We start from the raw sequence: 138,659 nt of genomic DNA on the forward strand, positions 1-138,659 counted from the left end.
GAAATCCGTGGATGTGACATTTTTTGTCTCCAATTCTGAAGCCAGTGGGGCCTATAAATACCCCACCCTTTTCTGCATGAAAGGACAACGAAAGTATGAACAAAATATTGAAGTCTTGGGGTGTGAAAGTGTTGTAAAAGTATAAAGAGTCCTCCTTATTCCTTTCTAGTGTTGTGATCATTCAAAAAAGATGTAAGGTTTGTAAGGGTCATCTCCTAAACCCGTGAAAATGAGAAAGAATTGTAAAGAGATAATTGGCCTTCGCCAATTGAAGATACACAAGTTAAAGATACACCAGTTATTTATAACAATAAGTCTTGATTCACTAAGAACTCCTAATTCTAATTCTAATTCAGCTCATAATCTTAATCTACTGAGGATATTATATATATATATATAAATATATATATATATATATATATATATATATATATATATATATATATATATATATATATACTTCAATTATTTCACTTGATCATCATTTTTTAAGCTGAACTGGAACAAACAAAGCTGCATTACTCCATGGGCACTGTTTCAAGGGAAGGAAGAATATGAATACATTTCAAGAGATGTTACAGGGAAGCTAACAGCTCCAAAAGCTGCAATGACCGGTGAAAAAGAAAATTTTGCTCACAAATTCCAAAGAGAGGTCACTGATTGAGCAACACATGAGGAACATTCAATTTCATCACTGATATTGTGAATAAAAACTTTACTGAAACTTTTTTACATATCAATGAAAAAATAAGACAATTCCAATGGTGAGAGAATTGAGAAGTGGCTGACAAAACCAGTCAGATTGAGACTACCTGATACATGACAACCAATCACAAATTCTCAACCTCAGCAAGTGCACCACTGGTTTCAGATGATAGGATGTAAATCCTTGGACATCATTAGCAACTTTCTCAGTAATCTATTTCTTTGATAGATGTAACAAACTCAGATTTCTTGCCTCCCCTCACAAAATCTTCTGCTCTGTGACATGTCATGCAAAGCTAGAAGAGTATCCATATCATTTAAGATATTGCAATGCAAGCTATCATCATGTTGGTTAGAACATCTCATCGCATGACATGTCACAGAGCAGAAGATTTTGAGCACAACAACTTATCTAAAGGATGTGCGAGTTATATAACCTTTGAAGATATCTAAGTTCATCAATTCTTAACCAAATCTTGTGATTCCAAATTCCACATATCCCTCTTCTTAGCTACTGCCGTCTGCAATCACAAACATCCATTAAAGCCTCCCACATTTTCCTCTGGAGCTCCGAATCTTAGAAAAGCTCACATGGAAAACCTACTCTAGACCATTGCTTCTTCAAAATTAAATTTCTCAGCGCTCCCTTGACGAATTAAGACGAGATTGGACTCATTGGAAAGCTATGATCCGAAGCTACAATCTGATTTGAACCTACTTGCATCCAACGACTATATCTCAAGTTATTCCCGTTTAAAATGAGAGGAGAAGCACACCAAGCCCACCTCACACCATTTATCCCCTTCCGATTCTAAAGCTTCATCCTCGCCTCAAGATCTTGGCTTCTTTATGACCGTCGATTCTGGTATATCCGATGGCTATAGTTTGAAGCGGCGAGAGGGTATCGATCCGCGTGTGGCATCAACGGACCAATCAGAACTCAGTATTCTCCATTCGCCCCCCTTATTTAAACTCCATCGCTCGCCGTCGTCTGCATCTCGCCTCCCTTCCGACTCTCTTCCTTCCATATACGCTGCGCTCGAGCTCGGGAGACCTTCACGATGGCCACCGATGAGACCACTGATCCGAGACCGGTGGCGAAGTCGAAGAAGGCGAAGGCCCCCAAGGAGGCCAGGGCCAAGAAGGCTGCCGCCCCCAGGAAGCCTTCCGCCCATCCTCCCTACGCCGAGGTGAGGATCTTATCTTCTTGGAGCCTTAGTTTGCTTTCGCTTGGCCCGTTTCCGTGGATCTGAAGCTGTTTTCTTTGGTGCTTAGATGATCAAGGAGGCGATCACAACGCTCAAGGAGAGAACCGGGTCGAGCCCGTACGCCATCGGGAAGTTCATCGAGGACAAGCACAAGGCTCACCTCCCGTCCAACTTTCGAAAGATCCTCTTCCTCCAGCTGAAGAAGCTCGCCGCCGCCGGGAAGCTCACCAAGGTGAAGAGCTCCTACAAGCTCTCTACCATCGTGCATGCCGCGCCGGCTGAGCCCAAGTCTGCGGCGGGCCCCAAGAAACCAGCCGCCGTACAGACGAAGCTTAAGGCTAAGGCGAAGCCTGCCGCTGCCGCTTCGAAAACCAAGGCCAAGATCGCTACCACTGCGAAGGCTAAATCCAAGCATGTAGCATCTACGGTCAAGCCCAAACCGAAGGCGGCCGCGGCGAAGCCGAGGGTGGCCCCGAAGCGCAAGTCCCCGGTGAAGCCTAAGCCCAAGCCCAAGCCTAGGCCGACCAGGGCCGCGAAGACCACCGCGAAGGAGTCCCCGGGGAAGAAGGCAGCAAAGAGAACGTCGAGTCGGTCGGCGCCCACGAAGAAGCCGAAGCCAGCGGTGAAGAAAGCGGCGGCGGCGGCCAAAAAGGCAAAAAAGTAGAAAAATTCTCTTTGTATGAGAAAATATCTCTGTGTTTGTTAATATTAATATTAATATATATTTTTTTCCTCGCTTTACGCTACTTTAGGGAGGAGTTTAAGTAGATGTAAGAAGGATGGTGTTGTTGGGGGACGCTTGTTGCGATCTTTTCGTTAGTGAAAAAAAAAAAGTGTTCGAAGATATCGGATGGCATGGCGTTGTTGAGATAAGGATTTTAGCTTTTATAGTTTTAGTCATGCATTCTAAAATAATTTTTATATTTTTAAAAATATAGTATAAAAGTTTTATTTGGTTAAATTTGAGTTAAGAGTTAATTTATAATAAATTATTAATATAATAATATATAATTTAGGTTTTCTTAAAAATAAAGTTTATTTTAGTTTATATGATTTTGATTAATATCATTTAAACTTTTATGATTTATTTATATTGAAAATAAGTTTTATATTTTTTAAAATATAATATATAAGTTTTTTTATTAAATTTAAATTATATATATATCATTATATTAATTATTTATTAAAAATTAACATGTTATGTATGTAAATTTTAATGATTGTTTAAAATTTAACGAGAGGAGTTTATATATTATGGTTTTCAAAATATAAGGATTATTTTAGAAATAAATAATTATAAGATTTTAAGTAGAGTAGGATCAAAATTATAGGAGTTAAAATGAATTTGTTACGTAAGTAAATTATAATGTTTGTTAATTTAAATTTGACGGGACTTATATGTTATATTTTTAAAAATATAAATATTATTTTAGATATGAATAAATTATATGGATTTAAGTGTTTCATGGTGCTAATTATAGGTGCTTTACAAGTGAGTGTTGATATTTTTTTTTTACTTATTATTTATTTAATATTTTTTATTTTATATTACATATTGCATACCCGTCTAAAATAATAAACTGACTGGAGGTGGTTGGTCTAATAATTATTCGTATGAGGACACTAGGAATACCATACAAGTGGTCATTAGAGAATGAGTTTACCGATTGATTCGCTGACGGAATGCTGGATGGTTGATAATGCCTTATTGTCAAACAACAATTCTATCATCTTAGTAATGTATATTATCATTATATTTAAGATACCAAGGATGTCCAGTATGAATACTCTACTCTTTGATACCAGACTTATAGACTTGGAAGTTCCAAATCTAGCACAACTGATAATCAGGAGTGGTAGCCAACCTTACGAATGTTATTGAGTGTCGATAGAGGATCATCAACTCGGTGTTATGAGAAAAATATCCTATATGTTCTTGCTTAAGCAAATTTCTAGCCATAGTCATTTTGATTGAGAGAGAAAGAGTTCTCCAAGAGAATCCGATTAAAGCGAGACTCGAGTAGATACCGTATGAGTCTAATATCACCATACATAGAATACGATCTCTATGATATTCGATGGATGTTAGACTATAGATACATAGTAACTGAGGACAGACATGTCCAATGGATTGAATTCCCTTGTATCATTTAAGAATTGCGGTGTAGTGGCCTAATACGTCTGTACTCGAGTAGAAACCGTATGAGTCTAATAGCACCATGCTAGAATATGATCTCTATGATATTCGATTGATGTAAGACTATAGATACATAGTAACTGATGACAGACATGTCCAATGGATTGAATTCCCTTGTATCATTTAAGGATTGCGGTGTAGTGGCCTAGTACGTCTATAGTCGCTAAGTCAGTGAATTATTATGAAAATAATAATTTAATAAACCAGAAGGAGTTCTAACATGTATGACTTACGACCAGTTCGATATTAGGCATAGAGGGTCATGCATATATGGTATGTATTACGACGAGTAGAGATTTATATATAAGATCTCTGTTGGAGCCCCTACCTTATTGGATATCCAATAAACTCTTGAATTATTGGGTAGTTGGATGGAGATCCAATACTCAATAAGGTAGGATTTAATAGGGTTAAGTTGATATGAGACCTCTATAAATAGGAGGGAACCAAAAGACCATATGCTAGACCCCTTTTAGCTGCCACCTCTTGTACTCCTCTTCCCCTCTCTTTCTCAGCCAGCAGCCCCTATTTGGGGCATGTGGACAGTAAGAAGGGCTAGCCCGTTCTTGATTGCGTGATACGCACGAAGAGGAGATCTATGCAGCGATTTGAGGAATGTCTTTGTAGCCCCTATTGTATTGATCACCGCTAGAGAGGAAGACAGTTGACCTCCTTCATCCTCTCCCATGGATCTGTAGGATTTCAGAGATATATGATCTCCATAGATAACACACATCCCTTAACGCGCATGACTTTTTTGATTTTACGGATTTTTACGCACTAATCTTTGCACGATGATGAAACTTTTTTTTTTCTATAAAAAATTTTGATATTTTGTTTTATGTTCTTCCGCTGCGCATGTGATATCATCCTAAAATTTCTAAATATATGGTCAAAACAACATGAGTTAAAGTGGACCTTAACCCATTGTCATCTCGTTGCTTTATCGGGTGGGTTCGATGGGCCCATTTGTTTTGCTTCGATGGTGATTCTTCGGCTTTCTTGTGACACCTGAGATATTCTTATGTAAAACACGTTCTTGGGGGACTTATGTTGGAAGTTCTCGACTTAGGTCATGACTTAAGTAAGCGATCGTTGGATGGTGGTATACCTCACTTCCCTATCATGTCTCTAGTTATGAGTTGTATCGTGGTGTCTCGCGGATGGAAATAGGTGACTAAGTGTCAATTTGGAATCCTGATTTTAGAATTTAAATTTTAGAAATCAAAATTGAGGAATAGTTAGTTTTTTAATAAAAATGATTTTTTTAAAAAAATATATTATAAAAAGAGAATTATCGATTTAAATCGGAATAGTTGGTTTTAATTTTTAAAAAATCAGAAATTATAATCAAACAATCGACACTCAGTTCTAGTTTGATTAAACCGATAGAGGTTGCACATAATCCTCTCCTATGCGCAGGGAGGCATCATAGTCGATCAATGGTGTAGGCATCGACTTGCATAATAAGTGTATGGAGAGCTGAGCCAAAGATAGTTGGCTGTATTTGACACGTCCAGTAATTTCCTTGGAGAGCTGAGCTCCCTCACCCCAATTATGGACGTGAGAAAAGGTAAGATTTAATTGCTGCCGGAGATAACTCCATCCCCAAATAGAATACTCGCATTGGAAAATGTATTATCGAAGGAATCGGCCTCATGCCCACAGTAATACTAAAACTTCTCTACGTCTGGTTGGAAGGCTCCGCAGTCCTACACGTCACTACTCATTCCCAAGTTTCAGTATCAACGAAATCAGCAAGCAATATTAAAAAAATAATTATCATAATCGGATCGTATTAGATGGTCAGATTATTAATTTATCTGATTCAATTAGCGAATCAGATGCGTTGAAAAATCAGAATGAACCGATTGATTTTTAGATGATTCGCATGAATTACTCAATTTACAAAAAGTCAGTATGGTTTTGTAATATAATAAACTATTACTTTAGTATTTTTAACTTAAATTTTTTTTATTATTTATTTAAGAGAACATTTATCTCGATCATAAAATAAATTAACATCGATCTTGTTTAATGTAATTACCAGTAACTTGTTTTAAGGAGAGAGTTTTTCTTCTCATTTTCACTTTATTCCTCTTTTGATTTCTCTTTGAATATCTTTTAATTCTTCCCGATCTTGTTTGTTGAAGAACTTTCTCGATTGTATCTTAGATAACTCTTCGATGATACTTGCACCAGGTCGAGGAATATCCTTATAATAATACTTTGCATGTCTTCGAGTTCCTTTTTTAAACTCTCTATTTGAAATTTAACACATTTGAAACTTATTTTCGATTTAATCAGAGGATATTTTAATTTTATTTTCGAATGACTTTTGGCTAGTTCAAATCTAACCATATATTTTTTTGTTTCTTTTATTTCTTTTAACCAACTCAGGAAAACTAATACATCCTATGTCTATAACAATGTCAATCACTATTAAAAGATTAATACTATACAATAATAAATAAAAGATTAATACATTATGAAAATATCTTATTCATATATTTTTTTTTCTAACATCAATTCTTAAGAATAACCATACATACTTTGATGAATGACCTATACGAAGATGGGGGAGTAAGTAAACAATCATCCCCCATAAGGTGGGTAAGCAAAGATTTAAAAACATTAGAAATTATTCATATCAAATTAAAAGAAAAACAATAACACGTGTATTTTAGACATTCCAAAGGACAAAAATATGGCACAACTCTAATTCATCGTGTTCATTATCTACGTATATTCATGTGTTGATGCATTTCCTTTTCTTTTCTTTTTCTTTATAATGTATGTACATATATCATATAACATAAAATTTTCATAATCCTTCTAGAAAATACAGAGCATAAACTTTTCACAATCCTTTTATAAAATATATAACATAAACTTTTCATCTTTTCATAATCCATCTCACATGTCGTCGTGTTACTGAGTTTATCATCCAATAATACATTTCGTAATCCTCTTATGACTACAGCCCTCCATGGTTAGTGTCCAAAGGTTGACTCTCTCTCAAACTTTGCCGTGAATAGTGTGTAGTAGTCTCGTAGCAATCTTTACGAGTATTCCAGGAACACAACTAAGCCGGATAGCACAAGGCAATATAATATCAGAACCTTGCTCTTCTCGTGCCTCCAATAAATTAAGTTAAGAGGAGCAACCAAAGAAATAATCACCATATTGAAATTAAACTTGAGATATTATAAAAAGGTTCATCAGAGAAATAAATTAAATGCTTATAGAAGGATATACCAAATTGACTATTGATTCTTGAAAGAATTTTTTGAAAAAAAAATGATTCATTTTAAATATAATTAATATAATATATTTATGTGAACTATATAAACCTCGTGGGTCATCAAGCATATAAAGTTTTTAAAATTATAAAAAAAATTTAAAAGAAATATAGAAGTTTTAAAGTGATATATTATATATCTATAATATAACTAGTTGGATTTCGTTGAAATATTTTAGCCAAAAATCCTTTAGATAACATTGAAATAGCACTGCAGCGCCACGTCAGTCCTTGGCTTCGGCGTTCACGAACGCTACGAACTCATCCATGGCCTCGTCCGAGCTCCCGCCCGCCTGCAGCGCCTCGGTCGCCGCGTCCCTCCACCGCCGCGAGTTCCTCATCATCTCCCCACTCCTCTTCCCGTCCATCACCGCCCTCACGCAGCGCTCGATCTCCTCCCTCGCCACGATGCCCGTCTCCGCCCTCCTCGCCCGCACGCCCACCTCCCACACGTCCTCCACGTACTTGGCGTTCGTGGGCTGGTCCGTCCACAGCGGGAAGGCTACCATGGGCACCCCCAGCGACACCGCCTCCAGCGTCGAGTTCCACCCGCAGTGCGTCACGAAGCAGCCCAACGCTGGGTGGGCCAGGACCGCCAGCTGCGGGCTCCACCGCACCACCAGACCCCGCTCCGGCGGCGCCTTCGCAAACGCCCGCGGCAGCGTCTTCTCCACCGCGGCCCGCACCACCCACAAGAAGTTCTTCCCGGAAGCCTCCAGGCCGCACGCGAGCTCTTCCATCTGCTCCGCGCTCACCGACGCGACGCTCCCGAAGGAGACGTACACGACGGAGCGCGGTGGCTTCGAGTTCAGCCACCTCATGCATGTGTCCTCCTCCGCCTCGAGGAGGCTGAGACCGTAGGTGGCACCGCCTTCCTTATCCACCAGCGGCAGCGGCACGCTCGGCCCGATCGCCCGGGCCCGCCAATGCCTCTTCAAGCGGTTCACCACCTACACAAGTCGATAACGTCAGTTAGTACATGCATGCATATGATCTCATTAAACATGCGATATGGTTAGTTTTGAATATAACCTTGAATCCTAAATCTTCAAAAACTAATATTAAGATAATTTTGTAATTATAATTAGAGAGAGTAAAATATGATTTCATGTTATATATGTATGTATGTATGTATGTATGTATGCATGTATAAGGATATCAACAGGAATAAAAAGAAGAGTTAACAATAAGAAATGTCCACAACTCTAGTTTTCAAATCATTTCAAAACAGAGGAAAATGTTGCATACTTATTTAATATGTTAAAGTAATTGGAAATAAAGTATGAATCAGTGCCTGAAGCTGAAGGATACTTTGGTAAAAACAATAAATTCATGTATCCAAGCAATATGTTTTGGACTCCGATGCTGAAGTTGGCAAGTAATTAATTACTAGTATTTCCTTCTAATCATGAAATAAAGCAATCAAGAATACAATCAACAAAAATAACTAAATTAAATGCCATAAAATATGGAGTTCTCTTTGATGGACACAGGCATTTTGGCAGACCCAAAATTCTCTAACATGAGACTTGTTGAAGCCATAAGGATAAAAAAATTAAAGATTTGTCTCATGTAAATTGTTCGTAATAAAGAACAACAGAATGGACCATAAACAACACAATTCAACCAACAAATGGATAAGACTCTGAACCTAAAAAAGAGTAGCTAAGGTAAGTAGTAGATTGCAGTTATTAAACTCCATATACCCTCATCACCAATACTACATGGGTCTCCTACTGCTGGTTTGAGCAGTAGTATTATGGACTAATGATTCAGACTTAACATATTAATGGGTAAGAACCCGTCCTTCTTGGTTGATCTTGCTAATCCATGCATGGGAAACTAGTGACGAATGATGGTTAAGGAATAATATTAGCACAGTTGTCATCGAGGAGTTTACTGGACTTTCTTCAGTTTGAAAGCACTTGCATGCAAAGACGTGCAGTGATAGCAGAGAGTATAACTTTTGATTGAGATTGAGATGTAATGACAATAGACGTAAAGCTCAAGTTATTGATGCAAGCAGATATTAATGCAGTGCATTAATGGTAAGTACTTATATGGGTGAAAGCATGGATGGCAGATGAGAAGAGGAAGCTTTCTCTCACCTCGATCTCCAGCATGTCGAACGAGTTGAAGAGAACCCAGTCGTCCTTCTCCAGATTGAACTGGTTCATCGCCATGGTCGAGACCGTGAGGTTCCTGCCTTGCCTGAGAGCCAAGGAAGGGAACTCCGACCTCGCCAAGGGCGGCAAGAAGGGAGCGGAGCAGGAGACACTGCCTCCGGCCTCGGGGACGTCGAGCATCCCCTGGTTGACGTAGTAGTATATGGCGCTCACCGCGCACGACTGCGTCGAGAAGGCCGCCGTGGCCAGGCCGTGCATCTTGGCCACCTCGACGGCCCACTGCACGACGGTGTCGTAGACCATGCAGGTGAAGGGACAGCCGGAAGCGGCGTGCTGGTCGATCAGCTTCGACAGGGAGCGGGCGCCGACGTCCGCGAGAGTCAAGAGGTAGGCCTCGAGGCTGGCGGCCGAGGGGAAGCCGCCCCGGTCGTGGCCGTCGGATATGGGCGCGAGGCGGACGGAGTCGGTCTGAGAGGGGAAGGAGTTGAGGATGAAGTGGGTAGTGACGAGGGTGGTCTTGGGGCCCTTGGCGGCCAACCTCTTCGCAAACTGGAACATGGGGCTGATATGGCCTTGGCTGGGGAATGGGAGAACGAGGACATGGGCCGCCATTCTTTGGATGTCCTCTTCCTCCTCCTCCTCTGCTTGCTGCTATGATCTGAGGGGAGGGTGGTCGAGGACTATATTGAACCAACAAAGAGTGATCCCTGTGAATACAAAACATGGGAATAAATTCATGTATCTGAATTACCGGCTAACAAAAACAATTGCCAGAAGTTGCATGCACCTGCTAACATCGTCTCTGCATTTTACATGAAAGCAGGAAAGTGTGATGATATGCGCTTTTCTTTTCTTGATAGGTAACCAAGTCAATCTTCCTGGAGAAAGAAACCAAAAATAGCATAAAAAGCTTCCAAATCGAGGCAGGGGATGAACTTTGAGCAAAAGCATTCCAAGTATGGATCGATCGATGGCCTTCTCTTTATACTAAATATGTATACTTTATATCCAGTTTAGCAGCTAAAAGAATTGGGGGGTTGTAGTCAAAAGCATGGAAACAGACTGAGAATCCCCGGTTTAGGCTGATCAAGGCACCACTCTTCATGCAGCTATAACTTCGTGACACATTCTTTCGAATGCCGTAAAAGGAAAGAAAGAGAAAGAAATACATTTGTTAACACTGACATACTCAATATATCAATCTGATTAAATCTAAAATTCATTATTGAATTATTTATTTAATGAGCCCATTGTAAATATTATGCCTTTAAGAGAACTTGAACCATAAGGCACAATATTTTGAGCCTCACTTGTCTACTATTTTACTATCAAGGTAGTGAATTATATTTCATGAATATGATATCTATATAATGTAATATGTGGAATATACCACAAAGGTAAAGTATTAGGATATCTTGATCAAGCATGCCACTTTGATTTGAATTATCCGGAGGACAGCCTTTTGACTCGTCCTCTGTGGAGAAACCCCTAGGTTTTTGTAGGCATTAGATTCTCCAATGTTTGTGTTACTCAAAACACTTCTGCTTTGACCATACCTACTTATATAAGTGTCTCGATACATTTATATAAAATTTACATCCAAGCATACGCAATAAAGCTGTAAATAATCAAGTGAAATCTAATCCACGAAATAATTTGATATATTGGCAACATCATAAACATTTATATAAAGGTCATAATGCCAGATGTAGATCATAAACATTTATACTGTAAAATTGATTTTGATTATATAAAAATCACATATCTAAGTAGAATCACAATCATCCTAATCTGTGGATGTGCCTGCAGAATGTATTTGAGCCAATCTTGTAGTCTACTGGCTCATTAAATAGTGCACAGTGGTAAGATATTGTATTCAGAGTATGCTAAAGAAATTAACCCCCAAACAAACAAGCAGAATTTAAACAAAGTTATTGACAGATTTAGTAGTACAATCAATGTTGGCAACAGAGAATGCCACAGAGAAGAAATGTGTTTGAAGAAAGAGAGATGATACGTAGGTAAAAGAAGGATTCTCTAAGCTTGACTAACTAGATATTCATGATGGAGACTAGTTTCTCATACAAATGCTGATGAAAACAACACATACCAGCAATTCAATTGAGCATCCTCTGATGAACATACACGAGAACCTCTGGGTGTCTCTCTGCAAGTAGAATGCTTTTGGCTTTTTTAAGACAGGTTGATCAATGCAAGATACACATGACAGCTAAATCATCTCCTTAGTGAAGAACAGAGCAACATTTTCTGAAATTTAATAGGATGACAATTAAATCACTCAGAGTATCAGACAGAGACTGTTAGATAAGCTGTAACAACGGCGCAACCAAGGAAAAGCCACAAGTGCCATACCACGATGAAACTAGTGAGACAAAATACTTTCTTTCTAAGGCAATTGAATTTACTCTTTTTAAGTGTGACATGCCTCAACTATCCAGTTAAGAGATTAAACAGATTTTCAAAACAAAACAGCTGAAACCTAACATTGATTGATTGATACTCAGAATAAATTGCATTCACAATTTGCCTTGCATTTGACATGAAAGGCTGACAGGTAGATGCCGATGCCACCAAGGGCAGCTGCTTGGTAATGGAGAAAGTAATCCATATATCTAAAAATATATACTTCCATAATCGTCAAGCAGCTGCAGGTGTTTCAAGCTGAGAACTGTGCCAAACAGAATTTACTTGCCCAAATGGGTCAAGATTCTGCTTATCAGAGCCTCTTTCTTCCCAGTCACTGAAAGGTTGTGTGCGGTTAAGTAGTACTTCAACTCTATAACAGTCAGGTCCTTCAGCTGCACAAACAGAAACTATGGTGATAAGCAAATGCTAGTCACAATTCGAAATATATCTTGTCATATCTCTTCAACATTTATACGAACCATGTTCTGTGCTCTCCAGCGACCTCAACTTAAGATGATAAACTACAATTTTTGCTATTATCTAAATTAATGCATTAAGAATTTCATAGCATTGCTGGACTGTTAGTGACTTTGTTCTAATTGTAGCTCTTCAAGAGAGCATCACTAGATCTGGAACCAATTTTTTGTTACACATGATAAGATACATAAACTGTTCTTACATATAATGAAGATAACAAATGCATAGCTAGGAGTATATGCAAAACAATATTCATTAAACAGAAAATTGTATTCTTACTTGTCCACTTTCTGCAAGATCAGCCCAATTATATCTTGAACTCTCTCTCTCAGCAGTTTCAGCCATCTCTTTGCGCTTCCGGGAAGCCTCACTTCGAGAACCTCTCATAGACATAGAGTCAGCTTCCTCCTGGTCATGGTTTTCTCCATAAACGGCTATTTTAAATTCTTCTAGTACACGGACTACTCCTGGTCTATGGACGATACCAACACATACGATTAAAGATGCAAAATGAAACTTTTCGGGCAAAATCACGATCTCAGTGAAAACTTTAGAAAGAAAAATACAGCAAACAACAAATTACCTAGCCAAGCCTTCTTCATCAGGCAGGGTTTCATCCTTGATATCTGGCATCTCATCCTCATCCAGAGCCAAAGCCTGCAGTATCCCGTAGTGTCTCTGCAAAGCTGCAAAGTCCAGGAAAAGGAAGAACTCGTATCAGAGTTCCCGTTAAACTGCAGAGGCAGTTTTTCCACTTGTCAGAAATAATTGACAGCACAATAGCAACAGAAATTAACGCAATCAGCCAATAACCATGGTTCTTTAGAATATTGTTTGCTAACTGACACGGTACAATGCCTGAATTATCATAACCAAGGCCTGAAATCATGAGGATCAAGCTTTTAAAAGTATATATAAGGTGCTCACTGGTGGTGGATGGTGACTCATTTTCATTGCAAGTCATAATTAACACTCAATGTGGGACTATTGTGGAATACTACCATCTCCTACTTTCAAATACTTGATGTTCACAATGTCACACCCGAGGCCACACTCCACAAAAATCGGAAGGACACCCAAATGATGTGGAAAAAGGAGGCACCAGGCCCACCTACCACTAGTCAAAGTGCTTATCCTGACAGGATTGGATTCAGTGGGAAGTACAATAGATCCCAAAATAGGTCACTCACCAGAATGGTTGCTAATTGATATTAATTTATCATTATCAGAAATGATCACATGGGTCAAGCCCCAAAAGAGGGGTACTTAATAGATGCTTTCTAGAGGTGGATAGCTGCTCATATACTACCTGAAGTGACCTCCCATACCGAATGTGCGACTAACTTGGGGTACCACGTGAATCACAAACAGTTGTGAGATGCATGCATGATGTATCATGAGCAGAAGAATTCATCACGTTCTACATCATAATATGCCATATACATGTCTTTTGGAGTCGTTGCTGCATTCTTGCATACCATGTGTCGGTACACCATAACAGACTGCAGCCGACCAGTTCTGGTATCCAAAATTGGGATACTTGCTTTCAACAACAAGGTCAGATGTGAATATAATAGACATCCATGTTCAGAAGTTTCAGCTCATCTGAGACTGACCAAAAACTTCATGGAGCTTCAGATAGTTCAGTTAAATTGAATAGCTGCTACTTTGACCAGCTTCAGTTCAGCATTCTACTCCAGCTTTAAGTTTAATTTTGATGGTTCTTGTTACAGTGTGTTTGTGCATCCAATCATCATTACAGCTGCACTGGTCAAAGCATCAACCACTGTGCTCAGCTGCCTAATAGAGGCATGCCTTTGACAAGGTATAGAGTTAGCTGACAATGTCAAAGAGAAGAAACCCACAAGACATTGAGGTTCTCCTACTAATCTTCCAATTTCACACATTGGTTGGGCTGTGTTGCTTCTTATAACAGGAAGACTGCTATTCCTACCAAGCTCATCAGATAAACAAACGAAGGAAGCACATGCCATAATGTCTTATTCATCTATTTTGGAAAAATGAAGTGATCCTACTTTCTTTTCTCAATATTTACTCTATAGCACTTATTTATATAATAAGACTAGATAAAGAGACAAGGGATGCCAAACAATCAACTAGAATTGATTGGCTCACTTTTGACACACTGAATTATATAATATCCTCAATAAACTCAAGTTTGGCTTTCAAGTAGTACACAAGGCTTAGTGATGCAGAACAGTACAGGAAGCATTTTTTAATGGAGAACTAATGAATTGAAAGTGCATAGATTAAATAATGTAAACTTCTAAAACACTTATAATCACAATCAGGTGAAAAATGACAACAGAAACAGTAAGGTTGAGAAGGGTGCAAGAAATTAGCAACGGAACCTACAATGCTCACCATCAATAAGAGAATTATGAAAAAGGGTGATGCTTCCACCAATGCGGGCTCAGATGAGGGGTCAATGTACGCAATCTTACAATTAATTTATGTATATAGATCAGTAGGTAGATAATTGTAGTCTGAATCATCAAGATTCATTAAAATTCATAAATCCTGAATCATTTGAGTTTGAGAATAATTTCCCAACAAGGACTTTGTGAACAAATACGAGTTTGTAACATTCCCAAGAACATTGTTTGGCATCAGAAGTATATTTCTATAACCAATATGAAAAAAATGATAGTTCTATAATGTAAATTTGCAGAAAACCTGGATTTGCAAATTGGCAAACTGAAAAGTCTTTCAAATCTATACGCCTCATCAAAGCAGAGGCTTTCTTGATCTGATCATCTGTGGCACGAGGTGCAATAGCATCATCTGTACTGTGAAGCTGCAAGTTAAACCAGAATGAATAATTTGCCAACATCAAATAAGTAGCTGACATTGGTCAAATAACTCTGCATGCCTCTTCAACATGTCTGATATCATCAGAATAGGGAAGATATATCATGTGCATTCCAGGAGGTTCAACTTGACCGCTTGAACTTATTATCTCATCCTGTCCCATTGCAATCGTGTTAGAAAGTTTTATTCAAAGTTAGCTGATACAGAACCAAAAGAACAAGCTGCCATTCACAAAAATTCCAACACAATGGTTGGTTTGTCCATTGGCACATATTCTTTATTAAAAAAATTAGAGGAACAAGAAAATTATGCAAAAATAAGATGGATACAGTTGACCAAGATAACAGTACCTTATACTAATTACCAAAAGCAATTCAAGTAGTTTCTTTTAAGTTTATATCTATCTAGACTTTGTCAGTAGATGAGAGACAGGATTCAGAAGTAGAAGTGACTTCACTAGCGAGGCTAATATAGTTTCTTGAACACTCATGAACAAACCTTTTTTTTTAAACAGATCTAGATATGCTAAACATGGGTGACTTATTAACTTGGACATTGAAAATGTTTACATGCAAATCACATAGCATGTACATCTTATCAGGGTTTGTTGTACCGATGTGTGCCACCCGATACAGGCAATATGTACCAGTCCGACAAGGGACCAGTATGCGGACTGCCCTATACCGGGCGGTACCATTATGACTTTGTATCAAGCGATATAGGGTCTATACTGATCAGTAACAATCAAAATCCGATTATTACCGACCAGTACAGGTCAGTAACGGTCAGATTTCGACTGTTGCAGACCAACGGCTAAGATTGTCCTATTTCAAAATGATCAAATTGATTGTTTGAACCATTGGAAAGGGCTTTTAAACCATCTTCTCCCTCTTTCAACTCATTTAACTCTCTCAATCTCAACTCTCTCAAACTCTTTCATTCACATCTCTCTCTCATTCTTATATTTTATTTCTCCTAAACTAAACAAAGCTACGATTCATGGATTTGATCAAATTTGGGAAGATTAAGAAGAAAAACATGCAAATCATTCTAGATTTTTATTGATTTATGAGATGATTAAGCCTATTATGTATGGTTAATGACTTAACATCTAGTATGTTGTTTGATATGTTTTTGATAATAGAATAGTATTAATTAAGGAGTAATTAAGGCCTTTAATGTTATGATTAGTTGTTTAATGTTGATTTTTTTGAAATTAGACAATGAATGGGTCAAATTTTTGTATTTCATGCATATTAAGGTGATTTATATGTTTGTGATGGTATAATATGTCTAATTAGGTTTGAATTAAGATTTTTCATGCCGTGATTAGTGATTTTAATCAAGGATTGAAATATCGTACTGTACCGGAATTTCGACGTTCATTCGGTACGGTACGATACTATATACTGAGCGATATACCGTTCGGTGTATATATATATATATATATATATATATATATATATATATATATATATATATATATATATATATATATATATGAATATTTATATATATTTATATATAAACATTCTTATAAAAAGCGACGTCATCGAAAAAGGCGACATGACGTCGCCTTTTATATAAATATTTATATATATTAATATATATTCCGTTCCGTCCGATAACGGGCGGTCCGTGTACCAGTCAGTTGACGGACCGGTTCGAAATTGTATACCTGAATTACTTGGTAGATGAAATTGGAAAGCAAAATATGGTTCAAATAACAGGTGGTTTAATTTTTCTATTTGAAATTTTAATTATATTATTTTATATTTTTAAACACTTATTAATTTTATTTTTATTTTTTTAGGCAATTATTCTGAGTAAAAAGGTTGCACTTGTATTAGATTTCATTCATTACACATTGTAACGAGGATATTGGAAAGATTGGAGACAAAATACCTTAGAAAAGATGATCTTTGTTATTGGATTTATATATAATCATACTGAAACTGTGAACATGATAAGAAAATTTATAAGAAACAAAAAATTGATGAGATATGGTGTCAACGATTTATCACTTAATTTTTGTTATTACAAAGTGTTTCTTCTGAATGTTTTCCTCCGGCCCAACATGATTCTTCCTGCTTTAATTGTCTCATCCTGATCAAAGCATCATGCATCACTCAAAACGCAGATCAAATCATAAATACTATCAATTGGTTTCATCATCAAAATACGAGATTCAACATGTGGCTCATTAGATGGATTGTGTCATTTTCCCTACATTTTCTTGTAATATCAACAATATCACCTCTAGTGGTTCGTTACCTCTATATCCTCTTGATTTCCTCAAAGATGTCCAAAATTATAAATAGTTACTTTTGGGATGACAGGGATGATCATAGGTGTTGAATTTTAGATTTTAATAATAAAATTAATTGATAAATTTGATGAACTAATATGTTTTTAAGATAAATAATGTATGAAATACTTCAATCATGCTTCCATATGGTGGTTTAATCACAAGACTACTCCATGCCTATGATATTACCATTCCACCCGACAAAGAAGTTATAAAATTAGACAGATTTAGTATCATAAATAGAAATCTACTTTGACGGATGAGATGTACATTTAGAAATGGTATATGGACTAGACTACCTAGAAGGATTGATCCCCTCCAACCCGAACCAGAACCTGAAACACTAATTTTTAGGGGTAATCTATCTCCTCCAACTGATCCCTTTGAGGAATCACCTCCAGTAGAGCAAGCACCTCCCTCATCCATCGACGACATAGAGATTCGGATGGATCGATTTGAACAACGGCAAGATCGACTTGAACAACGCCAAGATCAAATTTTGACTGAGCTGCAGCAGATTCATCAAAATACCCTGTTTAGACATTTTGACTGGCCACCACCTGAATAATTAATTGTGACTTTTTGCTGATGACAAAGGGGGAGAAATGGATGAAATCCCCTTCTTTTATTCTGCTTACTTTGATGTTGTAATCCTATGTTATTTACCTTGATGTTGTAAACTCAAAATGTTACTTTGATGATTACAATTCTGTGCTTTGATTTCCATGTTATCTCTTTAAATGATTAGTACAATATTATGCTTACCTTGATGCTAAAAATTTCTGTGATTTTGACTCGAAAATGGATGTCATGTCTTGACATCATTTCTATAGACGAATACGTGGTAAATCATGATGTGCATGATGATAATAAGTCTAAATTATCAATTTGATGCTTGAATTCAAAGGCGTAGAATTCAAGAGTATCTTTTCTCAATTATGGCATATAGATAGGGGGAGTTAAGATTAACTCCATCACCAATTGGTTGTCATCATAAAAAATGGGGAGATTGATGAATCTCGGATTTTGATGATAAAATTAATTGGTAAATTATTTGATCTAATCCATGTGTTGAGATAAGTGTACAGGATTAACTACGATAGTAGTAAGGCATAAAACAGATGATGGGCCGGAGTCGAAAACTCGGACGATATACCGGGAGCTCGCCGAGAGTTCATTGTGAGATCATCGGAAGCACGTTGGAAGACTCGCCGAAAGCTCGTTGGAAGATCGCCGGAAGACTAACCGAGAGTTGGTCGGGAGTTCGCCGGAAAACTCGTCGAAAAGTTCGCCGGAAGATCGCCGAGTGAAAAATCGACATACCAGACCATGCTTGCCTTAATCGTAGTTAGAACGAGTTGATTTGGGAGGTAATCCTATCAACTCTGTTAGGGGCCAACTAGGCTCGAAGTTGGGCTGGTTTGGGCCGGAGTCAAGGCCTAACCAGGATGCTGAATTCCTAGCCGGCGGTGGCATCGCTTGGAAAGCAGCACCCCAGGTGGTCTAGGTGGTGGTACCGCCGACAGTTATTGCTGCCAGCGGTAGTAACGCCCCTGTCAAGTGGTGGTACCGCCCAGTAATGGCGGTGGTACCACCAGGACTCCGGAAATCCGGGATGAGACACTTTTTTACTCTATTTTTGAAAGCCATTGGGGCCTATATATACCCCACCCTTTTCAGCATGAAAAGGCACCGAAGTGTGATTATAATCTTGAGTTATTGGAGTGTAAAAGTGTTGTAAACAAGTGCTAGAGTCCTCCTCCCTTTCTAAGTTTTTGAGATCATTCAAGAGAGGTGTGGGACTTGTAAGGGTTATCTCCTAAACCCGACAAAAGGAAAAAGAGCTGTAAAAGGTGATTGGTCTTCACCGATTGAAGGAATGCCTTTAGTAGACGCCGATGACCTCAACGGAGGAGGGATTCGAAAGTGGATGTAGGTCACATTGACCGAACCACTCTAAATTCTGGTTTGCATTTCGTTTTGAGCAATTTACTTTAACTACAAATCATTTCATAGCAAACTGCTTCTCCTCATCTTGCTTTCACTACGCTTATGCTCTCTTGCGTTTTAAGTTGCTATCTTTCCGAATCGATTTCCATTGAACGTACGAAATCTTTTACGAAATCCAAGAATTTTCCGCTGCATTAATTCACCCCTCCCCCCTTCTCCTCTTAGTGACGCTCTTGATCCTAACACATATATCACTAAAGCAACACCAAATGGGAATAGAAGCTGTGTGAAAGTCAGCTAAAGTCAGCTGCAAGTGAGTATGCAAGCCGAGAGGAAGCTGTGTCAATAGATAAATCCAGAAAGCAGTATGGAAGGAGGGCTTAGGGCATTAGCACTCGGCAGATAGGGATTTGGCAATGCCTGTGACGCCCCCCTTGCTCGAGATCCCTTTTTTCGAGCCTTCGCCGGACCAATCGACTTTTCTCTCTATCGTTTCGAGTTAGAGCTACCATGAATTCTGAAATGGAGTATTTATAGTTTTAATGATACACTAGATCCTAACTGTATATTAATTCGAGTGGCATTCTTACCTTTTTCCGCACCCTGCAGCTCGACACCTACGAAAAAGGGTCTAGTCTATACTCCCTTTAATAGCAAACTCTTAGTCACATTTGAAAGTTGTACAAGGAAGCAATGAGGCATCGACAACCTGACTCGCAATGGTAGCGTGGCGATGGCAGTAGGCTTATGCCACAAGAAATCCATAAGTCGACTAGCATGAGGCAACCAACTGCCCCTCAGTTAAAACAAATTGGCAGCACAAGGCAGGGTGGAATCCTTCGTAAGGTCAACACCAAATATTATTGATATTATTGATATTGATTCGCAAGCATATCCTCCACAAATAGTAAAGCAAGCATAGATTGACGATACATGTACAAAAGAAAAGAAAAAAGGATACTGAGAAAGCAATTGCAAAATGATTCAACTTCTAGAGGATTCCAATAAACACAGCCCAAGGTCTATATTATCATAGCATAATCTCCTCTATTCAAAAGTTTGGCATAAGCAGCCAACCTCACACACCGAAAGAGATCCATGACGTATATTTAGATGAGGAGTTGGCAGAATAGAAGGATTGGATCAAATCCTTCAAGAGATAGTGGGACGAATATGGGATGATACTGATGTGTGATAGTTAGATAGGGCCAACAAAACTGAGTATCATCAATTTTTTTGTTTATTGCAACAGACATATGGTTTTTCATAAGTCAGTTAATACTTCCGACATGATTTAAGATGCATAATGTGGTATAGGAGATCGGACCACAGCACATTGTCCAGATCAAGGTATGCAATTTCGAATAATATCGCCCGATACGGGCGGTACATACCGGTCCATCAGCTTACCGGTACACGGACCGCCCATTACCGAGCGAAACGAAAAAAAAAAAAAAATATATATATATATATATATATATATATATTTTATAACAGGCGATGCGACGTCGCCTTATATATATATATATATATAGAAACGAGGCAACATCGCATCGCCTCGGCGACGGTGCCCCGCGTGGGAGAAGGAAAAGGCGATGTCGCTGAGGCGATGTGACGTCGCCTTTATAATATTATATATATATATATATATATATATATATATATATATATATATATATATATATATATATATATATATATAGTTTCGTATCGTACCGAGCGAACGTCGAAACTTCGGTATGGTAAGAAATTGTATACTTTGGTCCAGATAGTCACCAACAATAGAGCCAATTTCAAGGTCAGTTTACAATTGATGGAAAAAAGAATAACATTATTTTGGACTTCATGTGCAGCTCATTACATGGATCTAGTGTTGAAAGGTATTTGTGAGCTACCATCAGTCAGCAAGTGTGTAGCTCGAGAATAGTCGATTACAAAGTTTATATATAATCATCAATGAGTTCACTCTTTAATAAAAAAGTATATAAATGGAGAGATACTAAGACTTGGAGTCAGTCAGTTTGCTGCAAATTTCATTATCTTGAAGACAATACAGCAAAAGAAGCAAGACCGCAAGACAATGGTCACCTCATAGGAATGGTCTGATTCTAAGTATTTGAGATCGAGTGACGAAAAAAAGATAGAAAAGACTATTCTTTCTTCTAAATTTTGGGATACTATAAAAGAAATCATAACAAAAGTGAAACCACTTTGCGTTGACCTTCATAAGGTCGATATGAACAAGTGTCCCTAAATGCCTTATCTTAAACACATGCTAATTACAGCAAGAGGAGGTTAAGAAAGTATTCAAAGATGATTTTAAGACCAAGTAATACTTACAAATCATCAATGGCAGGACTGAAGTTCATATGGACCAAGATATCCATAATGTAGATAAATTCATATTAAGTGTAATTTAATTTATAATTTCTTAATATTTAAAAAATTCTTACTAATAAAATTATGTCTTGCGGCGTATTATCTAAATCTATCCATTCAATTTCGATATAATCTTGGAACACGATCAAATTTATTATCGGTACTAAGAAATGTTATATATCGACTCTTATAAAAAACTATCAATGCTATTATGGAGGACCGATTATTTCGGGAAACAATTTGTTCATTCTTTGACGACGTAATTGTATCGTGTCATTATAATATGGATCCTGGTGAGAAAAAATTACACACATGTTAATTGTAAACTATATTTGATATTAATTATTTGTTCTGCTAATAAAGTCATATCTATATCCTTTTACAATTAGTGGTGGCTACAATTTGGAGGGGATGCTCCAAATTTAAGGAAGGTTGTCGTTCGTGTACTTTTGCAAATGATGACATCTAGTGGTTGTAAATGTAATTGGTCAACAATTGTATTGATTCACACGATGGTCCGCAACAGACTATTGTATAGACGGTTGGAGAAACTAGTATATATCCACTATAACATGCGGCTAAGGTTGCGATGTCCCGAGTTGGACAAGGAGCCAGAGGAAATAGAGATTGATCCCATCGAAGATTCAAAACCGATGTTAAAGTGGGTCGAAGCAAGGGAGAACCAAGAGGATCTTCTACTTGATAAGGTGGGAGATCCTCAACGTCCTTTATGTTTTATTATCGAGGCAATATAAGAAGATAAAGCATATCCCTAGTAAGAGGAAGATCCCCCTCGGTCAAAACGTGGCGGAAGGAGTTGGAAAACATTGAGTCAGACTACTTAAGGACCTAGAGACACCCAACCATCACAGTCGTCCGCCCAGCGTGCAAAGTCAAAGGCAAAGGGGGAGGCAATAACATTAGCCGCATCGTTGGAATGAATCGAGTTGCGCGATGAAACACTTCAATCGTATTCAATAAACCGCTCAGTCCAAAGACATGGTTGCAACGTGGGCAGTAATGCCTCACCATTGATGGTGGTGACATTGAGGAGTCGATGGTCCCGTCTACATAATTTAAGGGTGGTGCATGGACCAAGCAATATTTTACACATGCCACCTAAGATTCAAATCATGGAACTCAACGAAGTACTAGTCAAATTTATACATAGAAGGGAAAGACAGTGGATGATTTTAGGCAGATACGATAGAGCCTACACGACGTAGACACAAAGCAAAGCTCATCGTATTCACAGCCATCGTATTATGAAGAATCTTATGACCAACAATCATACGATAATAGTTGGTCATACTTTTCTAAGCATTAGTATGGTGATCAATCTTATGATTCGAAACAATAGATCAGTAACGAAAGTAAAAGTTCTTACATTATTCTTCATACTCTGCACCAATATATGCCATAATCATACTTACCCTAGGAGCTGCCTCGGACACGTGTGATCCACAACAATCAGTCTACGACCATAACCACATAGATGCACCAGTGGCATTCAGTGTATCAGTATACTTTGTCGTTGGATCAATTTCAAGATTGAGTCCAACAAACATATCAAATTGATATATAGATACATATGATCGAGGACCCTAATCCATCGCCCATAGAGTCCCGTCGTTCTTTTTGTTGATAGAACTAAGTATATTCATCGATTGATTACTTAATTCATTTGAACCTTAAAGTTTAAGTTGTTAAAATAAAATCTAACAATTCAAATCGTTTCTTTGTAGATAATTCAATATTAACGAAATGATGATTTGGAACGTACAACAAAGCTACTCCTCAAAGTCCAAAAAAGATATACATCACTATTCTTTTCTAATTTTAGATTATTTTGCTAAAATTATACTAAATTTATATTTATCTTCAACTTTAAAACGCTAATCTAACTTTTTTTTATTTTTGGAGCTATTTTTTATTTTTTTTTTGTACAGTTGGTACATCCCGACGTACCAACATATAGTACATCGGTACGCCCTGGTACATACTGTACCGACAACCAATCAGTACACCGGCATGGACCAATAAGACAAACCTCGCATCTTATAAGACTAGTTAGCCTTTTATTGGAAAACTTTCATCCTAGAAGACTTTGTGAGGTTATACCTCAACTATTCAGTGTTACCCATCTTAAAAAGAAAAAGATATTATTACAACAAGAAATTTAGGTACAAAGGTTTAAAATCCAACTTCATCAATCTAAATAGCTTTTTCTTAGAAAATTTTCATCAACGAAGAACAAATATGAACTTCTATGAAGTCCCATATGAAAGAAACTAACAATATATTACTCATCAAATCTATGAACTTCTATGAAGTTCTATAAGCCCTATATGAACTTCTATGAAGTTCCAAATGATAGCCCACATTGCTGCATGGATTAAATCGTGGATGTCGGCACTTGGGCTATGGTATGCCATATAAGTAGACTACAGTAGCAGCCTGACAATATAATAGCCAATCTCAGCCACATGGAGTTTACCATGCTCAATCAGGTCAAAAGTGGATCGACAATTTTGATACCATTAGAAACTTGATCAGTCAGGAATTAGACTGCTTGATTAAATTAATGCCTTCACCCTCAAAGCTTGACATTCTAGACTATATTTGCAATATGACATCAAAAGGCAAATCACAGGCATTCATTTTCTCAACCATTGTAACTGATCCTCTTTTCAGCTGTTGCTACCCTTTGCCAATGTTCAAGAATAGTTTCTTCCATTTTCCCTCAGCTGCTGATTGCTTGCCTACTCTTCAGCTGCACCTTTACAGTCAAATGTCTCTGTCCTAGTACAACTCCTTTCCCTCTTCTAAGTTCTATCTGGTCCATTTAGTACAACTCATTTGCTGCCACTTCATTGTAGGGTTTTACATTTCACCAGGACAACACACGGCAACCAGTTGACACATACTGGTTTCCCTATACCAAACACAGATTGTTACCATGATGTGTACCATCTGCAGAGGACTGACACACGATAAGTTGATTCTCATTCAATACAATTTTTTATCATGACTTTTTAGAATGTGCTGTAAATTATCAACATTCAGGTCCAGAAAATATAAGGCAATTTATGTTGTCTCACAAAACTTCCCTTCCAATTCAGAGGTACTAGTTAGCTATATCTTTCTGGTAACTGCTCCTAATTCTCAGTAATATCTTCTAGAATACCTCCCACCTATTGAATAGGTGTGAAATACCAATTCTATAGAACATGGTAAAATCTCCATTCTAGAACAGGATCATATGGGTTTAGGAAAAGGGATTGGAATCGGTCATATCAGATTAACAGGATAAGACCCAGCTAAAAGAAGGTTTTATATTAAAAATTAAAAACAAATACAAATTAAAGAAGAAAATTGCATATAATTTTAAATAAATATTTAAAATTTATTTTTATAACCATTTTCCTTGTCTATCATATGAATATGCTTGATTATCAAAATAAATAGACATTGATCAGGAGATCCAGCAAATCTTTGTCCACTTTTGCCATCTTTCGGTTAGGGAGTGGTCAATAAAATTTTTGAATTTTGAGGGAACAGATAAATACTCAACAGCTATCAACATATATCTTTAGATTGCAAATAATCTCTTAGAAAATTAAAAGAACCTGGATTGTAGGACTTAAAGTGTCCAAGTCGTCATGACAGCTAACTAAATAAAGAAAAAGAATCCATATTCCTTGTCTATCAATACAAATTCGCATACTGTCAGCATAATTACTTCTATGGATTTGAATGCCAAAGGTCAGCATGGCAAATGATATCTTACAACATCGGACCATTTGATGTTATCTACACTGTAAAAATGACATCAAGCAGTTGCATCTTGATGCTGTTCCTACAAAATGACATCAAGCATCTTTTTGAAAATCCAGGTTCAACATGATATAGTTAGAAACAAATCGGACTCATCTTTTACCAAATTAATGTATCAATTTAAATCATTAGAACTATGTCTAGATGTCTCCAAAATAATACTATGCAATATACTGTTGCATAGGAAATTATTACCTGCGCGACAAGCGCGACTAGCCGTGGATTGCTTGATTTTCCATAGAAAGCAAACGCAAACCTGAAAACAGAGTGGGATCTTACCAAATGCTAGATTCATATCCAATTGTTGTATAATGTGCAAGAGGCAAGCTACTTATTGACAAAAATTAAGCATATCAATGACAAAATAGGACTCAAAATTAATGTCATCACAAATATCTCTATTCATTCTTTTTTGGCAACAGTAGACGTGAAAAGGATTGCATGCAGAGTGCTAGGCAGTAAAAAGAAAAAACTATGCTGGTACAGCATGGGGCATTGTGGCCAACAAAATCCTCATTTTGAACCATGTCGACCATCAATACCATGTCAAGCCATTACAACACAGGTGCATGTTGCAAAATTAAAAATTTTTTATTTGAAAATTTGGTAAATAGCACAAAAATCTCAAACTAAAATAAGGACATTTAAGATCCACTTTTGGTATTGCAGTAGTAGTGCAAGTTCTCAACAGTATCAATACTCGTGCCTCTTTGATTCTATACATCTTAGCACTAAATTTTCTCAACATCTCAAAGTTCCACCAATTTAATTCCACTAGGCTCTAACAAGGACCACAAATACATTGCTCCACACCGCAAAGTAAATTAAGCAAAAAGGTAAGGATCAAAGATGATTTCAGACAAAAGAGTATTGTTGAAAAATGTGGATCTAAAATCCAAGGATCGTAATTTCGTACCGTACCAGTTTCGAGCGTAGCTCGGTATGAGACGGTACATAGTACCGAGCGGAACACCATGGTGTGTCGCTCGGTATATATATATATATATATATATAAGTTCAAAAAAAAAGGCGATGTTGCCTCCTTTTTCTACCCGCATGGGGAGAAGAAACCGAGGTTTCCTTCTCCCCGCGCAAAAAAGGGCGACGAGGCGACGTCACTGCCTCGTCGTCTCATTTCTTCTGTCCGCATGGGGAGAAGAAACACTGCCTTGACAATGCTCTGTTTCTTCTCCCTGCGATATGGCCGAGGCCTCGTTGACTTAGACGAGGAGGCGACATCTCATCTGCAACGTCTGACGAGGGAGGGCGACAACAGATCGAGATCGTCGAGGGAGAGCGGCATCGAATCTCCAAGCTTTCCCTTTTCTTCTCCCTCGGCTAATACCACCCGATAGCGAGTGGCGATAGTCGAAATCGACCGTCACCGATTGATTTAGGGTGGTAACGGGGCTAAAGCAGCCCCAATCGACGGTACCGCTAGGTAGCAAGCGATCCCCGTACTAATCTGCAGGTGGACCAGTATGTACCATCCGGTACGGGCAGTATTATTCGAAATTAAAATCCTTGCTAAAACCTACACTTATCGCACAGAAGAATCACGGCAGACCCTGCTTAGAGGTAGCTACAAGATGGTATTTAGCTCCACCCACAGCTACATTCATTATTATTTAAGGGCAATAATAATCTGATTAACCACTTGTATGCTGGTCTTGTTAAAATTTCCTATCCCTTTATATCATCGTTTTTATATTGGTTGGCTATATTTTGACAATGCACCATGCATCACCTTTGTACTCCTGCAAACTAAACTAAATGAGTTTGGCTTCAATGAGCTGATGTATAGACAAATCGCAGACTCTCAAGTAAAAAACTAGCAACTATCCTCTCAGATTCCTAAATGTATTCACATGCAGTTATATTTTTCCCCCTAAAATCAACCAATTTGTCTCAAAGAACAGCATCATATTAAGATGTGGCATTGAAAAAAAAACTTCCCATACACCATTTCTTTGAAAATTCTGAGACTTTTTTCTATTCCCTCAAACTCCAGGTTGAGATCAAAGTTTAAATAGGAATCGAGATCAAGATCAGCTAAGTTGTCCAAAATAAATGATTTTAAAGCCAAGCATTTATTTGTCTTAGTTACCATTTTAAATATCTGTTGATTTTTTATTTCTTAGAGATCTGTTAAGCTATAGAAGGGTGTGGTTTGCCTCCTATTAAATATCTGTTGAAAAAGGAAAGATGACAAAAGCTCTTATTCCAACAAACCCAGAAAAGAAAGAGGAAAATTGGGCAAAATTTTGACTGCTTCATGTAGACCTCCTCAAAGTCACCATGGTTGAAGGTGTTTTGTACATCTAGTTGATGTAGATGCCAGCCATGAGAGACAACATACCTTTTTGAATGCAGACTAGGGGAGGAGGGAGAGTTTTGATAAAAGGGTCTTCTTCTGTCTATTGCTCTTTTAACAAACATCCTTGGTGCACATATCCCGTGGCCTTTCAAAGAGAAGGTTGGGTTGAACCATTGAATGCTTTCATTTACAGGGCAAATAAACTGAAGGACTTTGATCTAGCCACTAAATTGTGCCCTCATTGGCATTGGATGGCTCGGACAAAAAATTTGTTAGCAATTAACAATTCAGATGAGAATCTTCTTATAATATAGCCGATACTTTGGATGTGAGCTGATAAAAGTTATGAGATTCTGCTCATTTAATTGGAACAACTTTTCTTATAATTATTACACTTTCATATTTGATGGTATTAACTAAATGACTCCAAAAGGACTTCAACATATTAATATACCAGAAGATTGGCAGGTAAAAGAAACAAACAGGAAGATTCAATACAATAAATGTGGAAATGCAGCAAATCATTAGCACCTGTTATAAACTTCATTAATAATATAGAACAAAAGAAAAAAAAATCATGAATGTCAAAAGTAACATATCTATGTAAAATATTTCATCAACATGATAAATAAGATTTCTAGCACCAGAAAGACTGCAATTTATGCACTTAGCGCCAGAAAATAAAGGTAAGCAATTCATGAAATCAAGAGAAATGTAAAAGTTCATGATTATGATACAACAATAACAATTTTGATTCCTTCATCCAAGAATCAAAAACTTTAACTATAATCTACTAACCGCTTAAGGCGTAGCATTGATCGATATAAAGCAATAAAAATGCGAGTGCTTCCAATGACCTCCTGCATTAGATACAACAATGGTTTATTGTAAACTATGTAAAAGCTCATAAAATAGTGTGCATCAGACTGGAATTTATGAGATTTTCTTTCTTGATAGTTGATACAAAAAAATAAGGAGCTAACATTTTACGTACAAGTATCAGACAATCATTTAAATTATATACAATCACTTGTTCCTCTAAACTTCCACCACGGACACAAGTGGTCTCAAGCTGCACGCTTATACCTAAGAAGCCCCATTAAGGATATGCAGCTCCAGATGACCGCATATAATAAAAGGAAGGCACCAGATGTGGAAAAAGACAAACCACAATATCTGGTCCATTTATGATGGTGCAAGTGAACATTTAATCTAAGCCTTGATATGAAAAAGATGTTTAGTCTCACCTCATCAGTTGGAAATATAAATGTCGATGGCCTCAAATTATGATAATCTTTTAAACAATCCAAAGGCTTGAATCCCAGAAGACGAAGGTGGCTATTTGAAACCTTCTTTACTTCAAGTATCTGATCCTTAGAAAATTGAACCATCTGACTGCAGAAATATCACATTAGAAGGTAATGGCCCATAAAAAGGAATTGACAAACAATATAAACCCACAGATGCACTAGAAAGAACTCATAAGTAAAACTAGAAGACATATATGGTATATCACAAGCAATTAACATCAACAAAAATTCATAAGCATCAAGCAATTACCCATTCATATTCTTTATCGGACTAGGAGGATATGAACACAGCTAATATTCCTGTTCTTTTAGCATCCTCATGCTAACCCATCCAAATGGACAAATTGTCACATCAGTTTCCAGACATGATCCAACAAAGGTAGTTGTAAAGGTTCATCGTACCGGTCCATACCGGTGTACCGACCATGTGTCGATACAGTGCATACCGAGGCGTACCAACATACCATATGTCGATATGCTAGGTCATACCAATGGCATGCCAAAAATGACTCCAAAAATACCTAAAAATAAAGAAAAGTTAGATTAGGGTTCCAAAGTTGAAAATAAATATAAATTTAGTATAATTTTAGCAAAAATAATCTAAATTAGGAAAGAATAGTGACACATATCTTTTTCAAACTTTAATGAGAGGTTTTGTGGTATGTTCTGGACCGTCCTTCCATTAATATTGAATTATCTACAAAGAAATAATATGAATTATAAATTTTTTTTTAACAACATAAACTTTAAGGTTCAAATGAATCAAGTACTCAAGCGACGGATATACTTGGTTCTACCACAAAAAAAAACAATGGGACTCCACGGGTGGTAGATCGGGGTCCTTGATCCTATGAATTTGTATATCAATTTGATATTTTTGTCAAACCCAATGCTAAAATTGATCCCATGACATAATATACTAATACATTGCAGTGATTTAAAAAGGCGCTCGGATGCTCGCCTAGGCGCTCGGGCAAGGCGAGGCGAGGCCCGAGCACCTCGCTTCACTTCCAGGTGGCGCAGTTCAAAGAGGCGAGCGCCTAGGCCCGAGCACCTCGCTTCACTTCCAGGTGGCGCGGTTCAAAGAGGCGCCGCCTAGGCGCTCGCCCAAGCCCAAGCGCTGGGCGCTTCGGGCGAGCGCCTAGGTTAAACCAGGCTATCGAACCAGCGTTTTAGGTCTAGTTCGGTCTCCGATGCTTTAGTTGGTTCAATCGAACCAACTAAAGCACCGATATCAGCTGTCGCTGCCCAACCCTAACACTGCTCGTTGCGGCTGCCACTCCCGCTGCTATCGTTGCTCGCTACCGCTCCCACTGCTCGTCGCTCCTACTCCCGCTCCCACTGCTCGCCGCTACCGTTGCTTGTTGTCGATGTAGCTGTCACTGCTCGCTGCTGCTGCCGCTGTCGCCGCTCACCGCTACTACTACCGCTTCCTCTTTTCTCAGTTAGCACCCCCTTACACTCCTCTTCCTTCTTCTCCTTCTGTATACAGTTAACAATATACTAATAATAATATTTGTATTTATTAGATTAATTTGACATAATGATTTTGTATCTTAGATTTTCTTAATTTAATAGCATATTTTTATTTAAAAATTTAAATAATTATATTTATTAATTATATTATATATTTTTATATTTTAGCGCCTCGCTTCGCTCGGGCGAGCGCCTAGCGCCTCGGGCGTTTTTGGACCTTAGTGCCCGCCTAGCGCTTTTTAAATCACTGATATATTGTATGTCATAGTGCATCAATATGGCGATAGTCGTAGTTTGATCATCGTGGATCACATGTGTCTGAGGCGAATCCTGAGGCAAATACGATTATGGCATGTATTGGTGTGAAGCATGAAAAATAATGTCGGAACTTCTACTTTTGCCACTAACTTGCAACTCTGTATCATAAGATCAATCACCGTACTACTACTCGGAAAAGTATGGCCAACTATCACCGTATTGTTGTTAGCCGTAAGATTCTCCATAATATGATGCGCTTCGCTCTATATCTATATCGTGTAGACTCTGTCGCATCTGCTCAAAATCAGCCAATGTCTTCCCCTTTTGTGTATAAACTTAACCAGTACCTCATTGAGTTCCATAATTCGAATCTTAGGTGGCATGTGTAAAATACTACTCCTCAGTCCATGCATCACGGGACCATCGACTTCTCGATGTCATCGCCATCATCGGTCGAGGAATTATTGTCCATGTTGCTACCATGTCTCTAGACTGAGAGGGTTGTTGAATATGATTGAGATGGTGTTTCATCGCCCGACTTGATTTTTTCCAATGGTGCGACTAACGCTCCTGCCTTTGCCTTTGCACATTAGGCGAACGATTGTAACGGTTGAGTGTCTCTAATTACTCGAGTAGTCTGACTCGATGTTGTCTAGCTCCTTTCGCCACCTTCTGACCGAGGGGAATCTTCCTCTTGTTGGGGATATGCTTCATCTTCTTCTATTGCCTTAGTGATAAAACACGAAGGACGTTGAGGATCTCCCACATCATCAAGTAGAGGATCCTCTTGGTTCTCCATTGGTTCAACCCACTCTAACATTGACTCTAAATCTTCATTGTAGAATTGGAGATCGATAGGATCAATCTCTATTTCCTCTAGCTCCTTGTCCAAATCGACACACCACAACCTTAGCTGCATGTTATAGAAAGCATATACTAGTTTATCCAACCACAATAGTCAGTTATGGACCTTTATGTAAATCAATACGAATGTTGACCAGTTACATTCGCAACAACTAGATGTCGTCAGCAAATGTATACGGACAACAACCTTCCTTAAATTTGTAGCTATCACTCGACTGCAAAAAGATATAAATAAGACTTTATTAGCATAATAAATAATTGATATCAAATATAGTCTATAATTAACATGTGCGTAACTTTTTTTCACTGGGATCCATATTATAACGGCACGATACAACTACAAAGCCAAAGAATGAATCAATTGTTTCCCGGAATAATTGGCCTCCATAATAGCATCAGTTGCATCGGTAGTGTTTGACAAGAGTCGATATATCACATTTCTTAGTGCTAACAATAAATCTAATCGTGTTTCAAGACTACACCGAAATTGAATGACTGCATTTAGATCTTATGGTGCAAGACAAATAATTTTGTTAGTAAGAATTTTTTAATATTAACAAATTATGAATTAAATTATACTGAATATGAATTTACCTGCATTATGAATATCTTAATCCATATAAACTTCAATCCTACGATCATTGATATGTAAGTATGGCCAGGCCATAAATCAATCTTTGCATGGTTTCTTGACCTCCTCTCTTGTTGTCATTAGCATGTCTAAAATAAGACATTTGGGGACGCTTGTCCATATCGACTTTACGGAGGAAAACGTAAAGTGGTTTCATTCCTATTATGATTTCTTTCATGGTATCCCAAAATCTAGAAGAAAGAATAGTCTTTTTCGTTTTTTTTTCCATCGCTCAATCTCAAATCCATAGAATCAGACCATTCCTATATGGTGACCATTGCCTTGAGACCCTGCCTCTTTTGTTTTATTGACTTTAAGATAATGAAATTTGTAGTAAACCGAGTGACTCCATGTATGAGTATCTTACTATTTATATACTTCCGTATTAAAGATTAGACCCAATGATGACTATATATAAGCTTTATGATCGATTGTGCTCAAGCTACAAACTTGTTGGCTAATGGTAGCTTTATGATCCATGCAATAAACTACATATGGAGTCCAAAACAATTTTTTTCTTTTTTCCATTGGTGATTATCTGGATAATGTACTATCATCCGATCTCCTTTACTACGGTGTCCATTTCAATATAGTTTGTATCTTGAATATTGTCAAAAGTATTAACTAACTTGTGAAAAACCACCCATCTATTACAATAAATAAGAAAATTGATTATACTCATTTTTGTCAACCCTGTCCAACTGCCACACAATAGTGTCACCCCATATTCATCGCATTGCCTCTTGAAAGATTTAATCTAATCCTTTAATTCTGCCACCTCCCTATCTAAATATACGTCATAGATCTCCTTAGGTATCAGAGGTTGAATCCCCGTGCTAGACTACTGAATAAAGGAGATTATGTTATAATAATATGGACTATGGGTTGTGTTTGTTGGAATCCCGTGGAAGTTGAATCACTTTACGATTGCCTTCTCAATATCCCATTTATTTTCTTTTGTATATACATCATCAATCCATGTCTACTTCGCTATTTGTGCAGCATAGGCTTGCGGATCAATATCAATAATATCTAGTGTTGACTACCTGCCAAGTCCTCTCATAAATCTATGAATTCCAACATACCTCATGCTACCAATTTGGCTTAACTAAGGAGGGGCAATTAGTTATCTCATGCTAGTCGACCTCTGGATTCCTTATGGCACAAGCCCACTGCCATCGCTATATTCTCATTGAGTTAGGTCGTCGATGTCTCATTGCTTCCTCATACATGTACTAATGCCCTAGTGATGCACAAATACCAGCTCTGAGATCCGGGTCGATTTCATCATCGTAACCCTCATATTCATCATAAACCAGCTTCTACATAGCCCTATAGTATTCTTCCTTAGCTCTTGCTTTCTTTTTCATTGTATCTTCCCTTGCTTGTTGTAACTTGTCTTGAAAGGATTTATGGACCTTCATCGGAACCTTCGGCCATTTTGCAACATCAAGACACGCCAGCCATTTTGCAACATTGAATTAACTCAAATATTGGTCAAATTTTAATTAAATCATCATTAAAATCACTAATTACAGTATTAAAAATCTTAATTAAAGCTTGATTGCACCTATTATGCCATCATAAATATATAAATCACCTTAATATGCATGAAATACAAAGATTTAACCCATTAAGTGTCTAATTTCAAAAAAATCAACATTAAACACACTAATCACAATATTAAAGACCTTAATTACTCCTTAATTAACACTATTCTACCATCAAAAACATATCAACCAACATATTAGGCATTAAGTCATTAACGACATAGAATAGGCTTAATCATCACATAAATCAATAAAAATCTAGAAAGAGAAAACATACCTCTTGATTAAAGTGTTCTTCCTCTTAATCCTCTCAAATTAGCCTTCCAATTTCAATCCACAAATCATAGCTTTGTTGAATTTAGGAGAGTGAAAATATGAGAATGAGAGAGAGAAGTGAGTGAGAAAGAGTTTGAGAGAGCGAAACAAATTGAAAGAGGTGAAAGGAAAGGATTTAAAGACCTTTTCCTAATGGTTCAAATGATTAGTTTAATCGTTTGAAAAAGGGCAATCTTAGCCCTTGATCAGTAACGATCGAAATCCGACTGTTACCGGTACATACCGATCGGTAACAATCAGATTTCGATAGTTGGCGATCAGTACAGACCCTATATCAGGCGATACAGAGTCATGTAACGATACCACCCAGCAAGGTTCGTCGTACCGTACCGGCGTTTCGACCCGGGCTCGGTACGGTACGGTGTACCGAGCGGTACACCTGATTTCACTGATTTAACCCTTCGAAAATACCTGAAAATTAAAAAAAAAGTTAGGATAGGGTTTTCAAGTTATGAATAAATATAATAATAGTATAAGTTTAGCAAAATCAATGTAAATTAGGTAAGAATAGTATCACATATCTTTTTCGGGCTTCGAGGTAGTCTTGTTCGAGGTTCGTATTTCAACCCGTTATAGATTGAAATATCTACAGAAAAATCAGTTGAATTGTTAGACTATTTTGTTACAATATAAAATCTAAAATTCAAATGAATTAAATAATCACGTATCTAGATATACCTGATTGTTGATTCTACCACCAAAACGAACGACGAGCCTCCACGGGTGGTGGATCGAGGTCCTCGATCCGATACATATCAATATGATACGTTTGTTAGACTCAATCATGAAATTGATCCCATGACATAGTGTATTGATACACCGTATGCCATTGATGCATCAATGTGGTGCTGATCGTAGATTGATCGTCATGAATCATATTTGTCCGAGGCAGCTCTTGAGGCATATATTGGTGTTGTTCTATATCATGCTGTTGCTTAGATAAGGATGACCAACTATCACCATACTGTTGTTGCTCATATCATTCGCCATAATACGATGGCTGTGAATACGATGAGCCTCTTTCTGTGTCTATATCATGTATGCTCTGTCGCATTTGTTTATATTCATCCACTGCCTTCCCCTTCCCCTTCCCCTTCCGCGCATAAACTTAACCAGTACCTTGTCGAGTTCCATGATCTGAATCTTGAGTGGCAAGTGTAAAATATTGCTCCTCAGTCCATTCACCACCCTCAAGTTGTGTAGACGAGACTAACGACTGCCCGGCATCACCACCATCATCTGTCGAGGCACTGCTGTCTGTGTTGCTGTCATGTCTCTGGACCGAGCGAGAAAGAGAATGTGATTGTGAAGGTGTCTCGTCGCCCGACTCGATTCTTTCCAACGATGCAACTGATGCTACTGCCTTCCCCTTCCTCTTAATCTTCCCAAATTAGCCTCGATTGAATTCACAAATCGTTGTTTTATAGAGTTTAGGAGAGAAAAAAAAAAGTTTGAGAGAGAGTTTAAAAGAGTATAATGAAATAGGGGAGAGAAGAATGGTTTAAATAGGACGAGAAAGGGCTCCAACGGTCAAATTAACCGTTGGAGCACTGTAGCACTGCTACAATGCGGTAACGGTCGATTTCGACCGTTACCGAGTGGTACCGGGCGGTATCGAGTGGTGTCGGGCGGTAACGATCGAAATTTCGATCGTTACCACCCGATATTACCCCATATCGTCCGATACGGGGTTTTTTTGGGCGTACCGCCCGATAGCGGGCGGTCCGCGTACCGATAGCCTGTCGGACCGGTACATACTGCCCGTACCGAGCGGTACGATTCGGTATGGCAGACCTTGCCACCCAATATAGGGCAATCCGTATACCGATCCCCTATCGAACCGGTACGTACCACCTGTACCGAGCAATACGTTTCAGCACAACAAACCCCTATTGTACAATAAGAAAGATTTTCTCTAACAAAAGGATAAAATTTTAAAATTAGCAAAAATGCAGAAATTGAGCACCACTACTAAGCTTGATAGCATCACAACAATTCTAATTTCCTGTATATTTCTTTTGATGATATTGTCTAACCCTCATAATTAATACAATATGCAAGCAAGCAGTCCCAATTGTAGCTCATTTTGCTCGTACCTATGAAATGAGCCACGATTCCCTAGTTTTGCCTTTCTAGGGTGAACTCCAAAAAGTGCCTCACCTTTGGCTCTTTATTAGATCTTGACTCTCAACTCTTCTCAAATCTTCAACCAATGTGTGATTAGATGTGACATTATTAGTTGTCATCATATACAAGCACAAATATGATAGGTTGTTTTTAAACAACCTCCAAGCCCACCCTATTATCTTTTAAAATTATCTAAATAATATAGATAACATGCATAATGAACATCATTCACATACTCTGCATGGATCAATGTTCACATCTATTCCACCAAAATTGTGTTGGCTTTCAACTACTTAAACCTAACTTCTTTTTCCCCCACAATTAAAATTTCAATCTTCATACAAAATTTAATAAAAAAATATGATGCATTGTTTAAATACTAAAGATTTTTCAAATTTGCAGCTAGTTTCATTAACAAGGTCCATGCCCAGCTTTTGCACCAGCAGGAAGTAAAAATTCAACGTAATGATTGCACCACTGAAAGAAGACTTACAACCAACTGACCAAGAAAAGCTGGAGGACCTTACCCGAATATCAAGTGTTTAAGTGTGTCAACATGATTTAAATAAGAGTTGATGGCTTGTGTGTTCATATAAGTAGGTCAGTGTGCATGCATGGAAAGAAAAAAGTGTGATCTTATTAAACTTGAAGGGAAGAAAAGGAATGATACTAACTTTTTGTAAGGGTGAAAAAGTTTCGATGGTTCCTGAATTAAAGCACCAGTGTCTGCACAGATAAAGGACCTTTCTGTCTGCAAAAAATGTGACATAGTAAAGAAAAGTTCAAGACCAAAAACATGCTGAATATGATTCAAGTAATAACATGAAAAATTTATCCCTTCTGAAGACTGAATTTCAAGTACTCAGCCATTACTAAAAAAATCGAACATTGCAAAATTACTTATTGTATCAATATGCAAGAAGATATATCTGTATGAACTTGGTAATATTTTAGACTGTTTGTTAACTTAACTAGGTGTAGTAAATAACTTCCAGTGCAATAAGGAAAAATAAAATTACTAAAAGAGTATACTATGCTTCATACCAAAATAAAAGTAATTTGACAGTTTAAAAAGAAAATTATTACCCAGAAACGACAAAGGAACACACAGAAGCAGGCATATTAAACTATGAATAAGCAATTTCCATATTTATGGTTGTATGTTTGATTTCAACTTATGCCAAATATTATCAAGATCTTGCAATTAAATAATATGGATTATCTTGGCCCTCAAGATAAATTTTGAATATTTTAATAAGATTTGATGGACAAAGCCAATTTGTTTAACAAATAGGAGTATTTCATGGACAAAGGTAAATTTTGTTTAAAAAGATTTGACTTGATTGCATTAAAAAATTGTGATATTGAATATTGACTTATTAAAAAAGCCAATTTAGTTATTTACACCTTAAGGATAGAGACATAATAAAAAATAATTATTTGATTATTGAACAAGTTGGAGTGGGTCCGAAAGGACTTGTTTCTTCTCTATTTATGTTGGATGTGATGCTTTCTTATCATTCATTAACAAATTTTCAGCCAATTCATGTTTTATAACATTTTCCAAATTTCCAAATTGTATAAGCTTTAAATGACACCATAAAATAATAATTCCTAGAATTCATAATTCAGTGCTAATCCAAACCAACCTCTTGCCCTCTATGATTTACTCAGTTACAAACAAAAGATATATTAGCCACTGAATGGATATACTAAGTGCAATGAGATAAAATTAAATATAGTCAGAGCTCATAATATCTCGAAAGAAAGAATTGTCTTTTGTGTCATAGTTGTAACTAGTCAGATAACAACAAATAAAAGCAACAGAATGATAGGTTGGCTACATAGAATCTTTTCATCATTGAGCTCTACTAAGACTCTGAGAGTAACATCAGTAACCATATCAATCTATCAAATCTTAGATTTTTCATCTACCTCTCCTAGCATCAGCAATCTAAATTAAATCCCTCGCACACTAAATATATTAAGGGGTCATTTTAGGCATGTTCAAACCATTTTAAATACATTTTATATATTTTATATTTAATTGATACAAAGTAAGAACTCTATGACTTGACCCATTATGAATTTAAAAAGTATAAACTTAAAGCTAATCATACATGCAATCTGGCCTAATCCAACAACGTCAACATTCATACCTTTTAATAAATTAATATTAACTACAAGAAACCCCATGATTTGCCAAAATCAACCATATATATGAGAAGAAACTCCAGTAACTTGTTTCGAAGTTAATAAAAAGTTAAAAACCATAAGCAACTGTTGATGTTCTCTACAAAGTTTTTTTCAATTAATTGATTCAGTAAATAATAACTTATATGCTCAATCTTCTCAACACAAAAACCAAAATGATTTGTTAAAAATACTCATTTTGTACCTTACTCATAGTTCAGTAACTCTCTCCTAAAGGAAGCAAATCAATGATTTTCTAAACAAAGCAAGATAAAAAAAAATATCCAAGATAATTAATTTCGGATACTATAATACTACAGAATTTAATGCGGCATGTATGGTTGTATTCTGGCACTATTTTCTATCTCAGAAAAAACAAATTTCACCAGAAATTCTACAAACACACAGAAACAACCTATCTACCTTAAGATAGTATATTACCCTCAATAGAATAGCCCTTAAAAATTACAAGTTGTTTGATTCCTTAGCTACATTCTAAGAAGCATGGACATAGGCATGACACGATACGGATACAACGACATGTCACTTTTAAAAAAATTGGGATACGGACATGGCATGGGCACATGTGTGTGTGTATATTATTTATTTATAATATTAAATTAAAAAGATAAATTTTATAATATTTATAATTAAATTTATTGAGTATTAAGTTATAACATCAAGTAAATATATGTAACCTATCAATTTTTTAACCTATACCTCCTATAAGGGCGAAAGAGGCTAATGTAGGTAAAACTCATAATTCTAAAAATGAGGGGGGGAAAAGCTTTAATCATCACTTTAACCTATTAAGTTTTTAATCTATTAAGTTTTTCTCATCACATATTAGAATAATGGGCGAACTGTTGCGAAGTGAAAAGCTTTAATCTTGCAACGCAGCAGGCTTCGCCGATGATAGTCAATGGTTCGCTGAGGGTGGTATGTGTCCTCTCCATCGATGCCACTAGCATCAACCTCGCTGGCATCGCTTTTTCCCAACTCGAGGCATCCCTCGGCAAACAGGCTGGTAAACCCAATGCCTGCATGGCTGATTTCTTCGACCTCACAACCGGGTCAGGCACTAAAGGAGTCATCTCCGCCCTCTTTATACAGGGCCATGACAGTCGGCCCTTGTTCTTTGTCACTGAAGCCCTACACCTACTCGCTAAGCACGATCGTCACCGCACCACTTCGACTAGCCAACGGAAGGGAATCTTGGTGGGGCGGCCTCTAATGGTCAAGGGACTGCTCCAACGGGTGTTCACCTATTCGAGGACACGATGCTATGGGACGCCCTAAAGTGTGCTCATCCCTTGCTACAACCTGGCGACGAGGGCACCCTTCTTTTTGTCACAGATAGATGTCGTCGAGGAACGCTGAGGACACGACCGCGCAAGGCAAGCAATGATACCTCTGCACCTAGAGACGTTGACAACGATATTGCAGTTGTCACCGAGGCAGGTGCCCAAGCGGATGGAGTCATTGTTGGTTGACAAAGGGAAGCCAGCGGAGATGGTGGTGATGGTGGTGACAGCAGGTGTGGTGGAGGAAGTTGAGGAGGGGAGTGAAGCTATGGCGGCGATAGTTGGTGATGCTAAGGAGGAGGAGGATGTCGTCCATGCAACTCAGCACCGCATGAGAACCACGGAGCGGTGAGGAAGGGTGCGAGTACAACACGAATACGTCGCAGCCAAAATAAATAATTAAATTAATAAAATAGACACGTGTCCGGTTTGGTGTGTCAGTGCTTCATAGGCTACATTATACTGCAGATCCTCATGTTCAGAATTGTGATTGGTAAACATGTATAGTTGATGACAGTTAGATGATATTCAGAGCCCAAGAAAGGCAAGTAACAGAAATAAAAGTTGGCATTTGAAAGATACCTGTAATGGAAGATTAGTGACAGAATCAAGCCACATAGTTGCCCCTGAGAAGAGAAACCAACAAACATCTTCAGTGACTAGAAGCAGAATAGAACCATGGATAACTATCAGTTTATTTGTACAATACTATCTTCAAGAGTATTTTACTTAATGGATGAGGGCATACCTGGTAAGGTTGGACGGATTAAAGCATAAGTATTTACTTGAATAGAGATACCATTTGCTATTGAAAATGTAAGTGTTCTTACTTTTCGCTTCTTGAAAATTCTTTTTCTCAACTGATCTTTCATATCCTCAAGTCTGCAATATACAGCCACCAGATTCAATTGTAATTATTGCCAGGAAATCTAACATTTGATGCCTTATACAGCATTTCAGAGCTATATACAGAATTTCACCAGATGCAATATACAGCCACCAGATTCAACAAAATCTTTCATTCAAGAAATCAGACAGCATTTCATAGCTTTAAATTCAAGGAAGAGAATTCAACAAAATTTGCAACTGTGTAATAGCTAGAATTCATGCAAAAAAACATAACAACACCTGAATAAGTAATGTTGCAAAACTGAAACACATTACTGTCAGAACAGAGCATGCACTACAAGCATCATCATGAAGCAACTAGCACCCAGCTAGCAGCACCTAGAATTCTTGGCTCATTAGCTGCTGTGACTGGCATTTTCCTTGCCAGTTGCCATGTCTTAATCCAAAACAATATCTTATTCTCAATTTATTTCAATAAAGACCAGGAGATATATTAATGCTATCATGGTTCTATTGTTTTCTCTAAATAGACATATTGATCACTAGATAAAACAGTACACTTCAATAGGCATACGTCAGAAGTACTATCACAAGATTCACAACAAAAGATTGTCAAATCAAGAAAGAAATTTTTTCTGGTAAGAATATGGTGGGACTTAATTATGACAAATTGCCAATTAGATTTCTTCTGTGGATTGAAAGACGTTATTGGAGGTTTTCTTACTTCAGATATTCATCAAGTTACTTCATGACTGTAGCCTATCAACGTTCACCATTTGTTCAGAATGCACAATCCGGAGGCTCATGAAATAAATTGTGCTTAAACTTGTCCAAGTAGCACACAACAAGAACTGCTAAAATACCCCCCACCAACTCAGGAAAGAAATAGCCTAAAAGAAACAATTCACATTCAAGAAGGATCTAAAATAAAAACTCTCCCACATGTATAATGTGTTAACTTCTATGCAATTATGTCATGAAAAATTATAAACAGTCACACAAGATGCTTAAGATCACAAATATAAACTAAAAACAAAGTTATCAAAGGATATTATGAGGAAACTTCACAAAAGATGATGAAATTAGTGTTCTGGAATTATTACTTTTCACTTGCTGATGGCAAGAACTGAGATATGTCAGTACCCTCCAATCCAATCATGTCCTGCAACACAAACTTTTAATAAGAATGCCAGTACAGATGAAATTGAAAATTCATTATTTTAAATTAACATAAATAGTTGGCTTATTATTATTGAGAGTTTTAACATACAGCATAGAACATAGATACGTTGAACTCCTCATCTGGCCTACTCAGTGGAAGAAGTTCAAACGAGATGCCAAGGTCTTGTGCATCCTACAAAATAAAGTTATATAAGAATATAACTTCTTGATAAAATCCGCCGTGAAAGATACACCATAAAATAACCACACTCTGCATGTAAACACATAAACAGTGATACTTTTGCACGTTGTGTTGTTGTCCTGATCATATCTGCTTTCATTGCACCCGTCATACTACCAAATGGATCATCATCATTGGTGAAAATAAGAATTCTCTTACTAGAGGTTTTCACAGAGCTGGCATAACAGCAAAAGTGGTCAGTGGAAAAGTTGAAATAAAACAGATGCTAGATGCCTAATGCTGTTTGAGATAACACAAGGGGGAATTCAGTGCAAATCCTACCCCTTGCGCAGCAACGCCTGTGCAACCCAAAAAGCATTATACAAGGAATTCTCCCTAGATCCTGGTAAAACTCCATATCGACTTCCAATTGTGCTCATAAATTTGTCTGCCATATGACACAGTGGTGTTAACATTCCAGAAGAGCCACAGTTCTCAACAATGAAGTTGATGTTGACTTAGCTGATAGCATTCACATACATTGGAAAGACAATACAAGATGTTGCCAATTAGATTTTAAGCCAGTTGACAGAAAGCATGAGAACTTACAAATTACACCTATGTATATTGTAAATATTATAATACAAGATATAGATGAATAGACAACAACTCGAAAATGAGACCCTCCTATATGCAGCCTGCTTCATGAATTTTTTACGTTCAACCACCATTACCTCCTTCCTCTTCTAACTATAAAAAAGACCCATAAAATTTTTCTGGAAAACTCATGCACAGATTGTCAGTGCCCTTATTTTCTGATCTCTGCTGACTTATTGTAGCAACCTTGATACCGTTGACAGGGGAGTCAGCACGGCCAGGTCACGTCTCGAAAGCGCAAACTCATCTTAGGCACCCACGTGGCGCTCCAGGATGTGAGATGGGAGAGGCGAATCCGGATGGCGCGATCCCGAGCTGCTGTTTGTATGCTCGTGGTGGGTATTGCGCTAGACAGAGATGGTTGTCCACCTCGAGGTTCTAGAGCCAACCCGAGGAGTGCCTTGGCCTCACTGAGGTTCCTACACAAGAGGTCAACGTCGGGGAAGTTCTCGACTCGACCCCTCCGATGGTAAAATCAGTGACGGAATGGGAATAATCGGAATTTGTTTCCTCCCCCGCTCAAATCCTGGGGGCTGGCTTTTATACCTAGGGAGTCATTGGCGAGAGGCGAGTAACTCTTCTCCCCAATCTGTGGTTCTTCGGGGGCTTATTTATGTCGACGGTCGGCTGGTACACTTCACCGTGACGCACCGTTTGCGAAGGACGACCGCGGGGGCGTGTATATTTGTTCTGGACTTTATGGGATAAGCAGGCAACGGTTGTCTGCGCCAGGCGACTAGGAAAAAGGCGGAAACGAGCCTCGCCTCAAGGGATTAATGCTCCTTGCGGGCATGCAGCTGGAAAATGGGGAGATAGGCTCCGTCGTCTAGGATTAATGCTCCCTGCAGTCGGGCGTGCGACCTTTCGCAAAATTGCAGTTGGTAGGGGGTGAAAGGTCGCTTCCCTGCCGTTTGCCGCAGGGAGGGGGAGACGCGTGGTCTCCTCTGTCCTCGTCACTACGTAGAGTGGGTAGCTGGGTGGATCAGCATATCAAGGTTGGCGTCACCTTATTCCCTATCACTTACTAATCCTAAATGCCAGAAATAAGATATCTTTTTCAGTTTGTCCACAATTCTATATACTTCAATTTTATGCTTGATTGATCACAACCACTACCAACAACACTGTTAATTCTTTCTCAATTACTTGTTGCTTTCTTTCATTTTTCTTCTTCCTCTTTGCAGCGTCGAAGGCGTGTTATGGCCATGGGGAACCAAGTCCCCTCAGTTTCTGGAAAACATGCATTCCAAATTCGCAAAGATCTAAATGACTGAAGTGGGCCCTAGGACCCTTGCTTCCGAGGAAAGAAAAGGAATCTATTCATAAAAATATGCTCACACCCCTCTCCAATAACTTGGACAACCTGCCAAAAGCCTTACCAAACGCAATAAATAGTTGAGGAATCCCAAATGATAGGTGAACTTCTTCCTAAAAACAATGTTGTTGCTTACCAAAGGATACTAGAAAAAAATCACAATCAAAAGATACCCAACTCCTGAAACAACTAGCAACATTATTTTTCTTACTAGTTTAAAAATATGGAAGAAAAGAAAGAATATGCATTCCATTTTTCTATGTATGTCTAGCATGTAAGTAAAAACAGGAAAGGAAATAGAACTTAGCCTACAATCTACAAAGAACTGACATATACATATACATACATACATACATACATACATACATACATACATACATACATATATATATATATATATATATATATAGTACCATACAATCCAATATAAAGCCAAGAAGAAAAAACCATATGGAATTGATAGTAGAAAGATATTTTCCTCATCTCATATCCTTCTTCTTAATTCTTATAACCAATTATTTTATGATAGTATTAACCTACATTGCCCTAGCTACTCAGAAAGGTGCTCCTTTGCTGTTTGTTTGTGACTCCACATTCAAGAGAATCAAGACTTCTCCATCAATCAATTACATGGTAAGTTATGCTATGATTAAATTTTGTTCTTTATTTTATATTAATATTTCATATTATAATAAACAACAAGTCATAATGTCAATTATTTGGAGTCAACAACATGATTCTTTTGCCATCATTAAATTCAATAAAAATCGATATCCTTAGTTGAATTAGAGCATTTAATTCTTTATCCATAACTTCTAGTTAAGTTTTCTTAGGTCTCCTTCTACTTCTCCTTGCACCATTGATACAAATCGTTTTACCTCTTGTAACTATGAAATCAATAAGTTTCCTTAGTACATGTTCATGACATCTTAAAATGATACTTTAATGCACTTATTAAAAAAAAATTATATGTATTTCATTCTTGAACTTAGTGAATAAAGATATAAATTTAATTGTGTTTATAAACTTCAATTTACTGTTCTCATATTAAATTGGTACTAGGACTTCTGTCATCACCCTAGGAATGTGCATCTTGACATTATATGGTCTTGACAAGTTCCACAATCATATGGACTCTTCTAATTGAACCAGGCACATCAAATAACGAGAACTAATAGTGATGGTGACTGTATTAACATTGTAGGTATTATTTCTATCATTTTTTTCTCGAGGTATATACAAACACCAAAGGTTTGCCAACTAAAGGAATTAACATGTAATCTAGATTAGGAAAATACTCATTTAGATTCCTTACCCTCTATACTGGAGAACTCTTTAATCAACTTTGCAGTCGGTCGATCAATTAATTCTCTCTCCATTACATTGAAGACATAAACACCATTCACATCTTGTAAATTTTTCTTTTCCTTCTGCAAGAAAGTAAAGTGATAATATGAAGGGATTGCAAGGTAAGAAGGGAAAAACTGTATTGGAATAAGATATCCATATAAAACAAAATCAAATAGCAGTATGCAATTATTAATATGATTGCACCATGCCTAGGATTATTGTCATGGTAATTGTGATAAAGAAGTATCACCATAAATAGGGTAAAAGCATTTCACACTATTTTACATCTTGAGTACATACATCAAACTATGTTATTTTGAAGGACAAATATTAATTGGACAGACCAAGTAACACTAGGTTAATCCATAAGACTTGAGAAAAAATAAAACCTTTTATTAATGTATTAACTGGCTACTGTTTACATACATGCCTAGCTTTGTGAACAAAGATGCAACTTATATTAACTTCACATAATAAAGCTAACTAATAGGAGTATTTATGAGAATCACCAAAATCAAGGTTTTTAATTTCGAATAATACCACCCGTACCGAGCAGTACCGTCAATTGAAGACCGAGGGAGAAGAATGAAGAGAAGCAAGAAGAGAGAGAAGGCGAGGGAGAAGAAAGATGAGCGAAAACAGTTTATATATATATATATATATCGCCCCACGTGGGAAGAAGAGAGGCGATGTCGCAGAAAAAGATTTTTTTTCTTTTACTTTTATATATATATATATATATATATATATATATATATATATATATATATATATATATATATATATATATATATCGGGCGGTATACCGAAATATATCACTCGGTATACAGTACCGTACCATACTGAGTGAATCTCGAAACTCCAGTATGGTACGAAATTTTAATCCTTGACCAAAACTCATATGTCGAATAAGCTTCATAAAGAGGGGAGAGAGAACATTGTAAGCTACCTACGAGCAAGGAAACATGTTCTTAAAGTCAGTGCAAAAGCATGTCACACGATGTTTAGATGTGCCATACAAGAATTCCAAAGAAATAGATATGCTGATCAGAAAGGCCTAAATCTAATTCAGACCAATGATATATATATGTTACTGCTTGTTGACCAAATAGAAATGTCATCTAGTATAAATGCTTTAATTTTGGTTGTGTAGGCCAAACGTTCATTTTGGCTATGGACTAGAGAATATACCATAGACAAAGATACACACAGGAATAAAAGCCAAGTTAGATCTTATCTTGGTCCTGGTACATCATGGTGTAATCACATACTACTGAAAGATGCTCTAGTTTCCAAGATTTTCCAATCAGCATAAACCCATAGTATAATTGAAACAAAGGATTCATAACTTTCATAGCCACAAAAAAGAGAAAGGAGCCAATAACAAAGTATTGAATCATATTATATAAACACTGACAAATACTTCATAAATTAGAGGGTCAAGCCCAGAAAAAATTAACAGTCATAATCAAGAAGCATGTGGAAACATTGGTTAACTTCATACTAATGCACCTAGTATATAAGTGTTAACGCTTCCAAAGAAGGAAGAGATATGAAAAGTAATATACTATTGATGATCACCATCTTACAGTGTTAAAGAAACAAAGAGCAACTTCATCATAAGATCTACCAATTATTTGAGTCTTCAAAGACCGAGTGATACAGTCAATTGCAACATGAAAATAAGTTTCCTTGTTCCCGTTTTCCTGCAAGTAATCATAAGTCAATGTATCATTGTTCATCAGAAGAATGGTCACAAATTGTGGCCTGCGGTAAATCGATGCAAATCATCAATGATAACATAAGAATTAGTAGAAAAAATATTTCTAACCAACACAAGCATATGGAAAGGAAAATCAGACTCGTGCCTGACTACTTATCCAGTGTGGCAAGGAACAAAATGAGATATGGGGACACAGGCTAAAATTATTCCAAAGCATGAAATTCTAGAAGAAAGCCCAAAACACCAAAAAGGTTCATCTCTCTTATCTGATATATAAAATATCTTACTTAAAAAGTTTCAAAAACATATATATATATATATATATATATATATGTATATATATATATATATATATGTATATATATATATATGTATATATATATATATATATGTATGTATATATGTATATATATATATATGTATATATATATATATATATGTATATATATATATATATACATATATATATATATATATATACATATATACGTATATACTGCTTGTGAAAAGAATGTGCCTTGATCATGATTCAGATATACTTATTAATCCAGAAGATAAATTTTTTACAACATAGACAAATTCAAGATGGACTCCAAGTAATCAGAAAGATTTTTTTCCCCCTTTATAATTACCCCCAAGGATTGTACCCTGCTTCCCAAACAAAGATCTCCAAAATGCACCAAGCAAAACATTTGTGTTGCATACTGCCAAGTCCGTTCATTCCTTCAATTCTGCCATACTTTACTTCTTCAGTTCCTCTTGCCAGTCTATAACCTGTCAATCTACTCTATGATTCATTTCGGAGGCATCACGATATCCACTTCGTCCAGCATGAAGTGACCTATTTTGCCTTCTAATCACTCGGCCCCACAAATATCCACGAGACAAATATCGGTCGATGCCCTCAATGTATCGGTATAGAAAGAAATAAAAGCACTAGTACAAACCGGAGAGAGAAGAACTCACATGGTCAGCAATCGGAGCGAACATTTTAGGGGAGGCGTCAATGAGATAGACCGCGAGCTCCTTGGTCGGTTCCTTCTCCTGGAATCATTGGTCACAAAATGAAACAAGATCAAGGGATCTCTCATCCATTGATCGAGAACTTTGGAACGGAAGACAGATGAGTTCCTCACCTCGTATAACTCGCTTTCGGAGTCTGAGTCATCGCGGAAGATGCCTTCGGGGTCCAAATCCATCGCGAACCGCGACAGAGAGAGAGAGAGAGGGTTTCGAAATGGGCACGCAAACTTCACAACCTACAGGTTTACCACCTCCGAGGACTGGGAGTGGAGAAGCAGTTCATGTTGGCTTCGGGAACAAGACTGCGGAACCCTGAGACAGAATCGGCTTCCTTTTTGTTTTTTATTGTTTTTTTTTTTTTAACCTTATGGCAACCTTTCCGACTGGTATTGTTATAATATATATATATATATATATATATATATATATATATATATATATATGTATATATGTGTGTGTATATGCTTTCAAAGTAAGTAATTTTTCGTATTTATTCTACTAAATTTAAGTTTAGCAAGTATATCCTTACAGAATAGAATATATAAGGTTAAAGATTTGATGGTTAAAGATTCAACAAGAATTAACTATGAAGATAAGAAAAAAATATTTTTTCTCTAGAAAATACAAAAGTGGATAAAATACTTGTGAACGAATAGATTGTTAGAATCAACAAGTATTTTGGAATACCTGAAACTACTGTTCTAGATAAGAAATCCTAATATAATAATGAGTTCTTACAAATAAAAAAATATAATAATTAGAGTTTGATTCTTCTATAAATATGATATTTAGAGACGATCGATTTTTAGCGAGGATAAAAAAAATAGTAAATTCTTCGAGATTTATGTGATAGGGTCTATAAGAAAATCTATAAAGATAATTTAAGAGTCTTGTAATTAATCTAATTTTATATGTGGATATAAATGAAATTTATCGAATAAAATTAATTTTACATTAATTCTTTGGTATATCTTTGATCGATGATATTTAGATGTTCTCTTTTAGTTTTAAAGTTCTTTTCTCACTCCTAACAGAAAGATCTCCCAACATAAAAAACATCCTTGGTTTTGGAACAAATAAGCACAGCTCCTAAGCGACAACGTTGGATAATCTGAGCTGAGAAGCTTTGGTTAATCCATCCCAAATAGCTCAGTATTTTGTTTGTAGCGGGTTCGAGGCCTCCTGGTGCACGTCGTTGATCTCCAAAATGATAGTACCTTATGGATCAATAATACAAAATCAAATACCTGCATTGGCATCAGGATCAGTAGGTAGGTGAAGGAGTCACTGCGTTGTTCGTACAGTTAGGGATTCGAGAGGAAAGTGTAATTTTGGCAACCCAACAAGACAATAAAGCATAAGAATAAAAGAAGCGACAAGAACACTAGAACACCAGATATACGTGGTTCGGGCAACCCAACAAGACAATAAAGCAGAAGAATAAAAGAAGCGACAAGAACACTAGAACACCAGATATACGTGGTTCGGTCAATTGACTTTGACCTACATCCATGGACGAAAGAGGAGCAAATTACTACTGCAAAAGAGGGACAATTACAAATGCCTTAGGAAGATGTTCCTATGCCATAAAACACCCGAAAATACTAAACAAGAAAGACCAAACTATAAGTCCAAACTATTTAACTGAGTATGGACTTAAACCAAAACAAACACTTAGGTTTTTCTTGTGGTGCCACTTGTGGTACCTATGGTGCATCTGACTTCAAAGCTCAGGCCCTTATTTATAGTTCCAAGACGAGACAACAAGTTTGATTTTCCCGATGTGGGACTATGGGACTTGCCAAACTAACAAATCTCCACATTGGCATATTCCAACAAAACTTGCTCCACCTTCTTCATAAAAGCCCCAACGGGCAATCACCAACAATGAACACCAACCAAGTCCAAGCACTGCTTGAACTTGTAAACCGGAAGAGGCTTCGTAAACATATCAGCTGGATTGTCCTTCGTATAAATTTTCTGAACAAGGACTTTTCCCTCGGCAATGGTATCCCATTTGCATCCAACAATTTTCTTACCCGAAGGCGACTTCACAAGATCCCAAATTCTATTCTGATGGAGAGATTCTATTTCTTCATTCATCGCAATCAACCACTTAGCGGAATTATCACAAGAAACTGCATCTGAGTAGGAAGTAGGCTCACCAACTTCACTTGTCTCTTCTACAACAGACAAAGCATATGCAACCAAATTTGCATATCTTTGTGGTGGTCGAATATCTCTCCGTGGTCTATCCTTGGCTATGGAATATTGCTCTTCCTCTGGAGCAACTGCATCAGTAGATTCGGGACCATCTACTGGCATTCTTTGAGTAGAAGAGTTCGACTAAAAAGAATCTGAACTACCAATCTCAAGCTCCACCTGCTTCTACGCACTATCATTTGTACAACTAGTAGAATCCTCTTTAGAAGATAACATAAACAATTCATCAAAAGTAACATATCTACTGATTATAAATTTTGGAGATTTGGGATCAGAATACTATAATCTGTATCCTTTCACCCCATAAGCATACCCAAGGAAAATGCACTTTTTAGCCCGAGGCTCTAATTTTCCTTCATTTACATGCATGTATGTTGGACACCCAAAAAATTTTAAATCAGAATAACCAGCAGGAGTACCTGACCAAACTTCCTCCGGAGTTTTAAAGTTAAGTGATGCAGAAGGAGCGCGGTTGACAACGTAACAGGCCATATTAATCGCCTCTGCCCAAAAATCCTTTGTCAACCCTGCATTTGAGATCATACACCTTGCTCTCTCCAATAGTGTTCTGTTCATACATTCGGCCACACCATTTTGTTGAGGCGTCATCCTAACAGTGCGATGCCAAACGATTCCTTCATTTTTGCAGAATTCTTTAAAGTCACCTTCACAAAATTCCATGTCATTATCTGTTCGAAGCCGCTTAATCTGTTTACCTGTTTGCTTCTCAATCAAAGCCTTCCATTGTTTAAAGGTTAGAAAAACGTCATTTTTATTCTTCAGAAAATAAACCCAAACTTTCCTGGAATAATCGTCAATGAAAGTCAACATATACCTGGCACCACCCTTAGATTGAACATGAGCTGGACCCCAAAGGTCTGAATGAATATAGTCAAGAGTAGTACCTTTCATTTTGTGAACTACCGGAGAAGTGAAGCTGACTCTTTTCTGCTTTCCAAAAATGCAGTGTTCACAAAAATCAAATGGCCAAATACTCTGTCCGCAAAGTAGACCCCTTTTGCTCAATATGCTCAAACCTTTTTTGCTCATATGACCCAAACACATATGCCATAATTTGGTGATGTCAGAATCAGACAATGATGATGACGAAACTGCAACCGAACCTGTAATAGTAGTTCCCTGCAGAATATACAAGTTACCAGACCTACAAGCTTTCATAACAACAAGAGCACTTCTAGAAACTTTCATAACTCCACCTTCAGCTGTGTATTTACACCCAAGGGCCTCTAGGGTGCCTAAAGAGATGAGATTCTTTTTTAAATCAGGAACATGTCTAACATTAGTGAGCGTCCTCACAATACCATCATGCATTTTAATTCGGATTGTGCCTCTACCAACAACATCACATGTGGCATTATTGCATATCAAAACAATTCCACCATTACAAGATTCATACGTGGAAAACAAATCCCTATTGGGACACATGTGATAAGAACAACCTGAATCTAAAATCCATTCATTTTTAGACCTCGTCCTGTCATCAATAGCAGAAAAAATATTTCCAACAATCTCATCAGTTGCTACACTAACTTCAGCGGATTTAGTAGTTTTTTCAACAAATTTTTCCTTTTGCTTTAATTTATTTTTCAATTTAAAGCAATCAGATTTAATGTGCCCCATTTTATGACAATATATGCATTCCAAATTTCTATGTCCGGATTTAGATCTACTACTGTCAAATTCTCTTTTATCCATTCTCCCCCTAACAACCAGACCCTCAGCCTGATTCTCTCTACTTTCCCCAATGATATTCCTGTCTATCTGCTCCTTAGATTTCACTGCAGATTTAATTCTTTGATACAAAACTGTTTTTTTCCATAAATCAAAGTATCACGGAAATGCTTAAAAGATTGGGGAAGAGAAAACAAGAGTAACAAAACCTTATCCTCATCATCAATTTTTGCATATATATTCTCCAAATCCATAACCAAAGAATCAAACTTATCAAGATGCGAGAGTATAGATGTACCTTCAATCATCCGAAGCATATACAGACTCTGCTTCAAGTAGAGACGATTCTCCACTGTCCTCTTCATGTACAAGGCTTTAAGCTTGTCCCACATACTCGTAGCCGTAGTCTCCATAGCTACCTTCCGTAAAACCTCGTTAGAGAGATTTAGAATGATGCTGGATTGGGCTTTCTTATCCATACCCGCAAGCTTTCTTTTGACATATCATCTGGAATGCTCTCGGCTCCCTATAGTACCAAATCAACTCCGTCTTAAACCAGGATGGCCTCCATCTTGAGTTGCCACAAGTCGAAGTTGACATTTCTATTGAATTTCTCGACAACAATCTTTGTTATTGTCATCGTTGCCAAAAGATCCCAGAACCAAGAGAACCAAGCTCTGATACCAGTTTGTTAGAGCTAGCCCCAGGAAATTTATCACAAGGTAATTTTGGCAACCCAACAAGACAATAAAGCGAAAGAATAAAAGAAGCGACAAGAACACTAGAACACCAGATATACGTGGTTCGGTCAATTGACTTTGACCTACATCCATGGACGAAAGAGGAGCAAATTACTACTGCAAAAGAGGGACAATTACAAATGCCTTAGGAAGATGTTCCTAGGTCATAAAACACCCGAAAATACTAAACAAGAAAAACCAAACTATAAGTCCAAACTATTTAACTGAGTATGGACTTAAACCAAAGCAAACACTTAGGTTTTTCTTGTGGTACCTATGGTGCATCTGACTTCAAAGCTCAGGCCCTTATTTATAGTTCCAAGACGAGACAACAAGTCTGATTTTCCCGATGTGGGACTATGAAACTTGCCAAACTAACAGAACGTCTTTGGGTTTAAAAATTAAACGTTTATATGAATATATTTACATCAATATGCTTACATACTCAACATTATCTCTCGCATGTGATGTATGTCTTATTGGAACACCCGAATTGATCGATTAGTGCATTGTATTATCGTACGATAATAAATCTTAAGTTTAAATTAATATTTAAGCATCATTTACGTTGTTTTTCGATGCAATAAATTTATTTTTAAGAAAATAATGCATATGAAGTTGAAAATTCAGTTGGAAGAGGAAGAAGCAACGTTTTCTTGAGGGGGCACTTATTAGTGCATCACACCACAGCAGTGATGACTTGCCAAAAAGAAGCTATTCTGTGCGGCATCTTACTTGGCAACCATCATAGTCGAATGTTGTAGATGGTAAAAAGCATGAAGAGCATATAAGAATGAGTTCCCATGATTGTTCATCTAGGATAAATGGTTATACGAAAGTGTCTATAAGCTACATCAACCAATAAAACATCAAAATTTGGCATCTAACACTCAGAAATACAGAGTTACAAAATTAAATAAGGATGAAAGGGTATGATTAACTATTTTGTTAGATGTTAAACACGTCATGTTTGTTTGTGCCAATGCCTACTCGGCTCTTGTAAATGCTTATACAACACCTAAAACAAGTAGTACTATCGTTAGTTTGAGGTACCAATGTTACTCGACTCTTGTAAATGCTTATACAACACCTAAAACAAGCAGTACTATCACTAGTTTGAGGTGCCAATGCCTATTCGACTCTTGTAAATGCTTATACAACACCTAAAACAAGCACTACTATCGCTAGTTTGAGGTGTCAATGCCTACTCGACTCTTGTAAATGCTTATACAACACCTAAAACAAGCAGTACTATCGTTAGTTTGAGGTGTCAATGCCTACTCGGCTCTTGTAAATGCTTATACAGCACCTAAAACAAGCACTACTATCGCTAGTTTGAGGTGTTAATGCCTACTCAGACTCTTATAAATGCTTGTACAACACCTAAAACAAACAATACTATCGCTAGTTTGAGGTGCCAATGCCTACTCGGCTCTTGTAAATGCTTATACAGCACCTAAAACAAGCACTATTATCGCTAATTTGAGGTGTCAATGCCTACTCGACTCTTGTAAATACTTATATAACAACTAAAACAAACAGTACTATCGCTAGTTTGAGGTGTCAATGCCTATTCGGCTATTGTAAATGCTTATACAGCACCTAAAACAAGCACTACTATCGCTACTATCGTTAGTTTTAGGTGTCAATGCCTACTTATCAAGCTCTTGTATAGATCGAGTACTAAAGCTATGCGCCTTTATTCATATGCTGTCATTATGGTCATTGAGAAATGAAATATGAGTTTTGTTAACGTCATTATGAACTATTATTGTTAGTATTTTCGACGTGAAGTTAGGAGGTCTCGTTAAGGGTTTCGAGCATAACCTTAGGTTGGTAGTTTTACATAAATTTGTAAGTTGTTTTTATTTATTATTCCTTATAATCAAAAGTATTTGGTCTGAATAATTCTGAAAGTTTAAATTAACTCGACTTATAAATTTATAAGTTACTTTTATTACCCCTCGATAATCAAAGCCACTAGGCTGATTAATTTTGAAAACTTACATTAACTCATATTATGCATCCCGTTATGTCTTGCTCCCTTGATCGTCATTTCATTCGTACCGAGATAATTTAAGTTTGCATGTGTTCGAAAAAACTATTATAACAAAATAATTCCTTTTTCTTTGTGTATTAAAATATGTTTCTCATTAAAATATTAATTTTTTTATTAAAAATAAATATTAGCCAATGCACCATAAATAATAAAATAATAAATTGATCATAAAATAAAACATCGAATTTTTACGTAAAAAACTCAATATGAAAAAAACTATCGGATCGTAGTCCACTTTAAATCTTCACTATCACCAATAGTAATAATAAGTTTAGAATAACTAAAAAATTATAATGAAATTTAAGTCTCACCAAATGAGTATATCAGAAAAGCACGATAAAGCAAATCATAGATTGTTAGGATCGTAAAGCTTATTGTAAGATTCTTCGTATAAAATTTAGATCAAAACCGATGAAGATTAACAGCTTGTTCCTTAACAAAAGTTTCAAAACCTTAGCTTTTTTTTTCTCTCTTTTTTATTCTTTTTCTATCGACGTGCAAGTCTTCATTTTCCTTTTTTTTTCTCTAATAACCGATTAGATTAAACCTATTGTCTAATCCGAAGCCTACGTATATGTTGAACCCAACAGCATGTTCCGTTGCTCTTTCAATTCCCAAAAGTAAAAGAAAAAAAAAAGATTATCATTCTTATTTCTTTCCCCCACAGTATCACTTGGATTTGAAGGAGACTTGTGAATTGCATAATTACTGACGTCGCTATTGGGATGAGAAGCGTGTGCACTGCTGTTTTTATTTTTATTTTTATTGGCGGATCTTGAACTTCTAGATGACCGGATGGAAGAAGCTGATGGATCAAAAGGAAAATAAATCCCATAGAAACAAACCAAAGTCAACTTGTATTTACCATTTGTCACTAGCACTGTATGCTATGAAAAAGGATAAGCTTCATGGAAAGATGAGAATTCTTGTTCTGTAATAATTCTTGATCTTTAGGCACACATCTCTTCCATGAACATATACAAAAAAAAAGGCAAATCAAATCTTTTGATGGGTGTAGTTTTCAGATCTTTATTTTTAACATTGTATCAAACACTCACCCCCTTGAGAATTATGATTTTTGCCTTACATTTCCATATGATACCTTCTGTACTGTTGTTACTTTGGGAAGCAACGCTGCATGGTGCTATATTGCTATGAAATTTTCATATTTAATCGGAGAACAAAAGTAATATAGTCAAGATTACAGACAAATGGATTCAATGATTGCTTGGCGAAACATCTTACGTATGTCTTAAGGTCTTCTTCGTGTTTATTGATTAGCAATTAGGATGATTGTTCTGATTAAAGATAATTTAACAAATCATCGTGCAAACTTTCATCGGAAAAGTCAAAGCGTTGGTATTTTCTTGGCTCCTCTTGTTAGAGTCAACTTTCTTTCGGGAAGGGTAATATAATTTTTTTGAAAGTGAGATTTAAGATAGATCATTAATTGCATAGTCTCATAAACTTAATTGTGCTTGAAGATTTGATTGTGAAAAGAGTAAACAAATATATAGTAGGAAGTTCATAACCATATACAATTTTTAGTTTAGTCTAATCTCATATTTAAAAGTGTTTTTCTTAATGACTTTATTTACGAAGAAGTTTATATTAAACGAACTTCCGGATTTAAGAATGATAATTTTCTTAATCATATGTTTAAATTGACTAAAGTTCTCTATGGATTGAAACAAGCCACAAGGGCTTGGTACGAGAGACTTGGTTCATTTCTTATCTAAAATAATTTCTCTAAAGGTAAGGTCGATACCACATTATTTATTAAAAAAATTAAAAATAATTTTTTTATTATTCAAATCTATTTTGATGATATTATTTTCAGTTCCACGAATGAATCTTTATATGAATCATTTGCCAAAAGTATTAACCAAGAGTTAGAAATGAGTTTAATAGGTGAATTAACTTTTCTTTTAGGCTTGCAAATCAAACTACTTAATGATGACATTTTTATGAGTAAAAAAAAAAATACATTAGACTTGCTAAAATGATTTAATATGGATAGTTTAAAGACTATCGATACTCTTATGAGTACCTCTACTAAGTTAGACATTGACGAAGGTGGAGAAAACTTTGATCAAAAAGCTTATAAGCGCATGATAGGTAGTTTACTATACCTTATCGTAATTAGACCAGACATTATGTTTAGCGTAGAACTTTATACTAGGTTTCAATCTAACCCCAACCAATCTCATTTAAAAGCTGTCAAAAAGATTTTTAGATACCTAAAAGCAACTCTTAAACTAGGATTATGATATTCAAAATCTAAAAATTTTGAATTGCTTGGTTATGTCGATGCTGATTTTGAAAGGGGTGTTTGGATCTCTAGTATTTCATGGTGCAATCAGAAGATGACAAAACCATCACATTTCTAGTATTTTAAATTAAATATAATTTTTTAATCAATGAAAAGCAAGTGATCTTAAAAGGAAAGTGTGATAGTAAGGTCACAAGTATTACTAGCGAGAGGGTTTTTCAAAAGGTACATAATGGATTTTTGGTATAATTATAGAGTATTGAATATGAAGCTATAATAAGATGAAAATGTTCAATAGAATTTATTGACGTATTTACAAAACCATAAGGACTTCTATTTGTTAGATCACATAATCACTAGATTCCTTTGCTAACTGGAAGTACACTAACTAATGTTCTGGCTTATTGATATTCACTTTTTCAAAAGATAGAGACTAGTGTATCAAAAGATAGAGACTAGTATACCATAAGGGCTTGAAGAATGCTTGAAGAATGAATGAGTATAAATTATTAAAGTAGTAGTAAGGAAAACAATAATTCTTAGTGAATGTGTATAGATTATCGATATATCAATAATATTACAATGAAAAAAATATATCCTATTTCAATAATGAATGGGTTACTTAATAATGAATCGAGAGGTGCACAAGTTTTTACTAAATTGGATTTATGACTATCACCAAATTCGTGTCCATGAAAATGATATTCAAAAAAATATTTTTTAAAAAAATAAATGATTATAATGCTGGTTATAAGAATTTATAATTTATAAATACTTACTGTTTGAATTTTTCTCATAAATATTGGTGAGGACCAATTAGATGGATACTCTCCTTTTTTTTTTCTTTTATTCATCACCAAATAACAATTAATTTATTACGTGGTTATCTTACGTCGACTATTCCAAACCTTCTTTTAAAAACGATTATATATATATATATATATATATATATATATATAACTCGTAGTCATGGGTTATCTTATACTGGAATTGCAGTGGTTGCAGATTATAATAGTTAGTAATATTGATACCTTGTTTCTAATGTAATAGTGAAAGAAATATAAGCGGATTAAGTTCACAGATGACAACGTTTGAAGCCGAAAGATCATCTAATTGCACATCAAACTCGGCTCATCAGCCCGCTAAAGTGTGGAAACAAAAACTATTCATTTACACCAACTAATTTGTCCTCGTTATATCAGCAAAGATCACATAGGTAAGCCAATGCAGCTCTCCCTGCACAAACCTGATGGTCATCAATCCCGTTGCAAATGAATCAAACCACCTCACCGAACACCAAAGATACATAAGGCACTAAAATGGGAAATCCATTGCCTTGAACCATACCAATCATACATAGCCTTCATCAGGCCATATAAGCTGCAGGTAGGTAGATGAGAGTCCAACTGTAGAAATTACAACGTTTCGTACGAGGAAATTTCCCATTCTCATCATCCAATTTAGCCTTGTTGTGGTCTTCTGCAGCATTTGTTGCAGATTTCCGCTTTGATCACAAATACCAAGCTTGACGATGAACGTGGCAGTGCAACCTTTCCCTGTGCCTTCACTTTCAAGCCATATCTGTCCTTCCACGAGGCTCACAAACCTGATCGTGCCAGTAGAAAATGTTAATAAGAAACCTAATCACAAAGAATCATCAATCAGTCAAACAAGTTTGAATCCATGTAGATGATTTTTTTAAATATTTGTTGTGATAGAAATAGATAATCCCTTCGAGTAATATAGTATTGATACGAGAATAATGATATGATAATACCTCGATATCATATGATTAATAGTTCGACCTTACTATCATGTGATTAACACATTGATGTCACACGTCAATATCTCGACGTTATATGATCGACACCTTAATACTGCGTGATCAACTCATGTTATCGACATCTCAACGTCACATGTTTATTTATTTTTATTTTTGATTTTATATTCACCTATCATATTAAGTGTATATATATAATAATAATAATAATAATAATAATAATAATAATAATAATAAGAGTATCAAATAAAAATGATCGATATATAAAATGGTGATGGATCACTTAGAGTTAGTTGTAATAGAATATTTTGACTTTTTTTTTATCTTTTTATGAAATACCAAGGAAAAAATAAATTTCATTTTCCTACTTTATGACTTTTATTATTATTGGTATATATATATATATATATATATAATTATAATAATTAGAGTATCAAATAAAAATGATCGATATATAAAATGGTGATGGATCACTTAGAGTTAGTTGTAATAGAATATTTTGACTTTTTTTAATCTTTTTATGAAATACCAAGGAAAAAATAAATTTCATTTTCCTACTTTATGACTTTTACTATTATTGGAACCAATGAAAAATACACATCACTATAAATACCTAAAACGAAGAACATTTTACGTGTACCTCAATCAAGACTAGATGAACCAGTGGAGTCCATGTCACCTCCTTGCATCATGATCTTATCCATGAATAAGAAATGCAACAAAATGGATAAGAATAGCCAATTTTTAAGTAATGAATTAGGGAAAATTAATATCTTCTTTTTGAGCCAGAAATATAAATATCCCCCAACCTAACAAATCCCAATAGATAAATAGACATTGACATGAGAATGCTCTTGCACCATTAAAGAACCTCTCCTTGGGAGGTTGGTCGTTCCTTGTCGAGAAGGATAAGGCGGAGAGAGAGAGAGAAGCCAAAGAGAGGGACCTCAATTGATCTAGGTTGACGCTTTGGTGCAACATGCACACTCCCGAGTCCCACTCAAAGCTAAAGTGATATCTACACGAGTAGATATGGATTCATTGTAGTAGCAGTGCACACCCTCTCGTGTCTTACTCAGAGCTAAAGTGATGGGTACACCCGGCCGATACCTTTCATTTATTCTCTCTCACGGGACACCCACAAAAACCCCTCCCTTTCCATGCCTTTTATTCTCCTCCGCGAACCCAACTCGCTCATCCGTTCGCCTACCCGAGCCGCACGAGGATCCCGTGACCGGACGAAGATCGAGGTGGGACCCACCGGTGATGGGGGCGGTCGAATGGACGGGATCGTTGGGTCCTGCCGGTGGGGCCCGAAGACTGGAACGGGCGGGTTAGTACCGAGGACGTGAGGAGCGCGTCGCTTTCCCACCAATCCTCGTTTGCTGTGGCGTTGTGTGTGTGGAAGGCGCCACTGTTTTATTTCGAGAAATACTCGACGGGGTCCGTGCGAGACTGACCCGTCCAGTGACGTGGCCACTTAAGTTCCTTGGATCATCTTCGGTCGTTGGTACCGAAAGCAGCGGTTGAGATCTTCCTTTGAGCACCCCGCGGGGAGACGATTCCTCGAGGGGCACGAATCAGGGTATTTCGGGTAAATAGGGAAGAGGGTTCAGACTCGGGATCCCGTCACCGGCTGGTGAGGAGGTAATCGTATCCCCGCCGATAAAGGACGCCGCGGGTCCGGCTACCAGCCCTGCGAGCTCGGAGCGGCTCCTGCGCACGAGGAGGCAGGGAGGATGTCGAGACCCCGCTGTTAGCTGACGGCGCAAGATTGGGGCAGCTATAAAAGGCCGGAGCAGCTGGGGGCGTTGCTGTTCCCGAGCGCGAGGGGGCGGAGGTACTCAAGGCGGGGGAACGAAAGGAAAGGAACCCGGTCAAAAGGAGCTCCAGATCTCTCGGATCGAACTCGGGGAAGTCACAGGTGAGTAGCCCTTGTCGATTTCATCTGCTTGGATCTCTCATTCTTTGGCTCTTGATCTTGTGCGTCTTGGAGCGAGAGAGCGATTCGACCGGGAGGTAGACGCGGAAGGTGGTTTACATATGTCCGAGTCGGATCTATGGTGGATGTTTAGATCTGCCGCTTTTGTCTCCGTTTCTTTTGCTAATCTTTGTCTCCATTTTGAATTTACCGACCTTTTGGTTGGATAGGAACAAGGGTTTTTGGCTCTTGAATTAAAGATTTATCATTTGTAGTGTCACTGGATTGTACTTCTTGCTACTAAACTGATTCGTCTCGATGTTGTCTTTCCTACATGGTTCGAGTGAAGTACGAGTTTGGTTTCCTCCGCTTTCGCATTGGCTTATACTGTATTAATTTCCTTGGAGAATCCTTCCGTAAAGTACGGACTACGGTAGACTAGGGTTGTAAGTTTGCTCATTGATTTTGTTTTGCTTTGAAAATAAAACGAAATAATGAGGCTACTACTACTTGTGTATGATTCATCACATTTGCTTTGTCACTTCGGTTTACTTAGAAATGGTTCTCTTTGTCTTTGTTATCTTCAAAGCATCGCTTGCGTGGAAGGTTTGGCAAAATTTCTTTCTCTATGTGGTCACTTCTTCTAGGAGAGTGTAAATAGAGTGGGTGTCCTTAATTCATGTCCTGGGCATCTGACACCTGCAAAAATTATGTGGAAAGAAGATGCTGGTCGCATGAGGGTCAATATGTGAGAGAAAGAGAGAACAAAAGCAAAGATAACTACGAAGGTAACATTAGTTAGTTGCATCAGAATGTTGCTCTTTTGTTGAATGCTTCAGATGGCAAGTTTCTGAGTGCAACATGAGCATCATCATTCTTAGTAACTGTTTAGTGTATTTTTGCCCATGACATCTACCTTTCCTGCATCATGTTACTGGATAAACACAAGGAGAAATTTCTATGAAGGTCATATTGAGCTTGGAATCTCTTATCTCAGTTTCAGATCGGTTATGATGGAGATACTGAACCTTATCTGTCATCTTATTTTTTTCTCTCTATTTTTTTCATCTGTATAATGGTCCTAGATGACTTGCAATGAAGATATTGAACCTCACCTCTGATCTTATTTTTATACCACTGGCAGATTGCCTTATGTTATTTGTAATATATTGGAAGTTATTTTTAGCTGTTCCACCATATTGCAGATTCTATGAAGAAATTTTCCTGCTTTTGCTATTTTCTCTTTCTGCTTTATAGTTTATATAACCTGTGTATCAAATCTTGTCTGCCATCTTATTTTAATACCACTGAAATCTTTTTAAAGTTAAAACCTTTCTTGTTCAAGTACTCTGAAAACCCTTGGATTGTTTTTTTTCTTTTCTTGCTGTTCCATCATATTGCAGATTTTGAGAAGCCATTTTCCTGCTTTAGCTCTCTCTTTCATCTATACTTGTATGGAAGGATGGTTTTAGAATGGAGTGGATGTTGCAGCAATGTTTTCCCTGTAATCTCATTACATTTGAATGGAAAACTCCAGATGGAATTTATATACTTCTAAGGAAATCCTATGTGTAACTTAAAATCATTTGGAAAATGCTATGTGCATTAAGTGGGCAGCACAAACTAGAGGGAGGAACTTGACCAAGCAATCTTATTAAAATTTCTTTTGATTGGTTGTACATTGATCCTGCCTTTCTTCAATTGTACAACTTTTCAAATTTTCAATATTAGATATGAACAAAGAAGATTTGCTCACTAAATTAATGGTACAAATCATTGTTATCGAACTCAGACCGGACCAACTAATCAAACCGGAAGAACCGAGAGTGGGACTGGAGATCATTTCAGTTCACTAGTTAGATCATTTGAGTCTTACAAAAATCAAAATGCCCTCAACTCCTTATTTTTCATCGAAGATTTGTGATTTCTTTTCCCCAAAGGTATTTTAACCTTTTTATTATAAGGATGAAAGAGAAGAAAAGCCTTTTATATTCATTACTCTCTCATCTCCTCAATGTGTTTGTTCTCTTGTCATCACCTCTAACATCCTCTCACTATTGTCCTCTTATTTATTTTTTTAAAATTATAGTATTTATTTATTTATTATATATTTTTATTACAATTCATGGCATACTATATATTTTAAAAACTTATTAAATCTATGCCCAATTAGTTGACCCATAGGTTCAACCAATCATCCAGTGACCTAAACTTGATCAGGTCAACTCTTGTCTCTTATTGATAACTATCATACATATCTCTCTTTTAGAAGTACTATTACACTGCATAGAAGATAAACTCCTTTGTGCTCAATGACATTAATTGATTGACAATCTTTTCGATGAGACAGTTATTGTTGCATTTAAAATATTGGTAAATATCTCATTTATGTTTGGTTATTAGCATCATATATATTGTTTTATTTTATTCTTGATCATTTGTCATGTGAAGATATCTGATCCATTTGGTTCACTTTTGCAGTCCTCTGGGTAAGGAGGTTACAGAAGTATCAATGGATGAAGAAAGTGATTGTGTTATCACACATTCCCCCAATGGTAAAATTTATCAAACTAGTCCTTGCAGACCTTCCACAGTTGTTGGGTCATATGAACCTACAGATAGTCTGGATGATGCAAATTCTCATGAAGGGCATGTAGTACCACGTGTTAGAAACTTGACTCTGGATCTTGGCATGACAGAAAAGTACAAGGACCAGAAATCATTGGATCAAAAGTCAGCAACTGTACTATCTGACCACACTGTTTGTCAGACATTTTCTGCTGCAAACAAAAAGCATGGTTCTGGTGTAAATTGTGCTTTTGTTTCTGAAGCTGCTGCTAATGGAGACAAACATCCTAATGGAAATATACAATCAACAAATAACCAAAAGAAAGATCAGGTCTGTTTCTTATTGTTTTTTATGCCTTTTCTTATTGTTTTCTATGCCTTATCTTTCTTTGGCTCCTGCTATACCATGCTTCAGCATAGTGCCATTTGATTCTAATATTCAGCATATCTACGATTTAGATGATTTATATGCATTTGGAACATATCTTGGTTTCTTTTTTGTCCCTTTGATAATAATTTTCTTCTTTATTTGCTTGTAATCTCGCCTTCCTGTGCTATATTGTATGTTGATTTTTTTTTTTTTCTGGTCATGAATGCTTAAAGCTGATTCTTTAGCACTTAATGAAAAACAGCAGAATAAGTTCTATTATCTTTGTGAATTGTCTTGTGCATTATCCTTTAAATTTGAAGGTTTAATCTTAGTATAATTGATATTAAGAGATTGCTTTGCTTGAAAACACTATTAAAATTTCTGTTTGAAGAGTGCTTTAGCAAATTTGAAGATTGGATCATGAATATGTTCAAGATGGTCATGCTGCAATGTGTTTGCAGAGTTACACGACACTCACACCTTGGAAGCCATTGCATCCTGATAATGTCATGCACCGAGATGAGGAGGATTACTGTTCTGTTGCTTCTTCATATCCTTCTTTGAACTTATGTTTCTTGAGAATTTCTTCGCTCTCCTTGTCCAAAAATACCTATTTGGTCTTCCTGAACTATTCTTAGTGTAGCATCTGTGAAAAATTCGAAAACTAGGAGAACAGTGGCAATTGCTCCTACATTCAGATGCAGTGAGCGCGCAGAGAGGCGGAAGGAGGTACTTTATGTTTTTAAGTCTTGTTGAACTTTGTACGTATCTCTGAGTCTTTGAGGAGATTTAAGTATCCTATATTTCCTCTTTGTGTAGTTCTATTCAAAGTTAGAAGAGAAACACCAGGCTATGGAGGCACAGAAACTCCAATGTGAAGCTAGGACCAAGGTAAGCCTTATTCCATTTCCATCTATTAGTTCTTGGGAGAAATAGTCGAAAGACTGGTTTTGTTTTTAATGCACGATTTTAAAATTTCTCTGCTTATTGAACATTATGCAGTGTGTAGAACTTTCAGATCTTTGTAGTTTGCCTCACAATTTGCAAGTGTGTAGTAAACTTTTGTAAAAATTACAGAGAAAAGCATAATTTGAAGATCATTAGTCTTGGATGTTGTTCCTTCATGAAGCATATCTAGAAGGATTACTATGATGGATTGGATAGAGTTTGATGTTTATCTTGTAGATGCCTATCATATTATGTCAAAGGTTGATTCTTCCTTTACAATAGGTTATTTTTTCTGATGTATCTTTGTGGTAATATACAAGAAATATTGGTGCTTATCTTTGTGTTCAGGAGTGTATTTATGCTATTTCAGCTTCTTGTATTGATAAAAATGATAACTAGAGCCTCTCTTTTTTCGCTCCTATCATTGCCCGCCAAAGATGATGTAGGTTTGCTGACTGGAGGGCACACCAACAGACACAACTGGCTGTTAACAAGAATTTATAAGAAAAAAAGTGCATCGATCAAATATTTTATTAACAAGGAAGAATTATTTGCCAAAATAAATGATGAAATATATCTTCTCTGGAGAAGGGAAGAATCGATGATTGACAAATTATGATTTATGGATGCACAATTTGCTTTATTGGATTCTTCCTTATTATGTAAGTATTTTTTTTCTTGTACATGAAGTTTGTAAAAAAGAAAAAGGGGATTGTAGTTGGAAAATTGATAAATGAATAAATGGTTCTTTTGCTCATATTATGTTCAAGTGGTGTGAGGTCACTATTTTTATTCAATGGAATGATTCCATTATTCACATGTGAGATGCATGAAGGTGCGAGACCTTTCAGTGGGATTTAATCCTTGAGCCAAAGTGAGCCTGATAATTATCTTTTATTGCTTTTGTCTTATCTAACATCTTATGTTCTCTATTCTACAACTAACGTTTCCTATAATATGTTCGGTCAGCATATTGAAAAGAATTTCATTAGCAGAAACTGATAAATAGACATTTTGTTTTTAAACCTCTTATTTCTCTCTATGGCAATCACCTTTTCTTCTTAGTCATTTTGATTCTAGAATTTGCATAGGAAGAGTTCTAAACAGAGTCAAAACTGCATTCCAATGCATGTATGCATTCTAAGGTATTCTTTGCCCTTAAATACTTTTAACACAGAATTGCTACATGATATATTCTTTCTTATTGAAATTTTGATAGGATTTTTTAAGTTTATCATGATAATATGAGATGCAGAGCATTTGAATCAAGATGCTATATGAGAATTCCTTCCTTTGATTTTTTTTTTTAATGTGTGATCAGAGATTCAGATCTAACCGTATAGGTGTTTGAGATTATCCCTGTAAAGCGTTGTTATTACTATGTTGTTTAGTTATCACAGACAGTAACTAATTATTATGGATTATATTCCTACAGTAGTTAGAACATATATATTCATTATGATCACTCCCTATGTCATGACAAGCTTGTAAATTGCTTTTGAGCTGGACAACTTTCAGCAAATAAACTGTTGTCTTAGCTGCTCATCCCAACTTCTGATCTATTTTCAGGAAGAGCAAGAGGCAGCTCTAAAGCAACTAAGGAAGAATATGACTTTTAGAGCGACGCCAATGCCTAGCTTTTACCATGAGGGACCACCACCCAAGGTTGAATTAAAAAAGGTATTCAGCTTAGGCTATCGCATGGTCCACTAGTTAATGCATGCAAGCTATTATAATTAATAAGCCATTTGATGGATATGATATGAGCAAATTAAATTTATATGCTGGGTTTGTTAATTGCATAGTCCATTTTAGTTCCGTATTTTTAATGTAATTCTCAGTTTTAGTGTGAGCATAGCCACAAGGCTGCAAGCTAGGTCAGCTTAGCTTTGCCTCACTGCATGAAGTAACATTTGGATTAGAGTCATTAGATAGAAAATAGGAATTAATACTCAAAACACAATATATTTTATGTGCGCACAGAGTAAGGATTCACAAGGTTGCAAGCTAGGTGAGCTTAGCTTTGCCTCACTGCATGAAGTTACATTTGATTAGAACCATTAGATAAAAAATAGGAATTAGTACTCAAAACACGATATGTTCTATGCGCACACTTAGTAAGGATTTTCAAGGTTGCAAGCTAGGTCAGCTTAGCTTTGCCTCACTGCATGAAGTAACAGTTGGATTAGAATCATTAGATAGAAAATAGGAATTAATACTCAAAACACGATATATTTTATATGTGGACATGGTAAGGATTAATGCTTGATTTGTGACAATTTTCTGAACTGTTAAGGTGAATGCTCACTCCATATCATGTAAAAGGCTTTATGGGCATGCAACTGTGCATGTTTTGCATGTCATTGATCAAGCAGAAACCTGGCCACTTTGTGGTCAATACTTTGAGTGTGTTTTAGGGTAAAAAACCATGTGTGTTTGGAAGGACTGATTCTTTTAAGTTTCAAACATAGCATACTATGTTGAGAGGAATTTTGTATAGTTTCTAGAACTATTTTAGAATTTACAAATAATTATTTTAACTACTTTGAAGTAAAATTTATATTCTATGTATTATCAGAGTGTCCTTGTGACACAGTAAAAATTCTTCTTGTGACGTTGTGTGATGGATGCTACACAAAACTATTTGTTCATATATTTGCATGATTGTACAACCTAAAACATCAGCCTAAGATCCCTTACAATATGCTATCATGAAGATCATACATGTAAATCTGTATCATGGATTTCTTTGAATTCCGTCTGATCATTTTTTATTGACTCCAATAACTATGCATCTTTGTTATGTTTAATATCAGACTATCCTGTTTATATATGAAATTGGTTTAATTTTGCTATTAACTAGTAGAAACAGGTGGAATATTTGTGATATCCCAATCATGTAAAGGTCAAAAAATTTTCCACAGAATTTTCTAGTATCACAGTAATTTTTGATCTAACACTGAAGGTATCATGTCAATTTTCTAGTAGAGGCACGTGGCTAATTACTGAAAATGTTTATAGTGAAAATTTTCTCCTAGTAAAACTTTTATTTGTTGTCTAGATTTTGAATAGTTATATTTTTTGACTTAGGTTTACCATATCTTTGGACCAAAGATATCCACCTCATTCAAATACTAATTATCCTTTCAAACAAAAGTATCCATAATATAATGTCATATTGATCTTATATTGCAGATATTATGTGATTTCTTCTACTGATTTTTCTCCTGCTCCAAGGTTTTTCTTGGTACCTAGGTTCGGTTGCTTATTTGTGAATCTAGCGTCTGATTTACCATTTTATTTGCACAAAAAGGTGCCCACAACTCGTGCTAAATCACCCAAGCTTGGTCGAAGGAAGAGCTGTGGTGATGCAAGTCATCGGGCTGAAGGAGATAACTGCAGCGGAGTATGTGGTCGGCTTCAGCGTCACAGTTTGGGTGCCTACAAGGATGCTACAAACAAGTTACAAAACAGTCCTAAGAACAGAAGTGCAACTATAACCAAGGAAGGGAACAAATCCATGAGGGAGAACTCGAAGCCCGATGCCAGCAAGGTAGCAGCCCTGGATACTACCGGCACCACCGTGCAAGGTCTGGCTGACACTGGTGTCACTGTGCAGCCCTGATGTTTGCTTTTCCATGCTTTGATCTTAGTTTTTCCTTACTCTCAAAATTCACCTGATAATTTATCTCGACATCAAAATGCCAATTGTTGAAGACTGGTAATCATGCAAGGAGTTTGTTGCTGTGGACTTCATACGCATGCTGTTGTAAATTTTGTATGTAATGATCCTGACAGTGGTGTAGTACTGCTAGAATTACTGTTCTCCGTTGTCTAATCCTTTTTGAGCATCTTAAATTTGAAGTGGAACGGTCCTATGCTCTTTTTGACCATCTTTAATTACAGTGGTCCTCTTTGCTTGATATTTCCATAAACTACATGAACTTTCCATGCTTTATCATGATATGACTAACTCTGTTGGCAGCAAACGCGTGCTGATCTGCCTCGATGTTCCCTTTGATTAAAGAGCTGATCTCATGGTTGATGTTCCAACTCGCAACCATCTATATTTCATACCCGTATTCTCGAAGTGAAGAAAATTCTGCATGTTTGCCACAGTAAATTCCATGATCTTAGCATTTTTTTGAACTTCAATCACTCTCCACTCGATCTTTCTTTTTCCCTTTCCTCTTTCGCCAAACACTCGGCATGCTGTTGATTCAGACCGGCAAACAGCTGCAGAAATGAATACAGAGTGCACAGCCTCGTTCTCGCAAGCAGCACCAACTAGTGATGATACTAGCAGAGCCCCAAATATGAAGACTAGCTTGCTATGAAATGGAGATCGTCCTCTATTATATTTAATATGCAAAAGTAGCATTTCTGGAAATAACATTACGGCATAAACATTAACGCAGAAGCTTGAATTATGCTAAATAACATTCAGATGTAAGAAGTTGAACTGCTGGTGATAAGCAAAGTGGATGTCGGAGCACTTACTATATATCTAAGCATGCTAAATGCAATGTTCTTCATAACAACAAGAACATCTCAGAGCATAAATGAACAATCGAATGTTATTATCTTCGAGTTCATAGCAAACACTGCAAAGGACGCATGCATGTGTGCAAGCATGCACAAGAGACTCGCATCATGACCCATGCATCTGCAAAAAATACATGTTGGTGACAAGCAAGAATAAGAAGTCAAACTTGGACACTCAAATATACGAAATAGATGTGCCATCAAACAACATCTAGCTCAAAGGACATTCTGGAACGAGACTTATTCCAACAATATCATCGAGGCCTCGTTAACTGTACAATAACTTACCATCATTCACAACAACAAACCCTAATGTCTCAACTGTTTAGGACCGACTACCTGGATCTAACACCACTGTATCGATCCGAGGCTCCAAACTGCAGATCAGAGCATTTTTTAGCTCTATTTTTTTCGGTTGATACATGAAAACCATAGATCTACAAATAAAAAGAAAGGATGAAAAAAAAACTAAGAAACCAATCCCCAAGAAATAAGTTCACTGGAGGTTCACATAGATAGGCACATGCCTTAATTTTCACATGAATATGGCCAGCATAGTGGCAACAACTATATGGGTGCAGCACATGTCGTTCTGAAGTGACCTGTTTGATTGCACCGGCTACAATGCACGACCCGTTTAACTCGTCCTCTGTCTTCTGCTCTAACTCTCTTCTTTCTAGGTCTGCCTGGAGGCCTAAGGGACTTGGGCGGATTAATGACTATCTCAATTTTATTATCACCTTCCTGATTTGCATCAGACATCTCTTTCCAAAGACTTTTATCTGGTATTGGATGAATAGTTTGCGAATAGGTCTTCCTATAAGTTGCGACAGTGAAACAGCTCTCTGTGTATCTATGAACATTCTGTCGACACGAAAGAAGAGCTGCCACACCATGAGCACATGGTAGACCATAAAGTTGCCACCCTCGACACAGACAACACCGGTTGCGAATGTCCACAATATTGGTCCCCTCATGAGGAGAGACAACTTCAAATTCAGCCTCATTCGCTCGTCCTACTTGATAACCCCGTGCACATTCTATGGCATCAGACACTCGTCGTTCAGCTGATGGTACAAGAATCGACGTCCACTGCAGGCTAGCCTCACGTCGTTCATTGAACCAGGTCATCAACTGCCGCCTAATACATTCCATCATCTGAATTATTGGCAGTCCAGAAGCTTCAAGTATCCAATTATTCAATGATTCAACTACATTTGCTGTCAAATGGCCATATCGTGTTCCCTCAAAGTAGGCCGTAGCCCAAAGACGTGGTGGAATGCGCCTAATCCAAAATGCAGCCTCCTGTGATGTTTCTTCTATTTCTAATATCTTTGCCTCAAATTCAATAACTGTGAGAGCATGGGCAGCTTCCCAGAGGAGTTTTACAAGTGCATCATTGTTAAACTCTTTGCGGAAAAGCTCACTGAGGTGGCGCATGCAAAACCCATGGAAGGCAGTTGGGAAGTTGAAGTCAACACCGTCTATAATACCTTTCTGCCTATCTGACAGTATCGTGAGCCTCGGCATGTTCTCCGTATTTGCCTCAAGCAAAGTATGAAGTTCAGATAAAAACCAGATCCAATTATCATCGCTTTCCTCATCAACAACCCCAAAAGCAAGAGGAAACAGAGCACCATCTCCATCAAACCCAGTGGCTAAGAGCAAGGTGCCAAGATATTTACTTTTTAAAAGAGTTCTATCGAGTCCAATGAGTGGCCGGCATGCATTGACAAAACCATATATTGAGGCATAGAATGAGATGAAAAGTCGACGGAAGCAATTATCCTCTGGATTTCCATATATGGTTGCTATGCTTCCTGGATTTGTCCTTTTCACTTGATCACAATACTGTGGTAGGAGACGATAACCTTCTTCAAAGGACCCTCGAACAGCGGCCATTATCCTCTCCTTCCCTCTCCAGGCCTGCTTGTATGACAAGGTGATCCCATGCATGCGGTGGATCTCTTCTAGTATCTCCTTTGGCTTGCAGTGTGGGTTCTCTCTGAGCCGTTCCTCCACAGAGTTGGCAACCCACTGAACTGATGCTTGCTGATGCCCAAGATGGTTAATCCCACTGCATGTGTGCATCTCATGGATGGTTCTGATGGTGAAAGTTGGAACACCCGGCAGCTTTGCAGCATGAATGCGCCATGGGCACCCCTCAGCTGCACACTTCGCTGTGAAGCGTGTCTTATCCGATTTCACAGTCTGTATCTCAAAACGGCAAGCAATTGCAGCATCCCGTATAGCTCGGCGGCAACTCTTGACATCAGAGAACTCCTGGCTAATAGTCAGCTGATGGTCTGGGTTCACAATCAATCTGCGATTCTGCAACACCTGAGGGACCAGCATGTGGCCCTGTGAGATGTCATGCGCGGACTGGAGGCCAAGCTCCTGTGCCTGGTCGATGGAGAGATGGACCATGTTCTGATCGACCCCAAGACCATGGGTCTCAGCAAGAGTCAATTCATGGTTGTCCGATATACCCAACTCGTGATTTTGTGCATCAAGAGCATCCTCATCAGTGTCATTGTTCTGTCCCAAAGCGAGCTCATTGCTATGGTCACGGCCATGGTCATGGGGATGATGCTGCTGCCCCAAGACAAGCCGGCTGTCGTGGGGATGCCCGAGACCGAGCTCATGGTCATGGGCTTGGCCTAAACCGAGGTCATGGTCATGAGCATGGCCAAGGCCAAGGCCATGCCTCTGCCCAAGGCCTAAACCATGTCCTTGGCCGATAACCAGATCGTGGTTCTGGCCAAGGACTAGATCGGGGTTCTGCCCGAGAACTAAATCATGGTTGGCCATGTATGCTTGAAATGCTCAGCTCAAATTCTGATCTGCCAATCCTCCAACAGCATCCAAACGCTTGAAAACACAAGAGCAGCAACCAAAAATCAAATATTTAAGCTTTTAATACTACTTTGGCACAAAAGCAAAAGCAAAAAACGACACATCCTTCTCAAAAATCCCAACTTTCCAACATAATTGCACGACGAACACACATCCAAAACGAAGAACGAGCTAAAAATCCATTTTTTTTTTCGCTCGGAAAGAAAAAAAAAAGTCTTTATATCCACACAAATTCACTCCGATTCCCCATCCGAAACCAGTGCTTAACGACAGAACCAAAACATAGAGAAACCCAAAGCTTCAAGTAACAAGAGTACCTAAAGGCAGTATACGCGACCGCGGTCAAGAGCCGACCTTTGCCGGGGGAAAACGTCGAAGAAGCCGCGAGGAACGAAACCGGGAGGAATCGGCGGGGAGGGGGGAGGCGAAGAACAGATCGAGCATAGGTTTACAGCAGGCGGAGGAAGCAAAGGTGGCTTCTTTCCGGGGGGACAGAGAGGGGAACGTTGGGGGGTGGCGGGAATCGGGAGGGCAAGCGAGGGATTTGAAGGAAGGGCAAAGAGAGGCGGAGGGATTTTGGGCAGAAGAGGGGGGTTTTGGGGGAGGAGATTGGAGTTTGGGAGGGGCAAAAGGGCAGAAAGCGAGGCGGGTGCGGCAAGGGAGGGGATGGAGAATACGGCGGGGATCAAAGAAAAGAGGGTATTTAGGTCAACATTGGGAACCCCTTCCACCACTATTACAATGTTGCCCTCCTTACTGTGGCTAATGCTACCCTTCAATTCTCCATTTTGCCTCTTCACTCATAATAATAATAATAATAATAATAATAATAATAATAATAATAATAATAATAATAATAATAATAATACTATTATTATTACATACTAATTTTCTTGCACGGTTGTTGCCCTAATTTAATTACAAAATTTTCTCATTTTAATTTTTTGTGAGACCAAAAGACTTAATTCATCTTGAATGAAAGTACTTTTTGTCACCCAAAATCTCACACATCTATTTCGTCTTTGTCCATTCTCTACTTCAATCTATAAACAATGTGTTCATCCATTTGTAATTGTTGTTTAACGAATATTCCAACCGAACATAAGACTTTGTTTGCTATTTATTAGAGCAACACTGACCTCATAATGTTAGACTTATTTTTGAAAATAAAAATATGTTCTTCCTCCTCTTAACTTGAAAAGAAAAAAAAAATTATATTTTAGATTTAGTTCATTGACTTGTCATACACCAACTGTTAATTTTATGATAAGGACATTGATTCGATTCGAGAGCATGCTTTGAACAACTTAAGATGTTTACCAACTACCCAACAAGTAAAATGTATATATACCACATCGAAGTGTAAAATGAATTAGGTTGCATACAAAGAAGAGTTCACATCCAATTGTTTGATCAACCAAAATATTATTGGAAATTGAGGAGTATTTTTGAAGTATAGAAATACAAAACACGGTACATGCTGACTCTCAAACCTCACTTTCGTGGGGCCCACTAAGCATTCCAATAAATAGTTGGAAGCAGACTGAACCCTGTTTGGGGAACCGATCGTGCGATAGATCTGCCTTCGGACACGTACCCAAATTCATACCAGGATAAGAGGCGATGGCCACCCTTTAACCGTCCGCGGCCTGAGTCTCAGATGCTTCTCGCCCGCCAATCGCCATCGATGTAAAAGTGGGTCCCATTCTGTGTCGCGACTGGATGATGAGGTAAGTGCTCGGACCGGTAAACCTATAAATCTCTTTGCCCGTCTCCACTTTCCTCCCTTCGAACAGATCGCAAGGCAGCCTTCTTCTACTTGTCGACTCCAATGGCCGCCGGTCCGATCCCTCGGAGAGGTAAAACCCTTAAATCTATCTTCTCTTCCTCGATCTAATTCGATATCTCGAAGGTTTTTACTGACTTTTGTCTCGTCCGTGGACATGGAAATTTAGCTGGGTTGGCTTTAGCCTATCGCCTTTCGGTCGGTGCCGTGTCGTTATCTCGCGATCCCAGCCGACCTTTTCGTCATTCGACGTCAGCGCCTCGGAATAATGTCAATAACGGAGACTGGGAAGGAGAGTGGTGGGAGGTGATAGCCTCACCTTTCGGTTGCTTTTGTCTTTCTCTTGCCCTAGTAGACCCGTTTCCACCGGTCGCATCCTCTTCTCTTCGCTCGTCGGCTGCGGAAGAAGTCTGAAAAAGGTCTTCTTTCGATTGCTTTCCTTTTTTTTTATTTATCTTTTCTCTTTGCTGGATTTGATTGGCTGACCTGCGTGGTATCCTTCAACTGCATGGTTCATCCAATTTTGTCTCCTTGGTTCTGTTCCTTGGTAGCTCGATCGCTTTCCCCGTTGATTTGATTGAAAAATTGGCGCTTTGTTCTTGATATTGGTTTTTATTTGGGTGATCGAGATCTGCTCTTGTTATTTGGCATATACCGTCTATTGATGCTTTAGCTTTTGGTATAATCATCAAAAGAAAGAACTTTATATATATTCTTTTGGGAAAAGAGTATACTTTTGATCTGTGCTTCTTTATGGTTTGATTGCTATTCATCAGTTTGCTCATGCATATCTTCATTTGTGTATTGATATCTTATTGATGTCTCTGCTAGTAGTAATTTGCTTGAATTCTCCAGTTTGTGTATATTTCGTGGGGATGAATTGAATAAATTGATGCCTATTGTTGAAAATTCTGCATGGTATTCTAGATCTTGATGTCAACATGTTGATGTTTTCAGTGGCAACCGTCAGCTGGGATTCACGAAGAACAACTGTAATTTGCTCTACTCAAGTTTGCTGGCTGTTTCATCTCTCCGCCTATATAGGTGCCCTGAGAAGTTGATGTAAAACTGGCTAGGGATGGGTTCAAGGGCTCGCATCAGTGGTTTCATGCGATTCTCATCTGCTTTGTCTTCGGCGATTCTTGAATGGATATTGATGCTTCTATTATTCTTTGATGCCTGGTTTTCCTACATGGTGACAAAATTCTCTCGTCTATGCAAGTTACAAACACCTTGTATATTCTGTTCAAGGCTAGATCACATATTTGGAAGTGAGAAACTGGACTTCTATCTAGATCTAATTTGTGAAACCCACAGATCAGAGATCTCATCACTGGCCTTGTGTCATGCTCACGGGAAGCTTGCTGATGTTCACACCATGTGCAAAGCTTGTCTCCTCTCATTGAAACCTGAAACTTGCAGATCTCTGGTAGGTAATCTTGGAAGACATTTTGATTATAGAGAGAACATTCAGTATGTTGATGGTGATGGCCTCCATGTGCGTGATGAGGATGATTTGGTGAATGTCCCTTTTCTGAAGAAGGATGAGACAAATTGCTCTCCTGTCAAAATAATTTGTTCATGTTGTGCTGAGCCTCTCCAACATAAACTTCATGCCATTAGGTTGCTTGAGGATGAATCCATCGAAGTTGATGTTTCCGAAGTTGACATTTCTTTGTCAAGTTTAACTGGAGATGGGATGAGAAAGACTAGAGAAAAAACTTTGGTTTCCCCAACATCTGACCATTTGAGGAATCAAGGATTAGACGAGTTCTCTCACATTGTACACAGTGAAGTTAAAGTTACTACTGACTCTGACTCAGAAGTCCAGCATATAGATGATGGTAAAGGAAAATCTCTGGCTCATGGAGCTGAAAATGCCAAGGATGATTTGATGTATCAAAATGTAGAACCAGAGAATGCCACAGATATTGGAAGCAGTTTATCTGGAAGTCTTTCAGATAATAAAACAATAGGAAAATTAAATTACTCTGATCCAGTTAGTATTTCAGACAATAAAGCCTTGCAAAAGTTGATTCACTCTGCCCCAGATATCGACGAGCCTTCTGAATCTGTTTCTGAGAAGCAAAAATGTGTAGGTGAGCTCCATGATGTATCAGAAATTTCATCTTCTGGTGCTGTTGGACATATTCCGAAAGATAGCAATTTGAACCAAATCGAAATCAATGCTAAGCCCCCTCAAACTAAATTTGTGTCAAAAGATCCCCAAGAAGTTCCTGTGGAGGACTCAAATGTAAAAGGTAAGCTGTAATCCATATCTCTACTGAATCTATATTCTCTATATAATTCCTTAGCTAACCTTTCAATTCTTGTTCTTGTTATAAGTAGATAAGTTGGAGCAAAGTGATGCTGCATGTGTCAATACTACTTATGTGGATGATGTGAAGGATTGGTGTGCAAAGGACATCGATTTGGGGATAAGCCATGATGCAAGTGACCCTGGTCAATCTATGAGTAATCATATGGATCTGAATGATGCGTATAAGCTTGCTGTTGGTGCTAAGGGAAGCTTGCCATCTCCTAGATTTGCTGATGTTATTATGGGAAAGGATTCTTCTAGGGTTCAGGAAGATCTGAAACTGCTAATTTCTCAAATATCTGCATCTCGGGGCCTTGAGTCTCCATGGCATGAAATGACTCCTAGTCCTCGAGTATATGGACAAGATGACGAATCTGTTTTGCAGAACATAACCAAGACACTCTCTCTTGAGAGGAACGAATCAGGCTTAGAGTCACTAGATGGAAGTTTTGTTAGTGAGGTGGAAGGGGAAAGTGCATTTGAGAGACTAAAGAGGCAGGTTGAGTTGGACAGGAAGTCCATAAGCCTTCTCTACAAGGAATTAGAAGAAGAAAGAAGTGCTTCAGCAATTGCGGCAAATCAAGCAATGGCCATGATTACTAGGTTGCAAGAGGAGAAGGCTGCTATGCAAATGGAGGCTCTGCATTACCAAAGAATGATGGAAGAGCAAGCTGAATATGACCATGAAGCACTTCAGAATTGCAATGAGTTGCTTACTCAAAGAGAGAAAGAAATGCAAGATTTGGAAGCTGAGATGGAAATCTATAGGAAAAGCTTTACAGATAAATTATCCAATGATCAAGCAGTGGAACTGAATGGTAATTTCCATGATAAGGAGCTTGAATCATGTAACAAATCTAGGGAAAATCATGTAATGCATCAAGATTCCAGATGGAGTAACTTTGATGGTTTGAAGAATCCCTTATCATGTTTTGAAGATGAGGAGGCGTATCTATCAAATTGTTTGGTGAAGTTGGAGAAAAAGCTTCATCTTTTTTCCAATCATGGTGTTTTTGATGATGGTTCTAGTTTATTAGTGAATGATGATGAAAATGGATTTCCCGAAAACACATGTACAGATATTCAAGGTGAAGATTTTATACAAAGAAACAGAGTGTCAGAAGGTGGTGTGGGCACAAATGGTTGGTACTCTGACAAGATTGCATCTGCAGGTCCAGAGCACCTGTATCAGAAAGATGGTCCCCTTGAAAATAGTCAGGTAGGAGGGATTTTAATGGGTGAAAAGTTATCCAGGAAACCTTCAAGTTCCTTTCAAGGAAACCATGAAGACAGCTTTGACATTGACAAGTACTTGAAAGTAGTTAACAAGAGTGACTTAGTTGCTCTTGAGGATGAAGTGTCATGTTTAAGTCAGAGGTTGGAGGCACTTGAGGCAGATCGTAATTTTCTTGAACATGCTATCAACTCACTTAGAAATGGTGATGCTGGTGTTCGGTTTCTTCAACAGATAGCTTGTGATCTGCATGAATTACGGAAAATTGGAATCACTCGACAAGAGCATCATATAGCTTGAGTCTTTACAAGTTCTATCTGTAATGTAAGTCTTTGACTAACATCTCAGAATTTTTGTTTTGTCAGAGGAGCAGAGAAGATATGAGAAGTTCTTTTAGAAATAACCAAGGTGCATATGGTAAACACCTGGAAATATTGTGAGACAAATGAAATTAATTTGTCTTCAGCCTTTCTTTTGTGTCTAAGCCATTGTATTCTTAACAAGTTTAGCATATTTTTAACCTTTTGTACTGGGGTATAACTGCAATTTAGTAGTTATTAACTGAGGGTTAAATAATCTTTTATACTAGAAGAAATACTAACACAATGCTGGTCTCCAAAAATTATTCAATATTTTCTATGGTGGCTCTCTTTTGCCAAAACTCTATAATTCTCTGAATCTAACCTCTGTCAGCGACATGGTGAACTATAGCTGTATAAACGGGTGGTAGAAGACTAGAAGTACTAGAAACGGCTAACTTTCCTTGATATCATTGCAGAATGTTTTATCCAGGAAAGCTCCTTTTCATAATAACATGTCACTTCAGGGTTGACTTATAAAAGGTGAAGGCTTTAGTCTGTTTTAAGGATGAGATGTGAGAGAGATGCATACCATTTTATTAGAATAGACGTTTGATTAATGCTGCTGTATCAAAATCTCTATTAGACTGATGAGGATGACCAATAGTCATATATGCTATGATGATGAATCTAATTGCAATTTTACAGTTTGTTTATGTTAGCATGACCATACTTAGTCTCTATGTTTGTGTCCACCATTTCTTTAGACACAGAAGTTTCTTGTTTTCAATTTACTTTATTTATTTACTTTTTCCCATGAAAATTGAGGATCTTATTGATATTTGCATATATGTTATGATGAAGCACAAAAGCACCTCCATAGCGCTTGATGAAGCTATTTGCTTTTTTGTTTCTGTGCAGATGGAATGACATATGAAATTGCCTTTTATTATATGTTAGACATTCTGGTAGTCATGTTCTTCTTGCTTCCATGCTTGATGCCTTCCTTAATGCAGCTCCTTCCTTTCATCTTAAAAGCTCCTCATTTGACTAGATAAATTATTCAAATTCTTTGGCTTCTCAATATTTATTGATCTTAATATCCTCAATAAGAAAAAAAAAAGAAGGGAAACTGCATCAATCTGGACAAAGAACCATTTTCTGCTAAATCATATGCTTGACCCTGGCCTTGGCTTTGCGACCTTTGCCGCCTCAGCCAAGCCCATCATTATTGTGCTTCTACTTTTGCTACAACGACCAAACTTTTTGCTATGCCTATCATCACCTTTATTTTCTTCTAGAGTGCATTGACTCAGGTGCTTCTCATTACTTGCAAATTGTTTTAAACCCCTATTTATCCTTTTGGATCACCCACCCTTACCTGAAATGTAATCCTGAGGCTCCAGATGATTCTGCTATTCGTCCTCATGGTGTGATCCTCTGGAATCTCATTTTAAATCTATATGGTTGCTTGTTCAATACTTAAGTCATTTGGTGTCCCTTAGTTTTTTCTAGTGTCATGTAGCATATTGATTATCGCAACATTCATTTGATGTACTTGTCAGTGATTAAGGGCTTCCAGTTACCTGTGCATATGCGGTACCATGTCATTGCACCATACACGGTGCATGCATTAGCAACATGTACCTTACTACTAGCATGCTGTCATTCATATTCTTTATTTTCATTTAAAAATCAATTGTACTTCTTGTGATTTTACTAAATTTAGGTTTATCATGTGACAAGGAATATTTTCAAAGTCACTTGACCTGATTCTTGCATATTAGGTATATGTAGAAATTATTATAATTTAGGAGGTGTCTCTTCAAGAGGTTAACGATAATGAATGATCATTGTGAGTGAGCATGATACTTCCAAGATCAAAGCAATATATATTTCAAGGTGACAAATATTCTGAATTCAAAGTTTGTTAGCTTAATAGTTGGGACTTATGGCTTTGTTTTTGTAAAGTTTGTTGGCTTTTATGGTTATTCATTTATGATGAATTAACTAAATTCAGCCATGAACAGTACAATCTGAAGACTCCTATCTTGAACTTGTTCTTTGGAAAGATACAGTTGTAGATGATTGCTATGCTATTATAATCTTCTGGATATTAATCAACCGTACGGTTGATGTTCTGTACATTTAGTTGTTTCGTTTTTCACATTTTATCATGTGTCCAACATAAAATTCCCTTTGGATTTAGCACCTTGGGAATTTAAATTTGAAGTACCACATATTCACTGAACAACAGAAGTTGGCATAAATCCAAACAATCCCATCTTGGGTTCTGGTATAAGCAAAACTTAGATACATGTAATAGTAAAACCTGAAAAAAGTAACAGATAGCATCTCTTAGTAATAAGTATATGCACAATCATATTGTGAGGTCATTAGGACATGTAACATGATCTAGCCCCATGATTGGAATTTGAAATATGATTTTTTGTCTTCAATGAAGCATAGAGTAATGAGACAAATAGAAGAAGATATTGGCTTATGCCACATCCCATAGGATGTGTGGTTGATACAACATGATATGTGGAAAATGGTGAAATGGTTGTCTTTGGTTGTGATTTGCATAATTGATGTGGTTATTTTTTTAATCTTTGAGCATGATACTCACCTTAGGAGTCTCTTCCAATTCATTTTGATTGGCCATGATTGCTAATAGGTTCATCTTTTGCTTGGTATGTTGTTGTCCTCCTACTATTATTTTTTCTTTCATTTCTCTATCTTTAAAGAGTGTTGTTAATATTTTTGATCAAGATTATGCATGATCATGCTATACCTCTAAGGGCTATCCATACCAAATTGTTGCTCATGAATATGACAACATCGATCATAGAATCAGCTGATGTAGGATGCATAAAATTATGACACTGATCCAGTTTTTAGGAAATTATTGGTCTCATGGAGTGAAGTCCAACAGTTTAATTTAAGGCTGCAATGGTCGTTCTTATTTGGAAAATCTGATTCAGTAATTAGTTGGAACTTTTAGTTGGACCTAAATTATTGTTTCATTGAAGATCTGATTCTTAAAAGAATATAGGTAGATGAAGCTAACTCTTGAAGTTATGAATGAGGATTTTGGTTATGTTGACAAAAATACTGAAAATAAAGCTGGCCTCCTGTTAAAATAGTTTATTGAAAGAATATGAAGATAATTGAGATGAGGCAGCCACTGTTTAATAAATTTGATGAATGATTTTGTATTACATAAACTATTATTTTTTGTTAAAGAAAGAGTACAATGTTTATTTGGAACTATCAAGTAATTTTGGTCTAAAACCCTAGGCTGATGAATCATTTTTCTTCTTATGAGATTGCTGCAATTGAATAAAGCAGCAAGTGGATATTGCAGTATATGCTAAGAGAATAATGACACTCTCGTAACTCGTAAGGGCCTTGAATGGCAGGTCTTTAAGGGATTGTTGATTTTTATGTCAATCAAATCCCACTTCAATACCAAACTAGTTGGTATCTTATCCTGATAACTGAAAGAATACCACATTAATGATGTCCATATAAAGCACTTCAATTTGAAGACTTGTGACGCATAGTGAACTCATAAATTTATATGATCATTATCAGAAGACATAATGTAGGAGTCAAATTAGCACAAAAGATAATGAAGTGATTTTTTTTGTTCTTAATCAACACATTCTGGATATTTAAAGCTAACAATTTACTTAAATTGGATGTTGCAAACAAGAATTAAGGGCATCAGGGAAGATTCTGTCCAACTGGTCTTATTAGCCAGTCCAACTCATGTGCAAGATTATCAAACTGAAATCAAATAAGCTCTTGGTTAATCAGCATAACTTTTATGTTTTAACTAATAATGCATGCCTGCCTTTTGCTCATGCAATTATTTTCCTTGCTACTGAACTTCTCATAGGCCATACACAACCATGCATTCAGTGGCAACCTAATCAGTTGTTAGTATGCTCTGTCAGTATGTATCATGTCTAATGCCACTAGTGTTATCGCATGATTTAATATCAATTTTTTTGGTGGCCAAGTACATATCCTTAATATACTGGTACCACTATGTTGTCATAAGTCAACCCCATATTGGTGGAACAAACCTGTAAACTTTTGCAATTATGATGTTTTTAGGACATATGAGGGCATATCTCAGCTGAAAAACATTGCTTAAATTGGACATGAAACACCAGAATTTTCTTGATTCTCTTCATGATTATGAATGACTAGGAAACTTATTTGCACCATGTGGGGACCAATAATTACTCTGGGAACTTGGCACAATAAACCTGACCAGACATTGATTTCTATCGTAGCTCGTTGTTTCCTAAAATAATATGCAACTTGATGCGCTAAAGTTAGTCACTTCTGCTCCGATGATTCCTTTTATTAGTTTCTAAATCTTAGCCGATTTCATTTTAGTTAAATAGTATGAATTGTCTTGTATGTAATCTGATTTATGCTACTTATGTAGGATCTGGATGATGAAGGTTCATAATTTACGTTCAGGACAGAGGCTCATATAGTCTGAGCACCCACAACTGTATACTATATTCAGTAGTTGGAAATGTGGCTGATGGGTCTTCAGAGGCTGCTTCATTTTTACCTTGTGTGTTTTACTTTTCTTTTCTTTATAGAATTGCTTGGTTTTGTATTTTCTTATCATTATCATTTTTTCTATATTAACTTGATTTCATTCAGAATTAGTATTTTTTATCTTTTTCTTTCTTAAAAATGAGTGGTAAATTTGTAATAGGGTGATTACTGTGTGATAGCAATGACCTGTGCATTGTAAAACATCTTCTGCATGCTCACATCTGCTGAGTTGTTCAATAATCTGGGGACTTGTAGTTTTTGCCATCAAGAGTCTCAGCAATGAGAGTAACAGTATCATTATATTCTTCTCTGTAATATAACTTAAAAATCCTTATTGAAAGTTCTGTTATAATTTCTAGTTTTTATACCAATCAGTTGTTATACCTGTAATCCCTGCATGCTGAGCCTGGTTTCGGTGCAAATATAATTCTTTGTCGTGCTTTACCACCAGCTTGCAAGTGCATCTTTTACCAACAGTTTACAGTTCATCTGATTGGAAGAGCATGTAACTTGTAGGTTTTTTTTTTGTTAAAGATCACACATGTGCTTCAAGTTGAGGCATAAGAGATGCTTCTAATTATTAAAGACTGCAGGTAATGTTTCCTATCCTGAGGTTAATCTTAGCATCTCTGTGGGAAAGTATGGGACTTGTTTAGTTGCATGATCTACTAAATTATGACTCTTCAAGTTTCTCTCTCCAGGAAGAACCAAATTTGTGATCCTCCTGACTTGTTGGCTGTTGAATTGTTTTCTCAATCGGAAGCTCTCTGGACTTAAAACCTGGAAAGCAACTGGAAATGGGACTTGAATTGTTTTTCTCAATCAGAAGCCCTCAATCATTGAAATCCTACAAGACACTTGAGATGGTCTATATCTCTAACTATGATTTCAATAACATTTATCATAATGGTTACTGATCAAATAAAATTAGTTTTACTAGTCACAAATGAGGATGTTACCAAAATTACTTTCAATTGCTTTTCATGATAGACAAGAAACATTAAGGATAATGTTGTATTAAGTATTTCATGAAATATAGTGAATTGGGTAGATATTATATTCTTCTACATATTCAATATATGAATTATTTTGCTAATATTATTGGTATCAGAACCGTACTTCATCCATGTTGTTTAGAACATAAAGTATAAATATGATATGTTTCTTTGATGGAAATGATTTATGTTATTCAATAACTACTTTTATTCTAATTGATATTATCGTATGGTCCTCCTATTCTTCTTTCACAATGTGTTTGTTGTGTTCATGCTTTTCTCATTTCAACCATTGTAGATGCTATGTAATGGATGTATTGGTTTTGTCAATTTGATACTAATTAAGAGAATAAAATTAATTTTTAGGGGATGTATATACTGTGAAATGTAAGTTGATCATGCTTAAAACTATTGAATGATTTTTTAGTTATATAAAATAAAAGGATTCTTTTATGTTATTTTAGAGACATCGAAAGTCGATGTTTTGAGATAATATTTTTGAGTACATGTACATTGCAGTTCTTTTCTTGTTATATAAGGTGTAATAGATAAGTCTTTTGAACAAATTAAAATTGCACTTTGCTATATTTGTTGAGATTCTCTTAAAAAGGATTATATGTGACTTGTTATAGATGTATTAGCTCAATGTGATTTCAATTATTTCTTACGTTATGTATCAACATGAGAATTTATTCATGAGTTTACTATGAGATGTGATATAATATTTTAATATTTATAATCTAAGAGTAGTCATAATATCCTAAGTTGTAATATAATTATGATTAATCGATGGTCACATTGTAAAGGTAATTACTTTAAGATGACTACAAAAGAATAAATGACATCATGTAAAATTATAATTGACTTGTCAAGTTAGAGTTAACTTGTACAAGCCGATAATTTAAAAAATATTTTTTTCAGATCAATAAGTATGTAATATTATTAATGTTATTAATTAAATTTTGATGTAAATTTTATGCACAATGTACCTTTACTCACATAAATATTATAATTTTTTATTAATATAATTTATTTCTTTCATTGCATAAACTTGATTATTTTTCTTAGTTTTATATATTTTTTTCGTCTGCTCTTATTAATGTTGTTCTTACTTTGAGTGATGATTAATTTTTTTACTAGGAAAGTTCTTTTGTCTCTTGGGTGCATAGATCTTGACTTGACACTTTTATGTGGATGAAACACTTGAAAGAAAATAGCATAATCATTTAAGTATAATGCTCATCAGATCTCATGTCAATAAGAGTAATTGAAGTTTTATTGTTGAATATAACAAAGTACACTATAAATAAAAGTCGTCGTCGAAGAATAATTTGTGACTTCATATAAGAAACAAACTAGTATTGTAATGAAAAAACTTTTAGATATAAAGTTTGATAATTTTAAATATATGTGTGTGTGTAAGCATATAATACAAAAAAGAGACGTTGATGCTCAACTTAAGTCCTTGGAGATTGAGATAATTAAGTCTTTTCTAGTTTATTTCACATTGAATTAGTTTCCTATAGAATTTGGTCTCAATCTCAATAGAAAAATAATTAAGTCTTTTCTAGTTTATTTCACATTGAATTAGTTTCCTATAGAATTTGGTCTATCTAAAATTTCCTATAACATATATAAAATAAATGACCGGTTAATAAACTCTTTTGACTATGTGTGTACAAGAGAAAAGATGTTGAATCATGAGAAGCTTCGATAAAAAAAAGAAACATTGCTCATTTAGCAACTAATAAGAAGAGTAATAAGTGGAAAGAAAGATGTGTCCATAAAGAAAAGAAACATAAAAAATTATCAATATAGTATCAAGATAGATAATAAAGTTCATTATTTCATTTATAAGAAGAGACACATAGCTAGTAACAAATGGACTTATTTTGGTTCATTAATCCATATTATGAATACCATATAAGCTTTCTAGATCTAAGAAAATCGAGATAAAATAAATAAAGTATGGAAGGCATTAATTAATTAGGACTCATAGACTTATTTAGAAAACTAGATTAATTTTGGATCTTGAAAACTCTCAAGACTTATGCTTGAAACTTAGTTTATATTTAAGGCACTATGTATGTTGAACCATCAATTCTCTAGAAACTTACTTTACGTTTTAAGGCTTATGCAAGTTGTTTTGCTTTTTTATTTTGAAAACTCTATATATAGCATTTTACAAAATAAAAACATTATTAAAATTGGATTCAAAAGTTAAGCTTAACTATTTTACAATATATGATAAAAAAAAACTAAAATTAAGCATCGTATTATCAATAAGCATTCTTCTTGTTTATGACACAAGAGATTAGATCATATCTTTATAGAAAGAATAAATATATTAAAACTCTTGATTTTATTGATTTCAAAAATTTTATGAATTATATAAAAGATAAGCTATCCAACACGTCTTTTACTGAGGATAGATACCTGCCAAAGAGGAATACTGAAACTGTAGAAATTATATGCACTGAGATATGTTGTGAGTCTTTTACTCTATGCCTCAATAAATTATTGAGAGACAATTTATCCCATTTATAGATGACTATATAAGATATATTTAATTATATATTTTTATTTGAGAAAGCCAAAGCTCTTGATGCCTTTAAGGTTTACAATGCAAAAATAAAGAAATAAATATAAACAAATTAAAATTATAGGAGTAGAAAGAGAGAAGAGTATTATGAAGGTGCATAAAAATAGACCAATAATGAGTCTGTTCATTAAGTTCATTGAAGAAGATATTATTGGAGAGTATGTAATGCTTTACACAACTCAACAAAATAAGATTGCAGAAAGGAGTCACACGCTTAATATATGATAAGTGATGCTAATTTATCTTATCCATTTGGAATGAAGTATTAACGATCATTGTATTATCTTAAACAAGGTTTCATTGTATTATCTTAAACTAAGCTTAAATCATTTGTATGTGTGGAATTGGAAGTGAGGATTTATAATCCTAGTATTAAAAAGAATAAGACCTTAGAACAGTCAATAATTTTTTTTATTGATGATGTTATTAACTCTAAAGATATACTTTTTTTTTTTGTCTCTTACATGTACCAAGAATTGTTGAATCAAGAAATACTAAATTTGTTAGGGATAATTTAAAAAATAATTTTTTGTATATATAATTTAAAAAAATAAATAATAGTATTAGTTTAATTTTGATCGACTGACCTTATCATCATGATGAAGAACCACTTTAAAACAGAAGTACATATAGAGTCTAATACTCCTATCAATAATCGTGTTAGTATTGAAACCATTAAAACAAAATAAATCCATCGGTTCATCGATTATTGATGGTTTTACGAGAATCAAGGTATACATTACAAACAATAATACCTAAAATTATTGGATTCTCCATAATAATAATAATAATAATAATAATATCCCATCCCTTTAGCCAGTTTAATTGATCTTTTACATTAATTTATATTTGATTTAATTTAGACGTCGATTAAAGGGTACCTTAATATGACTTAAAATGATTGAATACTTTCTTTTGAAGGACACTCGGCTTATTGTCATCCCTCGTTATACTTCCATCAATCTTTGGAGATCGAATTAGACCCATACACCAACAACAAGTTCGGCAATGTGGGGTCAGAGATGGCACCATCTTCTTCCACTCATTCTGACCGACTCGTAGCTTCGCTTTCATGACGGCGACGGCCAAATTGAGCAAGCACGCTCCACTAGTCACTTTTCCCGTTGAAAGAGACGGTATTCATCACCCACTCAGATGTACTGCATCTCTCTCTCTCTCTCTCTCTCTCTTCCTCTCTGTTATTTTATCGTCCTCATTTTTTATTTTCGATGAACTGTCCAACCAACTTCGATCAGCCTTCCATCATTGCGATCACCACAGAAAAAAATATATACATCTTTAATTTTCCTGTAAGAAGACATCCTAATCCTCTTGAAGAGGTATTAAGGGTTTCAGTTATCAAAACATTTCCTTCACTTCTTAAAATAAGTTTCTGTATATTGATTCTATCTGGACATTATTTTTCTTGGAGTCATTTCATACTAACTAATTTGCCAATGGAATTTTTTGCACATACTTACACCTAAGGAATTATTTTAAAGTATTATTTGTATGTGATAAATAATGTAAGAGTGTCTCACTCTAATAGTTTTAGAGGTGAAACGATAAATATCACTTTTCTGGCTCCCATATTCTAAAATATTTTCAGTAATTTTTCGTATTTTAGAAGAAGCATATTTCAAAATTTGAATTGAATTTATTAAATTCTGTCACTTGTTAGGCTTCAAAAATCAAAATCATGCTTAAATTCACGCTAATAATTAAATTTGTTAATTTAAAAATTTTATTATGGAACCTATTTTTATTTTATATTTTTTAATATTTATATATATATATGCAGTCATTATTAGAATGACACTAAGAGAAGAGTAGATTAGTGCAATAGTATTTTTAACTGATTTTAAAACTCATCGGCAAATCAACAAGTTTCAAAACTTAATTGATTAAATTAAAGTTACAAATAAGTAGCGTAAAATTAAGTCACAAAGTAAAGGAAGTAAAGATAGGTAAACCAATTTATAGTGGTTCGGACTTCTCAAACTATAACCACTCCGATTCTTCTTCTCTCGAGATCATTGACTTTTACTATTGATCTTCTTTCTAATTACTGAAGATCAACTAACTTTTTTCTTTTTTAAACTGAGAAGATAACCTTCATACTCTCTTTTTAAGTAAGATCTCTTACATTCTATAACTTAAAATTATAACCAAACTCAAGAGGAGAAAGATACTCAAACTATGCTCAAAATAAGAGTTTACAATAATTTTTTTGCTTAGGAATAGATGCTCCATCAATTCTTGAGTGAGATATTTATAGACCTCAAAAAGCTTCAAGAATAAAATCAAAAATTCAATCCCTAAAATTTTGGGATATGACGGCACTATCGTAGGCATTGAGTGGTACTATCGCTATAACCAAGCTACAAATATAAGCTCTAGTCTATTGTCGACCGAAATGGTACTACCATCGACCTAGGTGGTACTATTGCTACATAAGCAGTACCACCACTAAAATCAATAATAAAGCACAAACAAGGCTTTTCGATTGACTCAAGTGGTACTATCACCTTGGGCCTAGTGGTACCACCACCTAAGCCTAGTTTAGGCCACAATTTTGTCCTTCTAACGAGCCCAATTCAATCCTAGTTTAAGCCGAATGACTTCCTTTACAAGTTGACATATTTTCAACTTAATACTAACTCAAATTGATCCATAATAATCTTGATCAAGACTTTGATAAATCAATCACACAATAAGTACATTTATGAAGCTTTCGGCATGTTGTACTCTATTTTGGCACGTCATCCTTTCTTTTGACACTTTATCCGAAGACATCGCCCTTTTCTTTGGCATATCGCCTATTCCATTGGTATGTCAATTTTTTCATAACGTCCAATCTTCTAGTGCAATACTTGATCCTTTCGTTATGATGCTTGAACCTTTAGTACGAAGTCTAATTTTTGACACATCGAGCAATCTTCCAACTCAACATCTAATTTTCGACACGATAATTTTTTGGTACAATGTTTGACTCTCTTACTCTATTGTTGGCCCTTTAGTGGTCCGACTCTAAGATTGAAGTATTTTCTATATCACTTATCTCAAAAGCATATTAGTCCAATAAACTCATCAATTAATTTCATCATCAAAATATGAAATTCAATAGTCATTTCTTTACAAATTTAGCTTCATGATATAATAAGTGATTGCTTTGAATTTTTCTAAAAAATATTCTCCAACTAATATGAATATAAATCCTGAAGTGGATTTCCTACTATCGAGGTAATTTGTAAATAAACATATGAATATCTTATCACTTCAAGTTGATTTGATTTTTATATACGAGCATGTAGTCTTTTATTCTTTGTAAATATCTCATTACTATCTTTGTAACTTTCAAATATTTCATTCCTAGATTGCTTTGGTATCTAGCCAACATTCCAACTGTAAAATTGATACATAGTCTTATATAGGTTTGAACATATAATAGACTTTCAAATATTCATATATAAGAAATTTATTTGATTCTTTTCTAAGTCATTAAGACATTGGTTTTGATTGAATTTTTTTATCTCTGGTAATAGGTGTATCATTAGCTAAACAAAATTGATACTGAATGTCTCTAAGACTTAGTCAATATATCATTTTTGAGATAGTCTTAGCAATCCTTGAGATTTATCCTTAAATATCTTAATACAAGTAATATAAACCATCTCATTTATATCAACTATCTTAAAATTCATAGTAACAAACATATTAGTTTTGTACAATAAACCAAGATCACTATTAGTAAGTAAAATATCATCCACATATAATATCAATATAATAAACTTATTTATATTGATATTCAAATATATACATTGATCAACACTATTTTTCTTAAATTCGAAGAAAGTAATAATATCATGAAGCTTTATATACCATTGTCTGAAAGTTCGTTTTAGACTATAAATAGATTTCTTAAGTTTGCAAGCTCAACTTTTCTTTCCTTTTTCTATGAAGCTTTCAGGTTATTCCATGTAGACTTTTTCATCTAAATGTCCATTTAGAAATATTATTTTTGCATCCATATGATATAACTTAAGATTATAATGAGCTACTAATGCCACGATGATCTTTAACAAATCCTTTTTAGAAATTGAAGAAAAGATCTCATTATAGTCGATGTCTTCTTTTTGAGAAAAAATTTTGATTATAAGTCTGGATTTATATCATTCAATATTACCTCTTAAGTCATGTTTTATTTTAAAGATCCATTTACAATCAACTCTTTTATAATTATTGGACAATTCTACAAGTTCCCAAATACTATTTTGGTCCATCAATTTCAATTCTTCTTTTATCATATCAAGCCACTTTTCAGAATTGCTACTTTCCATGACTTATGAAAATGAAAAGAGGTCTCTTTTGATTCTTATGTCATAACTTAATTCTTATAGATATACAACATAGTTATCTGAAATGATAGGTTTCCCTTTCCTTTGAGATTTTTTTAGAACTATCAATTGTGGTTGTCCAACAAGTTTATTAGCAGTGACATCAACAATATGTAGAAGCCCATCAATGTTATATTGTTGTTCATCCTCATCAATTCTTTTAGTGATTTGAGGAATAACATCTTAAATAGGAAATAATAATGAAGTATCAACATATATCTCATCTATATTAAAATTAATCCTTTAAGATTTTTTACTCTCACTTATTTTATCATTTTCTAGGAATCTTGTATTATCATATTCTACTATTATCATACTATGATTATGGTAATAAAATCTATATCCCTTGATTTTTTTAGAACCAATAAAATATCTAAAAATAATTCTTAAATCTAATTTCTTTTTATATAGATTAAAGACTCTTATTTCTGTAAGACAATCCTAAATATATAGAGCCCTCAAACTAGGTTTCTTATTAGTTCATAATTTAAATGGAGTCAATAGAATCGACTTACAAGAAATTCTGTTCAAGATATACATAGTTGTCATATTTTAGATATTCTTACAGTTTATGATTGTATACCCAAAGATTACAACACTAATCCACAAGGATAATATCAGCCCTCTATAAATAATTTTAAGTGAACATTAGATATATCTATATTTCACCCAAAGGTAAAGTATGAATAATATTAATAGTTCATAATATTTAAGAAATATAAAGCCTTAATATTATTTTATATTTTACAGTGGTACTTCCATATATTCTAATGCTTTTAGTATCGATATACTCTCTAGTTTAAATTATTCAAAATGATTAAAAAATGTGTAGTTCACACTATGTGTATTAGATCTTGACCTAGTATTGCTTGTTGAACAACCCACAAACTTCATTAATGAAAGCAATATAGCATAGATTAATGAAATAAATACTTGAGAAAGATCTAATAGACTCAGCTTAATGTTTATAAGAATGATAATTATAAATAGTATAAAGACTATTATTATCTAAAACGAGCACACAAGAATATTTGAGGGTTATAGAAGATATATTTAAATATATTGAGAAGTTATTGGTCAACACATTAATGAATGAACTAACTATGACTTAGTATGATGAAACTCGAGGGATTTAGGATTATATTCTCAATATGTGTGACAATGTTATAAATATCCTCATTAGCATGAATGTGGATGAATCTTTCCTCATGTGGTTCATTCTTAATTCTCTTCCTCTTCAATTTGACCCATTCAAGATTCACTATAATACTAATAAGGATAAATAAGACTTAAATGAGCTGACTAACTAAATTTGTCGGGTTTAGAAATGCAAAGCAAACTAATAAAAAGAAAGCTTTCACAATAAGTACTTCTTTTATGGTAGAAAAAGATATGTGAAAAAAAAGACTGCATTAAACGTAATACTTTATTCAAAAAGAAAAATATAAACTCAACCTCTATATACTTCGAATCAAGTATTATAAATATTCTTTCTAATACTTGGTAGATTGATTTTAGTGCTTCAATGTATATTACCAATAATATATAAGGATTTCTTTTAACCCAAAAATCAAATGAATATGAAAGATTCGTCGTTAAGAGGAATTATCTTAAAGCGAAAGTGATAACATTGGGAACATATTGCCTAGATATATATCATTTGATGGATTTTATAGACAAACGTTATGTTTCTATTATTTTTAAAAATTTAGTTTTCTTATCTAGAATTGATGAGTTAGGATATTGTCTTTCTTTTGATAATGATAAACTCAGTATATTTTATGATTCAATAAAAGTTAGTTCTAAAATTCTATATGATAATTTATATAAAATTAATTTGAATCTTGAGTTTGCAAAAACATAAGTGACCTTGTAATCAAATGTTAGATTGAAATTTAGTTTCAATGATGAAAAATCTTATAAATTGTAGCATAGATATTCAGGGCATATCTCAAAGGAAATTTTTTTGAAAGATTTATACTTCACTGATTTTAATATTTGTATATATTATATTACAAGAAAGCAAACTAAGTATACTAAGAAAAATAACACAAGAAGTAAAGAACTTTTTGAGATTATTCATACTAATTGCTAGTCATGAGTGTCATACAAGCCTATCACATGAGTGATGGCATGTGTGACATGATACACACTCTTTTCGCTTGTTATATATTTAATTTTTTTTTTTTCACTTTATATTATTTTTTAGATATATTGTAATGTCCATGGATCTGTACAATAAGAATGTATCATGATGAGATCATGAAAATGAGGCTGATTCACCTTTAAACATAGACCCTAAATAATCCCTATCATATGTTACTCGAGAGGGACATTGAGATAACCGGATATACTAGTGTGCTGTATATCCATCCATATGATGGAGGCGACTAGTCTCATAGTTGCTCATGTGGGGACACTAGGGATACAGTGCAGGTGCTCATTGGAGATTAAGTTCACTGATCGATTCGCTTACGGAATGCTGGATAATTGATGATACCTTATTGTCAGATAATAATTTTATCATTTCAATGGTGTATATGATCCTTAGACTTGAGACACTAAGGATGTCCTATATAAGTACTCCACTCTTTGATACCAGATTTATAGGTCTGAAAATTTCAAATCTAGTACAACCGGTCATTGGGAGTGGTAGCCAATCTTACGAGGGCAAATGAATATCGATAGAGGATCATCTTCTCTCGGTGTCATGAGAGAAATATCTCATATGTTCTTACTCAAGCAAATTCCTAACCAGGGTCATTCGGAATGAGAGAGAAAGAGTGCTTTGGGAGAATCTGATTAGAGCGAGACTCGAGTATAAACCATATGAGCTTAAAAACACCATGCTCGGAATACGATCTTTGAGATATTAGATGGATGATAAACTATAGATACATGGTAACTGAGGACAGACATGTCCAATGGATTAGACCTCTTTATCGTTTAGGGACTATGGCGTAGTGACTTAGTATGTTCACAGTTGATAAGTTGAGTGAATTATTATGTAGATAATAATTTACTGAGCCAAAAGGAGTTCTGACAGGTATGACTCATGGCTAACTCGATATTAGGTCTAGAGGATCATACAAATATGATAGGTGTTGCGATGAGCAGAGGTTTAAATATGAGATATCCGCTGAAGCCCTTATCTTATTGGATATCCAATAAGGTCTTGAATTATTGGATCCTATGGATGAGATCCAATAAGAGTAAATGAGAGATTATTGGATAGAAATCCATTAATCTAAGTAGCTTGGGTAGTTGGATGAAGATCTTGTACCCAACAGGGCAGGATCCATTAAGGTAAATTTATAAGGACATCTATATAAATATGAGAGAACCAAAGGCTATAGGTTGGACCTCTTTTGGTTGCCACCTCCTGTCCTCCTCTCTCTCTCCCCTCCTTAGCCAATAGCCCTTGCTTGGGGCGTATGGACAGCAAGAAGGGCCGGTCCCTTCTTAATCGTGTGGTGCATATAAAAAGGAGGATTGTGTAATGATTTGAAGAGCATCTTTACAACCCCTACAATGTGGATCATTGCTAGAGAGGAGGATAGTTAATTTCCTTCATCATTTCCTATAGATTTGTAAGTTTTCAGGGATATATGATCTCCCTAGATAACACATCTTTATTATACGTGTAATTTTCGATTTTGTAGGTTTTTGCGCATCAATCTTCGCATGATGATGAAATCTTCTTATTTTATGTGGAAATCTAAGATTTTTATTTTCTACCCTTCCGGTGCGCATGTGATGTTACTTCAGATTTCCCAACACTAATATGTACGAATCACTTCATATTTCTTATTTCAATGGAGAGAGATATTTTATCATATTAATATATGACTTGTTAAAATATAATTATATATTTTTAATACATAAAAAGTCGACTGTTAACACTCCTGAGGTATACAAATGAAGTTGAGAGATAATTAAATAAAAAAAATCAAATTATCAAATTTGATAAAGGTAGTAAATTTTATGATAGATATGACGAGTCAGGTTAGAATCCTAGTCTTTTTGCTAGATTTTTAGAAAAATAAGATATTTGTGTTCATTATGCCTTACCGAGTTTGTCATAGTAGAATGACATTGTTAGAAGGCGAAATTGTATTATTATAAATATGATTAGGAGTATAATAAGTTATTCTTCTGTATCTAGGTCGATGTAGAGTGAAGCTCTTAAGATATAATTATCATATCCCATCACATAATTATTCAAAATATATTCCCTTTTATGATTATATAAATCTCCTAATTATATGTATTACTATAAATATTTTTTAATATCATTTAGGACTAATTCTTTAATATAATTTTATAATTTATTATTTTAGATCACTTTGATGGTTATAAGACTAATATAATAATATAAAATATAGTTTAAGATATCTTATAAATGATAAAATATTTATTTAATTTATATCCCATAAACAAACTATCCTAGGTTACTTTGACTACTACTAGTTAAATAAAACTTAAGGATATAAGTTACAAATAATATTAATCAAATATCCTTTAATTTAATTTATATAAAAATAATTTAATAATATTAAAATAATAATCATAATAATTATTAAACATTAATCAACATAAAAAAACTCATATGATAACTATAATCATGATAAAATATAAATCATATCTTTATGTAAAAAATAAATGTTATTTTATAATTCTAAACATATGCATGTGAATAACTAAACAAATATCCAAGAATAATAATTAGAATTTAATCATCATAAGAAAAAAATTACGAGTATGTCATATGAGAAAACTATAGAAAAAAGCTATAATTTATATTTTTTTAACTCCATATGGAATCCTAAATTATACAAATCAACTCTATTTAATTAGATAAGCATAGAATTAGGCTAAAAATTAACCTAATTATATTAGTCAAAATTAAAGTTAACTAATGTAAAAAATTGATGAAAATTTTACTTTCCCTAAATTCAATAAAAAAAATGATTGATCGAATCTAAATCCAGTCAAATAGTCAAAATACAATCAAGATAAAGTTTGATCAAAATATTTTATTAAAATTAAATTAAATTAGTTAATTTTATAACCAAGGACATAAGTCGAAATAATATTTATTTTTTGAAGGATAAAATTATAATTTTATTGGGATATATAGTGAAAATATATGATTTTTGAAGGGTAGAACTATTAAGGAGACACAGATTGACATTAAAAGGATTCATAAGGGCAAAATTATGATTTTAATGGGTGAAAACCTTTTTTCTTCCTCGTTGCTATGCGAGGCATGCAATTGACGCATTGTGCGATTGTTCATTGTGTTGGGTGTTATTGTTCTCACACGGTTGATCGACAACCCCTACAATCACCATGGTGTGTTGTTGCACCCACACACGATTATTTTATTGGGATATATAGTGAAAATATATGATTTTTGAAGGGTAGAACTATTAAGGAGACACAGATTGACATTAAAAGGATTCATAAGGGCAAAATTATGATTTTAATGGGTGAAAACCTTTTTTCTTCCTCGTTGCTATGCGAGGCATGCAATTGACGCATTATGCGATTGTTCATTGTGTTGGGTGTTATTGTTCTCACACGGCTGATCGACAACCCCTACAATCACCATGGTGTGTTGTTGCACCCACACACGATTATTCTCACCACTCGCGTGTTCCTCATTGATGGAATACCTCTACAGCCATACATTGCTGACTACCATATGCTTAATTAGCAACACCAGGACATAACTCCAAATGCCGATGTCATCTACAACCGTTCACCACCATATGTGATGTTATGAAACAAGGACTTCCAACAACTATCGACACCGACCATGGCCAGTGCTCAAAACTTTACCATGGCGACTTCCACCATGCAGAACCACCTAGCAATCGTTCTTCTCTACTTCTATGTCGACTGCCATAACAACAATAACTTTCAGTAAGAGTGACAACAACAGTAGGCTAGTACCATCGCTTGTAGCACCATCACCCTTTGTTCCGTCGTGCTCGACCATCATTGTGGGCTTTGCGGTCTTCACTACCCACATCAATGTAGCAACGATAATTCCTCGATCAAACACAAGAAATCTCGCATTACCCACAAGTAAGCGAGGATGGATGAGATAGGAAAGCAGATCGATAACATAAATAAAACGTTCAAATATTGTATAATCAAAATCAAATAATACCTTTTCACAAGTAAATGTGCTAATAAATACATGTAATTGTAAAGTAGATATGATATATTTTTACGATCTAAGGTATTTAGTTTTAAAAATGACTCTAATACTAATTCTAAGCATAAAAAACTATAATTATGTTACTATTATATGAAAAACTTAAATATAAAAAATGAAATCAAATAACAATAATTCAAGATTAGAATTGTATATATTTCATGTCATTCAAAATACCCTTATCTGATATGCAAATGTATGATCGTTGAATTTGAAAATTACAACGATGCAGATCTACAAGAAGAACTAGACTCGCTTTCTCATCTTTTTCTTTCTTTCACATGACTACCATAATCTCAATTTTTGATATTTCATCCCTAGGAGGTCTTAGACAAGAATAATAGAAGGTCTAGGATAGTAATTAAAAGAGTCTCTTTCATCCATCAAAGTCATCTCCTAAGAAATCCTATCATATATGAATTTTCTGTTGATCGAGATATCCGTAATCAAAACCTAATCAGATCTATAATATAATATATCTAATTAAATAAAGCTATATAATCTAACATAAGATCGATCCAATGCTCCGCCCATGAAACATAGCTACTTCCTTTGATGAGTTCATATGCGACTTACTGCAGAATTACTTCAATGCTCTTCGTAGTTGTGTATTGATGGAGGGATTACAGCTTAATGTATCATGCAATAATTTTATGGCCTCTTCTGCCTAAGTTAGTAGGTTCCTGGTTCTGATTGCTAGGCAATTTGTGAGAGTTCCCTTGGGAATAATATACTCTTTTTTTCATTCTCAGAAAAAGTTTATTAATGTTTGGTAGCTGTAGTGCTAGATTAATGTACAAGAAGTAGCTGTTCATCACACATGTTAACCAGCAGTATACCACTTGAGCATGATAAATGCATGGATGACAAAGGGAAACAAAATTTACTTTGAGAAAGATGTCCACTGAAGGCAGTGGCAGTCCACAAAAAAAGTAGGGAAGCAAGTGGTGGTCTTTTTTTATGGACCACCATGCATCTTGCCACTTGCACTTCCTTTCCCTTTAAAAATGGTGGGGAAGAGAGAGAGAGAGAGAGAAAGGGCCAGAGAAAGAACTCATTGAGCCCACCATTCTCAGATGCAGCAGCAGTAGCCAATGGATTCAGTTCAGTTCATTTGGCACGCTCTCAAGCAGAAGGCCAGCACTCTGTTTGCATTAAATCCACTTCTTCTCCCCTGAAACCAAGCCCACCTTACAACTCTCTCTCTCTCTCTCTCTTTATCGCTCCCTGAGGTTGTGTTGTGGGTCGCCTCACCACCCCCTTGCTTTCTTCTCTGAACCAAATACCACTCTCTTCTACCTCTCTCCCCATGCAAATCCTATTCAAGGAATAAGCTGTGAGGAAAACCAAGCACATACTTGCAGACAGTGGCTGATCATAAAATAACCTTCATGGATTCCGTTCCTTCTTCCCCTTCTTCGTCACCGTCGTCATCCTGTGGTTCTCTGAACGCTGCCGATATCTAAGCAGTTTCGCTGGTTGCATCCCCCACCCTCGCCCGCCCCCGCCCTCGGATGCCGGAGATTGGAGAAGAAGGGAGAGGTAGAGGGGGGGTGATGTTTTCTCTGAGACCGAGGTTCTTCGTCGAGGAAGGCTATGACGAGGCCCGCCACTTCTTGGACTCGTGCTTCCTCTGCAAGAGACCCCTCTCCCGGAACCGCGACGTCTTCATGTACAGAGGAGACACACCATTCTGCAGCGTGGAGTGCCGGCAAGAGCAGATCGAGATGGACGAGGCCAGGGAACAGAAGTTGAAGCTTTCTTTAAAGAATTCTTCGACAAAGGAGCAGCAGAACGCATCAAAAACCAGCGCGATCAACAGCCCACCGAAGTCCCAGAAGATCCATGTCAAAGCCGGTACCGTTGTTGCCAGCTAATAGTCCTTTCAAGCGATCAAACAAGTAGTAGTTAAGGATCTGCACGCGAATGGAAGAAAACTCACTGAAGGAAAAAGAACACCAAAAAGAAAAAAAGAAATCTTTTCTCTTAATTTTGCATGCGCAGGACCAAGAACAAGAGTTGTGTATCATGATGATGGTTTGCTAATATGAAGTTGGCACCGTGCAGTAAATCTTTTGTTGGACGATCGGCAGGAAGCCTTTAAATGTCCTTCTTCTGTGTGTCTATGTGATGTTCTCCTTCTTGTCTTCAAACATATGAAATCAACAAATACTGTTTAATTTGCTCTCTCTCTCTCTCTCTCTCTCTCTCTCTCTCTCTCTATCTCGTGCCGTGGTTGATATATACTGAATACTTGTTAGCATGGAGTTGTTTATAGTATTAATGAGTAGATTGAGGGACTCTGAGCTAATCGAAGTTGACTCCGAAAGAAACTGGAGAGAACAGCAGGATTCTCTCGTCTCTAAACTTCCTCCAATACTCTTGGTCATTCTCTTGCAGATTCCTTCGTGCTTATTTGGCTGTAATTTGCAAGCATAATTGAATCCTCTCCATCTCGGAGATGTTCTTGGTTGAATCCTTGCAAAGGTGGCGCCCAAGCGTTTTCCTAAATAATTCTCTAGGGGTGAGATCTCCTCCTCCCTTATTCTCACACTGGAATCTGATTCAGTCTGGGTGATTCAAAGTGCTCTGACAAGACTCAAACCGCTGGTCTCCAGCATCACTTTAGGGAGTTCTTGATTTCTGACAGAAACAACCATTCTAATTCTGCCTTCTCTAGCTTGGAAAGCAGCTGCATCAAAATCTATCTTCATCCAATGCAATACAATGGATTATTCACCTTTTGATGCTTCCAGAATAACTTGGAATCTTCTACGGAACCTTCAAGCAGTCTAGTCTCTGGTTTCTTTTCTGCTACAATGGCCATGCAACAGTAAACATAAGAGCAGGCGGATGTTCAGATCCTTCAACACCACACATGTTCAATGGTTAATTTGACATTCGGCTATCAGTATGAGAACTGATGGAAAAGAGAGTTGCAGATTCCACATGAAGAATACCCCTCGAGTTCTCCACTTCATAATCACTCTGGGAAATGGTGTGTGACCTACAAGTTTTCTCGTGAACAAGTTAGCATTGAATTAGGAATATCCTCAAAGAACACCAAGCAAAATTCTTCAAGTGGAATTTGAAGATTCAGTAGAGATTTCCAGAAACGTTTGTCATCCATCTTATATATGGAGTGTTGCCTCCAGATTTCCAGGAAGCAAGTAATCCATTTGTAGATGATGATGAGCACTGTGAAATGCCTATGTTTTACCAAGTGTCAAAGAAACTGATACCTATAACAATTTTATTCATTTTGGTTGGTATTGAAAGTAAGAAGCTCATCTCTCAATCCTAACATTAATAATCTTCTACTGCATATAATGCTTTTTCATAGGTATTTTATTTCCAGCATACTGATAATTTTCTCTAAGTAAACACCATACATTATACAACTTTTAGTCACAAGAGATTGTTCATTCTTCATAAGCCTCCAAAACTGCTTAACTGAGCTTTGTGATACACATTGTGGCCCATCTAGACTAACACACACCTTCATTATTTATACATGTAGAATTACTTGCCGATCTACCTTGATTGATATTTCCTTTCCAGCCCAAGAATTTTTTTTCCAGATTTTGTGAAAAACCATATCAAGAACTTCCTGAGTCATGAAAGCAGACGTAAATGTTTGTCGTGATGATCAATTCTGTTCACCTCTAATCTATTCCCCACCATCCTTCTTGAGCCCTTTTTCCACATTTCGGCTAAATTTGATGTTGTCTTTACCTATTCACCTCGGCGAGTTGCATTTTCGTGGCCCTTTGTTATGGATTTGCACAACATTAAACTCTCCATCATAATTTTTGATCTCTTCTGGATAATTAGACTCCATCTCAGAATGTAAAAGAGCTGTCATCTCAGAAGAGATGCACAAGCAAGCTGCATCTCTATCTGGTCTCCAACATCATTATATCTGATATAATTATGAACGCCTCAAGAGACCAATGTCTAGTTGTGGATTTCGATGATGATTTGACTTTCCAATGTTGGTTAACAAGCGAAGAGGATCGTAGAACTTTCAACTATGATTAACATGATCCAAAACGGATTCAAAGGAGCTGGTGGAGCTGTTTTAAGTGGAGAATCTACAGCTTGCTTTGAGACTTCTGTTCTTGGAAACTCCTTTATGGATTTTAGAGTGTCATATGCTTTAAGGGTGGGTAGGTAATAAATAGGTCATCTAATTGGTTGGCTAATTTTGTTAGAACATCCCTTTTTATTTTCTTTCGAGAAGGCAGTTTACCTTCCGATTTGCCTTTTTTATTATTATTTAGTTTCTCTTCTCTTTTGGACAAAAAAAAAAAAAAGGAAAAACAACCAATACATCTTTGCTCCTTAGCACCCAAAACTTAATGGTGCATAGAAGAATATATTGGGGAGAAGTGATTGATAACCTCTACCCTCCAATCCATATGGGTGGAAGAATTCTTTGGCAGTAGAAGTCCTAACTGGGGATGCACTCAAATTGAGAGGATGCCCAATTAACGTATCTCGTTGAAATTAAAGGATGAGTAATATGACATTTTCTAGGCCCAACATCCACTCATGGCCCAAAATAGCTAACATATATGATACACCCATATTTGATCAATCGTAAAAATATTGTTATAACATGTATAGAACATGAAAAATATTCACAATTACAAGCAATAGGTCAAATAGATCAAGAAACATATACCCAAGGACGCTCTTGAGTTAGTTAGGAATGATGTGATATAAATAGAAATAAATTTTTGTATATGAACAAATACTAGCAGGCTATAACACGCAGCAGAATTAAATGGAATTATAATCAAATAGAACACCAAGATTTATATGGAAAACCCCTCCAACATGAATGGTAAAAATCACGGAGCAAACTAGAAATAATCCACTATAAGAATAATGAATATATCTTTTGCCCAAAACCCTAGTAACAATCACAAAAGAATAACTGAGTTACAAGAATTACATCACTATGCATAATATCTAAATTTTTCCCAAATAATCACAGCAGCAAGAATGTACTATAGATCTGATCTAACTTGAGATGAGAACACTGCCTAGAACAATCTCTCTGCGTTATCCTTGTTTTCTTCTATTTCATTCTCTTGTTTTTTTATCCTTTTCTCCTCTTTTGTTAAATCAAGATGCTATTATAGTTTTCTCCGCTGCAGTTTTTTCTTCTCTTATTTTCGTACCCCTTATTAGATCAAGGTTTTGACTTGAAAGAGGGGTGGGATATGGGCTGTTAAAGCTCACTATGAGCTGAACTTATGGGCTGTCAGCCCAACAAGAAACTCGTGGTCGTTCAAATCCATTGAGAATCGAGGGAGATATAGTTCGATAATCTATAAAGAATCATAAGATTCAACACAAATCAACCTTTGAAACATTGTTTTATAACACAGCTACAGCTAAGTCTTGTTGCTGTCACAATGGCTATACCAGCAGCAGTAGCAACAAGGAAGAAAAGGAAAGGAGTAGAGGCAGCGGTGGCAACAGAGAAGGAAAGGAGAAAAAGGGAACGAAGAAGGTTTTCGAAAAATTTTCACAAAACACCAAGAAAAATATAATTGTCAATTAAAATTTAAAGTAATCAGCTGATGTCAGTTAAGTCATAGAATGGTCAAACAAGCCTAACATGATTGCTAATTTTAGGTGAAACATTTAAGCAACTAAAAGGGAATCAAACAGGTGGATTGAATTGGTAAAGTCAATGTGACTAGTCAGTCAACAGGCGTATTTGGGACCTGTAACTCACATAAGAAGTAATGATCAAATGAGTGGATGAGTGCAATGATAAAATGAAATAAAAGTATCCATGTTTAATAAACAAATTATGGGTAATTATATACATCAGCCAATTCTGTGTTCCATATATAGCAGACTAATGAACCACATGAAACCTCTGTTACTTCTCGGGGAAACCTCCCCATCGTTTTCTAAATCTTAAAACTTGTGCTACTGCAGATGAGTATAACCTCTTGATATTTAATTCTTGCAATGCATGCATGCCAGCTTTTAGGATCTCATTTGGTCCTTCTCATCTTGGTGGAGCTGTTACGAGAGTGAGCCCCCATGCATCTTACACAGCAATGATCGGATTAAACAGGTCACCAGAACAAATCTGTGTCGACAGAAAGAAATCTGAATCTGAGTTCAGTGCCAGCCATAGAATGTCTGCTTCGAAGAACATTAGTATGGAGAGCTAAAAGATCCCTGTTATGCGTGCACAGAAATGTACACGTTAGGATGGGAGTCAAAAGATATCCATGCTTGGGCTACCAAGATATTTTGAATTACTTTGGCAGAATTGATTTACAGAACATGAGGCAGGAACGAGATGTGCCGATCCAACTTCTGGATTTCGTCGTAGCAAGCGTGCATGCGTTTACTCCTCCAATGCAAGAGCTGAGGTGGGTATGAGATGGATTGGATTGATGACAGTGATGCACGGGGAATCTCCTCCCAAGTATTCTATTCTCCAACCAAGGACCGTGACAGCCTGAAGAAGCCAAATATCTCCAACCAAGTATTCTATTCTCCCAAGTTTGGTTTGGCTTTGATCCATTTCTTTCCAAATTACAATGTTGGCTCTCTCTGTTTTCACTTTTGATGACCGTAAAAGGTCGATGAAACAGCAACAGGCACTCCGATGAGAGCCACGAGCAGGAAGGAATCCTGGTGTGGGGGGGACCTACTTGGACAGAAATGGCCGTAACTGAGCTTTGAAAAGTGCATGTCGGAGTGCTGCAGGTTTTCTTTCTCCAACATGACCAAAATATATGGCGGACGAAGAGTAAAAGGATAAGCTTCATGCCTTCCACACATAAGTTGTGGTGGAGTTTGGAGGCCGTGACAAACTTGCGGCTAAGAAGGATCAATGTTTTGCGGATTGTCTCAAGTGCTAATCTGCGCACCTCCCCCTGTCGGTGCATCTTAAATCGAAGCGAAGGCAGCGCCCGCCCTAATACTGAATCGATAAATCGTTCATGACCACAATATATCCGTGTTTGTATGCGCGTCATGCTAATCGCAAAGGCAAGTAAGACGTAAGAGATGGGATTGATGAAACTGTTCAACCAAAGCTGTCGGTGCACGTGAAATCCCAACCCATTCAAAAGGAGAAGCGTTTGATGAGACGATGACTTCAAATCTATCAGTATTCGCTAGGCATGATTTAAGCTTTTCTTCGAAAAGAAGTCCCGATAAACCGGAATCAGATGCATGGAAACCAAATAATTCCACGCAGTAGGCAAATAGCATAAGGATTGATGATGAAGAACAAGAGTTATGCAAAGCATCCTGATTGCAAAGATTGGAAATATCTCTTTTTGTGTTTTTGGCGCAAGAAATTCTTAGCCATGGTATCTAATTACTACTGATTAATAAAGACTGTAAATATTCTTTTTTTACCTAAGTTCATCTATAATCATCTCGTTTTTACTATTAAAGTATATGATTCTATCTAATTGAATAAGATATATTATAAATCTAATTAGATTCTGATTATAATTATAATTATTGATTAATAGAATGCATATATAGGATTCCGGAGATGATTTTGACTGGAGAAACTCTCTTAATTACTTATCTTAAATATTTTTCTCTTAACTATAAATAAACAAAACCTTATGGAGGACTCAATATGTGATGTTAAGTTATACGTTAAGTTACAAAGAGATTACAGATTTTCTATATTCTTTTAGTCTCTATTTCATCACTTATAATGATTATCTTCACTTAGTGTTCATATAAAGGATAGGAAAAAAGAAAAAAATAAATTTAGTTCTTCTTGTAGATTGGCATTGTTGCTTCTATCGGATCTAACGATGGTATGCTTATAGATTAAATAAATATTTTCTAAATAGTATCAAATTAGATTAGATAAATTTATCGTAATTTGATTTTGATTCTAGTGTTAAATTTTTTTTGCATAATAGAAGCATGATTATAGTTTTTATATTTATAATTGGTATCGAAGTTAGGTTTTGAAATCAAATACCTTACATCATAAAAGTATGTTAGATCTATTTTATATTTAGATTTATTTATTAGCACTCTTTGCTTGTAAAAAAATATTATTAGTTTTGATTGTATGATACTTTAATGATCCATCAGTGTTATCAATCTATTTTCTTATTTTATTCATCTTGTGAATATATTCTTCGATGCTCCACACCTACTTGCAGGCAACGAAGGTTTCTCACCCACATGAGTGGAATCGTGAATGGAAATATGCTACCCACTATAATCAACAATGGATGTCAGTGTTGGGTTGGTTTTGGTCGCCCATGGGTTAAGGGGTCATGGTAGGAAAGAATTGTCACGACAAGGCATTACGACAAGAAGGAATGGTCATGACAATAGAACTTAATAAAGACATTTAGTGGACGACGATCACCAACAATGGGCAACTTTGATGTGGGTCACAACTGTTAGGATCAAGAGGTCGGCACTAAGAGGGGAGGGTGAATTAGTGCAGTGGAAATATTACGTCTCGATTAAAACTTCGTTCGATAAAAATCGTTTCCGATGAAAACCTTTTCGTAAAGATCTTAACTTGAAACCCATTTGTAAATGTATTGAAAGCAGTAAGCGATTAAAGAGGTTTGCAGTAAAGATAAATTGCACAAAGGAAATGCAAACCAGATTTTAGAGTGGTTCGGTCAACGTGACCTACATCCATTTTTGGCTTCCTCCTTCAACGAGGTCACCGACGTCCACTAGAGGCATTCCTTCAATAGGCGAAGGCCAATCACTTTTTACACCACTCTTCTCCTTTTACCAGGTTTAGGAGATAACCCTTACAAGCACTCACTCTCCTCTCTAAACAGAAATCTAAGTTTAAGTTAGAGGAGCGAATACACTTATGATCGCAATAGTGTTTTCTCTCTTTTAATCTCTCTCTGCTTATGTGCTTTAACCAGGGATGAGAGAGGTATTTATAGGCTTTAAGTTGATTCAAACTTGGAGCCTAAAACTTTCCCATCCCAGGTTCCCAAGGCACGGGCGGTACCACCGCCTGTGTTGGGCGGTACCATCGCCTAGTGTCAGTCACACTGACACTGCCCTGGGCGGTACCACCGCCCAGGTCAGGCGGTACCATCGCTTGGAGGGCAGTTCTAGGCGGTAGCACTGCCCAAACTGGCGGTACCACCGCTTGGCACCTTGCTAGGGGCGGTACCACTGCCTGATATAATCTCGAAGATTATGCCACGATGGTGAGACTTCTTGGGGCACTGTTTGAGCCTCTTATTGGGCCCAACATAGTTCTTATATGGGCCTAGCTGGCCCCTAATTGAGTTGGCCCAAATCTAAGCCTAATTATGTGCTAACTATGAAATCCTAAGACATTTGCTAAGCTAAACAAGTCCCTATGTATATTCTTCTAGCGAGCTTCCGGTGATCTTCCAATGAACTCCCGACAAGCTCCTAGACTTCATGATGATCTTCTTAGCAAGTTCCGACGAGCTTCTCTGGCAAGCTTTGAGACTTTTCGACTGGTTCCGCCAGAACTTCCGATGAACTCTCGAACTCCTAACGAATTTGTGTCCTTGACTCTGAGACTTCATTTTGCTTCATGCCACTCCTAACGAATTTGTGTCCTTGACTCCGAGACTTCATTTTGCTTCATGCCTTGCTATCATAGTTAATCCTACACATATAAAACACACTTTGATCTAGACAATTAATACTAAGCATTAATCATGTTGTTTGGCATGTCATTGGTCCCTCGACGCTTCGTCCGATTCTTCGGCGCATCATCCTCTCTTGCATCCTATTGCCCAATCGGCCAGTTGACTCCGCAACTCCGATAACTTTGGTGCAATATCCGGTCTTCTTGGCCTAATGCCCGAATCTATAGCCCGAAGCCTTTTGTCGATACGTCGACCGATCTACCGGCCTGACGTCCAATTTTCTAACATATTCCTCCGGTCCAACATGATTTTTCCTGCTTTAATTGTCTCATTCTGATCGAAGTATCCTGCGTCACTCAAAACATAGATTAAAACATAAACATCTAGATTGGTTTCATCATCAAAATCTGAGATTCAATAATCTTCTCCTTTTTTATGATGACAATCAATCAATGACAGAGTTAATTTTAACTCCCAGAGTTTAAACAAACTCCCCCTATCAATATGCCTTATTGATATAAACTCTTGGATTCAAAAATCCAAGCAAACATGTCATGATCAAATCATGCATGATATCAACATACTTCTCCCCCTTTGTCATCAACAAAAAAGAGAAGTCCACTATTCATGTGTTTGGAAATATAAGTTCAATACATTGCATCATAAATCTTCAGTTTTATCATCATGCAAGCTAGCAAAAATTTTGAGTTTTGCAAGTTTGTAAATTTTGCTAGATATGCAAGTTTAGCATGTTTTGCTTCTTGAGATAGGCAAGATAGCAATTTTGGTGATGTTCAATATAGCAAGTTCTTTCTTCTTTTCTGAGAAGTGTGATTTTTACTTTCTTTGCAATGCGCAAGTCAGCAATTTTTGCTTCCTTTCTTGTATTGTGCAAGTTAGCAAATTTGCTTTCTAGCATATTTTGCTCCCCCTTTGTTATTGTCAAAAATAAGGAAAGACCCTTTACATCAATTTTTAAATTATAACAAAAGTAAATAGTATAGATGAAAATTCAAGTCATGAATTTTAAAATAATTATTTTATCATGAATATTTCATCATTACATGCATCAAAATAATATCATGAGTATTTCATGTATTCATATCATCACATGAAGAATATCAAAAAGAACTTGGTGATGAGATATACTTCATAAATTCAAGGAATTTTACATAAGAAAATTTAAGTCATAAAATAAACCTTAGATGTCAAATAGCATATCATGGTTTATTAGAATTAGTCTTATTTTTAGTGAATAGCAAAAAGAATAGTAGGAGAGCAAGATCTCAATTCATGCATATCAAATCTTCAATCATCAAAATCATAATTTATCTAGAAAATTCTCCTCTTTAAATATTCAAAGAGAGATCTTAGGAGATCAAATAATAAAAGATATTCAAATGAAATTTTAAGTCATGAATTTTGAAAAAGATATTCTCTTTAGTAAATTGTAAAAGGAAACGTAGGAGAAGAAGATTTCAATTCATGCATAAGAACTCTTATGATTCATATTGAAATTTTTTTCAAAATACAAGAGAATTCTGAGTAAGAAATCTTGATTCATTAAAGATGTCAAGTTATAAATCTCGAGAATCAAGATCGTGATTTCGATAAAACCCATTAAATTCAAACCATCAAAATCATCAACAAATCTTTTCAAGAAAACTTAATGAAGACAAATGTAAATAAATTCTCATGAGAATTTGATTCATGCATAATGTCTCAATTTTTCATGAATGTCATAAGACATGATTTATTTCAATAAATCTCTTTTTATAAGTGGATAAAAAAAACATAGGAGATCTTGATTGTGCATAAGAAATCTCAAGTTATAAATTTCAAGTTATAAAGTTGAAAGAGCAAATATCATCATGGAAATCATTAAGATCAAATAATCATAAAAATCATCATGCATAACTTTAAAATCTTATGCATAAAATTGTCAATCATGGAATCAAAACATTTAATATTTTCATTACATCTTTATGCATTATTAAGTATATAATCGTCAAGCATCACACATACACTATTTCATATAAGTATGCCTATTTCATTTATGCCAAATCAAAACATGCATCATTTTTGAAACCGAAAAAGTCACTTTTATTACCGTGAAAATCAATAATCCATAAATCTCAAGAATCATCAATGCGTAATTTTGAAATTTATTAAGCATGATCATTATGCATCATTACATTATTTCATCAAACTTAAAGCATTTTCAATCAAGTTCATTGTAGTCATGCATTTTTCTTTTTAGGTGAATCTAACTTTTCATGCTTAGTTTCCAAACAAAAGTCATGCATCATTTTTAAAATCGGAAGGCAATATGAAAATTATTAAGATATACATTATTGCTTCTCAAGCACATACATAAAATTAATCATATTTAGTATGCAAGCATTAGATTAATATTTTATTATATTTTCATACAATTTTCATGACCATTTTCAAAAATTACTTAGAAAGATAAGTATGATTCCTATTTTTTTTACATTTTCATTATATTATGTAATTTTCTAAAAATAATTTTTCTAAACTAAATAAAAAAAAGCATCATGGAAAGAATCAAGTAATTTCAAAATAAATTAAAGGGGTTTCAATTACCTCATTGTCGAATGTCGTTAAGGCGTAGTTTGTCACCTCACCTTTGTTGATTTTCTCATCATCTTCGGAGGAGTTCGATTCATCCCAAAATGTGTTCTTCTTGTTACGTTCAAAGCAAGTAGTTGCATTCTTTTTGTTCTTTAATTTTTATTTAATGAACTTTTTAAATTTCTTAGTGAGTTCAAGTTCACCATCACTTGAGCTTATACTCGAGTGGTCTTCAAATGTTCTAAGTTTGAAATCCTTCATGTTCTTTGGAATATGGTTCTCGAGTTCTTCACATGCATTGCATGTCATTTCATAGGTCATCAAAGACCCTATTAGTTCTTCGATCAAAAAACATTTAAATTTTTTGATTCTTGAATGGCGATTACTTTTAAATCCCAAGTTTTAGAAAGTGAGCACAAAATCTTGTTAACGAGTTTAAAATTCGAAAAGCTTTTACCAAGTTCTTTTAGACTATTGATGACATCCGTAAAACGGGTGTACATGTCTCCAATAGTCTCTCTTGGTTCTATATAAAATATCTCAAAATCATGCATAAAAAAATTTACTTTAGAATCTTTTACACTACTTGTGCCTTCATGTGTGACTTCTAATGTGTGCTAAATCTCGAAAATCGTTTCGCAAGTAGAAACCCGATTAAATTCGTTTTTGTCTAAGGCACAAAATAAGGCATTCATAGCCTTTGCATTTAAAGAAAATATCTTCTTCTTCAAATCATTCCAATGGTTCATTGGAAGAGAAGACATTTGAAAACTAGATTTAATTATATGTCATAAATCGAGATTCAATGAAAGTAAGAAAACTCTCATTCGAGTTTTCCAATAAGTGTAGTCTGTCCCATTGAAAAAGGGAGGACGAATGATAGAGTGACCCTCTTGAAAGCCGAAATGAGTCATTTCTCTTGGGTGTTAAACCAATTGAGAAATCACAAGGCTCTTATACCAATTGTTAGGATCAAGAGGTCGGCACTAAGAGCGAGGGGTGAATTAGTGCAGCAGAAAGATTACGTCTCGATTAAAACTTCATTTGATAAAAATCGTTTCCGACGAAAACCTTTTTGTAAAGATCTTAACTTGAAACCCGTTTGTAAATATATTGAAAGCAGTAAGTGATTAAAGAGGTTTGCAGTAAAGATAAATTGCATAAAGGAAATGCAAACCTGATTTTAGAGTGGTTCGGTCAATATGACCTACATCCACTTTCGGCTTCCTCCTCCGACGAGGTCACTGGCGTCCACTACAAGCCTTCCTTCAATAGACGAAGGCCAATCACCTTTTACACCCCTCTTCTCCTTTTACCGGGTTTAGGAGATTAACTCTTACAAGCACTCACTCTCATCTCTAAATAGAAATCTAAGTTTAAGCTAAAGGAGGGAATACACTTATAATCACAGCAGCATTTTCTCTCTTTTAATCGCTCAATGCTTGTGTGCTTTAACCAGGGATGAGAGGGGTATTTATAGGCTTCAAGTTGATTCAAACTTAAAGCCTAAAACTTTTCCATCCCGAGTTCCCCGGGCACGGGCGGTACCATCGCCCAATGTCAATCACACTGACATTGCCCTAGGCGGTACCACCGCTTGGGGGGCAATGCTAGGCGGTACCACCACCCAGACTAGCGGTACCACCGCTTGGCACCCTGCTAGGGGTGGTACAACTATCCAGACTGGTGGTACCATCACTTGACATAGTCTCGAAGATTGTGCCATGACGGTAAGACTTCTTGAGGCACTATTTGAGTCTCTTATTGGGCCCAACATAGTTCTTACATGGGCCTAGCTGGCCCATAATTGGGTTGGCCCAAATCCAAGCCCAATTACGTGCTAACTACGAAATCCTAACACATTTGCTAAGCTAAACAAGTCCATATGTCTATTCTTCCGGCGATCTTCCAACGAACTTCCGACGATCTCTCGGTAATGTTCTAGCGGACTCCCGGCAAGCTTTTGGACTTCACGACGATCTTCTTGGTGAGTTCCAATGAGCTTCTCTAGCAAGCTCTGAGACTTTTCAGCTGGTTCTGCCAGAACTTCCGATGAACGTCCAGACTTCCGACGAACTCTCGAACTCCCAATGAAATTGCGTCCTTGACTCCGGGACTTCATTTTGCTTCATACCTTGCCATTGTAGTTAATCCTACACATGTAAAATACACTTCAATCTAGACAATTAATACTAAGCATTAATCATGTTGTCCGACATGTCATTGGTTCCTCGACGCTTCATCCGATTCTTCGCCGCATCGTCTTCTCTTGCAGCCTATTATCTAATCAGCCAGTTGACTCCGCAACTCTGATATCCTTGGTGCAATATCCACTCTTCTTGGTCTGATGCCCAAATTTATGGCCTGAAGCCTTCTGTCAATACGTCGACCGATCCATCGGCCCGACGTCTAATCTTCTGATATGTTCCTCCGACCCAACATGATTTTTTCTACTTTAATTGTCTCATCCTGATCGAAGTATCCTACGTCACTCAAAACGCAAATGAAAACATAAACATTTATTGATTAGTTTTATCATTAAAATTCGAGATTCAACAACAACCAAGTTGATGATGCTATAATTGGTCACATAGATCGCAAAGGTGGGTGTCGAGCGAAGGGTGGTGGCTTACTATGGATGCCAAACTTGCCACAAGCAACACAGTAAAAGCATGGTAGTAGCCTTATCGTCGATGGTTGCTACAGTGTGCAGTAGCTTTGGCTACGAGCGGTGGTCTAAGTTAGTAGTCATAAAGGTCATGTGATGCAATGGCGAGTACATCATGCAGTTGCAATGACAATAGCGTCTTTGCTTGTGACCGATGAATCAGTTCACAAAGGTTACGTCGATATTGTTGCACAATGATTCACATCAACGAGATGTTGGTCAACCGTAGACACCATGTACAGTGGAACATTGTGTTGATCGATGGGGTCATCAGTCGACCACGTGAGAACGGCTATGCACCCCGATGACTATAGTCGATGTATAGGTAACGGACGACCTTATGGATTCTTTTAATTTTAGTCGGTGTTCTTTTGACAATTTTATAATTTTAATTCAAGTTGGTGTCCTTATGAATGTATATGCCAATAAAATTATAGTTTTGCCCTTCAAAAGTTGAAATTTTTTTACTTATATCCTTAATGATAAAATTGGCTAATTTGACATGCTATTTTTATAGGATTTGATTCTGATTATATTTTGACTACTTGATTGGATTTAGATTTAATCAATCTCATGTTGACCAAATTTAAAAAAAGTTAAATTCTGATTTGATCAATTTTAATTTTGATTGACCTAATTTGGCTTATGTTTAGTTCAAATCTATCTGCTCATGTTTGTGAAGTCCAATTATAGACTTATTCAATTAAATAGGGTTGATTGGTTTAATTTAGGATTCTATGCAGAATTTAAAAATATAAAATTTTATTTTTTTATAATTTTCTCATATGATATATTGGTAAAATTTTTGTTTGTGATAATTAAATTCTAATTATTATTTTGAGATATTTATATAGTTATTCATATGTATATATTTAAAATTATAAAATAATATTTATTTTTCATATAAATATATGATTTATAGTTATCATAATTATAATTATCATATGAGTTTTTTTCCTAATTGATATTTAATAATTAGTTTGATTATTATATTATTATTATTAAATTATATTTTATAAATTAGATTAAAGTATATTTGGTGAATATTATTTGTAACTTAAATCTCTGAGTTTTATCATTATAGAATGTTTTAAATTATATTTTTATATTATTATATTAGTCTTATAACTATCAAAGTAGCTTGGATTAATAAATTTATAAAATTATATTAAAAAATTAATTAAAATAAATATTAAAAATAATATTTATAAAGACATATGAGATTTAGATAATCCTAATAGAAAATCTACTATCAATAATTATACGATGAAATATGATGATACTAATTTGGATATCCTTACAATTAATTATTGTATACCCAAAAGTAATAATGTTATTCCATAATGATGGTTTCAGTTCTTCATCGTGGTAAAATCTTATATGAATATTAGATATATCAATATTTTATTCAAAGGTAAAATAGAGATGATATCAATCGTTCAACATATATTGAAAAACTCAAAGTATTTATATAATATTATTTTATTATAGTGATGCTTTCTTTATTAATTTATTTTATTTTTAGATTAAATTATTATAAATGATTTGAGCATGCATAATTTATACTAAGTTGTTAGATTTTCATCAGACTAGTTGAATGGATCATAGACTTATCTACTAAAAGTTTTCTAAAACAAATAATTGATAATCAAGAAAGGTCTAAATAGTTAAGTTTTATAATAATTATTAATAATATTTAGGCTTTATTATAGTATATAATTAGTATATTAAAATATTTAAAGATAAATTTAAATTTACTAACAAGTCATTAGCTGACGTCTTAACGAAAATACTAACTGAAATTCAATATGATTGTATTAGAGGAATTCAAGATTATATCCTCAAAATAACTAACAGAGTTACAAGGCTTTAGAACATTGGGTATGAATATAGTTGAATCATTTCTTGTATAATTTATTCTTAGATTAGCTCATTTAAAATTCACTATAATAAAATTAAATATAAGTAAAACTTAAATAAGTTGACTAGTATATATATGTAGAAAAAAAATTAAGATTAAAATAGTAATGACTCATAATATTTTTGGTACTACTCTAGAAGTGAATAACAATAAAAGAAAGTTGAAACATAAATCGCTTGATGTTATAAATGATATATAGACTTACAAAAGAAAAATTTTTAAGTGCTTCTATTGTGGCAAGAAAGACAATATAAAGGACTTTAAGGTTTAGTATGAAAAGACTTTGTATAAGTTTGCCCTTTATATACTTTAAATTAAATATTATAGAAGTTATTTTTTAATACTTAGTAGATTGATTCTGATGTTTCAACTTGTTAGGATTGGGGTCGGTACTAAGAAGGGGGGGTGAATTAGTGCAGTAAAAAGATTACGTCTCGATTAAAACTTCGTTCGATAAAAATCGTTTCCGACGAAAACCTTTTCGTAAAGATCTTAGCTTGAAACCCGTTTATAAATGTATTGAACGCAGTAAACGATTAAAGAGGTTTGCAGTAAAGATAAATTGCATAAAGGAAATGCAAACCAGATTTTAGAGTGGTTCGGTCAACGTGACCTACATCCACCTTCGGCTTCCTCCTCCGACGAAGTCACCAGCATCCACTAGAGGCCTTCCTTCAATAGGTGAAGGCCAATCACCTTTTACATCTCTCTTCTTTTTTTACCAGGTTTAGGAGATAACCCTTATAAGCACTCACTCCCCTCTCTTAAATAGAATTCTAACACTTAGACTTGGAAGAGGGAATTTTTAAAGAGATTGCAGCAGCGTTTCTTTGCTTTCAGACTCTCTGTGCTTGTGTGCTTTAACCAGAGATGAGATAGTATTTATAGGCTTCAAATTGATTCAAACTTAGAGCCAAAAACTTTTCCATCCTGAATTCCCCGTGCCGGGCACGGGCGGTACCACCGCCTATGTTGGGTGGTACCACCGCCCAATGTCAGTCGACACTAACATTGTGCTGGGCAGTACCACCGCCCAAGTCTGGTGGTACCACCGCTTGGGGGGTAGTGCTCGGCGGTACCATCGCCCAAACTGGCGGTACCACCGCCTGGCACCTTGCCAGGGGCGGTATAATCACCCAGACTGGCGATACCATCGCCTGACACAATCTCGAAGACTATGCCACGACGGTGAGACTTTTTGGGGTACTGTTTGGCCGTCTTATTGGGCCCAACATAGTTCTTACATGGGCCTAGCTAGTCCCTAATTGGATTGGCCCAAATCCAAGCCTCATTACGTGCTAACTACGAAATCCTAATACATTTGCTAAGCTAAACAAGTCCCTATGCCTATTCTTCCGACGAACTTCCGATGATCTCTCGGCAATATTCCGGTGGACTCCCGACAAGCTCTTGGACTTCATGATGATCTTCTTGGAGAGTTCCGACGAGCTTCTTTGGCAAGCTCTAAGACTTTTTGGTTGGTTCTGCTAGAACTTCCGACGAACGTCCGGACTTCCGACGAACTCTCGAACTCCCAACGAACTCACGTCCTTGACTCCGAGACTTCATTTTGCTTCATATCTTGCTATTGTAGTTAATCCTGCATATGATTTTACTTAATTTTGCTTCATACCTTCCGACGAACTCTCGAACTCCCGAAGCCTTCTGTCGATACGTCGACCGATCCACCGGTCCGACGTCCAATCTTCTGACATGTTCCTCTAGCCCAACATGATTTTTTCTACTTTAATTGTTTAATCTTGATCGAAGCATCCTACGTCACTCAAAACGTAGATTAAAATATAAACACATATCAATTGGTTTCATCATCAAAATACGAGATTCAACACACCTTATGTTACTAATAATAAAGATTCATTTTAATATGAAAACCAAAATAGTATAAAATATTCATCGTTACGGGGAATCATCATAAAGAAAAAGTGATAGTAATAAGTTCTTCTCGCCTATGTCTAGAAAATAATCATTTAATGAATTTTAAGAATGCATGTTATATTCCTATAATTCTAAAATTTAGATTCTTTATCTAAAATTATTAGGATAATATATTCCTTTTAGTGATTGTAAACACAATATATTTATGATTCAATAAAAGTAACTTTTAAATTATGTAGATGGTTTATACAGAATCAATATGAATTTTAAATTTACAACGATCCTATAATCAAATATTAGAATGAAATATAGTTTTATGAATTTCTTGAAATTATATATACATATGTAGGTCACTTTATATTCCCTGTTTTAGTAGAGAGAGATATATATAAGATTTCTAGATTATTGACTTGATTATAGTATGAGGATAATTGAATATGGTAATATAAGATTTTTAGAAAATAATAAATCAGTGAGAGTGAGAATCTTAAATTTTAATCTTGATATTTAGGATATATAGATTGATACTTCTTTATCATTTTATATTTAAAAATTTATTATTCTTCAAATCACTAACTTGATAAAGTGTTTGAAAGAACGTTTTGATTTATCTATAAGAATGAGATTATGATATAGGAATCAAAAGGATCCCTCACTGCTTTCAAGATTTATGGGAAGTGACGATTCAAAAAAATGGCATGATGAAATAAAAGATGAGTTTAAATCAATAGACCAAAATGATGTTTGAGAATTTATTAAATTACATAATAATTATAAAAAAATTTGTTATAAATGAGTTTTTAAAACTAAATATAACTTAAAGGGCAATATCGAATAATTAATTCCCTAAGGCCTTACATCTTAGAGTATTTAAAAGAATATGTTCTTATGATTAGATTTATGAGTAATTTATAAAAGATATAATGATATATGTTTTAATGGATAATAATTGATATATATATATATATATATATATATATATATATATATATAATGATTAAATATGATTGTCTCAATAAGATAAATTATAAGCATCATTTTAGACTATACTAGAAAGAATAAATAATATTATGGCACATAGAAGGAAGTAAGATATTGATGGTATATAACTGTTATGACTTACATTGATAGTGTAACTTAATATAATATTATTATATTTATTAGTCTTATTGGTCAATTTTATAAAATTTATATACATATGTAAAATATCTTTTTAAGAGTTTAGAATTTAATTGATTAAAATTATTTATAAATAATATTTTATTTTATTTATTTTGATTTTTGATATTTTTATGTCTTATTAAACCAAGTGAAAGAACGTTAGATTATATGATTCTTTTTAATTATGTAAGATATATTATAGATTTAATTAAATTCTAATTATGATTATAAGCTAATAGAAAGAAAGTCAAATTATGATATAATTCCTTAGAAGATGACCGAGGCTCTCATACTTATTTATTCTAAATTCTTTACTTTCGTTTATAAATAAATAGGACCTATTATATATTAAATATTATAATATCATGTCCCCTTAGTCCTTATTTATCATTTATAGAAAGAAGTAAGTCTAGTTGTAATAAGAATAGAAAGAAATGAGTCTAGTTCTTCTTATAAATCAAAATTATTATTTCTTTCCAATCCGACGATCTACAAATAAGATATTCTAAATAATATCAAAAAGTACGTTATCCTTATATTGATCTATCATTATTTGGTTTAGATTTTGATATTAAATTTTTATATAATAAAAATATGATTATGCTTACGTGTCACTTTTTATATCCAACCATGTGATAAATGTGAGGCAGAAAAGCTGCTCATGGTTCCCTCTGATCACTTTTTTTCTACTTTTACATTGAAGATATTGAGCCCACCACATTTGTCTATTTCAAAGATTCAAACCTTCTTGGTTGATCTTTTTCTTTTATAAATCAGTAGCCTCTCTCAACATTATATCCTCAAACCTGTCTTCCTTCTCTCTCTCTCTCTCTCTCTCTCGTCTTAACAACATAATTCTGCACAGGATATAGTTAATTTTCGAGCTTTCACGTTTTGGCTGCAGCTATGGCCCTTACTCTACGTTCATCGACTTCTTTCATGACCAACCCCATCGACCCCAGCAAGAGCCACAAGGCCTCCGACGAGTCCCCCAGCTTGCTCCCCCTCAGCCCCCGTAAGCCTGCCTGCCGCCTCCGAGCGGCGAAAGCGTCCAACCACGGCATGATCGAGCGAGCACCGGCAGTGCACGGGGGCTGGAAGGCCGAGCAGCTCCACGGGCTCTCCGGCGTGCACCGAGTTCCCGGAGGGACGGCTCGGGTGCCGGTCTACGTGATGCTGCCACTGGACACGGTGTCGCCGGAGGGGAGACTGCAGAGGGCGAGGGCGCTGAACGCCAGCCTGATGGCCCTGCGCAGCGCCGGGGTGGAGGGGGTGATGGTGGACGTGTGGTGGGGGCTGGTCGAGAAGGACGGCCCCCTGCGCTACAACTGGGAGCCGTATCTGGAGCTGGCGCAGATGGTGGAGAGGAACGGGCTCAAGCTTCAGATGGTCATGTCCTTCCACCAGTGTGGCGGTAACGTGGGAGACTCTTGCAGGTACATCATATTTGATGATGCTTTTGGCTTTGCCTTTTACTTTGTCGCTAATATTCATCTTGTTTAAACTTTGTCCACTGCTAATTCTATATACAATCTTGTATATGCTACCCAAAACTTGGATCCATGCAATTTTGAATTAGATATCCATCCACAAAAGGATTAGTGTCCCATGACATATCTTACTTGATTTGTGTAGATAGCAAGTGTTGGGGGCTTCTTGAGGCTAAGATTCGCCCTTCACAAATAATAGGATAAGTCACTCAAAATATTACAATTTATCAAGAGAAAATAATGCTGAAAACAGTATTTCGTATCTGATTTGTTATGCTTCGATTAGATTAACCCATAAGTATTTTTGTTTTAATTTATGTCTAGTTAAAAAAATATTGCATTTTTATTCCATAAATAAGGCCTATGTTGATTTATATGGACTTAATAGGTATTAAATAATAAAATCATATTTAAGTATTTTGGACCAATAATATAGTCTCAATGATCCCTTCAAATTGAGATTATGATATTGTAAACTATAAATAATCATTTTTAAATCTAAAAAAAGGGGTAAAGATTTGTATGCTAATCATATAATAATTTTCCAAAAAGGCCTTTTTCAAATTTACATCACTAATATAAAGTTTTGATGTTACCTAACGAAAAAATAATTTCTTTATATACAATAGTTTTACATCTTGGGATCTACCAAACCTTTCGGCTTGATATATATATATATATATATATATATATATATATATATATATATATATATATATATATATATATATATATATATATATATATATATATATATATATATATATATATAGTGTAAAACTAGAATTATTTGGGGATTTGGTCATTTCATTGGTAACACAGGCATCCAAAACTACCATAATGTTGCGTGCCAAGCTTCTTCTTGTTCGATAAGCGTTTCTTGCGTGACTCCTCTAAATTGGGAATCTCTCCCAGTTCGAAGTTTGAGGCGTCCAACTGTCTTGTTGCTTGCCTTTGTGGATTTGCTATGGTTGCTTGGCTTAGCGCAGCCTAGTCATTGATTTGATGGCTCTCCTTTGTAACAGTCGTCAATATAATATCATATGCCTCCATGGGGTTGGTGAGTCCACTTTAGCCATGTTAGGTGTACCTCCAATCAACAGTACTTGCATATATTCATCATCCCATTTCACATGACTAGTAAACTGAGGTGGAAGTGTCCTTCACATTGAGAAACAATAATTAAATATATGTTAGTCCAATTGACTTTAGAGACGCATCGAATTTAAGTCTTCAAAAATTAAAATTTGACTTTGAGACGAGAAAGCATCCATTAGAACTCAATTTTTGCTGCAACCTTAGCTCTTCAGTTTTCATTAAACATGACAAATATCAAAAGGAGAAATACTGCAACGCCGGGGTTCTGTTAGTACTTGTTGGCCTGAGCTAATCCAAAGCTTGGAAACTGAATGCAGCGTTCCATTGCCGCCATGGGTGCTTGAAGAGACGAGGAGGGATCCGGACATCGTGTACACCGACAGATCGGGACGACGCAACCCCGAGTACATCTCGCTCGGCTGCGACACGTTGCCGGTGCTCATGGGGCGAACTCCCATCCAAGTCTATTCCGATTACATGAGAAGCTTCAAGGACAGATTCAACTGCTACCTCGGCCATGTCATTGTCGTAAGCATCAAGCATCTCAACAATTCTTTGTCTTCTCGATGTCATCAAATCCAATTGTATCTTTTTCGAAGGAAAAAATGTTTCCGATTAACTCTAGAGTTCCGTACTGAACATATCAATCTCATGAAAGAATCATCAATTCGGCTTCAAATCAATGCAGTCACTTATGTACTTATTGCGCTTCAGGAAATCCAAGTAGGGATGGGCCCCTGTGGGGAGCTGAGGTACCCATCTTATCCTGAGAGCAATGGAACTTGGAGGTTTCCTGGGATTGGAGAATTCCAGTGCTATGACAAGGTGACCATCTAAGATTCGTTACATGCTCAAGATTTGCAGTTCTTTTTGCCCAGCATCCCTCTTTTGACAATGGCTAACTTTCCATATACGATCACGCATTAGATAGTCTCACAAATTAAATGGTGTTTATGCTTTGGGACAGTACATGAAAGCTTCTCTGCAAGCTGCTGCGGTTGCAGCCGGACATGAGGAGTGGGGCAAGGATGGGCCGCATGATGCTGGGCACTACAACCAGTTCCCGGAGGACACCGGCTTCTTCCGGAGAGAAGGCACGTGGAACACACACTACGGCAAATTTTTCCTCGAATGGTACTCGGGAACGCTACTGGAGCACGGCGACCGCGTCCTGGCTGCAGCAGAGGCCATATTCCGCGGCACCGGCGCCAAACTATCCGGCAAAGTTGCAGGAATCCACTGGCACTACCGAACCCGTTCTCATGCAGCCGAGCTCACCGCCGGCTACTACAACACGAGGTTCCACGACGGCTACCTGCCCGTAGCAAAGTTGATGGCGACGAGGGGCGTTGTCCTCAACTTCACGTGCATGGAGATGAGAGACGAGCAGCAACCGGGCCACGCCAACTGTTCGCCGGAGCTAATCGTTCGGCAGGTGAAGCAGGCGGCCAAGGCAGCCGGAGCGGAGCTGGCGGGGGAGAATGCATTGGAGAGGTACGATGAGAAGGCGTACTCGCAGGTGTTGGCTACGAGCAGGGCCGACGACAGCATTGGCCTGAGTGCCTTCACCTACTTGAGGATGAACAAGAGGCTCTTTGAAGGTGAGAATTGGCGGCACTTCGTCTCGTTCGTGAAGAGCATGTCGGAAGGTGGAAGGAAGGTTGTGCCCCACAAGAGTGATTGCAGCCACTCCGACCTCTACGTTGGTCACATCACCGGATGCAAGAACTCGAAGATGGCTGAAGCATCCGCTGCCTGATGACTACGAGAATACATACGGAGAATACATACGCAGATCCATGTATACATAATTGGATATGGTTGTTCGGTGTAATTATAGCTGCACGCATAGCAAACAATACACCAGAATTTAAGGACTATACGTAGAACCAAACAAAATTGAAAACTAGTTGGTTGGGCAAAGTATATGTTCATTCAATTGAAGAAATATATATTTATATGACAGGTTTTAATAATTATCTGTAGTTTCATTTTTTTTTTTGTCAATATATGTAGTTTATTTTTCATCATGCAATATCAGGATATATTGCTTTCAAACAGTGGCAAAAATCTCATCTTATTGACACCGTCGATGGGGATTTAAAATTACTATGTTACAATTCTAAAAACTTTGGATAGATTATGAGTCTTTTATACATGATCAAAGAGGCAATGGAAGGATGATCTTTGTGCCCTGTTATTTACTTGTATTTCTTATGACTCCTAATATATAAATCTGCCCTGTGGGTGGAATTCTATGATTTCTAATGTTACTCTGTTGGCTCTCTAACTTTTAAATTATTTTTATAAATGATAAATGGTGAAGGTGAGATTTTATCTTTGAGTCAAATACAAATTTCCTACATTCACAATCTTCCTAACATCACCATGTATGGTTATTTTTGTCTCAAACGCCTATTACTCGATGGGTTATAATTGATTATTAGCCTATATAATTATCATGTTGTTTTATTGATGAAATTAGTTTATGACTTTAAAGTACTTATAAAAATCTATGTATATATATATATATATATATACTTATTTATTGATTATTAATTTTTATTAGATTAAAACTTATCTAGAAATCCTAAATCCAAATATTTTTTTGTTATAACGGGTTTATAAGGATTGAACCATAATGATTAATGGTATATCTCGATTGTGTACCCATCTATGCCACATCGTTATGAGTCTTAAGCCGAGATTTCGAATTTTGTACATTACAAATATAATAAATTTTACTGAGTCGAGATGCTTGACAACATATCGAAAAAAAAGAATTATAGCCAAATATTTTTCCCATAAAACCAAACCTAACATATGAGATTCAAAAATAAGGAAATATATTTTTTTCTTCCAATGGCTCCAAATATTGCCTTTAGGTTAGCATGGGTGATATTTCTTCAAAATCATGTAATCCTTATCATCTGAATTAGGTAATTCTTAAAAAAATTAGGTTAGCATGGGTGATATTTCTTATCATCTGAATCAAGTAATCCTTCAAAAGATCATTGTCCTCAAAAGTATAGATAGATGATGGAGATATAACTTATATATCAAGGTTAAAAATGATAGTTTTTATTCTATCAATCATTATAGATACTTTAGAGGTGTCTTTATCAGGATGAGGATTATGTATAAAAGAGATAGGGCTAGTAAGTAACGATGGAGAAGATACAATCATATGTTGGTTTTGGCTATTAAACCTAGAAGGAGAAGTGGCAAAAAAGATATAATCGGAGGACATATTGATCTCTCAGGCTACCATAGTTGCAAAGGAAGGAATCATTATTTCAGAGATATTAGAAACTGATTGGATAGGGTATTAGATTGGCTACAAATTTATTAAAGTTGTTGGGACTTGATCTAACTTGGATCTACCATCTAAATCCATAAGTAGCCCATGCAGGGTCATTAGGCTTCTTGAGATCCAAAATCTATGGGGGAGGAGATGGAGGGAGTAAGATATATATCCTTATTTGGATTTGTACTTTTTATACTTTTTTGAAATAATACGATGCATGGACATTGGAAGACATTAGGGTTAGCCTCCACAATATATTTTATTATGTGCATAGCACATATTGAACTATTAGGTTGTTGTTCCTCTGTTGTTGCCACCAATCTTAAAGCTAAATTTTTTTTATGGAAAGATCGACACTTATCACAAATCCAATATTCAAAAATATGATTATCAAAAGAATTAGAAACTATAATTGATTGAGATTTCACACCCGAGGGTATAGGATCCCCATCTTAAGCTTTAGTTAAAGAGAAGAAATAAAAAATAAAAGAATAATGGTTAAGTTTATGACTTAATCTATCATATTGATAGTGGCGATTCTCATAAGAAATTACTAGAAAAATTTCAATGTTAAAAGAACCAATTCATAAAGCCTATTTAAGGGGTTGAGTAATGTCGATTTCAACATAAATTCTTATAAAATTTTCATATTCATATTTAAGAGATGAGGGATCAATCTTAAGAGAATGAGCTATTAAAGAAATGATAGGAAATAGGGACTCTTTATTCCAATATTCCATTGGAAGTTCAAGCAAATGAATCCAAAGGGGAGTAGTATTGATATATTCAAATAGCAGTTGAAAATTAGGACATTAAGGAATGAGTTATAAAATTTCTCTACAGAAATGCCAAAGATCCTTAGTTAAAACCCTAAGTGCATAAATAAAAGCAAAAGAAATGAATGGCCAAATTTTTGATAAAAAAATTAGTAAAATCGGAAGAGGAGGGTGGTGATTGAGGTAGGAAGCCCACAGACAATAAAAAACTTTTACCTCCTCGAACTGAATATAGTCAATGGAGGAAATCTTGATGCATTCTAATGTTGATTTGTGCGGCAAGTTGTTAAAGGCCACACCACCTATGAAGGCTTAATAGTATTTATCGGAGGCATGTCACTTTTACCATGGGAGGAAGATGAAAAAGATGTAGTATCACCTTTGTTGGGGTTGAAAATACCTTTAGTGGATTGGGGGAGTTATTAAGGTGGGAGGGGAGCAAAGGGCTACCATTTTAAGTATAGTCAGCATTTAACGACAATTATATATCTATGAACAATTAGATTTCTTTAGTTCAAAATCATCTACACGAAAATGTTAAGATCTCTTAAGTTTTGTTGTAATTTTATTCTCAACATACTATTTTATTGGTATAATAGACTAGGAAATAATTATTGATACTTTACTAACTATTGTATTTTTCTTAGATTAGCACCTAGATATAATTAGATTTCTTTTTTTCTTTTCTCTAGTTTGACTATATGTACTTCATCCTATATATAAGCAATAATATAGAAAAGTAAAATTCTCTTCTTCTATCATCTTGTTTAAAGTATCATAGTAAAATTAGGTTCTGATTTTTTTTTCTTTACCAACTATGGTATATGGTAGATTTGTTTCTTTCTCTTAGCTTTCATTGCTGAAAGTCTTCTTTTTATTTCTACCTATGTTTGAAATTTCAAAGTTTATTCTAATCTTTCTAAACATGCTACAACGATTATGAATTGGAGTATAATTTGATAGTTTTATCATAAAGATCATTTGAATCTATTTGAATTAAGAATTTAGCTCATAGGTAATTTTTATATCATGAGATTCATCTTTTAGCATGTTTCATATTGGTAAAAACATACAATTTAAACTATTAAGCCTCAAATTTTGATAAAAACATATTTGATTTTATACAATTTCTTAAATTATTAATTTATCTGATATTCGATATGACATTCTAGAACTTAGTGGTGATAATTATAAGATATGGAAGGAGATGATTCTCCTCCATTTAGGATGGATGAATACTGATTATGCTATTAAAAAAGACGAACCACCTATAGTCACTAATATCAGCACTCCAACTGATGTCACATTATTTGAGCGATGGGAGCGATCCAATCAGCTCAACGTGATGTTTATCAAGACTAAGATAACTGCTGGCATACGTGGTTCTTTTGACCAGCATAAAAAGGTTCGAGACTTGCTACAAACTATCGATGAGCAATTCATCACTTCGAAAAATGTACTAGCAAGTACCATAATAATGAAATTATCATCCCTTAGACTCACTAACATAAAGGGTGTGTATAAGCATATAATGCAAATGCGAGATATTGTGGCTCAACTTAAGAAACTCGAGGTTAATATGTCAGAATCCTTCCCGCACTATATTTTGAACACCCTTCCACCCTAATACAGGCCTTTTAAAAGTTCATACAATACATATAAGGATAATAATTAATGACCATGTGTGTTCAAGAAGAAGATAGGCTAGTGATGGAACTGGGTGAGAGTGCACTGGTGATAATCACTCGCGGGAAGAATAAAACTGACAAAAATCAAGCCAATCAAAAAGCTCATCAGTAAGGAAATGATAAAATACTACCCAAAGCTGATATCAAGAAAGAAGCAAAGTGTTTCTTTTATAAAAGAAAGGGACATATGAAGAAGGAATGTACAAAATTCCAACAATGGCTTGAAAAGAAAGGTAAACCAACTTCGTTTGTGTGTTATGAATCTAATATAGTTAATATTAATATTAACACTTAGTGGATTGACTCTGGATCAACAATCTACATTGCAAACTCTTTGTAGGGTATGTAAAACCTAAGGAAGCCTGTGGGAAGCAAGTAAAATATCTTATTAGGTAATAAGATGGGCTCACATGTGGAGGCAATTAGAACATGCATTTTAACTTTAAGTAGTGGTTTTGTTTTAAAATTGAAAAATACCTTTTATCTACCAAGTTTCTCATGAAACTTAATTTATGTTTCTAGACTTGTACTAGTTGGATATTTTTTTAATTTTCAAGACACATCATTTCATTTATTATATAAATCTGATTGTGTTAGGAAATATATCTTGTCTGATGGTTTTTATCATATGTTCTTATAAAATGATGACACTCAAAGTTCAATACATATTCACTCTAGCACTAAAAAGTGTAATATTAATGAGGACTCCTCTATGTTATGACATTAGAGATTAGGACGTATCTCTGTAAAGAGAATTAAGAGATTAGTTAATGATGGGGTACTTAGTACTCTTGATTTATTAATTTTAAGACTTGTGTGGACTGTATTAAGGGAAAGTAGACTAATAAGTCCAAAAAAAGTGCTAATAGGAGTTCAGACATATTAGAGATCATAATACTGATATATGTTGTCCAAACATGGACACACATGGTCAGAAATACTTCAGCTCCTTTATAGATGATTACTCACGATATATGTATATCTATTTGCTTCATAACAAAAATGAAACATTAGATGCCTTCAAAGTCTTTAAGGATGAAGTTGAGAACCAATGTGGTAAGCAAGTTAAAATTATGAGATCACATAAAGGTGGAGAATATTATGGTAGATATACTAAAAATGGACAAGCACTTGATCTTTTTGCTAAGTTTATTCAAGAACATGAGATTGTTACCCAATACGCTACGCCTAGTTCTCTATACCAGAATGATATTGTAGAAAGAAGAAATCGAACATTATTAGACATGGTGCGGAGTATGCTTAGTAACTCTAATCTTCCTAAGTTCTTGTGGACTAAAGTACTAAAGATAGCTGTGTATATATATTAAATCGAGTTCCAACCAAGGCTGTCCAAAAGACACCATTTGAATTATGAAAAGGTTGGAAACTGAGTTTACAACATATGCGCGTTTGGAGATGTCCGTTGAGGTTATGATATATAATCCACAAGAGAACAAACTGGATCGGAGGACTATTAGTAGATATTTCATTGTATATATCGAAAAGTCCAAAGGTTACATATTCTATTGTCCATCTCACACAACTATGATTGTAGAATCAAGAAACGTTAAATTTCTTGAGGATGACATAATTAGTAGAGGCGATTGATTTAGGAACATAGTTTATACATATGATCATATAGAATCTCAACCTTCCACATTAAATGATAGATTGGTTATAGTTCATAGCACTCCTCAAGTACAAACTAGTGCTGAACAATCAATCATTGAAATTTCATAAGTTGCTGACAATATTCTAATAGATCAAGTAGTTCAGGAATTATAACAAGCTCTTAGACAACTAGATGAACCATAAGTTCATCAGGGAAACATTGGTACAACATTAAGAAGATCTACTAAAAATAAAAGATCAGCAATTCCTAGTGATTATATTATATATCTACAAGAATTTGACTATAATATTGGAGTATAAAATGATCCTGAAACCTTTTCACATTCCATGAGTTGCAACGAATCAAATTTGTGGCATGATACCATAAAAGAAGAGATGAATTCTATGATGAGCAATAGAGTTTGGGATCTTGTAGAGTTGCTTAATGAAGCAAAGGCTATTAGTTGCAAATGAGTCTTTAAAACTAAGAAAAATTCGTTAGCCAACATTGAGAGATACAAGGCAAAGCTTGTTGCAAAGGGATTTACTCAAAAGGAGGGAAACGATTATACGGAGACGTTTTATCCTATATCTAAAAAAGATTCTCTTCGTATCATTTTGGTATTGGTTGCTTATTCTTTACCTTGAATTGTAACAAATAAATATAAAAATAGTATTTCTTAATGGAAATCTTGAGGAAGAGGTTTATATGAAATATCCTGAAGGTTTCTCCTCTTGGTGAACACTTAGTTTATAAGCTTAAGAAGTCTATATACGATTTAAAACAAGTCTCTCGCTGATGATATTTTAAATTCTATGAAGTGATTTCTTTATTCGGATTTGTTGAAAATCTCATGGATCAATGCATATACCAGAAGGTCAATGGGAGTAAAATATGTTTCCTTGTTTTATACGTAGATGATATTTTGCTTGCAACCAACGATAAGGGTTTGTTGCATGAGGTGAAATAATTTTTTTCTAAAAATTTTGATGGTGAAGCATCTTATATCATTAGTGTTAGGATCAGGGTCAGCACTAGGGGGGATGAATTAGTGCAGCGGATAAACTCATGTCGTTTTCGGAAAAACCTTTTCATACATTGAAAACCAATTATGGAAATATGCTTAGATTGAAAGTGTACGAAAAAGTATTGAAGGCAGTAAGCTATTAAAGGGGTTTGCAGTAAGGTAATAGCAAGAAGTAAATGCAAACCAGAGAAGACGGTAGTTTATAGTAGTTCGGTCAATCGTGACCTACATCCACTCCTCGGATTCCTCTTCCGTCGAGGCCACCGACATCCACTAGAGGCCTTCCTTCAATAGGCGAAGGCCAACCATCTTTTACAACTCAATTCTCCTTTTACTGGGTTTAGGAGATAACCCTTACACCTCACTCACTCCTCTCTCAAATTATTCTAATACTTATAACTATGAGAGGAGCTCACACAAGATTGTAGCAGCATTTCTATACTTTTTTTCTCTCAATACTTATGTGCTTTAACCAGGGATGAGAGGGGTATTTATAGGCTTCATGTTGATTCAAACTTGGAGCCTAAAAATATCTCATCCTGGGTTCCTCGTGCACGGACGATACCACCGCCTGCGCTGGGCGGTACCACAGTCCAGTGTCAGTCTTCGCTGACATTGCCCTGGGCGGTACTATCGCCCAGGTCTGGTGGTACCACTGCTTGGGATGCAGTGCTGGGCGGTACCACCGCCTGACACAATCTCGAAGACTGTGCCATGACGGTGAGTCTTCTTGGGGCACTGTTTGGGCCTCTTATTGGGCCCAAAATAGTTCTTACATGGGCCTAGCTGGACCCTAATTAGGTTGGCCCAAATCCAATCCCAATTACTAACTACGATTTCTAAGACATATTCTAAGCTAAATAAATCCCTATGTCAATTCTTCCGGCGAGCTTCCGGTGATCTTCCGACGAACCTCTAGCGAACTCTCGGCAATGTTCCGGCGGACTCTCGGCAAGCTCCTGGACTTCACGACGATCTTCTTGGTGAGTTTCGATGAGCTTCTCTAGCAAGCTCCGTGACTTCTCGGCTGGTTTCCGCAGAACTTCCGATGAACGTCCAGACTTCCGACAAACTCTCGAACTCCCAACGTGATCTCGATCTTGACTTCGGGACTTCATTTTGCTTCATGTCTTACTATTGTAGTTAATCCTACACATGTAAAACACACTTCGATCTAGATAATTAATACTAAGCATTAATCAAATTGTCCGGTATGTCATTGGTCCCTCGACTCTTCGTCCGATTCTTTGGCGCATCGTCCTCTCTTGCGGTCGATTGCCCAATCGGCTAGTTGACTCTGCAACTCCGATATCCTTAGCGCAATACCCGCTCTTCTTGGCCCAATGCCTGAATCCACGGCCCGAAGCCTTTTGTCGATACGTCAACCGATCCACCGACCCGACGTCCAATCTTTTGACATGTTCCTCCAGCCCAACATGATTTTTTCTGCTTTAATTGTCTCATCCTGATCGAAGCATCCTGTATCACTCAAAACACAGATTAAAACATAAACACATATTGATTGGTTTCATCATCAAAATTTGAGATTCAACAATCTCCCCCTTTTTGATGATGAAAACCAATCGATGACGGAGTTAACCTTAACTCCCGGAGTTTAAACAAACTCCCCCTATCAATATGGCTTATTGATAGAAACTCTTGGATTCAAAAATCTAAGCAACATGTCATGATAAAATCATAACATATAATCAACATACTTCTCCCCCTTTGTCATCAACAAAAAGGAGCAGTTCCAACTATTCATGTGTTTGGAAATACAAAAGTTCAAATCATTGCATGAAAAACATAATATCCATTTTTACCATCATACAAGTTTGTAAGCTTAGATCATTTGGCAAGTGTTACATCATGCAAGCTAGCAATTTTGAGATGTTCAAGACAGCAACTCTTGCTTCTTGAAATATGCAAGTTGCAAGCTAGCAAATTTTTGCTTCCTTTGCAATGTTTGAGCTAGCAATTTTAAAGATGTGTAAGTTGACATATTTGTTTTTCTTTGCGATAGGAAAAATAGCACTTTTGCTTCTAGAAATATGCAAGTTAGCAATCTTTGCTTCTCTTTTCGAGATGAGCAAGCTAACATATTTTTGCATCTTTTTGACTTGCAAGCTAACAAGTTTGCCTCTTTTCATGATGTCCATGCTAGAAATTTTTGCTCCCCCTTTATTATTATCAAAAAGAAGGGAAGACCCTTTATATCAATTTTCAGATTATGACAAAGATAAGTATCAATCTTATTTGTGCATCATTATATATTCGAATTAAAACATGTACAATTTCAAAAACCTTATTTTTCAAGCACGATACTAAAAAATAAATCAATCATCATTAATGAGCATATCATACATAATACTCAAATATTAAAATTTTTAAGTATTTATCAACATGTTAATCATGATACCAAACATTCATCATTTAAAGCATTCATGATACACATCATATGCATTACATACATCATCATAAAAAAAAATAAGTATTGCATGTATCATTCCATCACATGGACAATATCAAGAAGAGTCATAGTATGAAGAATCTTGATTCATAGAAAAATATCATGTATCAAATATCGAGAAATCAAGATGATGATGAGATGAAGACATTCCTATAGCAAAAAGATGTCATGTAAATGATCTCGATTTATGTATAATATCTCTCAATTATAACTCAAAAAAAAAAATCATGATTCATTTTGATAAATTTCAATAAGAAGATACAAGAACACATAGTAGGAGATCTTGATTCATAAATGATTTCAAGTTATAAATCATGAGAAATCAAGATCATGATTTCGATAAAACTCATTAAATTCAAATCATCAAAATCTCAACATTACTTTCAAGAGATTCATATAAATCAATAAGATAGAGAAAAAGAATTTTCAAGAACAATGCTTTTCTCTTTTTAGTTGTTTAAATTCATGTGATTTATTTTATTTTTTCCAAATAAAAATGTGTATAAACATTTAGGATCGAAAAATGAATTTCAACATAAAAACCATCAAGACTAATAAATCATAAAAATCATCATGTATAACTTTAAAATCTCATGCATAAAATTATCGATCATGGTATCAAAACATTTAATATTTTCATTACATCATTATGCATTACTTCAAATCAAACATGATTTCATTTAATTAAAATCGAGAAAGAAATCAACATGATACACATTATTACTTCTTAACCACATATAGCATGATTTCATAAGGTATTTTTAATCAAGTTCATTGTAGTCATGCATTTTTATTTTTAGATAAATCTAACTTTTCATGCTTAGTTTCCGTACAAAAAGTCATGCATCATTTTTAAAATCGGAAGGCAATATGAAAATCATTAAGATATAAATCACTAAGATATACAATATTGCTTCTCAAGCACATACATAGAATTAATCATATTTGTTGTGCAAGCATTAGATTAATATTTTATTATATTTTTATATAATTTTCATGATCATTTTTAAAAATTACTTAGAAGGATAAGCATGATTCCTAATTTTTTATATTTTCATTACATTATGTAATTTAAAAAATAATTTTTCTAAACTAAATAAAAAAGAAAATACATCATGGAAAGCATCAAGTAATTTCAAAATAAACTAAAGGTGTTTTGATTACCTCAACATCGAAAGTCGTTAAGGCGTAGTTTGTCGCCTCGCCTTTGTTGATTTTCTCCTCGTCTTCGGAGGAGCTCGATTCATCCCACTTTTTATTCTTCTTCTTGCGTTCAAAGCAAGTATTTACGTTCATTTTGTTCTTTAATTTTTATTTTATGAACTTTTAGATTTTATTTGTAGTTCAAGTTCACCATCACTTGAGCTTATGCTCGAGTGGTCTTCTTTTGTTCGATGTGTCAAATCCTTCCTGTTCTTTGGAAGGTGGTTCTCACATTCTTCACGTGCATTGCATGTCATTTCATAGGTCATCAAAGACCCGATAAGTTCTTCGATCAAAAATGTATTTAAATTTTTTGATTCTTGAATAGCGATTACTTTTGAATCCCAAGTTTTAGAAAGTGATCGTAAAACTTTACTAACAAGTTCAAAATTCGAGAAACATTTGCCAAGAGCTTTTAAACCATTGACGATATCCATAAAACGGGTGTACATGTCAACAATAGTTTCGCTCGGCTTCATTCGAAAAAGCACGAAATCATATATTAAAAAATTAATTTTTGAATCTTTAACTTTGCTAGTTCCTTCATGCGTGATTTCAATAGTGTGCCAAATTGTTAGGATCGAGAGCACTAAGAGGGGGGGGGGTGAATTAGTGCAGCGGAAATCTTTCAGCGATTAAAAACGAAAGCTGCGTTCGTTCGATAAAAACTATTTTGATGCAAAAGCCGATTCTAAGATTACTTATGATTAAGTGCAGTTTACGTTTAAACACGATTAGCGTCTAAACGCAGTTTGCGTCTAAATGCAGATTGCGTCTAAACTCAGATTGCGTCTAAGCGCAGTTTGCATCTAAGCGCAGATTGCGTCTAAGCGCAGTTTGCGTCTTAACACAGTTTGCGTCTAAGCGCAGTTTAAGCAGAAGTATAAAGACAATGTGCTGCTATTGTACAGCTCAAAAAGTAATCTACAAAAAGCATATTTACGTCTAAACGCAGATTTACGTCTAAACGCAGATTTACGTATTAAACGCAGATTTACGTCTGAACTTTGAAACTCGTTTGTATACTCGCAGAAGGCAGTATGCAGTTGAAATCAAGACGTAAACGTAAACTGAAATCTGATGATTGTGCGAGGAAACCCGATTTACGTCTAAATGCAGTTTTACGTCTAAATGTTGAAACTCGTTCGTAAAATTGCAGAAGACAGTTTGCAGTTATAAATAGAATCAAAATGTAAATGTAAACTGCAAAGAAACTCGTTCGTAAAAGCGCAGAAGACAGTTCGCAGTTATAAACAGATTCAAGACGTAAATGTAAGCTGCAATGTAAAGATCGTACGAAAACACCTTTTGACGTCTGAATGCAGATTCAGAAAGATTAGAACTTAGAAACTTGTTCGTAAAAGCGCAGAGAGCAGTAGCTATGTAGGAGGTTTGCAGTAATGATAAAGTGCTCAAAATAAACGCAAACCAGAGATTTAGAGTGGTTCGGTCAGTCTTGACCTACTCCACTTTGGCTTCCTCCACCGGCGAGGTCACCGACGTCAACTAGGGGCCTTCCTTCAATGGGCGAAGGCCAACTGCCCTTTTACAGTTTCTCTCCTTTTGACGGGCTCTGGAGACAACCCTTACAGATCCTTTCTCTCCTCTCTTTACAACTCAAGACTTGAAGAACAGAGAAGAGGAGAACTTTTGGACTTTACACAAATTTGAGCTCTTAGAATCACTGAAAAGATCAAGAATTCGGTGTGGATCTGTATATTTTCAGTGTTGAATGGGTGGGGTATTTATAGGCCCCAACCCAATTCAAATTTGGAGCTCAAAACGATCAAATCCCGGAATTCCGGGATCAGGCGGTTGCACCTCTTGACTGGAGAGGTTGCACCGCCTGGCAGAGCTCGAAGACTGAGCCCAGGCGGTGCCACCTCTTGACTGAGGCGGTTGCACCTCTCTGCCAGAGCTCGAAGACCGAGCTCAGGCGGTGCCACCTCTCTGTCAGGGAGGTTGCACCGCCCAGTCTAGCTCGAAGACTGAGCTCAGGCGGTGCCACCTCCTGGCTGGGGAGGTTGCACCGCCCAGTCTCGCTGGGAGGCTTAGCCCAGGCGGTGCCACCTCCTGGCTGGGGCGGTGCCACCTCTTTCACTATTTCAGCTCACTTGGTTTGGCTCCAAACTTGGACCAAACCAGTCCGAACTTGGGCCTAATTGGCCCCTACTTGGGTTATAGGATTAACACCTAATCCTAACCCTAATTAATGTGCTAACTATGATTTTAAAGACATTTTCTAAGCTATTACAAAGTTCGCAAGTCAAGACTTCTTCTAGCGAGCTTCCGGCAAACTTCCGGCGGTCTTCCGATGAACTCTCGGAAACCATTCTGCGGACTCCCGGCAAGCTCCTAGACTTCACGATTTGTTCTTAGCGAGTTCCAATGAGCTTCTTCGACAAGCTCCGATCTTTCTCGGCGAGCTCCGCGAACTCCCAACGAACCTTCGGACTTCCGTCGAACTCTCGAACTCGCAACAAATCCTTCGCGCTTGACTCCGACACTTTGTTTCGCTTTATGTCTTCATCGTTATCATAGTTAATCCTGCACAATTAAAACAAAAATTCGATCGAGACAATTAATCCTAAGCAATTAACCAAGTTGTCCGGCATGTCATTGGTCCCTCGACGCTTCGTTTGATTCTTCGGCGCATCGTCCTCTCCTGCGGCCTATTGCCCAATCCGCCAGTTGACTCCGCAACTCCGATATCCTTGGCACAATAACCGCTCTTCTTGGCCCGATGCCCGAGTCCACTGCCCGAAGCCTTATGTCGATACGTCGACCGATCTACCGGCTCGACGTCCAATCTTCTGACATGTTCCTCCGGCACAACATGATTTTCCTGCTTTAATTGTCTCATCCTGATCAAAGCATCCTGCGTCACTCAAAACACAGATTAAATCATAAACATATATCAAGTAGTTTCATCATCAAAATACGAGATTCAACAATCTCCCCCTTTTTGATGATGACAACTACTTGATGACGGAGTTAAACTTAACTCCCGGAGTTTAAACAAACTCCCCCTATCAATATGCCATATTGATAGAACCTTGAATTCAAACTGAATTCAAGTCATTGCAATATTCATCATGAATACTTGCAACACGTCAACATGAACATATGCATAAACTTATGCATCACATGTAATGTCATCAACATACTTTCATCAACATACTTCTCCCCCTTTGTCATCAACAAAAAGGAGAAGTATCACAATCAAGTGTTTGTGATATTGGTTCAACTCATTGCATGAAAAACATAATATCAAGTTTTATCATCATGCAGTTTTGAAGCAAATGTTACATCATGCTTAGAACATTCAAGCTATCAAGTTTTAGATATGCAAGTTTTACAGCATACAAGATAGCACTTTTATAACATGCAAGCTAGCAATGTTGCAACATTTTAGAACTTGCAAGCTAGCAATTTAGAGATGTTCAAGAAGGCAACTCTTGCTTCTTGAAATATGCAAGTTGCAAGCTAGCAAATTTTTACGATATGCAAGTTTTGCTTCTTGAGATAGGCAAGATAGCACTTTTGCAATTTTTGTTTGGCAAGCTTGTGATGTTCAAGATAACAAGCTCTTTCTTCTCTTTTGAGAAGTGTCATTTTTGCATTCGTTGCAAAGTGCAAACTAGCAAAATGCCAAACTAGCAAGAGATAATGTTTTACATGAGGAAAGCAAACAATTTGGCAAGTGTTACATTTGCATCTTCTCTTTAGATGTGCAAGAAAATAAACAAGTTTTTGCATTTTCTTGACATTTCAAGCTAGCAATTATAGGTGATGTTCAAGATAGCAATTTCTTCTCTTTTGTAATTTTTGCCTTTTTCTTGAATTGTGCTAGCAATCTATCTCCCCCTTTGTCATTGTCAAAAAGAAGGGAAAAACCCTTTACATCAATTTCTAAATCATGACAAAGGTAAGTAATCATTCTTATTTGTGCATCATTATAGTTTCAATGCACAAATTCATTAACATTACATTTCATTTTTTTTATGCACGATACCGAAAAATTAATCATCATCATGAGCATATCAAACATGATATTCAAGCATTCATGATATATCATTTTGGCAACATAATCATAGATATTCAAACGATGGTATCTAAATGTCAGAATTCATTACATCCTTTTATGCATGATCATTGACTCCTCATTTGTATTTTATGCATTATTTCATTTCATCTCATAAGCAATATCAAGAAGAGTTATTGGATGATGAGATAAATATTTTATGAATACACGGAATATCATAAGTGTTTCATGTATTCATATTATCACATGAAGCATATTATCATTTTTAAGATTCATAACATGAATAACGTTATTACTATTTCATCAAAATCAATTTCGAGATTCACACAATATCATGAAATCATTAATCTCGATAAGATGGGAAAAGCATTTTCTTTTTAAGTGATTCTTTTTACACATCACAAAAAAAAAACTCATTCATAATTCAAGTGATTTACAAGATATCATAAATGAATTTATCACTTGTATTTCATCAAAATCGAGAACTCTAGAGATAGAAAATGATTGAAGCATTTAACATGATTGATGCATGATTCATATTTAAAGTGTATCTTATGTCATAAATACGAATCAAGCATTTGTCAAATCTGACATCATCCTCAAAATTACATTCAATAAATTCATGTATGACAAGCATAGATTTATTGAAAAATCAATAAGATAGAGGATTACATTTCAAGTGTTCATCAATTGTAGCATTTCATCATATGGTAAGATATCAATGCGTAAAACTGTGAAGCAAGATTTTGTTTGATATCTTGATACAGGGCATATAGCAATGATAGCAATCATATATTTCTTGGTGATGCAAGCATGGGATAATCATAGCATAGTGTTTATAGCATCAATTCATATATTTCTCCCCTTTTCTTTAAGTGTTTCATCTTAAGTGATCGATTTCATGTTAGCATGCCTTTTCATTTATGTCAAATGAAAACATGCATCAACGTTTAGGATCGTGAAATGAATTTCATCATAAAACCATCATCATGTATAACTTTAAAATCTCAAATCTTTATTCTTATGTCAAAATCATACATCATATTTAACAAACAAAGACAATGAAAAATATCAAGCCTTCTAGATAAAAGCCATGTATCGTCATTGAAAAGCAATATGAAAATCATCAAAATATACATTCTTGCTTCTCAAGCACATAAATAAGATTTAATCTTACTAGGTGTACAATCATTAGATTTCTATCTTGCATTAACATAAGACATGCAATTTTCATTATCATTTTCAAAATTACAAGCATGATCATATTTTTGCATTTTCATTATTAAATTATTAAAAATGTAATTTTCAAGAAAATTTAAAGAAAAAGAAAAATGCATCATGAAAAACATCATGTAATTTCGAAGTAAATTAAAGGCATTTTGATTACCTCAGCGTCGAAAGGCGTAAAGGCGTAGTTTGCCACCTCGCCTTTGTTGATTTTCTCCTCGTCTTCAGATGAGCTCGATTCATCCCAATTTTTGTTCTTCTTCTTGCGTTCAAAGCAAGTAGTTCCGTTCTTTTTACTTTTTAATTTTTGTTTCATTTGTAGTTTAAGTTCACCATCACTTGAGCTTATGCTCGAGTGGTCTTCAAATGTTCTATGTCCCAAATCCTTCCTGTTCTTTGGAAGGTGGTTCTCAAGTTCTTCACGTGCATTGCACGTCATTTTATATGTGATCAATGAACCAATTAATTCTTCAAGTGGAAATTGGTTCAAGTTTTTCGATTCTTGAATAGCAGTTACTTTTGAATCCCAAGTTTTAGAAAGTGAGCGCAAAACTTTGTTAACGAGTTCAAAATCCGAAAAGCTTTTACCAAGTGATTTTAAACCATTGACGACATCCGTAAAACGGGTGTACATGTCAACAACGGTTTCGCTTGGTTTCATATGAAAAAGCTCGAAATCATGTAGTAAAATATTAACTTTCGAGTCTTTGACTCTACTAGTTCCCTCATGCGTGATTTCAAGAGTGCGCCAAATATCGAAAGCCGTTTCGCACAAAGAAACCCGATTGAACTCATTTTTGTCCAAAGCGCAAAATAAGGCATTCATAGCCTTTGCGTTTAAAGAAAAATACTTCTTCTCTAAATCCGACCATTCGTTCATCGGTTTAGAGGGAAGTTGAAAACCGTTTTCAACGATATTCCATAAATCCAGATTTAGAGAAATCAAGAAAACTCTCATTCGAGTTTTCCAATAAGTATAGTCCAATCCGTTAAAGAACGGTGGACGAAAGACCGAAAAGCCCTCTTGAAGAGCCATTTCTCTCGGGTGTAAATCCGAAATGAGAAATACCCCGCTCTGATACCAATTGTTAGGATCGAGAGCACTAAGAGGGGGGGGGGGGTGAATTAGTGCAGCGGAAATCTTTCAGCGATTAAAAACGAAAGCTGCGTTCGTTCGATAAAAACTATTTTGATGCAAAAGCCGATTCTAAGATTACTTATGATTAAGTGCAGTTTACGTTTAAACACGATTAGCGTCTAAACGCAGTTTGCGTCTAAATGCATATTGCGTCTAAACTCAGATTGCGTCTAAGCGCAGTTTGCGTCTAAGCGCAGATTGCGTCTAAGCGCAGTTTGCGTCTTAACACAGTTTGCGTCTAAGCGCAGTTTAAGCAGAAGTATAAAGACAATGTGCTGCTATTGTACAGCTCAAAAAGTAATCTACAAAAAGCAGATTTACGTCTAAACGCAGATTTACGTCTTAAACGCAGATTTACGTCTGAACTTTGAAACTCGTTTGTATACTCGCAGAAGGCAGTATGCAGTTGAAATCAAGACATAAACGTAAACTAAAATCTGATGATTGTGCGAGGAAACTCGATTTACGTCTAAATGCAGTTTTACGTCTAAATGTTGAAACTCGTTCGTAAAATTGCAGAAGACAGTTTGCAGTTATAAATAGAATCAAAATGTAAATGTAAACTGCAAAGAAACTCGTTCGTAAAAGCGCAGAAAACAGTTCGCAGTTATAAACAGATTCAAGACATAAATGTAAGCTGCAATGTAAAGATCGTACGAAAACACCTTTTGACGTCTGAATGCAGATTCGGAAAGATTAGAACTTAGAAACTTGTTCGTAAAAGCGCAGAGAGCAGTAGCTATGTAGGAGGTTTGCAGTAATGATAAAGTGCTCAAAATAAACGCAAACCAGAGATTTAGAGTGGTTCGATCAGTCTTGACCTACTCCACTTTTGGCTTCCTCCACCGACGAGGTCACCGACGTCAACTAGGGGCCTTCCTTCAATGGGCGAAGGCCAAATGCCATTTTACAG

The 138,659-nt window shown here is 35.9% G+C and overlaps 8 protein-coding genes across 16 annotated transcripts; 5 read left to right on the forward strand and 3 right to left on the reverse strand.

Annotated features, from left to right (window-relative positions):
- Positions 1-1,714: 1,714 nt before the first annotated feature.
- LOC135651549 (histone H1-like) lies at positions 1,715-2,757 on the forward strand. The gene is made up of 2 exons (XM_065171696.1): positions 1,715-1,895; positions 1,981-2,757. Exons 1-2 carry the CDS (start codon positions 1,767-1,769, stop codon positions 2,575-2,577), a joined length of 726 nt encoding a protein of 241 aa, XP_065027768.1. The 5' UTR covers positions 1,715-1,766; the 3' UTR covers positions 2,578-2,757.
- Positions 2,758-7,340: 4,583 nt separating this feature from the next.
- LOC135672490 (indole-3-acetate beta-glucosyltransferase-like) lies at positions 7,341-10,280 on the reverse strand. The gene is made up of 2 exons (XM_065180967.1): positions 9,520-10,280; positions 7,341-8,361 (listed from the first exon to the last, which is right to left on the reverse strand). The coding sequence occupies exons 1-2, from the start codon at positions 10,147-10,149 to the stop codon at positions 7,636-7,638; spliced, it is 1,356 nt and encodes a 451-aa protein (XP_065037039.1). The 5' UTR covers positions 10,150-10,280; the 3' UTR covers positions 7,341-7,635.
- Positions 10,281-12,031: 1,751 nt separating this feature from the next.
- Positions 12,032-48,724, reverse strand: LOC135651552 (ATP-dependent DNA helicase 2 subunit KU70-like). Of its 2 annotated transcripts, XM_065171708.1 has the most exons (19): positions 48,486-48,724; positions 48,316-48,393; positions 47,216-47,332; positions 45,592-45,706; positions 42,647-42,752; positions 42,423-42,540; positions 42,233-42,316; positions 42,066-42,124; positions 40,862-40,995; positions 40,696-40,739; positions 37,291-37,367; positions 29,312-29,459; positions 28,863-28,924; positions 25,943-26,003; positions 15,335-15,427; positions 15,139-15,259; positions 13,025-13,127; positions 12,721-12,913; positions 12,032-12,356 (listed from the first exon to the last, which is right to left on the reverse strand). In XM_065171708.1, exons 1-19 carry the CDS (start codon positions 48,546-48,548, stop codon positions 12,243-12,245), a joined length of 1,890 nt encoding a protein of 629 aa, XP_065027780.1. In that variant the 5' UTR covers positions 48,549-48,724; the 3' UTR covers positions 12,032-12,242. The 2 variants fall into 2 exon arrangements, with proteins under 2 accessions (XP_065027780.1, XP_065027785.1); XM_065171713.1 differs by lacking the exon at positions 48,486-48,724 and having other exon boundaries at positions 47,257-47,332; positions 48,316-48,363.
- Positions 48,725-60,740: 12,016 nt separating this feature from the next.
- On the forward strand, positions 60,741-68,809 carry LOC103981962 (protein WVD2-like 1). Of its 4 annotated transcripts, XM_065171740.1 has the most exons (9): positions 60,748-61,062; positions 61,649-61,847; positions 63,541-63,614; positions 63,759-63,958; positions 64,459-64,547; positions 64,636-64,726; positions 64,817-64,888; positions 66,515-66,625; positions 68,259-68,809. In XM_065171740.1, the coding sequence occupies exons 3-9, from the start codon at positions 63,572-63,574 to the stop codon at positions 68,568-68,570; spliced, it is 918 nt and encodes a 305-aa protein (XP_065027812.1). In that variant the 5' UTR covers positions 60,748-61,062; positions 61,649-61,847; positions 63,541-63,571; the 3' UTR covers positions 68,571-68,809. The 4 variants fall into 4 exon arrangements, with proteins under 4 accessions (XP_065027801.1, XP_065027812.1, XP_009397016.2 ...); XM_065171729.1 differs by having other exon boundaries at positions 60,741-61,062; positions 63,541-63,958; XM_018825611.2 differs by lacking the exon at positions 61,649-61,847 and having other exon boundaries at positions 60,751-61,062.
- An 893-nt stretch (positions 68,810-69,702) lies between these two features.
- Positions 69,703-73,003, reverse strand: LOC135651568 (uncharacterized). Its single transcript, XM_065171752.1, has 2 exons — positions 72,664-73,003; positions 69,703-72,361 (listed from the first exon to the last, which is right to left on the reverse strand). Exon 2 carries the CDS (start codon positions 72,299-72,301, stop codon positions 70,058-70,060), a length of 2,244 nt encoding a protein of 747 aa, XP_065027824.1. The 5' UTR covers positions 72,302-72,361; positions 72,664-73,003; the 3' UTR covers positions 69,703-70,057.
- A 1,089-nt stretch (positions 73,004-74,092) lies between these two features.
- On the forward strand, positions 74,093-82,943 carry LOC103981960 (myosin-binding protein 1). 5 transcript variants are annotated; one of them, XR_010501874.1, is made up of 6 exons: positions 74,093-74,205; positions 74,302-74,551; positions 75,090-76,393; positions 76,482-78,010; positions 79,773-82,333; positions 82,451-82,943. XR_010501874.1 is itself a non-coding variant. In XM_009398739.3 (5 exons), exons 3-4 carry the CDS (start codon positions 75,211-75,213, stop codon positions 77,984-77,986), a joined length of 2,688 nt encoding a protein of 895 aa, XP_009397014.2. In that variant the 5' UTR covers positions 74,094-74,205; positions 74,302-74,551; positions 75,090-75,210; the 3' UTR covers positions 77,987-78,010; positions 82,451-82,943. The 5 variants fall into 5 exon arrangements, 3 of the variants coding, with proteins under 3 accessions (XP_009397014.2, XP_065027840.1, XP_065027845.1); XR_010501870.1 differs by lacking the exon at positions 79,773-82,333 and having other exon boundaries at positions 76,482-78,103; XM_009398739.3 differs by lacking the exon at positions 79,773-82,333 and having other exon boundaries at positions 74,094-74,205.
- Positions 82,944-96,111: 13,168 nt separating this feature from the next.
- LOC103981959 (FCS-Like Zinc finger 2) lies at positions 96,112-98,669 on the forward strand. Its single transcript, XM_065180577.1, has 2 exons — positions 96,112-96,181; positions 98,263-98,669. The coding sequence occupies exons 1-2, from the start codon at positions 96,112-96,114 to the stop codon at positions 98,667-98,669; spliced, it is 477 nt and encodes a 158-aa protein (XP_065036649.1).
- Positions 98,670-117,458: 18,789 nt separating this feature from the next.
- Positions 117,459-121,229, forward strand: LOC135651590 (beta-amylase 3, chloroplastic-like). The gene is made up of 4 exons (XM_065171792.1): positions 117,459-118,101; positions 119,571-119,781; positions 119,968-120,078; positions 120,221-121,229. Exons 1-4 carry the CDS (start codon positions 117,572-117,574, stop codon positions 121,010-121,012), a joined length of 1,644 nt encoding a protein of 547 aa, XP_065027864.1. The 5' UTR covers positions 117,459-117,571; the 3' UTR covers positions 121,013-121,229.
- Positions 121,230-138,659: the final 17,430 nt, after the last annotated feature.

The sequence above is a fragment of the Musa acuminata genome, chromosome BXJ1-4 (genome assembly GCF_036884655.1).
Source record: "Musa acuminata AAA Group cultivar baxijiao chromosome BXJ1-4, Cavendish_Baxijiao_AAA, whole genome shotgun sequence".
NCBI lineage: Eukaryota > Viridiplantae > Streptophyta > Magnoliopsida > Zingiberales > Musaceae > Musa > Musa acuminata.

Bases quoted from the DNA above. Each gene is read 5' to 3' on its own strand.
- LOC135651552 (XM_065171708.1), bottom strand. From the start codon at position 48,548: ATGGATTTGGACCCCGAAGGCATCTTCCGCGATGACTCAGACTCCGAA. The intron at 29,460-37,290 runs GTTAGTATCATT...ATATTTCTGCAG, and splicing joins CTTTTTCACCCTTACAAAAA to TCAGATGGTTCAATTTTCTA. The intron at 15,260-15,334 runs GCATGCAGAGTT...TTTAACTTGCAG, and splicing joins ATATCAGACATGTTGAAGAG to CTTCACAGTACAGATGATGC.
- LOC135651568 (XM_065171752.1), bottom strand. From the start codon at position 72,301: ATGGCCAACCATGATTTAGTTCTCGGGCAGAACCCCGATCTAGTCCTT.
- LOC135672490 (XM_065180967.1), bottom strand. From the start codon at position 10,149: ATGGCGGCCCATGTCCTCGTTCTCCCATTCCCCAGCCAAGGCCATATC. The intron at 8,362-9,519 runs GTGAGAGAAAGC...CGACTTGTGTAG, and splicing joins TCGACATGCTGGAGATCGAG to GTGGTGAACCGCTTGAAGAG.
- LOC135651590 (XM_065171792.1), top strand. From the start codon at position 117,572: ATGGCCCTTACTCTACGTTCATCGACTTCTTTCATGACCAACCCCATC. The intron at 118,102-119,570 runs GTACATCATATT...AACTGAATGCAG, and splicing joins AACGTGGGAGACTCTTGCAG to CGTTCCATTGCCGCCATGGG. The intron at 120,079-120,220 runs GTGACCATCTAA...GCTTTGGGACAG, and splicing joins AATTCCAGTGCTATGACAAG to TACATGAAAGCTTCTCTGCA.
- LOC103981960 (XM_009398739.3), top strand. From the start codon at position 75,211: ATGGGTTCAAGGGCTCGCATCAGTGGTTTCATGCGATTCTCATCTGCT. The intron at 76,394-76,481 runs GTAAGCTGTAAT...TGTTATAAGTAG, and splicing joins GGAGGACTCAAATGTAAAAG to ATAAGTTGGAGCAAAGTGAT.
- LOC135651549 (XM_065171696.1), top strand. From the start codon at position 1,767: ATGGCCACCGATGAGACCACTGATCCGAGACCGGTGGCGAAGTCGAAG. The intron at 1,896-1,980 runs GTGAGGATCTTA...TTTGGTGCTTAG, and splicing joins CCCATCCTCCCTACGCCGAG to ATGATCAAGGAGGCGATCAC.
- LOC103981962 (XM_065171729.1), top strand. From the start codon at position 63,572: ATGGATGAAGAAAGTGATTGTGTTATCACACATTCCCCCAATGGTAAA. The intron at 64,889-66,514 runs GTAAGCCTTATT...ATCTATTTTCAG, and splicing joins AATGTGAAGCTAGGACCAAG to GAAGAGCAAGAGGCAGCTCT. The intron at 66,626-68,258 runs GTATTCAGCTTA...TTGCACAAAAAG, and splicing joins CCAAGGTTGAATTAAAAAAG to GTGCCCACAACTCGTGCTAA.
- LOC103981959 (XM_065180577.1), top strand. From the start codon at position 96,112: ATGCGATTGTTCATTGTGTTGGGTGTTATTGTTCTCACACGGCTGATC. The intron at 96,182-98,262 runs GTGTGTTGTTGC...ATATCTAAGCAG, and splicing joins CAACCCCTACAATCACCATG to TTTCGCTGGTTGCATCCCCC.